At 49.3% G+C, this 121,896-nt stretch overlaps 1 protein-coding gene across 3 annotated transcripts; it reads left to right on the top strand.

The window, feature by feature from the left end:
• Positions 1 to 18,676: 18,676 nt before the first annotated feature.
• On the top strand, positions 18,677 to 121,207 carry cnga3a (cyclic nucleotide gated channel subunit alpha 3a). Of its 3 annotated transcripts, XM_072477210.1 has the most exons (11): positions 18,677 to 18,932; positions 22,329 to 22,365; positions 24,801 to 24,901; positions 25,454 to 25,542; positions 36,719 to 36,817; positions 46,609 to 46,746; positions 64,077 to 64,193; positions 66,788 to 66,967; positions 107,786 to 107,890; positions 113,362 to 113,468; positions 117,453 to 121,207. In XM_072477210.1, exons 6-11 carry the CDS (start codon positions 46,646 to 46,648, stop codon positions 118,856 to 118,858), a joined length of 2,016 nt encoding a protein of 671 aa, XP_072333311.1. In that variant the 5' UTR covers positions 18,677 to 18,932; positions 22,329 to 22,365; positions 24,801 to 24,901; positions 25,454 to 25,542; positions 36,719 to 36,817; positions 46,609 to 46,645; the 3' UTR covers positions 118,859 to 121,207. The 3 variants fall into 3 exon arrangements, with proteins under 3 accessions (XP_072333311.1, XP_072333312.1, XP_072333313.1); XM_072477211.1 differs by lacking the exon at positions 22,329 to 22,365; XM_072477212.1 differs by lacking the exons at positions 22,329 to 22,365; positions 24,801 to 24,901.
• The last annotated feature ends 689 nt before the right edge of the window (positions 121,208 to 121,896 follow it).

Genomic DNA, 121,896 nt, shown 5'->3' on the forward strand with positions numbered 1-121,896 from the left:
CCCCTTCGCAACCAGCAATGAGGTCTGGGTAACCACTGTTATCTTTTGTTCCACGACAGATCAGCACAAATTTTAAAAAAATTTAACCACTGCATCCCAGATTTTGATTAAAATTGCTGTACTGGATTACCTCACATGTCAAAGTCACTGGTGTGAATACAAATTTCCCATGCCTTATAGTTTTTGAGTTATGGGGGGATGAAAATTAGGGAAATGTTATATACATGCATGATGCATCATAGAATGATGAAATAAAACATAGAAAAGACCACAGTCAATATAATCTTTTATTTTAGATACCTATGAGAATACAGACCACATGAAGCACATTTTACAAAATACTCTTTTTTCTGTTTTTTCTAGCAACATATTCACGTACAGTTTTGTCATATGAGAGCTTCCTTGCAATGTCATTTTCTAGAGACAATATGCATAAAGAATTTAAGCGCTCTTCAGTCATGGTAGACCGACAATTGTTCTTTTTAAATGATAGCTTTGAAAAATTCTTTTCTGCTTCACAGCTCGTGATAGGTATTGTCAAGTACAGCTTAAGCGCAGTAGTAATATTGGGGAACACTTCAATTAGGTGTTGCTCACAAATAAGCTGAAGAACTTCTGCGCATTGCATTTTAGATGGCGTGTTTTCTTCTGTGTTCTGGGATTTCCTAAGGTGCAAATATTCTTTGAACCGATAACACTCGTTTACTAATTTGTGGTCAATATCATCTTTGTAATACGATATTATAAGTTTAATACTGTCCTCATCAATTTCAGAATTGTTCACCAATTCTGAGAGGAACTTGAACCTTTTGGCAATCTGCTCATAGGGGTCAATCCTCTTGCGTAACTGGATTATCAACCAGTCATAGAGTTGATGTAGAACTTCTATCCTAAGTTTGTCAGCTTCTCTCAAAGAAGCAATACCACTTGTTCCATCTGAGAATTTCCTTGTAACAATGCGTTTAGAAGCATCAGAATAACTTGAGGTGATATCTTCACACAAACCTTTTGCTTCTGATTCATAGTGTGCAATCCTATCGGCTGAATTTTCTCTGAGTTCTTTAACAAACAAAAGTAAAGATGATAGCAGAAGATAAACTTCAAATACATCAAAACCAGGGGTTTGGAGTTTCTTACATGTTTTGTTGAAACGCTCCAGCACTTCTTCCCAAACGACTGTTAAAATAACATATTCCAGCTTTACCAACTTGTATCTCGTTTACATTCAGGCTTCTCTTCTGAGTCATCAAAAATATGTTTGAGAGTTTGTAAAATACCCATATATCCATTTTTAATTGCCCGACTGCTTCATAGTGTGCAGACCATCTAGTTACACTTAAGCTCTTTAGAGAAAAATGTAGATTGCCCTGCATGTTTAAAATCCCCCATCTTCGTGGAGATCCAGAAAAGAAAACATACAGCTCCTGCAAAATGCCAAAATAGTCAACAACGTCAGGTACAGTAGACAGTGCCTTTTCTCCAACAAGGTTAAGTGAGTGGGCTGCACATGGTACATAGTCTGCGTACCTGTTAATGTTTTTAAAGAGTGCTTGCAGCCCTTTCTCCGAGCCCTTCATTTTAGATGCATTATCGTAGAACTGACCACGGATATTTTCAAGTGAAAGCTTATGCTCACCCAGAACTTGTTGTATTTTGTTGAACAAGGTCGTGGATGAAAGGTTTTCTATCGGTAAAAATGTTAAAAATCTCTCACAGGGTTTTCCATTATAGCAGTATCAACCACAATTACCAGCTGGTCAACATGTGTCAGGTCAGGCATAGAGTCAACAATAATAGAGTAGTATTTGGTGTCTAGGTTGTTGATTGATTCAGAATTTCATCTTGCACATGTTTTCCCATGATTTCTATCAATTTTTCATACACGGGTTTGGATAGGTAAGTAGCATTTACTTTTACATTTTTGCATTTCTCGAGATTTTCATGTAAAAATGGGTCGAACTCTGCAATAAGTTCAATGGCCCCCATGAAGTTTCCATTATCTGGTGAGCCCCACTTTTCCTCATGACCTCTAAATGCCAAACCTCTTTCACTTAAAAACTTTATAACAGCTACAACTCTTTTCAGTACTTCAAAATAGTACTGTATGGTTTTTCACATCTGTTCTTCAAGTTGCTGATCCACAGTATTTTTATTTGACTTTCTTGTTATCCAACACAACATCGCCCTCTTATGTTCCATGCTGTCTTCATGATTCTCCAGAGTTCTGAGTACATTCATCCAGTCAGAAAACCCACCTGTTGTAAGTGATGTTTGGCATTTAGAAAAAAGTTTGCAAACAAAACAGTATATACAGCCTTTGCTCTTTGAGTAAACTAACCAGGATCTCATCACAGTCTGGACATTTTTCAATCTTTTTTCAAAATATTTGTTAGAGAAACTTCTGTTTTGCTCCTTGTAAACCCTGCTTGATTCGGTATATACATCATCTGGTTTTTTATTTTGAAAAAAACCTATGTCTTGCATTAAACAATTCTGTATGAAATCATTATCAACTGTTATGGGCCAGTTTTCGAGGTCACTGTATTCTTTGAAATCACTGAATTTGCTTCCTGTTTCATGTTTCTGCTCAGTCTCTGCTTGTTCCGCGGTACTTTCATGTTTTTTTAAAAAAATGTTTTATTGAAATTTTTTCCATCAAAACTTTTTCCCCTTACAGATCAAACATAACAGTAAAGAAAGTTTAACAATAAACAAATGGCTAATCAACATGGTAATCTAATCGTTTAACATAAACTAAAACTTCCACCACCCCCCCCTCCCCCTGGGTTGCTGCTGCTGGTCATCTGTCTTCCCTCTAACGTTCCTCTAGGTAGTCGAGGAATGGCTGCCACCGCCTGGTGAACCCTTGAGCCGATCCTCTCAGGGCAAATTTAATCCGCTCCAGTTTTATGAACCCCGCCATATCGTTTACCCAGGCCTCCAGTCCGGGGGGGTTTTGCCTCCTTCCACATGAGTAGAATCCTATGCCGGGCTACTAGGGACGCAAAGGCCACAACGTCGGCCTCTTTCGCCTCCTGCACTCCCGGCTCATCCGCAACTCCAAATAGAGCTAGCCCCCAGCCTGGTTTGACCCGGGCCTTCACCACCTTAGAAATCACTCCCGTCACTCCCTTCCAATACCCCTCCAGTGCCGGGCACGCCCAAAACATATGTGCGTGGTTTGCCGGGCTTCCGCCGCACCTCCCACACTTGTCCTCCACTCCAAAGAACCTGCTCAGTCTTGCTCCCGTTATGTGTGCTCTATGTAGCACCTTGAATTGAATCAGGCTAAGCCTGGCGCATGAGGAAGAGGAATTTACCCTGCTTAGGGCATCAGCCCACATACCCTCCTCTATCTCCTCCCCTAGCTCTTCTTCCCACTTTCCTTTTAATTCGCCCACCAACTCCTCCCCCTCTTCCCTCATCTCTCGGTATATCTCTGACACCTTGCCCTCTCCGACCCACACCCCCGAAAGCACTCTGTCCTGAATCCCCTGTACCGGGAGCAGCGGAAATTCCCTCACCTGTTGTCTTGTGAACGCCCTCACCTGCATATATCTAAGGAAGTTTCCCCGGGGCAACTTATACTTTTCCTCCAATGCTCCCAAGCTCGCAAACGTCCCATCTATAAATAAATCTCCCACTCTCCTAATTCCCAACTGGTGCCAGCTCTGAAATCCTCCATCCATTCTTCCTGGGGCAAACCTATGGTTGTTCCTGATTGGGGACCCCACCAAGGCTCCCCGCACACCTCCCTGTCGCCTCCATTGTCCCCAGATATTCAATGTTGCCGCCACCGTGGTAAACTTCGTGGTATACTTTTTTGGTGAGAGCGGTAGCGGCGCCGTCACCAGCGCCTCTAAGCTCGTCCCTTTACAGGACTTTCTCTCCAGTCTTTTCTACGCCGTTCCCTCTCCCTCCATCATCCATTTACGAATCATCGCCACATTGGCGGCCCAATAGTAGTCGCCCAAATTCGGTAGCGCCAATCCTCCTCTGTCCCTGCTACGTTGTAGGAACCCCCTCCTTACCCTCGGGACTTTCCCTGCCCACACGAAGCTCGTGATGCTCCTGTCTATTTTTTAAAAAAAGGTCTTAGTGATTAGTATAGGGAGACATTGAAATACAAATAAGAACCTCGGGAGGACCATCATCTTAATTGCCTGCACTCTGCCCACCAACGACAGAGGCTGCATGTCCCACCTCTTGAAGTCCTCCTCCATTTGTTCTACCAATCGTGTCAGATTAAGTCTGTGCAAGGTTTCCCCGCTCCTAGCGATCTGAATCCCCAGGTATCGGAAGTTTCTTTCCACTTTCCTTAGAGGCAGGCCTTCTATCTCTCTACTCTGGTCCCCTGGGTGTATCACGAATAGTTCACTCTTCCCCATGTTAAGCCTATATCCCGAGAAATCTCCGAACTCCCTCAACATCCGCATAACCTCTATCATCCCCCCCGCTGGGTCCGACACATACAACAGTAGATCATCCGCGTATAGCGAGACTCGGTGTTCTTCTCCCCCTCTAATCACCTCTCTCCATTTCCTGGAGTCTCTCAACGCCATGGCCAGAGGTTCAATTGCCAACGCGAACAACAGTGGAGATAGCGGGCATCCCTGTCTTGTTCCCCTATATAATCGGAAATACTCCGATCTTTGCCGACCCGTGACTACACTTGCCGTTGGGGCCCCATAAAGAAGTTTGACCCAGCTAATAAACCCGTTCCCGAACCCAAACCTCCTTAACACCTCCCATAAATACTCGCACTCCACCCTATCAAATGCCTTCTCTGCATCCATTGCCGCCACTATCTCTGCCTCCCCCTCCACTGGGGGCATCATTATCACCCCTAATAGTCGTCGCACGTTGACATTCAGTTGTCTCCCCTTTACGAACCCTGTCTGGTCTTCGTGCACCACCCCCGGGACACAGTCCTCTATCCTCGATGCCAGTACCTTTGCCAGCAATTTGGCGTCCACATTCAATAATGAAATAGGTCTATAGGACCCGCACTGCAACGGATCTTTATTAGCGATAATTAGCGATATCGTCGCCTCCGACATTGTCGGGGGTAAAGTCCCTCCTTACCTGGCCTCATTGAACGTCCTCACCAACAACGGGGCCAACAAGTCCACATATTTTCTATAAAATTCCACCGGGAACCCGTCTGGTCCCGGAGCCTTCCCTGCTTGCATGTTCCCCAGCCCCTTAATAGCCTCGTCCACCCCAATCCGTGCCCCCAGGCCTTCCACCTCCTGCTCCTCCACCCTCGGGAACCTCAATTGATCCAGGAACTGCCGCATCCCCTCCTCTCCCTCTGGGGGTTGGGACCTATACAGTCCCTCATAAAAGGTCTTGAACACCTCATTTATCTTCCCTGCTCTTCGCACCGTGGCTCCCTTTTCGTCTCTAATTCCCCCTATCTCCCTCGCCGCTGTCCTGATGAGCCAGCAGGCGACTAGCCTTTTCCCCATATTCATACTTCCTCCCCTGTGCCTTCCTCCACAGCACCTCCGCCTTTCTGGTGGTCAGGAGGTCAAACTCAGTCTGGAGTTGTCTCCTCTCCCTGTACAGTCCCTCCTCCGGGGTCTCTGCAAATTCCCTATCCACCCTTAAAATCTCCCCCAGTAATCTTTCCCTTTCCTTGGCCTCTGTTTTCCCTTTGTGGGCCCCAATGGAGATCAGCTCTCCTCTGACCACCGCTTTTAGTGCTTCCCATACCACTCCCACACGGACCTCCCCGTCGTCATTGACCTCCAGGTATCTCTCAATACACCCCCGCACTCTTCCACACACTCCCTCGTCCGCTATCAATCCCACATCTAATCGCCAGAGTGCTCTCTGCTCCCTTTCCTCTCCTAGTTCCAGGTCCACCCAGTGTGGGGCATGGTCCGAAACCGCTATGGCTGAATACTCAGCTTCTTCCACCCTTGAGATCAACGACCTTCCCAGAACAAAAAAATCTATCCGGGAGTACACTTTATGGACATGGGAGAAGAAGGAGAACTCCCTGGCCCTCGGTCTAAGAAATCGCCATGGATCCACTCCCCCCATTTGGTCCATAAACCCCTTGAGCACCTTGGCCGCTGCCGGCCTTCTTCCGGTCTTTGGTCTGGATCTATCTAGCCCTGGGTCCAGCACGGTATTGAAGTCCCCTCCCAATATCAAGTTTCCTACCTCCAGGTCCGGTATACGACCCAGCATCCGTCTCATAAATCCCGCATCGTCCCAATTCGGGGCATATACATTAACCAACACGACCTCCATTCCCTCCAGCCTGCCACTCACCATTACATATCTACCACCGCTATCTGCTACGATGTTCTTTGCTTCAAATGCTACCCGTTTCCCCACCAATATGGCCACCCCTCTATTCTTTGCATCTAGTCCTGAGTGGAACACCTGTCCCACCCATCCTTTCCTTAACCTAACTTGGTCCGCCACCTTCAGGTGCGTCTCTTGGAGCATAGCCACGTCTGCCCTTAGTCCTTTCAAGTGCGCGAGCACTCGGGCCCTTTTGATCGGTCCGTTCAGGCCTCTCACGTTCCACGTGATCAGCCTCACTAGGGGGCTACCTGCCCCCCTCCCGTGTCGACTAGCCATCACCTTCTCTAGGCCAGTCCCGTGTCCCGCCTCCGCGCTCCCACTTGCTCCCCAGGCGTCGCATTCCATCCCCGTCCACCCACTCTTTAGCCATTTCCTTTTTGATTTCCGCAGCAGCAACCCAGTTGTGCCCCCCCCCTCACCGACACCCACGTTTCCTAGTGTCTCCCCCCATCCCAATTTACTTCTCTATTTACATCAACCATAACAATAACAATAACATTCCCTACAGTATCAGTCCCTCAGTTCCGATCCAATTTCTCCCCTTTAATAAAGGTCCATGATTCTTCCGCCGTATCAAAATAATGGTGTCTCTCCTGGTACGTGACCCATAGTCGTGCCGGCTGCAGCATCCCGAACTTCACCTTTTTGTGTAACACCTCCTTGGCTCGGTTAAAACTCGCCCTCCTTCTCGCCACCTCCGCACTCCAATCCTGGTACACCCGTACCACTGCATTCTCCCATCTGCTACTCCGCACCTTTTTAGCCCATCTCAGGACCTCTTTTCTATCTTTAAGGCGGTGAAATCGCACGATTGTCGCCCTGGATGGTTCTCCCGCTTTTGGTCTTCTCGCCGGGATCCGATGTGCCCACTCCACCTCCAAGAGGCCCGCAGGGGCCTCAGCTCCCATCAATGAGCTTAGCATCGTACTTACATAAGCTTCACAGTCCGCTCCTTCCACTCCCTCAGGGAGACCCAGTATCCGAAGGTTCTTCCTTCACGCTCTGTTTTCTAGGGCCTCAATCCTTTCAATACACTTTTTATGGAGTGCCTCGTGCGTCTGTGTTTTGACCGCCAGGCCCAGGATCTCGTCCTCATTATCCATCACCTTCTGCTCCACCACGCGGAGCTCTGTCTCCTGGGTCCTTTGTGCCTCCTTGAGCCCCTCAATTGCCTGTAGCATCGGGGTCAGCACCTCCCTCTTTAGTAGCTCCACACACCGTCTCAAAAATTCGTCTTGCTCGGGCCCCCATGTCGCCTGGGCTTTCTCCGCCGCCATCTTGTGTCTTCTCCCTTTCTGTCTCTTTGGTCGACGATTCCTCGCGCTGCAGCCGCCGCCGACGATATTTTACTCTTTCGTTGAGGGGGGACACTCCCTATTCACTCACCCCACACCGGGTTGCGTCGCCCAAAAATTTCCCGTTGGGGCTCTTAAAAGAGCCCGAAGGTCCGTCGGAGCTGGAGTCGCCGAAACGTGTGGCTAGCAGGGCATCGCCACAACCGGAAGTCCGGTACTTTCATGTTGACCACTGTGATCGTCATCTGTATCAAAAATGTCAACAGTGGGTTGAATATTGCTAGAAAGAGCTCCCACGGTTTGTGCACTACCACTGGCTTCAATGGTGTTTGCTTGGCTTGTTTCAACTGTAGGTGTTGACAAACTTGACATTGCAAAATAGTTAGTTAGTTTTTGACATTTAGAAATTTCGTCAGATCGCTTTTCATTGAGTTTGCGTTTTTGGTATCCACTTAAGTACTTTCGTGAACTCATTGTTGTTCCTCTAGGTTCTTGAACTCTGTTAAAAAGGGAAAAAAATTACATTAGCCACAGCAGAACAGCCAACTTACTGCGACATTCCACCTTTACAATATCTGTGCTAATGACTCTCAAACTTTGGGATTGTTGAAATATATACAACAAAAAATTAACCAATTTGAGTCGTGCAACTATTTTCACAGGCTTTGAAAGGAAGTTTTTTTAGGTCTACTTTCTGAAAAAGGGTTTTTAAAAAAAACCTTCTCAGAAAGTAAAGCGCCATTTTTAAGATTTATAATAAATAAGCTAAATAGGCTAAGCTTGGCTATGTTCAAGCGAGCCTACGCTAGGCTAGACTAAGTTAGGCAAGACTAGGCCACCAAAACTGATAGGCTATGGTAATGTAACACAATTTTACCATTATTTGAACACTTTTCATAATAAACACCTGTAATTGAACACAAATTCACCCTTTTATTACTTTTTCATAAATACTTGTAATATAATATTAGCCTAGGCTATGCGGTCGTAGCCTACCTTCCATTCACCTCTTCATAAAAACAATAGGCTTAGGCTAATCTAACACTATTTCACCTTTATTACTTACCTTACTTTTCTAAATATAACATTTATTTTTGAGTAGGGGTAATTAAAATATTGTATCCTTATGAAGGCTTTATTGAAAAAAATTCTTGTCTAGACCGCTATCACGAGTGCTATCACGTTGAAAATTCACGTTAGCATTGTGATTGCCTTTTCAATGGCTCCCCTTTTTTGTTAAGACACGTCATCTACTGTTTGTATTTCTGTCATAAATGTTAATAGTGTTTTAAATTATTTATAATTGTTTTATATTAAATATATTTAGAATGAAACATACTTAATTTGAACGTTTTTTTCATTTACGGCTAGCCTACATGATACTTTAATAACCTTTTAATTTTTATTTTAACTATTATTTTGTATTGAATTACACTATATTATTAATATTATTATTTTTTTTAAACCCCTTCTCATACAGTAGACCCAACATTTTTAAGCAATGTGGACTAACGTCGCTTCTGGGGCCCCTCTGGGATTAGGGGCCCTGAAGCTTAAGCTTCATTAGTTTCATAGTAGATCCGCCCCTGCTGAGGAGCAATATAGCATGGCCAATCCACCTAACCTGCATATCTTTGGACCGCGGGAGGAAACTGGACCACCCAGAGGAAACCCACGCAGACACGGGCAGAATGTGCAGACTTCACACAGATAGTCACCCGATGCTGGAATTGAACCCAGGACCCTGGAAGTGCGAGGCAGCAGTGCTAACCACTGTGCCACTGTGCCGCCCCCGAGATAAATGCGAGATAACCATGAAGAATAGAGTCTCCTTCTAGGGACTGCCTGACCTGTTGAGTGTTTCCTGCTGTTCATTTTTGAATGACCTTCAGATTGCTTAATAGAAAACTGATAAATGATATGAAAGACCAGTAAGTTGCTGATGAGACATTTAAAGATCAATTTGGTTCAAATAGTTCAGCGAGTGAAAGTCTGGGGGAGACTGACACCAACAAAGGGTGAGAAAAGGAGAAAATAGAATTTCAAATGCATCAGAACAGAAAATATCAGAAAGGCACACAGTGGTCTGCTGGTCCCTGAAGGGGAATGTGGTCTTCGATACCTTGCAAAGGACTTCACCAAACACCTTGACTTGTCCAAACCAGGATCTTTATTGAATCACAAGTGATAGCGATCTGTTACACAGCAACTTATCATGTAGTTTCTTCGTACTCTGGAACTGCACCTAGCACGACTGTTCACCTGTATGTCTTACTACCAGCTCCTAAACCATCTCCTGATGGCCGGATGTGTCTCCACTTATATGGGAGTCCCTGGTCACATGACCACGGCCTGGGGACCGCATGGTGTGTCTGCACGTTGAGAATTTTGTTTAAATGTGGGGAGCAATTTTTGTTTCAAACAATTAATATTGCACAACCTAGCATTTGATGAATTTAACCGCTTTGATGTTAAATTTCACTTTGGGTCATCAGAATTGAGAATGTCATACAGGCATTAACAGAAAGCAAACTACTTTACATTAAGAAATAATTGAACTGGTTGATTTGATTGAGATATCATTTTGTTCAGTAGGTGCTCATAAAGCTCACTATTATGGCTGATTCATCGCTAGATTATCTTCTCCTTGTTCTGCTGAAATTATAATTTTTATGGGTTAAAATGATTAATATACTTGATTAACATGTTTACTTTGCTGTTTTAATGACCGGATTACACCCTTCATTGTAAAATTGCATGGAAACAGGAGAGAAATTTCATAGAGATCCAGCAACATCATACCATTCGCCTCTGTGTTGATTCATTACTTGTGGCTTTAAGAGGGTGAGCAGCCCCTAAATGTGGCATTAACGTTATTGAATTCCCAAAAGTCCTACTTGCCTCATAATTTGATCAAAAATTAATACACTCATTGAAAACAATTTCCTGACACAAAACTGACAAGGGTGGGTGCATTTATTATTCCTCAACGCATTGTTGCAAAGTGCATTATCCTCAACGTGTAGCTTTTAAAATGTTATTTAAGCTAACCTGGCAGCCAGTCTATTTGCAGCATGTCTCCCAAGCAGCAAATAATAATAATCTTTATTGTCACAAGTAGGCTAACATTCACACTGCAATGAAATTACTGTGAAAAGCCCCTAGTCGCCACGCTCCGGCGCCTGTTTGGGTACACTGAGGGAGAACTCAGAATGTCCAATTCACCTAACAAGCACGTCTTTCGGGACTTGTGCGAGGAAATCGGAGCACCCGGAGGAAACCCACGCAGACACGAGGAAAACATGCACACTCTGCGCAGACATTGACCCAAGCCGGGAATAAAACCTGGGACCCTTGCACTTTGTGAAGCAACATTGATAACAACTGTGCTGCGATGCTGCCCATAAGTGAGCTGACAGTCTATTTTGGTGGCGGCAGAAGTGGGAATAATGTCCAGAAACTAGTATTCCAAATTCCCAGACTAATGCCCTGGGGGGGGGGGGGGGGGGGGGGGGGGGGGGACAGGTTCAAATGCCACCATGGAAGCTTGGTGAAATTTAAATTAAATTAATGCAATTCTGGAATATAAAAGGTGTTTAGTGGAGTCCACGATTGTAAAAAAAAAACACCCGGTTCACCAACGTCCTTCAGGGAAGGGAGGAAATCTACTGGCCTTACCCAGTCTGCCCTGTGTGTCACTCCAGGCCCACAGCAATGTGGCTGACCCCTAGCTGCCCTCTGAAAGTGGCCTAGCAAAGCCACTCGGTTCAAGGGCAATTAGGGTTGGGCAACACACGTTTGCCCAGCCCATGAGCTGCTGATTGGCTGTTGCGGGGGAAATTTGCATACGTCCGTGTGCTCACCCTAACTTGAAGGTGTACCTGAGCAAGTGACCCTAGCTGTTCAAGTGAAGACAAGCATCCAGCAGAGGGCAGTAGAGCGGAGATGCTGATTGGCTGTTGCGGGGGAAATTTGCATATGTCCGTGTGCTCGCCCTAACTTGAAGGTGGTTTGTGGAGGAGCTGTTGTCAAGTGACACTTAATCCCGAAACACTTCTTTAGTGTTTCCCTCCCTACCCCCTCCTCTAACCAAAAAAAAACAACCACTGTAAAGATAAAGAGGAAGGCTCGAGGGCAGGTAGAAGTCGAAAGAAGTTGAACTGTGACGTCACAGCTTGCAGGTAAGGGACTGGCTGGTGACTGGTAAGTAGTTTTTCTTTTATTTTCCCTCAGGTGTTATCGTGCGGGCGCAGAGGTTGCTGAGTGAGTGCTGGCTGAGAAGGGGAGTGAATAACAGGTAAGCTCTTTCTTTCCTTTTCTTTTTTTATCTAGAGGGGATGGCAGGGAAGGTAGTGCAATGTTCCTCCTGCAGAATGTTTCAGGTGAGGGGCGCCGTCAGTGTCCCTGCTGATTTCATCTGTGGGAAGTGCACCCATCTCCAGCTCCTCAGAAACCACATTAGGGAACTGGAGCTGGAGCTGGATGAACTTCGGATCATTCGGGAGGCAGAGGTGGTCATAGATAGAAGCTTCAGGGATGTAGTTACTCCGAAGATTAAAGATAGATGGGTGACGGTGAGATGGGCTGGGAGAAAGCAGTCAGTACAGGGATCCCCTGTGGTCGTTCTCCTTAGTAACAAGTAAACCGCTTTGGATACTGTTGGGGGGGACGACTTACCAGGGGTAAGCCATGGGGTACAGGTCTCTGACACAGAGTCTGTCCCTGTTGCTCAGAAGGGAAGGGGGGGAGAGGAGTAGAGCATTAGTCATTGGAGACTCCATAGTTAGGGAGATTGACAGGAAATTCTGTGGGAACGAGAGAGACTCACGGTTTGTGTGTTGCCTCCTAGGGTGCGTGATGTCTCGGATCATGTTTTCAGGGAGCTAGGGTGGAAACTTAGATCTAGGACAAACAGAGTTATTATCTCTGGGTTGTTACCCGTGCCACGTGATAGCGAGATGAGGAATAGGGAGAGAGAGGAGTTGAACACGTGGCTACAGGGATGGTGCAGGAGGGTTTCAGATTTCTGGATAATTGGGGTTCATTCTGGGGTCGATGGGACCTCTACAAATGGGATGGCCTACACCTGGACCAAAGGGGTACCAATATCCTGGGGGGGGAACTTTGCTAATGCTCTTCGGGAGGGTTTAAACTAGTTCAGCAGGGGCTTGGGAAACTGAATTGTAGCTCCAGTATACAGGAAGTTGAGAGTAGTGAGGTCATGAGTAAGGTTTCAAAGTTGCAGGAGTGTACCGGCAGGCAGAAAGGTGGTTTAAAGTGTGTCTTCTTCAATGCCAGGAGCATCCGGAAAAGGTGGGTGAACTTGCGGCATGGGTTGGTACCTGGGACTTCGATGTTGTGGCCATTTCGGAGACATGGATAGAGCAGGGACAGGAATGGTGGTTGCAGGTGCCGGGGTTTCGATATTTCAGTAAGCTCAGGGAAGGTGGTAAAAGAGGGGGAGGGGTGGCATTGTTAGTCAAGGACAGTATTACGGTGTCAGAAAGGACGTTTGATGAGGACTCGTCTACTGAGGTAGTATGGGCTGAGGTTAGAAACAGGAAAGGGGTGTGGGAGCGACTTCCGGGTGCGGCGATGACCAGCTAAGTCGCACGTTTCGGCAGCTCCCGGTGGAACGGACTTTTGGGCTCTTAATAGGAGCCCCAACGGTAATTTAAATGGCCAAAAACACTGTGCGGTAAACTAGAAGGGAATCCCCCCCGGACATGCATGGATAAAGGAGAGGATAGCGGCCGGATTGCGGAGGATCCTCTGGAGCAGCAAGGAAGGCGAGCTCAAAGCAAGATGGCGTCGGAAGGTGGCTGTTTGTTATGGGGCCCAGACCAACAAGAGTTCCTGCGGCGCTGTGTGGAAGAGCTGAAGAAGGAGTTGTTGGCCCCGATATTACAGGCGATTGAAGGGCTAAAGGAGGAGCAGAAGACTCAAGAGCAGGAGCTTCGGGTCGTGAAGGCAAAGGCTGCTGAAAACGAAGATGAAATACAGGGCCTGGTGGTGAAGACAGAGACGCACGAGGCGCAGCACAAAAGGTGTGTGGAAAGGTTGGAAGTGCTGGAGAATAATTCGAGGAGGAAGAATTTAAGGGTTCTGGGTCTTCCCAAAGGCGTAGAAGGGGCGGACGTCGGGACATATGTGAGCACGATGCTTCACTCGCTAATGGGATCGGAGGCCCCGACGGGCCCTTTGGAGGTGGAGGGAGCTTATCGAGCTATGGCGCGAAGACCAAGGGCAGGAGAAATACCTCAAGCCATAGTGGTGAGGTTTCACCGCTATAATGACCGAGAGATGGTCCTAAGATGGGCGAAGAAAACTCGGGGCTGCAGGTGGGAGAACGCGGTGATCCGCGTATACCAGGATTGGAGTGCGGAGGTGGCGAGAAGGAGGGCAAGTTTTAATCGGGCTAAGGCGGTGCTTCACAAAAAGAAGATCCAGTTTGGAATGTTACAACCGGCGAGATTGTGGGTCACACACCAAGGGAAGCACCACTACTTTGAGACGGCAGAAGAGGCGTGGACATTCATTGTGGACGAGAAGCTGGAATAGTCTGGCGAGAGAAAGAACTTTTGGGACAAAGTGGTGGGGTGATTATGTGGGGCGAGGAAAAAGGGGGGGGGGATGATTTTTCAGTTTGTTAATCTTGCGATCCTGTAACTTTTCTCTCTTCCCCATGATAGGGGGGGGGAAGAGTATGAGGAACTGTGGGCGCTGGTCATTAGGGGCGGGGCCGAGTGGGAAACGTGGGCTTTGTTCCTGCGCTATGGTAACTATGGCGGGAACAGGGACGCAGGAAGGAGGGGGCCTCGCACAGTTGGGGCCGAGGACAAGGGGGGAAGCCAAGGTCAGCCAGAGTTCGCTGACTTCTGGGAGCAACATGGGGGGTGCAATTACGCTAGGAAGGGATCTAGCGGAGGGGGTTGGGGGGAGGGGGGGTTAACTGGGTTGCAGCTGCTAAGGAGAAGGGGGAGCTGTTATGGGGTGGTCGAGGCGGGAGGGCGCCGTCGGGGGGATACACTGGTACGTGGGAACCGGGTGAGGAGCTGGGTTAAAAAAGGGGATGGCTAGTCGACAAGGGGGGGGGGGGGGGTAAAGAGCCCCCCAACCCGGCTGATCACGTGGAACGTGAGAGGGCTGAATGGGCCGATCAAAAGGGCACGGGTACTCGCACACCGAAAGAAATTAAAGGCAGATGTGGTTATGTTGCAGGAGACGCATCTGAAACTGATAGACCAGGTCAGACTACGTAAAGGATGGGTGGGGCAGGTGTTTCATTCGGGTTTAGATGCGAAGAACAGGGGGGTGGCTATTTTAGTGGGGAAACGGGTACTGTTTGAGGCAAAGACCATAGTGGCGGATAGTGGGGGTAGATACGTGATGGTGAGTGGCAGATAGCAAGGGGAGGCGGTGGTTCTGGTGAACGTATACGCCCCGAACTGGGATGATGCAAATTTTATGAGGCGTATGTTGGGACGTATCCCGGACCTGGAGGCGGGAAAGTTGGTAATGGGGGGAGATTTCAATACGGTGCTTGATCCAGGGCTGGACCGATCGAGGTCCAGGACCGGGAGGAGGCCGGCAGCGGCCAGGGTGCTCAAGGACTTCATGGAGCAGATGGGAGGGGTAGACCCCTGGAGATTTAGTAGGCCTAGGAGTAAGGAGTTCTAATTTTTCTCCCATGTCCACAAAGTATATTCACAGATAGACTTTTTTGTCTTGGGAAGGGCACTGATTCCGAAGGTGACAGGGACGGAATATACGGCCATAGCTATTTCGGACCATGCTCCACATTGGGTAGACCTGGAGGTAGGAGAGGAAAAAGAACAGCACCCACTCTGGAGAATGGATATGGGCTTATTGGCGGATGAGGGGGTATGTTTAAGGGTGAGGGGGTGCATCGAAAGGTACTTGGAGCTTAACACCTCTTCCCTACGTACCTCAATGCCATCTAATCTATTTACCTGGAGCTCAGCATTCTCCTCCACAACATTATCTTTTTCCTGAGTGAATACTGACGAAAAATATTCATTTAGTATCTCGCCTATCTCTTCAGACTCTACACACAACTTCCCATCCCTGTCCTTGACTGGTCCTACTCTTTCCCTAGTCATTCGCTTATTCCTGACATACCTATAGAAAGCTTTTGGGTTTTCCTTGATCCTTCCTGCCAAATACTTCTCATGTCCCCTCCTTGCTCGTCTTAGCTCTCTCTTTAGATCCTTTCTCGCTACCTTGTAACTATCCATCGCCCCAACTGAAACTTCACACCTCATCTTCACCTAGGCCTCCTTCTTCCTCTTAACAAGAGATTCCACTTCTTTGGTAAACCACGGTTCCCTCGCTCGGCACCTTCCTCCCTGCCTGACCGGTACATACTTATCAAGAACACGCAGTAGCTGATCCTTGAACAAGCTCCACTTATCCAGTGTGTCCAACACTAGCAGCCTAGTTCTCCACCTTATCCCCCCCAAGCCACGTCTAATGGCATCATAATTTCCCTTCCCCCAGCTATAACTCTTGCCCTGCGGTGTATACTTATCCCTTTCCATCCTTAACGTAAACGTCACCGAATTGTGGTCACTGTCCCCAAAGTGCTCACCTACCTCCAAATCCAACACCTGGCCTGGTTCATTACCCAAAACCAAATCCAATGTGTCCTCGCCTCTTGTTGGCCTGTCAACAAACTGTGTCAGGAAACCCTCCTGCACACACTGTACAAAAAACGACCCATCTAATGTACTCGAACTATATCTTTTCCAGTCAATATTTGGAAAGTTAAAGTCTCCCATAATAACCACCCTGTTACTTTCGCTCTTATCCAGGATAATCCTCGCCATCCTTTCCTCTACATCCCTAGAACTATTTGGAGGCCTATAGAAAACTCCCAACAGGGTGACCTCTCCTTTCCTGTTTCTAACCTCAGCCCATACTACCTCGGAAGATGAGTCCCCATCTAGCATCCTCTCCGCCACCGTAATACTGCTCTTGACTAGCAGCGCCACACCTCCCCCTCTTTTGCCTCCTTCTCTGAGCTTACTAAAACACCTAAACCCCGGAACCTGCAACATCCATTCCTGTCCCTGCTCTATCCATGTCTCCGAAATGGCCACAACATCGAAGTCCCAGGTACCAACCCATGCTGCCAGTTCCCCTACCTTATTTTGTATACTCCTGGCATTGAAGTAGACACACTTCAAACCACCTACCTGAACACTGGCCCCCTCCTGCGACTTCAAATCTGAGCTCCTGACCTCTATACTCTCATTCTCCCTTACCCTAAAACTACAATCCATGTTCCCATGCCCCTGCTGCATTAGTTTAAACCCCCCCAAAGAGCACTAACAAATCTCCCCCCCAGGATATTTGTGCCCCGCAGGTTCAGATGTAGACCATCCTGTCTGTAGAGGTCCCACCTTCCCCAGAAAGAGCCCCAGTTATCCAGAAATCTGAATCCCTCCCGCCTGCACCATCCCTGTAGCCACGTGTTTAATTGCTCTCTCTCCCTATTCCTCATCTCACTATCACGTGGCACGGGCAACAACCCAGAGATAACAACTCTGTTTGTTCTAGTTCTGAGCTTCCATCCTAGCTCCCTGAAAGCCTGCCTGACATCCTTATCCCCTTTCCTACCTATGTCGTTATTGCCAATGTGGACCACGACTTGGGGCTGCTCCCCCTCCCCCTTAAGGACCCGGAAAACACGATCCGGGACATCACGTACCCTTGCACCTGGGAGGCAACATACCAAACGTGAGTCTCTCACGCTCCCACAAAATCTCCTATCTGTGCCCCTGACTATCGAGTCCCCAATTACTAATGCTCTGCTCCTCTCCCCCCTTCCCTTCTGAGCAACAGGGACAGACTCCGTGCCAGAGGCCCGTACCCCATGGCTTACCCCTCATAAGTCCCCCCCCCCCCCCACAAGTATCCAAAGCGGTATACTTGTTTCTCAGGGGAACGACCGCAGGGGATCCCTGCACTGACTGCTTTTTCCCAGCCCCTCTTACAGTTACCCATCTATCTCCAATCGTTGGTGTAACAGTTACACCAAAGAGTGCAGAAAAGATTTACTAGGATGTTACCGGGACTTGATGGTTTGAGTTATGAGAGGCTAGATAGACTGGGACTTTTTTCCCTGGAGCGTAGGAGGCTTAGGGGTGATCTTATAGAGGTCTATAAAATAATGAGGGGCATAGATAAGGTAGATAGTCAACATCTTTTCCCAAAGGTAGGGGAGTCTAAAACTAGAGGACATAGGTTTAAGGTGGGAGGGGAGAGATTCAGAAGGGCCCAGAGGGGCAATTTCTTCACTCAGAGGGTAGTGAGTGTCTGGAATGTGCTGCCAGAGGTAGTAGTAGAGGCGGGTACAATTGTGTCTTTTAAAAAGCATTTAGATAGTTACATGGGTAAGATGGGTATAGAGGGTTATGGGCCAAGTGCGGGCAACTGGGACTAGCTTAATGGTAAAAACTGGGCGGCATGGACTGGTTGGGCCGAACGGCCTGTTTCCATGCTGTAAACTTCTATGATTCTATGATTCTTATACAAGTCTGCAGAGTCGGGTGCCACCTAGACAGGAGCACACCAAATAGCTTGTTTCGTGTTTCAGCCTCAGTTTATGTCTTTAAGACTGTCCACTCATCTATTTTGCTAAGCCTTCCCCAATCTATCTTGCTCAACATTCAGACATATTATTATCTCTTCTGTTAATGCTATACCTACTTCTCCATTATTTCCACTTCCTCATGTACATCTGTTTCCTTGTCCAAGCAGTACTTTTCCACAAGCCTGTGTTAGTCTTTTAGTCTGTTATTCATTTAATACATTTAATAATCCAAATATTCTCTTTCTCTCATGATGTGTCCCTCCGACCTTCTCTTTCTCCATCTGACCTGTCCCCCCCCCCCCCCACTTTCTCTCTCCATTTGACCTGTCCCCTCCCACCTCTCTCCAAGCCCCACCTCAAGACCAACACCAGTTTCAACCTAATGAGGATCCTCTCTCTCTCTCTGCCTCTCTCATTCACCCTGATCCTGCGCAGTGCTGAATGGATGGGTGTCCTCTGCGAGCGAGAAGCTGGAAGCGTGGTGTTGAATAATTCTGACAGAAAAGCCGTCACTCAGTGAAAAAAAAAACACACACTCGTCAGGTTCTCCTGGGATGAGGAGAAGGAATCAAAGCGCGAGGCAATCTGCGGGCGCAGTCTGCATTAGCAAGTCAGGCTGGAGAGAGGGAGAGAGCCGGGTAACTGGGAACCAACATCCAACACCAGGAGAATCTGTGTGAAAACCTCCCTCAAAGGTAAGCTTGTGGAACTGAATACAGGAGACAGGCGCCTGTCTGTGATTTTAAAGAGAGAGAAAAGACCAGGGGGAGTTTGGCACTATGTGGGGGGTGGAGGAGAAAAGTTGCCAGATCTCAGCATCTCATTGCCCCCTGAGTTTGGGACAGGCTGCCCCCTGCCTGGGGAATGGAGACTGGGAGACTATGGATGGAGAGAAAGGGGACTGGTGAAGAGCAGCAAATGGGAGGTGAGGGGTAATGTTGCTATCCCTTCCTCTCCTCCCTTGAATCATTCACCCCTTTGCTCCCACTGTATCCCGATGCTGCTGGTGAATATTGTGGGATAAATCCCTCATGATCACAGCACAAAATGCTGGGTTGGCAGCATCTGTGGAGAGGGAGGGAGAGGGCAAAAGGAGAGTTAATTGGAGTCAGTGTGGAGTCCATAAATGCCCCAGTTTGTCAAGCTGCAGAATGCATGGATCAATCCGCCTTTCTCACTCCACCCAACTCCATAACCCGATTGCAGCGGATTTAGGGCGATTTTCAGCACCCCCCCGGGGGTTTAGTTTTGTTTTTAACTCTGGTTTTTAAATCCACCTGTATCCTGCGCCCTACAAGCGGGGCTGGCTTTAAACGGGACATGAACACAACGTGTGCTTTCTGCTTTGGTTTCAAACTCCGAAAGCAGCGGGCACTGTGAGAAAGTTAGCTGCTGGAAGTTACAGAGCAGTATTGAGAAATCCCCCCTCAATCCCCAGGGATCAATCCAACTGGGATGTCAAACCTGCAGCAGCTTTCCTCCAATGTGGGAGGTGAGACAAGGGTCAGCATGCGGCTCGTCTGTTTCCTTTTTGTTACATTTCAAAGTGTGTGGGGCCAGTCAGTGTGGAAATCCTTGCCTTCATTCGGCTACCTGGATCGCCATGGTTACCCTGTCCAGTAACCATGGCGAGCGATCCGAGGTTGAAGGTAAATGAGAATTGATAACACGAACTGGAAGCCAGGCAGCTCCCCGCTCAGGACAGATGGGTGGCATGGTGGTCAGGTCAGCACTGCTACCTCACCGGGGTTCAAATCCAGCCTCGGGCGACTGTTCGTGTGGAGTTTGCACGTTCTCCCTGGTCTGAGTGGGTTTCCTCTGGGTGCTCCGGTTTCCTCCCACAGTCCAAAGATGTGCAGGTTAGGTGGCTTGGCCACCCTAAATTGCCCCTTAGTGTCCACAGGTTAGGTGGGACCACAGCGATAGGGGTGGGGGAGTGGGCCTAGGTAGAGTGTTCTTTCGTAGGCTCGGTGCAAACTCCATCTCAGTGGGCTGAATGGCCACCTTCTGCGCTTCATGATTCTATACACCTCCCTTTTCCCAGTAACATTCTCTTTCCCTTCTCTCTCTCTCTCCCCCCCCCCCATGTTGTGTCTCATTTGCTTCACACCAACAGAAAAACAAGACTTCATTGAGCGGAGTTGTGGCACAGCCCCAACAAAAATGAATGCTACTTTTTAAACAATTTAAATGTCCCGTCATCTGCAGTTAGATTTGCTCCCAGAAACTGCCCCGGAGCTCTGTCTGAATGTCGTTGTCAAAATGTCAGTGTGGCAACAAAAGCAAAATGCTGTGAATGCTGGAAACCTCAACGGAAAGTGTGGAAATTCTCAGCAGGTCTGACAGCCTCTCCAGAGGGCGAAGCAGAGTTAACGCAGTCACTCTGTTCTTTATCTCCACAGGCAGACCTGCTGAGGCACCACCAGTGTTTTCTGGTTGAATCCCGTTTAATGGACAGTCCACTCATTGGTGGCTCGATTGCTTCCAAAATTGGGGCAGATGGATCCTTTGAAGGACCCCGGTGTTGTTTGACCAACTTTCCTGGGTTGCTGGGGTAGTTTTCCTGAGAGCAGAGAAGGCTGAGCGAGGCACCTGACTGAGGTGTACAAGGACGGCATTCCCTAGCTTCCCAGCTATGGGAATTCCCATTGAAGTCCTCCCCATGCCACCGGGAAAACCCATGGGTGTGAGTGCACTGCCAGTGGAGCCAGCGAATCCCAACATGAGGGACATAGATAGAGTAGGTAGGGAGAAACTTTTCCCCCTTTGTAGAAGGGCTTATATCTTAAGGTAAGGGGCAGGATTTGAGGAAAAACTTTGGCCGGAATTCTTCGGCCATTGTGATTCCCTGTTCCAGCTGGCAGCACATCCCTGCCCGCAGGTTTTCCGATGGCATGGGGTGGCTTCGATGGGAAATCCCATTGACAAGTGGCGGAAGTTGTGAATCCCGCCGCCAGGGAACAGCACACCACCGAGAAACACTGGGCTGGGTGACCGGAGAATCCAGCCCTTTTTCACCCAGAGGTTGGTGGGAAACTGGAACTCACTGCCTGAAAGGGTGGTAGAGGCCAGGAACCCTCACCACATTTAAGAAGCGTTTAGATGAGCACTTGAAATGTCATAGCATACAAGGTGACAGACCAAGTGCTGGAAAATGGGATTAGAATAGATAGGTGATTGATGGCCAGCACGAACATGATGGGCTGAAGGGCTTATTTCTGTGCTGTAAAACTCTATGACTTAGCTGGACTGGGTAAATAATCTATTCAGATTTAGCATTGAAGCGTCAGACATCTATGACACAGAGGGTAACTGGTCAGCTTTCCGGCTGCAACAGAGCGATCCAGCCTAATCCCACTTTCCGATTTAGAACATAAAACATAGATTATGCAGTGCAGAAGGAGGCCATTCAGCCCACCGAGTCTGCACCGACCCACTTAAGCCCTCACTTCCACCCCATCCCCGTAACCCAATAACCCCTCCTAACCTTTTTCGTCACTAAGGGCAATTTAGCATGGCCAAACCACCTAACCTGCACGTCTTTGGACTGTGGGAGGAAACCGGAGCACCCGGAGGAAACCCACGCAGACACGGGGAGAACGTGCAGACTCCGCACAGACAGTGACCAAGCCGGGAATCGAACCTGGGACCTTGGCGCTGTGAAGCAACAGTGCTAACCACTGTGCTACCATGCCATTCATACTGATATAAATGACTTGGAGTGGCCAACGGTATGGTTGCTAAATTTGCTGATAATACAATGATTGGTAGGAAAGTAAGTTGTGAAAAAGCCGTCATTCTTTAATTTAAATCTCAGTTTTAATTTTTTTTAAAGAGGCAAAAGTATAAACCAGTATTTGTTACAATCACATTAATTCAAGAAAATTTTGGCAGCTGTTTAGGCAATAAATGTTTTCTACTCAGTTTGCTCTTATTTTTGTAAGAAGTGAGGTTTTAAACATTCGTACTGAAAAGCGACAATGTTTTGTCACCCTGCTGAGCTGATTTCATTCACTGTAATGTGCTTTGAGACATCCCAGCTGATTTTCATGAAAACCATTTAATAAATGCAAGTCTTTTTACCATTTCAGCATTTGAACAGCAGTCATAAGAGTTGCTGCTATGAGGGTATGTATGATAACTATTCCAATGCTTTCCTTGGCTGTCCTGCAGTTTTGCAGTCTGCATAAACTTGAGTTCATCCAAACCTGCTGCCTGTAACCTATCTCTCATCCATCACCTTGGCGTCCGTTGACTTACAAAGGCAATGCCGCAATTTTAAAGTTTCCACCCTTGTTTTCAAAGCCCTCTCGTGGCCTCACCCCTACAATTCTCCCAAATCTCTGCACTCCTCCAATTCTGGCCTCTCACACATCCTCGATTTTCTTTGGGCCTTCATTGTTGGGTGTGCCTTCAGTCTAGGCCCTTAGCTTTCAAATTTCCTCCGCTTCTCTACCTCGTTATTTCCTCCTTTAAGATAGTCGTTGAAACCTAGCCAGTTGACCAAGCGTATGTCCTCTTTTGTAATATTTTATACAAACATATGAATTATGAGCAGGAGTAGGCCACTCAGTAAGATCATGGCCATCTAATTCTAACCTCAGCGCCACATTCCTGATATCCCTGATAATCTTTTACCCCCTTGCTTAACAAGAATTTATCTAGCTCTTGCTTAAAAATATTCGAAGACTCTGCTTCCACCGTCTTTTGAGGAAGAGAGTTCCAAAGACTCGCGGCCCTCTGATAGAAATCAATTCTCCTCATCTCCGTCTTAACTGGGTGACCCCTTATTTTTAACAGTGGCTCTGAGTTCTTTATTTCCCCCTCAAGAGGAAACATCCTTTCCACATTCACCCTGACAAGACCCCTCGGGATCATATATATTTCAGTCAAGTTGCCTTTCACTCTTCTAAACTCCACTGGATACAAGCCTAGTCTGCCCAACCTTCCCTCATAAGAGAACCCTCTCATTCTAGACATTAGTCTCGTAAACCTTCTCTGAACTGTTTCCAACCCATTTACATCCTTCATTAAGTACAGGGAACAATGCTATACACAGTACTCTAAATGTAGTCTCACCAATATCCTGTAAAATTGAAGCATTACCTCTCTCCGTTTGTACTCAATTCCCCTCACAATAAGTGATAAAGTTCCATTAACTTTCCTAGTTACTTGCTATCCCTGCGTACTAACCTTTTGTGATCTATGCACTAGGGCAGCCAGATACCACTGCATCTCAGAGCTCTGCAATCTCTCACCATTTAGATAATATGCTTTTTTAAATTTTCCTGCCAAAATGGACAATTTCACATTTTCCCACAATATACTCTTTTTCCCAGATCTTTGCCCACTCACTTAACTTATTTATATCTTTTTATTGTCTCCTTATGTCCTTTTCACAACTTACTTTCCTACCAATCATTGCATTATCAGCAAATTTAGCAACCATACCGTTGGCCACTCCAAGTCATTTATATCAGTATGAATGGCATGGTAGCACAGTGTTTAGCACTGTTGCTTCACAGTGCCAAGGTCCCAAGTTCGATTCCCGGCTTGGTCACTGTCTGTGTGGAGTCTGCATGTTCTCCCCTTGTCTGCGTGGGTTTCCTCCGGTTGCTTTGGTTTCCTCCCACAAGTCCCGAAAGACATGGGGGGGCGATTCTCCCAAATTGAGCCCAAGTGTTTGCGCCATCGTGAAGGCCATCGTGAAATGCGACGGCGTGAAACGGGCACGGGGATGACCGATTCTGGACCCCACAGGGGCCAGCACGGCGCTGGAGCGGTTCACGCCGCTCCAGCCTCCATTCCTGGCGCCGTGCCAACCCACGCATGCGCAGTTGGGGTGCGCCATCCTGCGCATGCGCGGGGGACTTCTTACGCGCGCCAGCCCCGACTCAACATGGCGTCGGTGTTCAGGGGCCGGCCGCGCAGGGAAGTAGACCCGGGGGGGGGGGGGGGGGAGAGGCCGGCCCGCTGATCGGTGGGCCCCGATTGTGGGCCAGACCCCATCGGAGGCCCCCCCCCACTCCCAGGGATGGAGCCCCACTTCCCCCCCCCCCACAGGCCGCCCCCCGACCGTTTGCGCAGAGATCCCGCCGGCAGCGACCAAGGGTGAACGGCGCCGGCGGGACTCTGTCGTATCTGCGCGGCCACTTGGCCCATCCGGGCCGGAGAATCGGCGGCCCCGCAGATTCCAGCGGCCCATGGCCGGCGCCGCGCCAAACGCGCCGGCGCAAATGGTGCCAATTCTCCGCGCCTCGGAGAATCGCGCGCCGTTGTCGGGGCGCGGTTGCGCCGATTCTCCGGCCCGGCGTGGGGCTCGGAGAATCGCCCCCATGCTGTTAGGTGAATTGGACATTCTGAATTCTCCCTCCGTGTACCCGGACAGGCGCCGTAGGCGACTAGGGCACTTTCACAGTAACTTCATTGCAGTGTTAATGTAAGCCTATTTGTGACACTAATATAGATTATTATTATTGTAAAATGTCGAGGCTCCTATGGCATGCTGTTCATATCCTGCCAACTCGAAATTTATCCTTTTATGCCTACTCTCTTTTTCCTAGCCATATTTTCTCTCCATGTCAATATGTTACCTCCTCCACCATGAGCTTTGATTTCTGCATTACCCTTTGGTGTGGCACCTTATCAAATGCCTCCTTGAAATGTAAGTACAGTACATCCACCAGTTCCCCTTTATGCTCAGCACAGGTTACTTCTTTTCCGAGAACTCCATTAAATTGGTTAAACACGATTTCCCTCTCGCAAACCTCTGCCTGATTGCCTTGAATTTATTTAAGTTCCCTGCTATAACGTCTTTCAGAATAGTTTCTGATACGTTCCCTGTGACAGATGTTAAGCTGACTATAATTTCTTTTCATGATTTAATATCAGATTTTATTTGTTGGGGTGAAATGCCTTGGGGTGTTTTCTAAATTAAAGTTCTACATAATGTTCTATATAAATGCAAGTTGTAACTGTTGTATGTGTATCTGTGTATTTTTTGGAAATAACCGTTCTTAGGATCTTGACACTGTTGGTAATGCCAGCATTTATTGTCGATCAATGATTGCCCTTGAGATGGTGGTGATGAACTGCCTTCTTGAGCCGTTGGGATTGGTGTGCCGAAGGCACCTTCATTGCTTTATCAGCTAGGGAGATACAGGATTAATGCCCAGCTACAATGAAGGAATGTAATATGTGTCCAATATTTGTCCAGGATGGCGAGTGGCTCGGAAGGCAGCAGCTGAAATGATGTCTGGGGTGAAGACGATCGGTCTCCAACAAACACATCTTCCTTTGTCCTAGGTATGGCTCCTACTGGTAAAGAGTTTCCCCCCTGAATTTCAGTGACAGTAATTTTGCTAGGTCTCGTTGGTGCCACACTTTGTCAAATACTGCAATGACTGTCATACCACCTTTGGTATTGATATTGTTCCATGCATTGCTTAAACCAGTTGTAAGCAATACCAATAGCATAAAAATGGCTTGAAATGTTCCCTGGATCGATTATTTGTCTTGGAGGTGACAAAGTTTTCTTTTTCTTTTTATCACTTTAATATTTCGAGCTTAAAAATTTCTTGTGAATATTTTGGTAATTGCAATGTGGAAGGGTATGTATAAAGCATGATCCTGATCATAGCAAAGAATATAAAGAGAATGAATTCAGCAATATAGCATATCCAATCCTTTGAATAAATTCAGCAATTTGTTTTGGAGAGAATATACAGAGGATTTCATTCGAATGAAAATCTGGGGTTGGATTCTCCGTTTCTGATACTAAGTGCTGACGCCGTCGTGAAAACTGTGGACTTTTACGATGGCAAAAACGGCGCGACAGGTGCAACTATTCAGCAACTCTAAAGGGGTTAGCACGGTCGTCTTGTGAACGCCACCGTTTGCAAGAGAAACGGCGCCAGATTCGCCGGTTCCGTGATTGCCGCATAGCTGCAGCCGCATTTTAGCGGTTCACCCCCCCCCCACACACCATCGCAGCCAACATGGCTGGAAGGAGAGCAGTGTCGTAGTTCTGGGATACAGAGTTGGAGACCATCCTCGATGCCGTGGAGGAGAGGCGGATGATCCTGTACACCGGTCCGGGAGGAAGGTCGTCAGGCGCCATCGTTCGCCGTGCCTGGGCGCAGATGGCAGACGTGGTCAGCACCGTTGGTGAAGTCGCCCGGACTGCCATCCAGTGCAGGAGAAACTGCACAAACTCCTCAGGACGGCCAGGTTGAGTAGGCAGTGCTGTGCCCCTGGCACCAACCCCCTACCCCTACACACATGTAACCCAGAACCCCCCCCCCACTAGGAGATGGCCGGACCCCCACCCTGCCCCACATGCCTGCACCCATGCCAGCCGCAATGGCCGGGTGCCCTGGTCAGTGATGTCATCATCTACCCAACCCCTGGGCTGCATGCGCCGGACTGTTTAACAGTGTCATTGTTTGTGTCTGACCCCCCCCCCCCCCCGCCACAGGACAAGGTTGTGCACAACCGCCGGTAGCGGGAAAAGACCGGAGGGGGATAACCAGACCTGCGGTCCCTCACTATGCCCGAGCAGAGGGTATGGTGGTCGGCGGCCCGGAGGAAAGGGATGTCACCGACGCAGAGGTCGGCGGCGGGCGAGGAAGTGAGACCCCCCTGCCTTGTTGCGGATCCTCATGACACAGTGGAGATGCAGGCAGGGGCTACGGGAGGGGATGACGGCCAGCGTCCAGCATCAGCGGGCACAGGTGGAGGAGTCCATCTGCGTGCAGGCGCTGGGGGTGGTGCTGGTCATACGTGCCACCCAGGGCAAAACCACATGGGTGGCGTTCGCGGTAGGGGTAATGGGGCGACGGTGTCGGATATGGGTCAGCGTGTACAAGGCATGGGGCATTCTGTGCAGGCAGGGGCCGAGGCCCAGGACAGGTCTGTCTCCTCACAGGCAACCATGTGCCAGAGCCACCTGGAGATTGCAGCGGCGCTAATAGCAACACATATTAATGTAAAGTCTGCAGGTTACCAAATGAATGTTTATTGTTTATTAGATGGTGTCACTGAAGCCATACTTCACTTATGTAATGCCCACCATCCTTGCTAAATGCCCAACAACATCAAAAAAGTGCCAGATATCAAAGATTTCTTGTCCTTCTGTTGAAAAATGTACGATTTCTTGGCTGGAATGCATCTGCCTAACAGTCTTTCATAGATGGTCAATCAATAATAATAATAATCTTTATTGTCACAAGTAGTCTTACATTAACACTGCAATGAAGTTACTGTGCAAAGCATTGCTGTCTCACAGCGCTGAGGTCCCAGGTTCAATCCCGGCTCTGGGTCAATGTCCGTATGGAGTTAGTACATTCTCCCCGTGTTTGCGTGGGGTTCGCCCCCAAAACCCAAAGATGTGCAGGTCAGGTGGATTGGCCCCGCTAAATTGCACCTTAATTGGAAAAAATTAATTGGGCACTCTAAACTTATTTAAAAAAAGAAGTTACTGTGAAAAGCCCCTAGTCGCCACATTCCTGCGCCTGTTTGGGTACACAGAGGGAGAATTCAGAATGTTCAATTCACCTAACAAGCACATGTTTTGGGACTTGTGGGAGGAAACCGGAGCACCCGGAGGAAACCCACGCAGACACGGGGAGAACGTGCAGACTCCGCACAGACAGTGATCCAAGCCGAGATACGAACCTTAAACCCTGGTGCTGTGAAGCGACAGTGCTAACCACTGTGCTACAGTGCCGCTGCAATCAATGTCTCATATCAGTCACAGTCAAAGATCAGGAGGCAATGCCTACTGCTGGATCCTGGTATCACTTTGGTCTGGTCTCTTAATGGCTGTCCAGATGAAACCAAGGTCTCATGTTAATTGTTGTGCATTTGTTTAACTTGATTAAATGTTCATCGTATTGAATGTCTGCCAGTGAGGTGCTTCTGAACTGTAGTCACGCTTGTAATGTCAGAAACTGCAGCTAATTTATGCTCAGTAAACTCCGAACAACAGCAATGAGATAATCTCCAGAGAATCTGTTTTTCCTTCTGAAAATATTTTTAACATCATAACAACACACGTATCAAAAATTACAAGCAACAACAGCAACATGAACCCCAAAAGCAGAAATACAACCCCAAACAACAAACAATTCCGCCCCCCCACCAACAGCTAACAGTGACCAGCTCTTTAAAGCGTACAATAAATGGGCGCCATGTACGATAGAACCCATCGATCGACACCGCCCCCCCAACCACCAAGAACGTAGCCTTCTCAAGGTACAGGAATTCCATCAAATCACCCAGCCACGCAGCGGCACTGGATGGCATCGCCTGCCTCCAGCTCAGCAATATCAGCTGTCAGGCAGCGGCGAATGCCAAACTATCCGCCCCCACTTCCGTCTTCAACTCCAGCTGGTCCGACACTGCAAATACAGCAACTAACGGACAGGGTTTTAAGTCAACCTTCAAGATTGCCGATATGGTGTTGCAAAATAACTCCCAATAACCCAGCAGCTTGGGACAGGACCAGAACATGTCCGTGTGGGGAGCAGGCCCTCGCGGGCATTGCTCACACTTATCCTCGACCCCTTCAAAAAAATCCACTCATCCTGAGCCTGGTAAGGTGCGTCCTAAACACCACCTTTAGCTGTATCAAGCTCAACCTCGCGAAGGGTGATGTAGCATTTACCCTACGGAGGGTGAATCCACACCTCCTCCTCCGAAATAGGTCCCAGCTCCTCCTCCCACCTGGCCTTCACTTATTCCACCGAAAGCTGCTCTTCCCCCATGATTCACCCATGTGTCCTGGACATGCTGCCCTCTGACCTCGTACACATGAGTATCCTTCCCTACAAGGTAGACAATGGTGCCTCAGGGAATGTCGGAAATGCCGCTGAACGAATACCGCACCTGAAAATACCTGAAAGTTTCTGACCAGCACCCCCCCCCCCCCCACCCCCCCCCAACCCCACCCCCAAAGCTCTGCTTTCTCCTTCAACTTGTCCCAACTGGCAAAGCATCCATCTAGAAACAAGTCTCTCACTCTCTCCAGCCCTTTGCCTTCCCACCCCCCCACCCCCCGAATGTAGCATCCGATTACGCCGGCTCAAACAAATGGTTCCTACAGATAGGGGCCCAGCTTGATACCGCCCTCACCGCGGAATTGTTGCCAGATCTTTAACGTAGGAATTACCACCGGTTTCGTTGACTATTTCACTGGAGCAAACAACGGAGATACCGTCACCGGCGCCTCCAGACCTGTCCATTTGCATGATCCCGACTCTGCACGTACCCAGCTGTCTTCCTGATCCCCAAACCACCCCAACACCTTCTCCGCATTAGTAGCCCAATAATGATACATCACGTTTGGCAGCACTAAACCCCCCCACCTGCCCTTCGTTCTGTAGGAGACCCCTCTCCGAATCTGACGCATTCTCCCCAACCATTTGAAGCACTTTATGAGACTTTCCTCTCCCGAAAAAACAACTTTGCCAGGAAAACCGGGAGGCATTGTAACAGGAACACAAATCGCGGCAAAATATTCATCTTAATAGATTGTACTCGGCCCGCCAAAGAAGGTGGAAGGCTGTCCCACCTCTGCAAGTATGCTCTAAACCTGCTCTAACCCTGCTCTAACCCTGCTTGCCAAGCTTGTAAAATTCAATTTGCAAAGTCGCGTCCAATCCCGGGCTATCTGGACCCCTAAATAATGAAAATTGGTCCCCACCCGATAAAATGGCAAACTCCATAACCCAGCCTCCCCTTGCCCCGGGGTTTAATCACAAGATATTCGCTTTCCCCAACATTAAGTTCATGTCCTGAAAAGGAACCGAACTTCTTCAAGATCTCCATTATCTCCCCCATCACTGGCCCTACATACAGTAGAAGGTTATCTGCGTGCAGGGATACCCTGGGCGCGATTCTCTATATGGGAGAATCGCCGTTCGTGCCATTTTTTTCCCGCGGCGCCGGTCCGACGCTGGCAGGCGATTCTCCGAGGAGCAGAGAATCGGCGCCATTTGCGCCGACGCGTTTGGCGCGGCGCCGGTCGCGGGCCACTGTCGATTCTCCGGCCTTGATGGGCCGAGCGGCCATGCGTAAACGGCAGAGTCCCGCCGGCGCCGTTCACACCTGGTTGCTGCCGGCGTGAACTCTGCGCGAAGGGTCAGGGGGGCGTCCTGTGGGGCAGGGAAAAGCGCTCCTTCACCGAGGGGGGCCTCCGATGGGGTCTGGCCCGCGATCGGGGCCACCTATCGGCGGGCCAGCCTCTCCAGCCCCAGCCCTAATTTATTACTCGGCCGGCCCCTGAACCCCAACGCCATGTTGGGTCGGGGCTGGTGCGCTGAGGAAGTCCCCCGCGCATTTGCGCGGCCCAACTGCGCATGCGCGGGTTGGCGCGGCGCCCATTTGGCGCCGGGAAGGGAGGCTGGAGCAACGTGAACCGCTCCAGCGCCGTGCTGGCCCCCTGTGGTGAACCCAACGGTGTTCACGACGGCGCGACCACTCTGTCTCCATTTCGGAGAATCGCGCCCCCTATGTTCCACTCCATCCCTCACAATCCCTCTCCACTTGTCTGATTCCTCAAAGCAATTGCAAGTGGTTCGATCGCCAACGAGAACAACAAAGGAGACATAGGACGTCAATGTCTCATCCCTCTCTGCATCCTGAGTGGCCCCAAATTCAGAGAATCTGTTTTAATGATTTGTTCGAGGAAATAAATATTGGCCTTCTCCTTACTGAACTCACGGGCCGAAATTCCCCGGCCGTTCTCTGGTCCCACCGGCAGCGCACCCCAGCCCACCAGTTTCCCAGCAGCATGGGGTGGCTTCAGTGGGAATTCCCATTGTCAGCAGCGGGAACAGCCAATCCCGCCACCAGAGAACAACATGGCGCCTCCCCCTGCTGGGAAACACGCAACTGGGAGGCTGGAGAATCCCGCTCATGGCGTAGGATCTTTAAACTGCCTCTTGATTTACTGTCTCATCTGCAAGACAACACAGCTGACTGTGCAGTACTTCCTCAGCTCTGGACAGAACTATCAGCCCAGATTATGTACTCAAGTCTCTTGGGCGGAGCTAGAACCCAAAACCTTCGGACACAGAGGCAGGGGTGTCACCAACTGAATCGGGGCTGACACCTATTCCATAATTTTGTTCGACTAACTTACTTTATAAAAACCTTGCAAAACCTGTTTTACCAATTTATTAATTAGGAGCAGGAATGGGCACACGGCTCCTCGGGCCTACTCCACCATTCACTATGGTTACGGCTGATCGGATTGTGTTCTCAACATTATGAGGGACACTGAGGAGGTCGGGGGTGGGGGCCACCGTGGGGCGGGCTGGAGGAAGTGCGGCGCAGGGGCTGGAGGCGGGTCCAAGCAAGGGGATGGCTGATAGGCGGGGGGGGGGGGGGGGGGGGGGGGAGGGGGGACACTTTGGCCCCCCAACTAGGCTGATCACCTGGAATGTTCGGGGGCTAAATGGGCCGGTAAAGAGGGCATGTGTGTTTGCGCACCTGAGGGGACTGAAGGCGGACGTGGTAATGTTGTAGGAGACGTACCTTAGAGTAGTGGACCAGGTCAGGTTGGGTCAGTCAGGTTTTCCACTCGGGGCTGGATACAAAGACTAGAGGGGTTGCGATCCTGGTTAACAAGCGGGTGACATGAGGTGGGAAGAACAGTCTCGGATGTGGGAGGTCGATATATCATGGTTAGTGGCAAGCTACAGGGGATGAAGGTAGGGCTGGTCAATGTATATGCGCCAAATTGGGATGACGGAGATTTTATAAAGAGGGTGCTAGGGAAGATTCCGGACCTGGAGTCCCACAAGCTGATCATGGGAGAGGATTTTAATACAGTTATAGATCCCGGCCTGGAGGGGTCATGTTCGAGAACGGGCAGGGTGCCAGCAATGGCCAAGGAGCTGAAAGGGTTCATGGAGCAGATGGGGGGTGGGGGTGGATCCATGGAGATTTAGGCAACCGAGGGTGAGGGAATTTTCTTTTTACTCCCACGTACATAAGGTGTACTCCCGGATCGATTTCTTTGTTTTTGGTAGGGCCTTACTGGCTGGGGTGGTGGACACGGGGTACTCGGCAATCACGATCTGGGACCATTCTCCGCACTGGGTGGACCTGCAGGTTAGTATGATAGCAAGCAGCGCCCGCAATGGAGGCTGGATGTAGGGTTTTTGGCGGACAAAGCGGTGTGCGAGAGGCTGAGGAAGTGCATGCTGAATTACCTGCAGGTAAATGATACGGGGAAGGTCTCAGCAGCGGTGGTCTGGGAAGCGCTGGAGGCAGTGGTGAGAGGAGAGCTGATCTCGATCCGGGCTCACAGGGACAGGTCGGACAGGGCAGAGACGGACCGACTGGTAAAGGAGATTTTACGAGTTGATAGGAGGTATGCGGAAGCTCCAGAGGCAGGGCTTTTAAGGGAACGCCGGAGGCTACAGGCAGAATTTGGCTTGTTAACCGCAGGGAGGGCAGTGGAGCAGCTCAGAAAGGTGAAGGGGGCGATTTACGAGCACGGTGAGAAGGCCAGCAGGATGCTTGCACAGCAGCTCAGAAAGAGGGAGGCAGCTAGAGAAATAGGGAAAGTTGTTGACAGGGATGGGAACTTAGTAGGGGACTCGGCAGGAGTGAGCAAGGCCTTTCGGGACTTTTATAGCAAGTTGTATAGGTCGGAATCCCCTGCGGGGCCGGAGGGGATGAGACACTTTCTGGAGGGGTTGACTTTCCCGAAGGTGGATGGGGAGCTAGTAGAGGGGCTAGGGGCCCCGATCGGGCTGGAGGAGATAATGGGATGTTTAAAGACCATGCAGTCAGGTAAGGCCCCAGGATCGGACGGGTACCCAGTCGAGTTCTATAAAAAGTTCTCCGGAATATTGGGGCCGGTGCTGAAGAAGACCTTTTTCAAGGCAAGGTAAAGAGAGGCTCTGCCCCAGACGATGTCCCAGGCCATGATCTCGCTCATCCTGAAACGGGACAAGGACCCGGAGCTATGTGGGTCTTATAGGCCGATTTCCTTGTTGAACGTAGATGCCAAACTTCTGGCCAAAGGTTTGTCCTCCAGGATTGAGGACTGTGTACCGGACATTATTGTGGAGGACCAGACGGGGTTCGTTAAGGATAGGCAGCTGGGGGCCAATGTAAGAAGGCTGTGATCATGATGCCCCCGGAAGGTAGGGAGGTTGAGGTAGTGGTTGCGATGGAAGCGGAGAAAGCTTTTGATCGGGTTGAGTGGGATTATTTATGGGAGGTGCTGGAGCGGTTCGGTTTCGGGAGGGGCTTTATTGACTGGGTTAGGTTGCTGTACCAGGCTCCGGTTGCAAATGTACGGACAAATAGGACGACTTCACAATATTTCAGACTACACCAGGGGACGAGACAGGGTTGTCCCCTCTCCCCACTGCTGTTTGCGCTGGCAATAGAGCCGCTGGCAATTGCTCTGAGGGCCTCAAGGGGCTGGTCCCGGGGGGGGGGGGGGGGGGGGAGCACAGGGTCTCGCTGTATGCGGACAACCTGCTTTTGTATGTGTCAGACCCAATGGAGGGGATGGAAGAAATTATGGGAATTTTAGGGGAATTCGGCCGGTTTTCGGGATATAAGTTCAATATGGGGAAGAGCAAGATGTTTTTGGTACAGGCGAGAGGTCAGGACAGGCGACTGGGGGAACTGCCGTTCAGAGTGGTAGGGGACAGTTTCAGGTACCTGGGTATCCAAGTGGCACGGGATTGGGACCGGCTACATAAATTGAACTTGGCCCGGTTGGTGGATCAGATGAAGGAGGATTTCTGGAGATGGGATGCGCTCCCGTTGTCTCTGGCAGGCAGAGTCCAATCGGTAAAAATGACGGTCCTCCAGAGATTCCTATTCATTTTCCAATGCCTCCCCATCTTCATCCCGCGGTCCTTTTTCAAGCGGATCAATAAAGTTATTGCGGGCTTTGTGTGTGGGGGGGGGGGGGGCAAGTCCCCGCGAGTGAAGAGGGCAATGCTCGAGCGGAGTCGGGGGGATGGTGGGCTGGCGCTGCCGAATTTCAGCAATTATTACTGGGCGGCTAATATAGCCATGGTGAGGAGGTGGCTGGTGGGGTGGGGGGAGCCGGCGTGGGTGCGCATGGAGGCGGCTTCTTGCAAGGGCACAAGTTTGGGGGCATTGGTAACAGCGCCTCTGCCATTCCTGCCGGCGCGGAACTCCACCAGTCCAGTGGTGGTGGCGGCCCTGAGAGTCTGGGGGCAGTGGAGGAGACTATGTGGGAGCAAGGGGGGCTCCCCAATTTGCGCTAATCACCGGTTTGCCCCGGGGAGGATGGACGGGGGTTCCGAATTTGGCGGAGAGCGGGGATTGAGAGGATGGGGGACTTGTTTATAGAGGGGAACTTTCCGAATATGAGGGCGCTGGAGGAGAGGTTTGCATTGGCGGGGGTAATGAATTTTGATATCTGCAGGTGCAGGACTTTCTGCGGAGGCAGGTACCAACCTTCCCACTCCTGCCGCTAAGGGGGATTCAGGATAGGGTGGTTTCTAGAGGTGGATAGGAGAGGGGAGTGTCTCGGACATATATAGCTCATGGGATCGGAGGAGACGCAGACTGAGGAGCTGAAGCAAAAGTGGGAGGAGGAGCTGGGGGGAGAGATAGAGGAGGGCCTTTGGGCGGACACGCTGAGTAGGGTCAACGTGACCGCAACATGTGCCAGGCTCAGCCTGATCCAATTTAAGGTCGTTCACCGGACTCACATGACAGTGGCCAGGATGAGCAGATTCTTTGGGGTGGAGGACAGGTGTGCGAGGTATGTGGGGGGCCAGCCAACCATGTCCACATGTTCTGGGCATGTCCAAAACTGAGGGGATTTTGGCAGGGGTTTGCCAACGCCATGTCCAAGGTATTAAATATGAGGGTGGCATTGAGTCCAGAGGTGGCGATTTTCGGGGTGTCGCAGGATCCGGGATCCAGGAGGAGAAAGAGGCAGATGTTCTGGCCTTTGCTTCCCTGGTAGCCCGGAGGCGGATATTATTAGCATGGAGGGACTCGAAGCCCCAGAAATATAGCCATGGTGTTCAATTCTGGTTGCCACACTACCAGAAGGATGTGGATGCTTTAGAGAGGGTGCAGAAGAGATTTACCAGAATGTTGCCTGGTATGGAGGGCATTAGCTATGAGGAGCGGTTGAATAAACTCGGTTTGTTCTCACTGGAACAAAGGAGGTTGAGGGGAGACCTGATAGAGGTCTACAAAATTATGAGGGGCATAGACAGAGTGGATAGTCAGAGGCTTTCCCCCGGGGTAGAGGGGTCAATTACTAGGGGGCATAGGTTTAAGGTGAGAGGGGCAAGGTTTAGAGTAGATGTACGAGGCAAGTTTTTTACGCAGAGGGTAGTGGGTGCCTGGAACTCGCTACCGGAGGGGGTGGTGGAAGCAGGGACGATAGTGACATTTAAGGGGCATCTTGACAAATACATGAATAGGATGGGAATAGAGGGATACGGACCCAGGAAGTGTAGAAGATTGTAGTTTAGTCGGGCAGCATGGTCGGCACGGGCTTGGAGGGCCGAAGGGCCTGTTCCTGTGCTGTACATTTCTTTGTTCTTTGTTCTTTGTAAATCGGAGACCTGGCTCTCTGACATGGCTAGCTTCCTCTGCCTGGAGAAAATTAAGTTCGCCATGAGAGGATCTCTGTTCGGGTGGCAACCATTCGTCGACTTCTTCGCAGAGAATTAATCGTCAACAGAAGGGGGGGGGGTGGTTAGGCTAGCGTAGATTAGGGGGGTAAGTAATGGTGGGACCTGTGGGAGAGGGAGGTGGTATTTGTACTCTGTTAATATTTTTCTTGTTGATTTTGTTGCTGTTACGATGCCAAAGAAATACCTCAATAAAATGTTTATTAAAAATTAAGGAACTCTAAAACACTTTAACAATCAATTTGAATTACAATTCATGAGTCATTCATTAAAGAGCTGGCTGAACATTTATTCGGAAAGGGTTCAGTTCTCTGTGGACTTAAATCAGGGAAAAAGACTCATGTTTTTTATTTCGAAGTTAGTCATTCGAGAGAACTGTGCTTATTTTATTCCTCTATGTATTAAATTGGAGCAGAAATTTGTCTTGGAAGGGATTGCAAAGTGGCTGTTACAACATCATTGTATGTGCTGTCCGATATTCAGCACTGTTATAGATGGAATTGAATATAGGACCAGGTATAAAATAATAGCTCGATCTGACCTACCTGCTTTGCAATCGAGATGTAATCCTCCCCCTTGATCTTAGAGGGCCATTGCATTCACAGCATCAATACATGCAAATAATTCTCGGGGCCCATTTCAATAATGAAAAGTTACATTAGACTACGGTTGTACTTAATAATTTTTATAAACATTATTGTCGATGAGGAAATTCAGTTGAAGAAATAACTGATCCTGACGGACTGCCTGACCTGAAATAAAGTGGGACAATCTCATTGAAACATCCTCTATAATAGCTGTGTCTATTTATGTTAATACAGCTCTATCACAGCGCCACGTGAAGACTCTTTGGAATCAGACGATGTAGCCAGGGCTCGCAGTTTAAACAAGACACACGTGCAGAAAGTAAAAACGAAGGGGTATGATGAACATTCTTTTTAAAAAAATATTTTTTAATCTCCTCATTTTCTACATTTTCATCAAATACACAACCAAAGATAACCAACAATAATAAATACAGTATCAATCCCCCAAACAGCGTTCCCTTCAACATACAAACCCAAACATCACCCATACATTCCAAAGACAACAAAACAAAAAGACCAAAAGGGAATTAACGGTGATCCCATAAACAATGTGCTCAACCCCACCCCCCCAATAGTTCCCCCCTCCCCCCCCCCCCCCCCAATGTTCGATGGCATCCCAATTCTTGAAAGTGCATGGATCCATTATCCTCCCTGAAAATCCTCCCATTGATCGCCGACAAAACCCTCTTCTCCATTCCCCCTGCCGTCAATACCTCTTCCAACAACGTGGGGGCTGCGCCATCAGGGAGCTCTGAAACTCCTTCCTGGCAAAGACCCGGAGCTCCAGGCACCTAAATATCTCCCCCTGCCCCAGTCCATATTTCCCCCCCAACTCTTCAAGCCTCGCAAAATGACCTCTCAGGAACAGGTCTATTAATGCCCCGACTCCCCTCTCCTCCCACCTCCGAAACCTCCCATCCAGCTTCCCTGGCACAAACCTATGGTTCCCCCTAATCAGCACCTCTCTTGACCCTGCCCACAGTTTAAAGTGATGCCTCAACAACATGACCACCACCACTGGACTGCCAGTGTTTCCCCGAGGCCATCAGGAGCGGCTCTGTTGTCAGTGTCCTCAGCCCTGACCCCCAGCACATTCTAACCCAATGGGACTCTCTTCCACCGCACCCCCACCCCATCCAACCCAACTCCTCACCTTTTCGGCATTCGCCACCTAATATGATCAACATTCTAACTGATAATTTTATTTTGCAAACCATCTTGGCAATGGGAATCCATCTTTAAATGGTTCAGCCGTACCACCACTTGGGATGTTAAGTAGCAAGTATTTGTCTGCATATTATTCCAAACCCAAGTAAGAAATGTCTGACCTTGATCAAGAAACAAGCGCACATTCAAACAATTTAGCAGGGAGGTTATGTTGGAGCTGTACAGGAGTTTTGTTAGGCCACAGCTGGAGTACTGGGTTCAGTTGTGGCCACCGTATTTACGGGAGAGATGTGATTGCACTAATGATGGTGCAGAGGAGATTCACTAGGATGTTGCCTGGGATGGAGCATTTTAGCTCTGATGAGAGGCTGGATAAGCTCGGGTGGTTTTCTTTGAGCAGAGAAGGCCGAGAGGAGACCTGATTGAGGTGGAGAAGATTGTGAGGGACATAGACAGGGTGGATAGAAAGCAGCGGTTCCCCGTGGTTGAAGGATCACTAACAAGGGGGCATAATGTTAAGGTGAAAGACAGAGGGCGGGCTTCTCCGAGCCCGCGCCGGGTTGGAGAATCGCCAGGGGCGCGGGAAATTCCCACCACGCCGCTCCTATGCCGGGCCGTCGATTCTCCAGCGACCGAAGAATCGGTGTCAATCGCGCCCGCGCAGTCGCCGCGGTGCCGGTCGGGGGCCACAGAATTAAGCCCCCGCGGCGATTCTCCGCGGGCGCGCAGTTCTCCGGCGCCGTGCTAGCCCCCTGGACAGCGGTGAATTGCTGGGCCAGGAGGCCCGTTGACGCCGGCGTACACCACTCCGGTGTTTACGTCGGCGTCAACACTTGGCCGGGATTTCGGAGAAGCCCAGCCAGGTGGTTTAGAGGGGATTTGAGGAAAAGTCTTTTCACCCAAAGGATGGTGGGAATCTGGAATGCACTGTCTGGGAGGGTGGTTGAGACAGGAAACCTCACAATCTTTAAAAAGTACATCGGGGGCGGCACGTAGCACAGTGGTTAGGACTGGGACTGCAGCGCTGAGGACCCGGGTTCGAATCCCGGCCCTGGGTCACTGTCCATGTGGAGTTTGCACATTGTCCCCATGTCTGCGTCGGTTTCACCCCCACAACCCAAAGGTGGGCAGGGTAGGTGGATTGGCCACACTAAATTGCCCTTTAATTGGAAAAAATAATTAATAATTGGCGACTCTAAATGTATATTTTTTTTAAAAGTACGTGGATGAGCATTTGAAATACCATAACATTCAAGGCTGTGGGCCAATGCCGGGAGGTGGGATTAGTGTAGATTTGAGTAGTTTTTTTTGTTGGTGCAGGCTTCACAGACCAAAGGGTCTCTTTTGTACTGTATGATTCCATGATTCTAACATGTATCAATTTAAAGCCAATAGATTGCCAGTAGAATGCATATTGGTGCAACTAAAGCCATACTTCATTTGTATAGCACCAGCTATCCTTCCCACATGCCCAACAACTCAAAGAATGTCAGTCTTTGATGTCAGTTATCAAGGATTTTTGCAACACTTTTCTGTTGAAAAATGTTAAAGATTTGTTGGCCGGCATGCATCTGGCTAACAGTTTTTCACAGGGTCATAGAGCTTTACAGCACGAAAAGAGGTCCTTCGGCCCGTCACGTCTGTGCCGACCATCAAGCACTTACCTATTCTAATCCTACTTTCCAGCACATTGTCCGAAGCCTTGTATGCTATGGCAATTCAAGTGATGATTTGAATGCTTCTTAAATGTTGTGAGGGTTCCCGCCCATACTACCCTTTCAGGCAGCGAGTTCCTGATTCCCACCACCTTCTGGGTGGGTGAAAAGGGTTTTCCTTACATCCCCTCCAAACCTCCTGCCCATTACCTTAAATCTATGCCCCTGGTTATTGATCCCTCCACTAAGGGGAAAAGTACCTTCCTAGCCATCCAATGTCCCTCATAATTTAAACGCATCAATCAGGTTCCCCCCTCCTCAGCCTTCTCTGCTCCAGGGCAAACAACCCCATCCCATCCAGTATCTCTTGATAGCTGAAATGCTCCAGCCCAGGCAACATCCTGGTGAATCTCCTCTGCACTCTCTCCAGTGCATTCACTTCCTTTCTTTAGTGTGGTGACGAGAACTGCACATAGTACTCCAGCTGGGGCCTAACCAGCATTTTATACAGTTCCATCATAACCTCCCTGCTCTTATATGCTATGCCCTGGTTATTAAAGGTTAGAATTTCATAGGCCTTCTTAACTACCTTATCAACCTGCCTTGCTGTCTTCAGAGATCTTTGAACATACACGCAAAGGTCCCTTTGATTCTCTGTGTCATAATATACACCAGCATATTATGGTGCAGACACACACACACACTGATGGACATGCAGTGGGACCAATCAGCATACACAACACCGCAGCCAATCAACAGTGAGAGCACACGCACTATGAAGACAGGGGACAGGAGAGTTCCCGCTCATTCTAGTAGCAGCCAGCTCGGAGCACAGAGCTCACAGCCTGCAACACAGACATTCACCATGTGCTGAGTGCATCACCTGGTTAGGACTAGGCAAGGGTCAACAGTTAAAGCTGGTATTGCATTTACCCACAGTTCAAGTATGTTAACATAGTTAACCTTATAATAAAATAGAGTTGCACCACTTCCCGTGTTGGTGACTTGTTTGTGATCCAGAACACCCAACACATCATGGTACAAGGAGTGGTTGCATACTAGCACTTCTGAGACCCACCTGCATCTAATCAGCATTCCGGCATCCTGAAGTATGGAGAACATCAACCCGCCGCCGCCGCTCCGCATCGCCGGCAATCTCGGGGTCAATTGGAAGAATTTTGAACAGCGCTTCCAGCTCTTCCTCGAAGCCACGGACAGGGAGAATGCCTCGGACACCAGGAAGATTGCTCTGCTCCTCTCCACGGCCGGGCAACACGCCATCCACATCTTCAACTCCCTCACATTCGCAGACGACGAGGACAAGACAAAGCACAAGACGGTTCTCCTCAAATTCGATACCCACATCAGCATAGAGGTCAATGAAGCTTCGAAAGATACCTGTTCCAGCAGCGCTTGCAGGGTAAGGACGAGCCTTTCCAATCCTTTTTAACACACCTCCGCATCCTTGCGCAGTCCTGCGGCTGCGGGCCCACCTCCGACTCCAAGGTACGCGACCAGATCGTATTTGGTGTTCTGTCGGACCCCCTGCGTCAGCAGCTCCTCAAAATTAAGCAACTCACCCTAGCAACTGCCATCGAGACCTGTGTCCTGCATGAAAATGCCACCAGCAGGTACTCCCACATACAGGCGGCTGAAACGGCACGGCAAGGTCCCCACGAGGCGGAACGGGTCCAAACAATTGAACACCTCCAAGGCTGCAGCCTGGATAAGGGCGGCTATTTCGCGTGCTTTTCGCGGCCTCCCGCGCTTGTACGCGCCAAACGAGGGGACGGTGACGTGGAGGAACGTGATGCGCTGGCGCGCACCACGCAGGACTGCACCGCGCATGCGCAGTGGCGCGATGAGCGTACTGACGGCACGACGTGCGGCAACTGTGGCTCCGCCCATTTAAAGCGGCAATGTCCTGCAAAATCGCGACCATGCCTACGATGTGGCAGACCTGGCCACTATGCTGCCTGCTGTCGAGCAGCTCAGCCTGCCAATTCGCATCGCTTCAGCCAGCCTCACAGGAACGTTCGGGCAATTCAACCCACGTTCACCGAGTCCGATTCCGACTTCCCGCAGATCAGTGACACCGAGGACCCGAGGGAGCCTTTTCGAGTCGCTGTTATAACAAAGAACAGGCTGTCCCCGAATCAAAACCACCAGCCACTGTCGGTGCACAGCATTGATCCAGACGACGAGTGGTGTGCCACCATGACGGTCAACCGATCCCAGATACGATTCCGCCTGGACACTGGTGCTTCCGCTAATCTCCTAGCATGGTCAGACTTTCAGACCCTTGGGGTTAAACCAACCATTCTTCCGTCGACCTGCCAACTAGTGGACTACAATGGCAACGTCATTCCTGCTACCGGTTCATGCCAGCTCGAAGTGACGCACAACTCGTGAAAAGCCATCCTTCCCTTCGAGATCGTGGGCTCCTCGAAGGACTCTCTGCTAGGCACACAGGCGTGCAAACTCCTAAACCTCGTTCAAAGAGTACACTCTCTCTCTCCAGAGGACACGTCTGCCTTCCAGGATGCGGACCACAGGGCGCAACTCAATGCCATCATCGACCAGCACCACGACGTTTTCGAAGGCATAGGCACGCTTCCATACACTTACAAAATCCTGCTCAAACAAGACGCCACGCCTGTGGTTCATGCACCTCGCAGAGTCCCAGCACCCCTCAAGGACCACCTCAAGCAGCAGTTGCAGGACCTCCAGGACCAAGGAGTGCTCTCCAGAGCGACGGAACCAACCGACTGGGTCAGTTCCACGGTGTGCGTAAAGAAGCCTTTCAGCGAACTCCGGATCTGCATCGACCCAAAGGATCTGAATCGCAACATAATGAGGGAGCATTACCCTATCCCCAAGCGCAAGGAGATCACGTGCGAGGTGGCTCGGGCCAACATCTTCACCAAACTTGATGCCTCGAAAGGATTCTGGCAAATTCAACTAGACGGGTCCAGAAAGCTGTGCACCTTTAATACCCCATTTGGCAGATACTGCTACAACAGGATGCCGTTTGGGATTATTCAATTTCAACGGATGCCAGCCAATCCGGCATTGGGGCAGTGCTCCTGCAACGTGATGAGGCCTCATCATGGGCCCCCGTTGCATATGCGTCACGTGCCATGACCCCCACGGAACAGCGCTACGCGCAGATCGAAAAGGGGTGCCTGGGCCTGTTGACTGGAGTCGACAAATTTCATGATTACGTTTACGGCCTCCCCCAATTCATTGTCGAGACCAACCATCGCCCGCTGGTCAACATTATATAAAACGACCTGAATGATATGACCCCTCGCCTCCAGCGCATTCTGCTTAAACTCCGGCGGTACGATTTCCAGCTCCTATACACCCCGGGCAAGGACCTGATCATAGCCGATGCTCTGTCCAGGGCAGTCAACACCCCATGTGACCCAGGGGGGTTCATCTGCCAAGTTGATGCCCATGTGGCCTTCACGGCCTCCAATCTGCCGGCCACGGATGAACGCCTTATCCACATTCGCCACGAGACTGCGGCTGACTCCCTACTACAGCGTGTCATGCGCCACATGACAGACGGGTGGCTCAAGGGCCAATGCCCGCAGTTCTACAATATCAGAGACGATCTGGCAGTATCGATGGTGTCCTCCTGAAGTTGGACCGCATCGTGATCCCGCACTGCATGCGCCAGCTCGTTTTGGAACAGCTGCACGAGGGCCATCTTGGCAGGGAGAAGTGCCGACGGAGGGCCCGAGAGGCTGTGCACTGGCCCGGCATCAATGAGGACATCGCCAACACAGTGCTCAACTGCCCCACCTGTCAGCGGTTCCAGCTGGCCCAACCACGTGAGACCCTACAGCCCCATGAGTTGGTCACGTCCCCTTGGTCTAAGGTAGGCGTTGACCTGTTCCACGCGAACGGCAGGGACTATGTTCTGATTGTAGACTATTTTTCGAACTACCCGGAGGTCGGATGCCTGCACGGCATCACATCATCGGCGGTCATCCGTGCCTGCAAGGAGACCTTTGCTCGTCACGGCATCCCACTCACTGTGATGTTGGACAATGGCTCCTGCTTCGCGAGCCAGGATTGGTCCACCTTTGCCAGCAGGTACAACTTTGTGCATGTGACATCCAGTCCTCTGCACCCCCAATCGAATTGCAAAGCGGAAAAGGGCGTCCACATCGTCAAACGGCTCCTCTGCAAGGCTGCCGATGCAGGATCCGACTTCTACCTCACCTTGCTGGCCTATTGTTCGGCCCCACTCTCCACGGGCCTGTCGCCAGCCCAGCTGCTCATGGGTCGCACCCTCAGGGCCACGGTGCCGTCCATTCACGTCCCAGACCTCGACTACGTTCCGGTCCTTCAGTAGATGCAACAGCCTCGTGCACAACACAAGGCGGCGCATGACGCTCAGGTGACTGATCTCCCTGCTCTGGCGCCGGATGACATTGTCCGCAACCATCTTCCGGAGGGTGGCTGGTCTGCAACTGCCGTGGTTCTTCGGCAGGTGGCTCCCCGCTCGTTCCTGGTTCGTCTGCCAGATGGTTCCATTCGCTGCCGCAATCGGCGTGCCCTTCGTCTCGTTCCACGCTCGCTACGTGATCCTCCACCGGTGCCACGCCCTCCTGTTGTCCCCAACCTGGACTATGTGGAGATTCCGAATACTCTGCATCCTCCTCACTCTGCCGTGGCCCAGCCCGTTCCTCAGCCAGTGGCTCCTGACCCACCCTTGAGACGGTCAACCAGAATTCATCACCCACCTCAGAGACTGGACTTATGAGTTTTACAATGTTGGACTCTTTGATCTGTTCTGTTATCCTGTTTAATCGTTCCAGTAGTTTGTATATAATGTTCATTTCGTTGTTGGTGTCACACCCTATTTCTCTGCACCAGGCACCTTCCCGTGTAAATAGATTAGCCTCATGTACATAGTCATGTAAATAACACGCACACACATAGTCAGGCACATTCACTACACGATATTTATTGTCACGCAGGCACATGTTCTTTATATAAAAGGGGGGATGTCATAATATACACCAGTATATTATGGTGCAGACACACACACACATACTGATGGACATGCAGTGGGACCAATCAGCATACACAACACCGCAGCCAATCACCAGTGAGAGCACACGCACGATAAAGACAGGGGACAGGAGAGTTCCCGCTCATTCTCGTAGCAGCCAGCTCGGAGCACAGAGCTCACAGCCTGCAACACAGACATTCACCATGTGCTGAGTGCATCACCTGGTTAGGACTAGGCAAGGGTCAACAGTTAAAGCTGGTATTGCATTTACCCACAGTTCAAGTACGTTAATATAGTTAACCTTATAATAAAATAGAGTTGCACCACTTCCAGTGTTGGTGACCTGTTTGTGATCCAGAATACCCAACACATCACTCTGTACGTCCTTGTGTATGCCCATTCATCGTATTCCCTTGCCTTGTTTGACCTTCCAAAATGCACTACCTCACAATTTTCATGGTTAAATTGCATTTGCCACTTTCCCGCCCATCGAGCCAGCCCGTCGATATCATCCTGTAATCTAAGGCCTTGCTCCTCATTGTTTTCCACACCACCAATTATTGTGTCATCTGTGAACTGACTTATCACACCTCCTACATTCACGTCCAGATCATTAATGTCCACTGCAAACCGCAAGGGGCCCAGCACCGATCTCTGCAGAAAAACCACTGGACACAGGCTTCCAGTCACAAAAACAACCTTCGACCATCATCCTCTGCCTCCTACCACTGAGTCAGTTTTGGATCCAGTTTGCCAAATTGCCTTGGATCCCATGGGCCTAGATGGTCAATCAGTTCCCTAATCAATCAATGTCGCAGGGCAGGAGATGGAAACATTGGGAGCGATTCAATCAAAAGGGAACAAAGTCCCATAGCGAGTGCGTTTAGCTGCATATTTACTGCTTGCAGTACTGAGAAACACATGTCTGCAAAACGACACCCACGTCAGATAAGGGGCCTAAGCGGGGAAAGCACAGCCGAGGCTGCACAGAGCCCCGTTTTGTGCACTGAGGAGCTCCGCTCGCCGGAATTTTTAAATGGCGTCCCAATCTCCGAAGCTCCCAACGCGACTCCTGGCGCGACTCCTGACCTGAAATGGGAAGTGGATTTGGGAGGGGAGATCAATTGGGGAATATGGAGTGAGGCACTGTGTTGGATAAACGGTAGCTCCTCTTGTGCCTGATGAGCCTGATACAGTTTAAGGTGGTGCACAGGGTGCATATGACTCGGGCGAGAATGAGTGGCTTCTTTCAGGGGGTAGCAGATGAGTGTGAGAGGTGTGGGCGGGGGCCAGCGAATCACACGCACATGTTTTGGGGCTGCGAAAAATTGGGAAGATTCTGGGCGGGAGTGTTCGCGGTCTTAGCCAGGATAGTGGAGGAGGGAGGTGGACCTGGACCCTTTGGTGGCAATATTTGGGGTTTCAAAGAAGCTGGAGCTCATGGAAAGGAGGCAGGCCGATGTTGTGGCCTTCGCCTCTCTGACTGTATGGCAGCAAATTGTTCTGAAGTGGCGTGAAAATGGGGATAAATCCGGACAGACTGTATAGTTGATTGTTGGAAAGTATGTTTCCCAGGGCGTTTATTCGCTGTAACCTGTTTGATACATGTTGATAATAACATACATATAAAGCAAAAAGGGAGTTCAAGGGTTTTGACACCGCGACAGTGAAGGAACTAGCTAGGATGGTGTGTGACGCACAGGAGAACATACAGGCTGTGTTCCCATGTGCCTTGGCCTTATTGGCAGTAGGGGATCAGGAATGTTCTGTCGAAGAAGCCTAGATGAGTTACTGCAGTGCATCCTGGAGATAAAGTCGAAAGGGAACATTGTTGTGGCTGTTTTACAGGGATGAAATTACATCATGAGCAATTTAGCAGTTGAGCAATTTAGCAGTGCATTGATCCACCCTTGAGTTACTTAGGTGGTGGCCTGGACCAGCCAAGTAGAATCACATCATCACCAGGAGGCAAATAGTGGGATATTGGTCAAAAGATGAAAATGATGATGACACTGACGTGACCAGCACCAACCTGGGAGCAGCTTGATTGACTGCTCTTTCAGCCTGACTGGAGACAGCCAAAGAGGGATTGGGGAAAAAATTACCTTGGAAAAAATGTGCTTGTATTATATCAAATAAGTTTCTTGTTTGAGACTGACAAAGGTTACATGTTTAACAGTCTAATTTACATGCAAAAACTGCCATTTCCGGCTGCGACAGTTCATCAGTCACAGGAATGCATTGACCTGATGATGGCTCCATCTCTTTACCAGGTCAGCCTCGTGCTGTGTGAGAAGGGCAGTAAGAGAAATGGCTACAATCAGTACCCAACAGTCCTATCCACCCATTCACAGACTCTCAGTCAGGAATAATGATGACGAGCTCGAGAGAATAGAAAATGGCAACAGCAGGTACAGTCCTTTTGGACTTCCATTGCTCAATGTATTCATGCCATAGTCAAATATATACGAAGGGAAAATGCCAGATTACATGGCAATTAACTCTCTCTCCACACAGAGTTTCCCCAAGTGGTTCCTTGTTCGTCAAGATGCACTGGATCCTACAGACTGCGAACACCCCTATGCTTAACATGTATAGATTTTTTTCCCGGTGCCAAGGCCATGCACAACACTAAATAACCTTTTATTGGAAGTTTCTTTCGCTGGTTCAATATGTCTTATCACAGATTTGCACATGAATCTCCTGTATTTTTCCAAAAATTGAAGGAAAGTAAATGAGAAAGTCAAGACTGTGGCTGGAACTTTGCAGCCCAGCCCGCTGGCGTGACCTTCCCACCAACGGCGCCCCCCCCCCCTCCCTGTCCTGCCCCATGGCAGGCTCCTTGGCGGCACAGTCGGCGAGCAATACAAATGGCCACTGACTTTGGTGGGACTGGAAAACCTGCCGTGCAGAGAATGGAAAATTCTATGAATGCAGAAAGATGTTTGTAAGTGGTTTAGGAGACTTGTGGTTGCTATTTTCAGCGATCTTCTATCATCAGGCCGCAACATCAAGGCTGTGCTCCAGTGCTTACTTATTGCTGAAACAAACCAGCCATTGTGGTGATATGTTATGTTCGGTTTGAACTCGAGTACTGTGAACAAAGAACAACACAGCACAGGAACAGGCTCTTCGGCCCTCCAAGCCTGTACCATTCATAATGCCAACTTTTGCCAAAACCCTCAGCACTTCCTAGTGCCATATCCCTCGATACCCATCCTATCCATGTATTTGTCGATATGCCTTTTGAACGCCGTTAATGTATCTGCTTCCACAACCTCCCCTGGCAACGCGTTCCAGGCACTCACCACCCTCTGTGTAAAAAACCTGCCTCGCACATCTCCTCTAAACCTTGCGCCATGGACTGACCCCTCCACCATGGGAAAGAGTGCCTGCCCCTCGATCCATGCCCTCATAATCTTGTAGACCTGTATCAGGTCGCCCCCTCAATCTCCATCGTTCTAATGAAAACAGCCCGAGTCTATTCAGCCTCTCCGCATAGCTAACACCTTCTAGACCAGGTAACATCCGAAGCAGGGAGACTCCTGAAAACATGGAGAAGCTTGCATCTCAGTCAGTTGCCCTTCCAGCTGCAGGATAGGTTAAATTACAAGGATGGATTCGACAATTGAATTTGCAGCAATTTAGAAGGTTGAGCAGTGATCAGGTCAATGTTTTCGAGCTACATGGGGAACAGATAAGGTAGATAGAGAGAAAGCATTTTTGCTGGTTGGGGAGTGTAGGGCAAGGGTCTAAAAATTGAAGCCAGACTTCAGAGTGAAATTAAGAACTATGTCTACACAAAATGAGTGGTAAAATGTGAAACTCTCTTCTGCAAATACTAATTGATGCTAAATCAATTATTAACTTTAAATCCTAGAGTGATTGTTAACCAGAGGTATTTGGAGTAAAGATGTCTTACTGCAGTTGTTTAGAGCCTTGGTGAGTGTCGTGCACAGTTCTGGTCTCCTTGCTGAAGGAAGGATTTATTTTTCATAGAGGGAGTACAACAAAAGTTCACCAAACTAATTCTGGGGTTGCTGGGATTTCCCTATGAGGAGCGATTGCGGAGATTGAGCCTGAGAGTTCAGAACAATGAGAGAGGATCTCATTGAAAAGTACAAAATTCTTACATGACAAGGTAGACGCAGGAAGGATGTTTTCTCTGGTTGTGGGGGTCTAGAACAAGGATTCATAGTCTCAGAATAAAAGGCAAGACGTTTAGGACTGAGATGAGGAGGAATTTCTTCACAAGTGGATGAATCTTTGGAATCCTCTACCCAGAGAGTTGTGGAGGCTCAGTCATCAAGTATGTTCAGGACGGAGATGGATTTATCTCTGGATAGTAAAGATATCAAGGGATATGGGGATGGTGCAAGAAAATGGCATTGAGGTAGAAGATCTAGTTGAATATTCATAGAATCATAGAAGTTTACAGCATGGAAACAGGCCCTTCGGCCCAACCAGTCCATGCCGCCCAGTTTTTACCATTAAGCTAGTCCCAGTTGCCCGCACTTGGCCCATAACCCTCTATACCCATCTTACCCATGTAACTATCTAAATGCTTTTTAAAAGACACAATTGTACCCGCCTCTACTACTACCTCTGGCAGCACATTCCAGACACTCACTACCCTCTGAGTGAAGAAATTGCCCCTCTGGGCCCTTCTGAATCTCTCCCCTCCCACCTTAAACCTATGTCCTCTAGTTTTAGACTCCCCTACCTTTGGGAAAAGATGTTGACTATCTACCTTATCTATGCCCCTCATTATTTTATAGACCTCTATAAGATCACCCCTAAGCCTCCTACGCTCCAGGGAAAAAAGTCCCAGTCTATCTAGCCTCTCATAACTCAAACCATCAAGTCCCGGTAACATCCTAGTAAATCTTTTCTGCACTCTTTCTAGTTTAATAATATCCTTTCTATAATAGGGTGACCAGAACTGCACACAGTATTCCAAGTGTGGCCGTACCAATGTCTTGTACAACTTCAACAAGACGTCCCAACTCCTGTATTCAATGTTCTGACCAATGAAACCAAGCATGCCGAATGCCTTCTTCACCACCCTGTCCACCTGCGACACCACCTTCAAGGAGCTATGAACCTGTACTCCTAGATCTCTTTGTTCTATAACTCTCCCCATACCATTAACTGAGTAGGTCCTGGCCTGATTCGATCTGCCAAAATGCATCACCTCACATTTATCTAAATTAAACTCCATCTGCCATTCGTCGGCCCACTGGCCTAATTGATCAAGATCCCGTTGCAATCCTAGATAACCTTCTTCACTATCCACTGTGCCACCAATCTTGGTGTCATCTGCAAACTTACTAACCATGCCTCCTAAATTCTCATCCAAATCATTAATATAAATCACAAATAACAGTGGACCCAGCACCGATCCCTGAGGCACACCACTGGTCACAGGCCTCCAGTTTGAAAAACAACCCTCTACAACCACCCTCTGTCTTCTGTCATCCAGCCAATTTTGAATCCAATTGGCAACCTCACCCTGGATCCCGTGAGCTTTAACCTTCTGCAACAACCTACCATGCGGTACCTTGTCAAAGGCTTTGCTAAAGTCCATGTAGACAACGTCTACTGCACTGCCTTCATCTACCTTCTTGGTCATCCCCTCAAAAAACTCAATCAAATTTGTGAGACATGATTTTCCACGCACAAAGCCATGCTGACTGCCCCGAATCAGTCCTTGCCTCTCTAAATGCTTGTAGATCCTGTCTCTCAGAATACCTTCTAGCAACTTACCTACTACAGACGTTAGGCTCACCGGTCTGTAGTTCCCAGGCTTTTCCCTGCTGCCCTTCTTAAACAAGGGCACAACATTCGCCACTCTCCAATCTTCAGGCACCTCACCTGTGGCTGCCGATGATTCAAATATCTCTGTTAGGGGACCCGCAATTTCCTCCCTAGCCTCCCACAACATCCTGGGATACATTTCATCAGGTCCCGGGGATTTATCTACCTTGATGCGCTTTAAGACTTCCAGCACCTCCTCCTCTGTAATATACACACTTCTCAAGACATCACTATTTATTTCGCTTAGTTTCCTAACATCCATGCCTTTCTCCACCGTGAATACCGATGAGAAATATTCATTCAGGATCTCACCCAACTCTTGTGGCTCTGCACATAGATGTCCTTGTTGATCCTTAAGAGGCCCTACTCTGTCCCTAGTTACTCTTTTTCCCTTTATGTATCTGGAACAGGCTCGAGTTGCTGAATGGCCTACTCCTGCACCTCTGCTTCTGTGTATTGAGGGATATGGAGCAAAGGGGGGGTTTACGCGGTTAGATCTCAGAAGAACTATCATCTCTTTTGATGGCGGAACAGGCTCGAGAGGCAGGTTGACTTATTCATGTGTTACAGGGAGGCCATGTGACGAAAGTCCAAAATCAACCTCGTGGTAGAGTTTATAATGGCTGGAATTCTCCGGTCATTGGGATTCGCTTTTCCCACTGGCAGGGCACACCCTCCGCCCAAGGGTTTCCTGATGGCGTGGGGTGGCTTTAATGAGGAATCCCATTGACAAGCAAGGGGAAGATAGAATCCCACCAGCAGTGAATGGTGAGCTGTCGACAAACATTTGGCTGGAGGACCAGAGAATCCAGTCTAGTGTCAATTTTAAAATTCATTTACGGGATGTGAGTGTTGCTGGCCGGGCCATAATTTATTGCCCATCCCTAATTTCCCTTTGTGGTAGTATGTATTAGGGGTCATGTGGGACTGGAAGCCCTAATGTCATTGGCTGACAGATCCCGGGTCCTGGTTGGCCGTTGACCTCTAGCTCCGCCCTGAAGGCGGAGTATAAGAAGCCGGAGTCCTCCCCCGCAGGCCATTCTACTATCGAGCTGCGGGGGAACAGACACGCTTAATAAAGCCTCATCGATTTCACTCTATTCATCTCACGGAGTCTTTGTGCGCTACAATTTATTAAGCGTGCCTAAAAAGGACTATGGAGCTCAGGATCATCCCGGAATGCCTGAGGATCAGCCCCCACGCAGTGAACGCGGCAGCAGCCTTCAAGCACTGGCAGACTTGTTTCGAGGCCTACCTCAGAACGGCCACCGGCCGGGTCACAAAAGACCAAAAAACTACAGGTCCTGCACTCGAGGGTGAGCACGGAGATTTTCTCCCTCATCGAAGACGCGGAGGATTTCCAGACGGCGTTCGCAGCACTGAAAAGTCTCTATGTCCGCCCAGTTAACCAAATCTACGCTCGCTACCAGCTCGCGACGAAACGGCAAGGTCCCGGAGAATCGATGGACGAATTCTACGCCGCGCTGCTGATTTTGGGACTAGCCTGCAGCTGCCCTTCGGTGAACGCAAATGAACACACGGACATGTTAATGCGCGATGCTTTTGTGGCAGGTATGAATTCCTCCCAAATCCGCCAAAGACTTCGAGAAAGAGAGTCGCTAGGACTCTCAGAGGCCCGGGTCCTAGCAGCCTCCCTAGACGTGGCCGCGCGTAATACCCGCGCCTACGGCCCCGACCGCGCGGCAGCCCATTGGGCTCCTTACGTACCCGTCGCGACAAACCCCCCCCCCCCCCCGGACACCCCACAGGCTTGCGCGGTCCAAACGCCAAGTCGCACCGGGGGCGCCCGCTGCTATTTCTGCGGCCAGGCGAAACACCCCCGGCAGCGCTGCCCGGCCCGCGCAGCAATCTGCAAGAGCTGCGGGAAAAAGGACCATTTCGCGGTTGTGTGCCGGTCCCGCGAGGTCGCCGCTGTCCCGGGAGAACAGGGAGCCCTGCAAGCCGTTTACGCTCCCCAACCCCCCCAGCGCCCCATGTACGACCCGCAGGCGCAGCCGCTCTGGGTCCCGACCACCGCGGTCCCGGGAGAACAGGGAGCCCTGCACGCCGCTTACGCTCCCCAAACCGCCCCCCCCCCCGTCCCCAGGTATGACCCGCCGGCGCTTCCACTTTGGGTCCCGACCACCGCTCTCCCCGGAGAAGAGGGAGTTCTGCGCGTCTCTAACGCCCCCCAAACCCCCCCCCCCCGCGCCCCACGTCTGACCCGCCGGCGCTACCAACTTGGGTCCCGACCACCGCTGTCCCCAGAGATGAGGGAGCCCCGCGCTGTCCTAACGTCCCCAACCCGCCCAGCACCCCATGCGCGACCCGCAGACGCCGCCATTTTAGGTCCCGGCCACCACGAGGGGAGGAAGGGCGCCGCCATCTTGGACAACCCCAGACCTGTACGGCGCGTGGGGGCGGCCATTTTGTCCACCCCCGCCGCCAACTTGTGACCCCCCAGCCATGTGCGATGTATGGGGGCAGCCATTTTGTTCATCCTCGACGCCATCTTGGACGGCAACAACGGACCCCACTCCACTACTACAACCACGTCTCGCTTCAATTACGCTCGATCAAGCTCGGCCCCGGACACTCCAGACGACGACGACAACGGTGCTAATAAACGGCCACGAGACACCATGCCTAGTCGACTCCGGGAGCACGGAGAGCTTTATCCACCCCGACACGGTAAGACGCTGTTCCTTGACCACCTATCCCAGCGCACAAAATATTTCCCTAGCTGCAGGATCCCACTCCGTACAGATCCAAGGTTTCTGCATAGTTACCCTAACGGTGCAGGGGAGGGAGTTCAAAAACTACAAACTAAACGTCCTTCCCCAACTCTGCGCCCCCACTTTACTGGGATTAGATTTCCAGTGCAATCTACAGAGCCTTACGTTCAAATTCGGCGGCCCAATACCCCCACTCACTATCTGCGGCCTCGCAACCCTCAAGGTGCAACCCCCGTCCTTGTTTGCGAACCTCACCCCGGATTGCAAACCCGTCGCCACTAGGAGCAGACGGTACAGCGCCCAGGACCGGACCTTCATTCGGTCCGAAGTCCAGCGGCTACTAAAGGAAGGCATAATCCAGGCCAGCAATAGTCCCTGGAGAGCACAGGTGGTAGTAGTGAAGACAGGGGAGAAACAAAGGATGGTCATAGACTATAGCCAGACCATCAACAGGTACACACAACTAGACGCGTACCCTCTCCCCCGCATATCCGACATGGTCAATCGGATTGCCCAATATAAAGTCTTCTCCACCGTGAACCTCACGTCCGCCTACCATCAGCTCCCCATCCGCCCAAGTGATCGCAAGTACACAGCCTTCGAGGCAGATGGGCGATTATACCATTTCCTAAGGGTCCCATTTGGCGTCACAAATGGGGTCTCGGTCTTCCAACGGGAGATGGACCGAATGGTTGATCAACATGGGTTGCGGGCCACGTTCCCGTATCTCGACAATGTAACCATCTGCGGCCACGACCAGCAGGACCACGACGCCAACCTCCAAAAATTCCTCCAGACCGCCAAAGCCTTGAACCTCACGTACAACGAGGACAAGTGCATTTTTAGCACCAACCGGCTAGCCATTCTGGGCTACGTAGTGCGCAATGGGATAATAGGCCCCGACCCCGAACGAATGCGCGCCCTCATGGAATTTCCCCTCCCGCACTGCCCAAAAGCCCTGAAACGCTGCCTGGGGTTTTTTTCATACTACGCCCAGTGGGTCCCCCAGTACGCAGACAAGGCCCGCCCCCTAATACAGACCATGACCTTCCCTCTGTCGACAGAGGCTTGCCAGGCCTTCAGCCGCATCAAAGCGGATATCGCAAAGGCCACGATGCGCGCCATCGACGAGTCCCTCCCCTTCCAGGTCGAGAGCGACGCCTCTGACGTAGCTCTAGCGGCCACCCTTAACCAAGCGGGCAGACCCGTGGCCTTTTTCTCCCGGACCCTCCACGCCTCAGAAATCCGCCACTCCTCAGTGGAAAAGGAAGCCCAAGCCATACTGGAAGCTGTGCGACATTGGAGGCATTACCTGGCCGGCAGGAGATTCACTCTCCTCACCGACCAACGGTCGGTAGCCTTCATGTTCGATAATGCACTGCGGGGCAAAATCAAAAACGACAAGATCTTGTGGAGGATCGAGCTCTCCACCTTCAACTACGAGATTTTGTATCGTCCCGGAAAGCTGAACGAGTCATCCGATGCCCTATCCCGCGGCACATGTGCCAACGCACAAATTAATCGCCTCCAAACCCTCCACGAGGACCTCTGCCACCCGGGGGTCACTTGGTTTTTCCACTTTATCAAGTCCCGCAACCTCCCATACTCCTTAGAGGAGGTCCGTACAGTCACAAGGAACTGCCACATCTGCGCGGAATGCAAACCGCACTTTTTCAGGCCGGATGGTGCGCACCTGATTAAGGCTTCCCGCCCCTTTGAACGCCTTAGTCTCGATTTCAAAGGGCCCCTCCCCTCCACCGACTGCAACACATACTTTCTTAATATGCTGGACGAATACTCCCGCTTCCCATTCGCCATTCCCTGCTCTGACATGACCGCGGCCACAGTCATTAAAGCCCTGAACACCATCTTCACACTGTTCGGTTGCCCCGCATACGTCCACAGCGATAGGGGGTCCTCTTTCATGAGTGACGAGCTGCGCCAGTTCCTGCTCAGCAAGGGCATAGCCTCAAGCAGGGCGACCAGCTACAACCCCCGGGGGAACGGGCAAGTAGAGAGGGAGAACGGCACGGTCTGGAAGACCGTCCTACTGGCCCGACGGTCCAGGGACCTCCCAGTTTCACGGTGGCAGGAGGTCCTCCCGGACGCTCTCCACTCCATCCGGTCGCTATTATGTACGAGCACTAATCAAACGCCTCATGAGCGTCTCCTGGTCTTCCCTAGGAGGTCCTCCTCTGGAACGTCGCTGCCGACCTGGCTGGCGGCCCCAGGACCCATCTTGCTCCGAAAGCATGTGCGGGCACACAAGGCGGACCCGTTGGTCGAAAAGGTTCACCTCCTCCACGCGAACCCGCAGTACGTTTACGTGGAGTACCCCGACGGCCGACAGGACACGGTCTCCCTGCGGGATCTGGCGCCCGCCGGCAACACACACACCCCCCCCCGACACCATTCACCCAACCCCCCCCTTTCCTGCCACCGCCGCACCCCGCGACCGCCCCCTTCCCAGGAGGATCGGTTCCCCTCCCCTCAGGCCCGACCAAGAATAAAGCTCAAGCTGAAACCGTAAGGCTCCCGGAGACGACAACACCGGTACAAGCACCACCACCACCACCGGGGCCGAGGCGATCGACACGGACGACCAGACCGCCCGACCGACTCGTGGCGTCGATCTAAATCAATATATGGACTTTTCACAAGAACATTTTGCTTTTCTCCCGATACCTTCTGTAAATAGTTGAAACAGGACAAAATTGTACAATACTGTATTGCCATGTGAATGTTTTCCTCCCAGGACCAGCCCTGTAAACCCTTACCACCATACGAAGCATCACCCCGCTGGGTTCATTTTTGACAAGGGGTGAATGTGGTAGTATGTATTAGGGGTCATGTGGGACTGGAAGCCCTAATGTCATTGGCTGACAGATCCCGGGTCCTGGTTGGCCGTTGACCTCTAGCTCCGCCCTGAAGGCGGAGTATAAGAAGCCGGAGTCCTCCCCCGCAGGCCATTCTACTATCGAGCTGCGGGGGAACAGACATGCTTAATAAAGCCTCATCGACTTCACTCTATTCGTCTCACGGAGTCTTTGTGCGCTACACCCTTGAACTGAGTAATTTGATAGGCCATTTCAGAGGGCATTTTTTTTTTTAACAAACATTTTATTGAGGTATTTTTTGGTATTACAACAACAAAATAAACAATGTACATGAAACTATAAACATAGTGCAAAAGCCAGCTCCCTCCCTTACAGGTCCCACCTTTATTAACCCCCTACTCTAAGCTAAACTAACCCCCCCCCACTTCTGCTGACGATTAATTTTCCGCGAAGAAGTCAACGATCGGTTGCCATCTTCGGGCGAACCCTAACAGTGACCCTCTCAAGGCGAACTTAATTTTCTCCAAACAGAGAAAGCTAGCCATGTCCGACAGCCAAGTCTCTGACTTCGGGGGCTTTGAGTCCCTCCAACCTAATAGTATCTGTCTCCGGGCTACCAGGGAAGCAAAGGCCAGTCAGCTTCTTTCTCCTCCTGGATTCCCGGGTCTTCCGACACCCCGAAAATCGCCACCTCTGGACTCACCGCCACCCGTGTTTTTAACACCGTGGACATAACATCTGCAAAGCCCTGCCAACATCCCCTAAGCTTCGGACATGTCCAAAACATGTGGACACGGTTCGCTGGTCCTCCTGCACATTTTGTACACTTGTCTTCCACCCCAAAGAATCTGCTCACCCGGACCACTGTCATGTGAGCCTGGTGAACGACCTTGAATTGTATCAGGCTGAGCCTGGCACATGTTGCGGACGGGTTGACTCTACTCAACGCGTCCGCCCATAGACCATCCTCCCAGCTCCTCCTCCCACTTGTGCTTCAGCTCCTCGGTCTGCGTCTCCTCTGACCCCATAAATTCCTTGTAAATGTCCGAGATGCTCCTTTCTCCTACCCACCCTCTGGAAACTACCCTGTCCTGAATCCCCCTTAGCAGTAGGAACGGGAAGATTGATACCTGTTTACGTAGGAAGTCCCGCACCTGCAGATACCTGAATTTGTTTCCCCTCGCCAACCCAAACTTCTCATCCAGCGCCCTCATACTCAGAAAGCTCCCTTCTATAAACAAGTCCCCCATCCTCTCAATACCCGCTCTCCACCATATCCGGAACCCCCCATCCATACTCCTCGGGGCAAACCAGTGATTATTACAGATTGGGGACTAGACCGATGCTCCCTCTGCTTCCACGTCTCCTCCATTGCCCCAGACTCTTAGGGCCGCCACCACCACGGGGCTGGTGGAGTACCGTACCGGCGGGAAAGTCAGAGGCGCAGTTACCAACGCCCCCAAACTGGTGCCCTTGCTTGAAGCCGCTTCCAAATGCTCCCATGCCAACTCCCCCCCCCCCCCCCACCCAACCACCCACATCCTGATCATGGCTATATTCGCTGCCCAGTAATAGTTACTGTTGGTGGCCAATGGTTACTTCTGCACTGTAAATTCTATTAAAAAGAAATTGGCAGCACCAGCCTCCGCTCAAGCATTACCTTCCTTACCCGCGGGGTCTTGCCCGCCCAAACAAAGCCAGAGATCACTTTGTTGACCCGTTTAAAAAAGGACTGCGGAATAAAGATGGGGAGACATTGAAACGTGAACAGGAATCTTGGGAGGACCGTCATCTTCACCGTCTGCACTCTCCCAGCTAATGACAACAGGAATGTGTCTCATCTCCGAAAATCGTCCTTCATTTGGTCTACTAGCCGGGCCAGATTTAATTTATGCAGCCGGTCCCATTCCCATGCCACTTGAATGCCTAGGTACCTAAAGCTTCCCCTACTAATCTAAACGGCAGCTCACCCAATCGCCTCTCCTGTACGCTCGCCTGGATCGCAAACATCTCACTTTTCCCCATATTTAGCTTATACACCGAAAACCGCCAAATTCCCCTAGAATCCTCATGATTTCTTCCATCCCCTCTAATGGGTCCGATACATGCCGAAGCAGGTCGTCTGCATAGAGCGAGACTCTGTGCTCCACAACCCCCCCCCCCAGACCAGCCCCTTGAGGCTCTCAGAGCAATTGCCAATGGCTCTATTGCTAGCGCGAACAACAGTGGGGAGAGGGGGCATCCCTGTCTCGTCCCCCGGTGCAGTCTAAAATAGTCTGATGTTGTCCTATTCATCCGTACACTTGCCACAGGAGTCTGATACAGCAACCTGACCCAGTCAATAAAGCCCCGCCTAAATCTGAACCGTCCCAGTATCTCCCACAGATAGTCCCATTCTATCTGATCAAAAGCCTTTTCTGCATCCATTGCGATCACTACCTCCACCTCCCTACCTTCCGGGGGCATCGTGATCACATTTAACAGCCTCCTTACATTGGCCACCAACTGCCTACCCTTAACAAGCCCCATCTGGTCCTCCCCAATAACGTCCAGAACACAATCCTCAATCCTGGAGGACAACATTTTGGCCAGCAGTTTGGCGTCCACATTAAACAGGGATATCGGCCTGTAGGACCCACATAGCTCCGGGTTCTTGTCCCGTTTCAGAATCAGTGAAATCATGGCCTGTGACATCGTCGGGGGCAGCAACCCTCTTTCTCTTGCCTCATTGAACATCCTCATCAACACCGGCCCCAATATCCCAGAGAACTTTTCATATAACTCCACTGGGTACCCGTCCGGCCCCGGGGCTTTACTCGACTGCATGGCCTTCAGACCCTCCACTATCTCTTCCAACCCGATCGGGGCCCCCAGCCCTTCTACCAGCTCCCCGTCCACCTTTGGGAAATTCAGCTCCTCCAAGAAGTGCCTCATCCCCTCCGGCCCCGTAAGGGATTCCGACCTATACAGCCTACTGTAGAAATCCCTAAACGCCTTATTCACCCCTGCTGAATCTCCAACCAGGTTCCCATCTCCGTCATTTACTTTCCCTATCTCCCTGGCTGCCTCCCTCTTTCTAAGCTGCTGTACAAGCATTCTGCTGGCCTTCTCTCCATACTCATAGATCCCCCCCCCCCCCACGCCTTTCTCAGATGCTCCACCGCCCTCCCTGTGGTTAACAAGCCGAACTCCGCCTGTAGCCTCCGCCATTCCCTTAAAAGCCCTGCCTCTGGGGTCTCCGCATACCTCCTATCAACCTGCAGTGTCTCCTTAACCAGTAGGTCCGTCTCTACCCTGTCCACCTTCTCCCTATGGGCCCGTATCGAGATCAGCTCCCCCCTGACCACCGCCTTTAGTGCTTCCCAGACCATCGCTGCTGAAATTTCCCCCATGCCGTTGACCTGCAGGTAGCTCTGAATACATTTCCTCAGTCGCTCGCACACCCCTTCGTCAGCCAAAAGTCCCACATCTAACCTCCAGTGCGGGCGCTGGTTACTGTCTTTACTAACCTGCAGGTCAACCCAGTGCGGAGCATGGTCTGAGATTGTGATCGCCGAGTACCCCGTGTCTACCACCCCTGCCAGTAAGGCCCTGCTCAAAATGAAGACATCGATCCGGGGAGTACACTTTATGCATGTGTGAGTAGAAGGAGAACTCCTTCACCCTCGGCTGCCCAAATCTCCATGGATCCACCCGCCCCATCTGCTCCATGAACCCTCTTAGTTCCTTTGCCATTGCTGGCACCCTGCCCGTTTTCGAGCTTGAGCCAGGGTCAATAACTGTGTTGAAGTCCCCTCCCATGACCAACTTGTGCGAGTACAGGTCCGGTATCTTCCCCAGCATCCTCTTTATAAACTCCACATCATCTCAATTTGGCGCATACAGATTCACTAATACCACCTGCACCCCCTCCAGTTTCCCACTGACCATAATGTACCACATCCAAAACTATTCTACACGTCTCAAACACCACCCGCTTATTGATCAGGATCACGACCTCTCTAGTCTTTGAATCCAGTCCCGAGTGAAAGACCTGACTGACCCAGCCTTTCCTCAATCTAATCTGGTCAGTTACTCTAAGGTGCATCTCCTGCAACATTACCACGTCCGCCTTCAGTCCCCTAAGATGCGCGAACACAAGTGCCCTATTGACCGGCCCATTTAACCCTCGAACATTCCAGGTGATCAGCCTAGTTGGGGGGCTCATTGCCCCCCTCCCTCCTTCGCCGATCAGCCATCCCCTTTTTTGGGCCCGCCTCCAGCCCATGCTCCGCGCCTCCACCGGCCCTCCCCCAGGCAGCCTCCGCCCCCAACCTCCTCTCTGTCCCTTGGTCCAAGTCCCTCCCTCATCAGCAGAACATTTCCCCCCCTCCCCTCCCTAGTAACAATACTCTGGAACCCAACCCCTTTGATAAACTGAACATATGCACATCCTCCACTGCGCTTCCATGAGCTAACCCGCACAGCTAGCTTGGTGGTGGCCCCCATCCCCGGCTCCAGATAGTCTCCCACTTATTGTTCCCTCGCCCCCAGCTCATACAAACATACTCCAACATCAACCAAACCCCACACAATTGCCCGACATAAAGACACCAAAATCTAAACAAGCACACCTCCATCCCTCAACAGTACAAATGAAAACCTTAACTCACTCAGCCCTGCCACTGGTCCCAAATCAATACAGAAGACATTACAAACAGCTTCCCCAAAACGAAAAATGAGAAACTTTTTTTTAAAGAACAGAGAAACTAAAAGAAAAAAAAAACATGAACGCTGCAGCAAAGTTCAAACGTTCTCAGGCCACCACCAGTCCTTTCTTTTTCACAAAGTCCAGTTCGTAATCAGGCGACTCAAAATAAAAGTGCTGTTCCTCGTACGTGACCCAGACACGGGCCAGATACAACAGTCCAAACTTCACCTTTTTCTGAAAAAGGATCGACCTAATCTGGTTGAAGCCTGCTCTCCTCCTGGCCACCTCCACACTCGGGTCTTGGTAGACCCGCAGGATACTATTATCCCACTTACAGCTCCGTGTCTGCTTGGCCCACTGTAGAATGCGCTGCTTATCCAAGTACCTGTGGAATCTCACCACCATTGCCCTCGGGGGGTCTCCCGTTCGCAGCTTCCTCGCGAGTGCTCTGTGAGCCCTGTCCACCTCCAAGGGTCGGGAGAATGCCCAATCCCCCAGCAGCTTCTCAAACATATCTGCGATGTATGCCCCAGCGTCCGCTCCTTCGGACCCCTCCGGGTGCCCAACGATTCTCAAGTTCTGCCGGCGGGACCTATTCTCTAGGACCGCCACCTTCTCCAGGACCTTCTACTGCTGGTCTCTCAGCAACCCCACCTTCATCTCCACCGCAGTTTGATGTTCCTCCTGCTCAGCCAGCGCCTTCCCCACCTTCTGGATCGCCCGATCTTAGGCGTCCAATCTAAGCTCCAGCCGCTCAAGCGACTCTTTTATCGGGTCCAAGCAGTCCCGTTTCTGCTCAGCAAAGCCTTCCTGAATAACTTGCATCAGCTGCTCCGTTGACTGCTGGGTCGACAAACCAGGGGTCTGGGGCGGGATTCTCCGACCCCCCGCCGGGTCGGAGAATCACCTGGGGGGCGGCGCGAATCCCGCCCCCGCCGGCTGCCGAATTCTCCGGCACCGGGGTTTTGGCGGGTGCGGGAATTGCGGCGCGCGGTTGCCGATTCTCCGGCCTGCGATGGGCCGAGCGGCCGCCCGTTTTCGGCGGGTCCCGCCAGCGTAAATCACAACAGTTCCTTACCGGCAGGACCTGGCTCCACGGGTGGTCTGCAGAGTCCTCGGGGGTGGGGGGGGGGGGGGGATCTGGCCCCAGGGGGTGACCCCCATGGTGGCCTGGCCCACGATCGGGGTCCACTGATCCGCGGGCGGGCCTGTGCCGTGGGGGCACTCTTTCTCTCTGCACCGGCCGCTGTCAACCTCCACCATGGCCGGTGCGGAGAAGAACCTCCCTGTGCATGCGCTGAGATGACGCCAGCACACGCTGGCGCTCCCGCGCATACGGCAACTCACGCAGGCGGGCGGAGGCCCTTCGGCGCCAGTTGGCGAGGCGCGGCGCCAAACACTCCGGCGCCGGCATAGCCCCTCCGCACCTTTGGGGCGGCCCGACACAGGAGTGGTTCACGCCACTCCTCGGCGCCGGATGGCCCGCCCCACCGGATAGCGGAGAATCCCACCCCCGAACCTCCGCCATGCTGTGTCCCGCTGCAACTTCAGCCCAAGCCTTTCTGCCTTTCTGTTTCTGCCTTTACGAACACTTCTAGTCCTTATCTCCATGCACCGATGTGAGAATTCAGTACATAATTGCCTCTGTCTTCAGTTTTACAGTTCAAGTCCGGTAGAAAATCGGGGGAAAAGGTCCAAAAGTCCGACCCGAGCGGTAACCACCAAATGTACGACTTCCTCCCTCATAGCCGCCACCGGAAGTCTTCAGAGGGGATTTATGAGTCAACCACATTACTGTGGGTCTGGTGCCACATGTAGGTCAGACCAGGATGGTAGATTTCTGTCCCTAAAGGACATTAGTGAACCACGGGTTTTTACGACAATCAACAATGGTTTCATGGTCGTCATTAGACTTCTAATTCCATTTTTTATTTTTTTAAAGTCTGGATTTACTAGCAGAAAGCAGGTTTTTGGCTTAATTTTACCATTTTTTATTTAAAGAGTTATATTCTCAATGATTTTGACTTTCTATTCTCTTCCTTTATTTGGAATGATGACTGTACAATGAATGTTTCCGCAACACTTGTCATTGTTGTCCCCATATCGCCCGACTCCTTAGTGATTCCTCCTCCCACATGAGATTGACTACTTCATCCATCAGCCTGGTTAAGAATCAACAACATTGGTTACTAAGGATATTGGAGTTCAAATGACAATTAAGCCCAGTATAGGAGTGTTTTACTCCCACATTGGAACTGCCAGTGCCAACACTGCAGGTGGCGGTTGCATTCTGAGCCAACAGGAAAATGTTTATGTTTAACATGCAACCGCAACAATAAATTGTTTGCTAGTTGCCAAAAGCAACAGTAGTTGTTCAGCTTGTTTTATTGTTTGAGTTCTTTGGTCTTTTAAACTTTATGCTCTCGGTTTTCATTCAGAGGAAAGGACCCTTGCACCCAATGAACTTGTTCAATCACTCTGCCAGCATTCCTTTTCTCCCTTAGAAACACACCCTCTGATTATCTCTTGGTCCTGCTGATGCAGGCTCTTTTGAAAGCTGTGGTTGGCAACTTACTCCAACGCCAGGATTTAATGGCTCCGCCACGGTCTGCGCCCCCCCCCCCCCTCCCCCCCAGTGAATGCGGTTGGAGGCAACATGGTGGCATAGTGGGTTAGCCCTGCTGCCTCACGGCGCCGAGGTCCCAGGTTCGATCCCGGCACTGGGTCACTGTCCGTGTGGAATTCGCACATTCTCCACGTGTTTGCGTGGGTTTCGCCCCCACAACCCGAAGATGTGCGGGTTAGGTGGATTGGCCACGCTAAATTGCCCCTTAATTGGATAAAATAATTGGGTAATCTAAAAGAAATTATATTTAAAAAAACATTTTTTAAAAAGTGAATGCGGTTGGCCACTTAAATTGTCATTTACCTCGGCGGACCATAATAGCCCGCCGGGCAGGAGCGGCTGTGGAACCCTGGCCCAGAAGTTAATCAAGATGGTGGGGCGCGGGGGGGGGGGGGGGGGGGGGGGGGAATGTTTATCCTGTTTTCCACTAGACTCATCGTTTCCTCAGTTTTAACACGTTCTCTGGCATTTGAGCTTTTTGCCACGGACGGTGAACAGTTTGACTGGATCAGCTTTGCCGTTCACAAGGATTAAAAAGGGAATATCAATGCTCGGCCCATCCCCTTGCATAGAAACTGACATTCTCCCAATACAAATTTACTTTGGAATCTTGAAATCTCAAAGCCTCCTCTTTTCCAAAACTAACCGTTTCAATCTTTCCGCATAACCTAAATTGCAAATACTCAGAATCATATATATAATGCACTATGCATATGCGTGACAAGGTGGTAAAGACCAAAAAGTGCTGTAATTAAACCAAATGGGTGTGTTCTAATGATTCAGGTCTCAGTACCACATGGTATTACAGATCCAGTCAGTGAAAACCCAAAGTGAATGAACCCGCCACTGATCTGGTCTGTCTTCCTTTCCTGACCTCAGTATGGCAATTCCGGCAGCTTCTTTTTAGCACAACCTCCACAATTTTCTTTGAAGAAAGGCGCTCTGTCGGAAAGGGAAAGAAATCTGTCGATTGTACTTTGAGCTTGAGTATGATTGTCTAAAGCCTGACCCTTGCTTCTGACTGGTCTCTGCTTAGGGCTCACTCATTATGTGAGGACACATCTTCTGAACTGCAGGGAGTGACCTCCATGGAGACGAAAGGGCAGCCCGAATCCCGCCGGAGTTCTTCCACAGGCAGAGGAGCTCTAGCCAGGTACAGTTCACCATCTCGACAAACTGCTCTGGTCAGATAAAGCAGGTGAAAACAGGTTTGTATAAATCCAGTACTTGAAGGAGGCCTAAATCATTGCAGTGAAGAAAGGCCAAGTGGCCTCTTCCTATGCTACACAATTAAATCGAAAACAAATATGTAGGAATAATTTAATTTTTAAACTAAGTGATTTTTTTATGCATTCCTATACTTAGCAACTTGGTTTTCTATAATTTCTAGTTATACCTGTAGTGGTTGGGTAGTTCATGGAGTCCTGCCTCCCCGCCTTGCCCCATGCCTGATGCGGAATAGTGCCCCCTCAAGTTATACAACCAATTATCTCTCTCAGATGGAGAGGGATGCCTACAGTCCTTCATGGACTATGGCTAATTACCAAGCTACCATATTAAAGCAAAATGTGGGATGTTGGATTAGATATTCTGGAGTTTTGATTAATTTTCCTTGGCAAATCATTTTGCTTTAATATGGTAGCTTGGTAATTAGCCATAGTCCATGAAGGGCGATAGGCATCCCTCTCCATCTGAGGGGATAGTAAACAAAATTAGAACACATGGAATTGGAGGGAATATACTGGCATAGGTCGGAAACTGGTTAATGGGCAGAAAATAGAAAGTAGGAATAAACGGGTCATTTCCGGTTGGCAGGCTGTGATTAGTGGCATACAACAAGGATCAATGTTTGGGCCCTTGAAATTCACAATCTATTTCAATAGGTGGAAGACAGGTGTAGAAAATGTGCAAAAATAAACAAATCACATCGACAGAAAGTTTCTCTATTTTCCAAAAGAAAACATCTTGCTGAGTTTGGTGAAGATCAGATGCAACACAAATGTAAAAATGTAGATGCCACATCCAAATTAAACAAAATGTATAGCAGCTTTCCTCCAAAGACTCCATTACTTGATAGCAAAAGGACCAGCGAACCATGTCCACATGTTCTGAGCGTGTCCAAAACTTAGGGGATATTGGCAGGGGTCTGCGAACGTCATGTCCAGAGTATTGAAAACAAGGGTGGCAATGAGTCCAGAGGTGGCGATTTTTGGGGTGTCGGAAGATCCGGGAGTCCAGGAGGAGAAAGAGGCAGATGTTCTGGCCTTTGCCTCCCTGGTAGCCCGGAGCATTGGTTTGCTCCCCAATATATGACAACCACCGGTTTGCCCCAGGGAGACGGATATTATTAGCTTGGAGGGACTCAAAGCCTCCAAAATCGGAGGCCTGGTTAACCGGTATGGCGAGCTTTCTCGGCCTGGAGAAGACTACGTTCGCCTTGAGAGGGTCAGTGTTAGGGTTCGTCCGGAGGTGGCAACCATTCATCGACTTCTTTGTGGAGAATTAGTCGTCAGCGGGGGTGGCTAGGGTAGCGGCGTAGGAGAGGGGGTTAAATAGGCGGGTCTTGGAAGGACGGGTGTCAGTGTTTGCACTATGTTTATTGTTCTTTGTACACTGTTTTTATACTGTTGTTGCCTGTAATGCCAAAAATACCTCATTAAAATTGCTTGTTAAAAAAAAATGATGAGTGACTGGGAAGTGTTGAATGCCAAAGAGACTTGGGTGTCCTTGATCATGAGTCACCGAAAGCTAACATGCAGATACTGCAAGCAATTAAGATGGCAAATAGTATGTTGGCCTTTATTAGAAAAGGAATTGAACTGAGGAATAAAGATGTCTTGCTAGTTATACAGAGCCTTGGTGAGATGACACCTGGAGTATTGTGTGCAGTTCTGGTCTCCTTGCCGAAGTAAAGATATACTTGCCACAGAGAGAGTGCAAGATATGCTCACCAAAATAATTCCTGGGATGGAGGGATTGTCCTATGAGGAAAGGTTAAATAGACTGGGCCTTTATATTTTGGAGAGCAGAAGGATGAGAGGTGATCTCATTTAAAGATATACAATTCTTAGAGGGCTCGACAAGATAGATACAGGAAGAATGTTTCCCCTGGCTGGAGGGGCCTAAAACCAGGGGACACAGTCTCAGAATAAGAGGTAGGCCATTTAGGACTGAAGTGAGGAGATATTCCTTCTCTCAGTGGATGGTTAATCTATGTATTTCTCTGCTCCCGAGGGCTGTCGAGGTTGAGCCATTGAGCATTGCCAAGACAATAGATTCCTGGATACCAACGCAAGACGAGCCAGCGATGCCCTCATCCTTGTAAATTAATTTTAAAAAACAATGCGTCAAGGAATCTAGGTTAGTGCAGGAAAGTGGTGGTGAGGTAGATGATCAGCAGTGATCTAATTGAATAGCAGAATGTGCTTGAAGGACCGAATGGTCCACATTGGCTCCTATTTCTACTTTTCAACCTGGAATGTACTGTCTGGATAGGCGGTGGAGGCAGCTTCCAAAAGGGATTTGGATAAGCACCCGAAGAATAACATTTCAGGGCTCCAGGGAAAGGACATGGGAGTGGGGCTAGCTAAGTTGCTCGTGCAGAGAGGCAGCATGAAGTCGGCAGGTCGAATTGCTCCCTTCTGTGCTATAAGCCGTTCTATGATTCTATGAAAGGGTCAGCGGGGAGTTTGGTGACGTAAATGCTGAGAGACTTTGCTTTTGTAATCCACCAAGTTCTTTCTATAGGCTCACTCAATTCATCCTCATGGTGAGGAACTGGACAACTCAGCAAATGCACAATGAAGACCAGAGGCCGGATTCTTTCCTGGAACGCTTTCGAGGGCCAGAGATGAAGGACGTGTCAAGCAGGGAGAGCAACACCCAGTCGGCTTTAGGTAATCTAGAGCACCCAGGCAGGAGCAAAAAGTAAGTTCCTCTCCATCACAGCAACTCGTATGAAAGATTGGTTAAAGTGGCCTCAAACGTTCTGAAGAATCTAGAGGGTCTCCAAACCCAGACTCAAACCAAATGAAATATTTGAAAGCCAATCTGTATCCCATTACTGGTCTTAATTATCAACCAGCTTTGATGACATTATATTTTCCTGATTAAGTTGATGGATGTATTCCTGATTGGTGCCAAGGAATAGCAGCTGAATTGCACAGCTAATCTTCATACTAGCAGTTTGTCACGATACCTCGGGCTAGTGCACGGTCAATTCGAGCCCCACTTGACCCAGAGTCACAGCACAGGTGAAATTAGATTTTATTTAAAATACCCAAAGTCCTTGGTTGAGCCCAATAAACTACAGTCACCAGGTTTGTAACTTTAAAACACAAGTAACCTTTTATAATGTACAGTATTATAATTAAACTGACAGAAAATGTAACTGACTTTCTACTATCCCTTTCCCAACTCCCCCATTCCTAACCACCTCCGCACACTACAGACAGACAAGCAACACAGAGGGGAAAGGGTGGTGGAAATGGAAAGAAAATATTGAAAGAAGTAAAAGGATGTTGATGCACTGGCATGACTTCCAGTTAATATCTTTCTGAAGTTCAGGTTTTCGTTTTGATACTTTTTCCTTCTAGGCTGGAGATGGTTTTCTCTTGCAAGGTTGTCTACTTTCTCTGTAGACTCTGCATGATTTCAGGTTCAAAGTAAAGGATGTGCCAGGCACACTGTTTTCAGAATAATAGAGCAGTCCTTCCACTTCGGAAGGCAGGTGAGAGAGAGAGATTGAGTTCCTTTCACTTCCAAGGCCTTCTGTTAAGTTCTCTCAGAAAGCATCATACAGATACCAATCACTGACCATTGTTGGGCAAAACACTGTCCCGGTCCAACTCACAGGTTGCCAACTAATCAATCAAACTGACTCCCTCCACAGCCTTGTTCCTAAGATCCACTCGGTGCCGAGGAGTCTGGTTTCTTCCTCTCCAGAGTACAAAACCTGGGAACACAGCGTCCTGACAAGCAGGCTGTTTTCAACTTTGAATATCTGCTTAAAGGCACATCCTGATTATGGGTCAACTGACCAAATAATAAAAACAAAATAAGTGGGAACAAATGAAATAAACATGGGGCGGCAGGTTATCACAGTAGTTAGTACTGTTGCTTCACAGCTCCAGGGTCCCAGGTTCAATTCCCGGCTTGGGTCACTGTCTGTGTGGAGTCTGCGCTTTCTCCCCGTGCTTGCGTGGGTTTCCTCCGGGTACTCCAGTTTCCTCCCACAGTCCAAAGACGTGCAGGTTAGGTGGGTTGGCCATGATAAATTGCCTTTAGTGTCCAAAAAGTTTAGGTTGGGTTACTGGGTTACGGGGATAGGATGGTGCTCTTTCCAAGAGCCGGTGCAGACTCGATGGGCCAAATGGCCTCCTTCTGCACTGTAAATTCTATGATTCAATGTCTCTTACAATTTGGAATGTATTTGAGCATAACCTGGCATTGGACTTGACCGTTTCTACATCTGCAACCATACTGTTTCCCACTTGACCTGCTGAATATTTCCAGCATTTTTGATCATATTTCATACTATTTATTGTGCAGTTTCATTTCCTGTTTTATCTCATTTGTTATAGCCATTCAAACCCGCTTGTACTCTTGCCAGTGTGTATCTATAAAAATTAAAAATCTAATTAAAAACGTTGGCACGAATGCTGGACCCAGTGATTTCTACCACAGAGCTACCTGACTGAAAGCATCTATTGCAGCTGAGACAGATGCGCTCAATCTACCCCTATCAAATTGCAAACATTGATCTCCAGGCTTAGAACTGTTGCTAATATTCACAGCCCAAGGCTCAAAGCATTTGTATATCATTGCTCTATCCGTGGAAAGCAAAATGTACATGCTAGTTGGTGTCCATTAATCTTACCAACACTAATTTCTAGGCCTGGATCACACCATTAGAAGCCAACACAATCATGGAATGTGTTAACTGAACGATGAAACCAAATTATCTCAATAACTCAACGCAGTTACTGATCCATACATCCACAAACCAACAAAACATGCTGACTGCTCTTTCCTACTCTTGTAGTTACCTGGCGTACCCATTTCCAAATGGGTGCCTCGAGATGGGACCAGCACTGATCAGGAAATCAGAAGCATGCTCTTTGACCTTTCACACTGATGAAGGGGTAAAAAATTAGAAGACATAAATTAAAGTTAGGAGCAAGTAAGAGAATTCTGCGCAACTCCTTTACATTAAGGACAATTGATACATGGACTGAGTTATCAGGCTATCAAGGCAAATTGCATAAGTGGAGATTGTGGCAAGACCCGTTTCTGGTGATAGAAAGAATTGTTAGACATCTGTGAGGGCAGAAGATGGATTTGAAGTTTGTCAAAAAGGAGTATGTTTGATGCGTCAAATGGTCTTTTCCTAAAATTACCCATGTTCCCAAATGTAGGATAACAAATCAATTTACACCTATATCCCGAGGAAATTGTGTAAAATATAGATATTGAGCCTGAAAGCTTTACTTTACTGCCTATCCCCTGCATAACAGCAACATAACTGGAGCTAGCAGTGCCAACTCTGAATCTGATGTATCAGGCGTTTTCAAGTGGTTACATTTTTATCACATCATTATGTTCTAAAATGCTGCAGTGATGGGTTCCTGGCAAAATTCAACGTCAACAATTGCAACAACAAGGAAGATGAGTGAGTAATCTCCTGCTTCACCACGTTAATCCTAGCCAGAACCTGCTGTATTCCCAGTAGAGTTTTAATCGCACCTCACTAGTCACTTATTAGTGCAATTCATTCGCTATCCTTAAAAACGCATTGTTGATTTGCCAAATTGCTGCGATCTCGGGTCAGATGTTATTTCAGTAGATGTGAATGAGAATCATTCCCAATATATTACTATGCTGATTCAAATTGTGTTTTGATTAAGTGGATATGGGCAGCACGGTAGCATTGTGGATAGCACAATTGCTTCACAGCTCCAGGGTCCCAGGTTCGACTCCGGCTTGGGTCACTGTCTGTGCGGAGTCTGCACATCCTCCCCGTGTGTGCGTGGGTTTCCTCCGGGTGCTCCAGTTTCCTCCCACAGTCCAAAGATGTGCAGGTTAGGTGGATTGGCCATGATAAATTGCCCTTAAGTGTTCAAAATTGCCCTTAGTGTTGGGTGGGGTTACTGGGTTATGGGGATAGGGTGGAGGTGTTGACCTTGGGTAGGGTGCTCTTTCCAAGAGCTGGTGCAGACTCGATGGGCCGAATGGCCTCCTTCTGCACTGTAAATTCTATGATAATCTATGATATTTATTGTGAATTAAACCTGTTGCTGTAGAAGCCAAACCCTGTGCACCTTTTGGAAATCTGCTTTGTTCAGTCATAATGGGCTGCTACGCGTTTTGTGGAAAATGGTATCATATCAGAAGTAAAGAATGGGGGGGGGGGGAAATAGTAAAGACACGAGTGAAGGAGGCTGACTTGTGCTATATTTTTTTTGGGGGGGAAGAAATGTTCTTACTCCTGCCTCCCTTTGAAAGGCCGTGAGCGTCCCCTGGTGATCAGCCTCGGCTATGCTACAGCAGAGTGCTACCTTTAAACATCAATGAGATCTGTAATTGGAAGAACCTTCTTTATCCAAAGAGTTGGTTTGGCACTGTTGCTTCTCAGCACCAGGGACCCGGGTTCGATTCCCGGCTTGGGTCGCTGTCTGTGCGGAGTCTGCGCGTGCTCTGGTTTCCTCCCACGAGTCCCCAAAGACGTGCTTGTTAGGTGAATTGAACATTCTGAATTCTCACTCAGTGTACCCGAACAGGTGCCGGAATGTGGCATCTAGGGGCTTTTCACAGTGACTTCATTGCAGTGTTAATGTAAGTCTACTTGTGACAATAATAAAGATTATTATTATTAGAGTGGTGAGAATTTGGAATTTGCTGTCCTGGGAAGTGTTTGCAGAAAATAGGCCAGGTGAATTTAAAGGGAAACTAGATGAGCATAAAGGAGAGAGAAGGGAGTAGAGGGTTCTGACAGATTTAGATGATGAAAGGTAGGAGGATGCTCAGATGCAGCATAAATGATCACTTTCTGCATATCCTGCCTCGTGTAATCTCTGCCTCATCTAATCTCCTTGTTTCATGTTGATTATGGGATGTCGGAGAATGCAGAACAAATATAGAAGCATGGTTGCCCGGAGAAATATAAAGGAATGAATCAATCTAAAGCGTGATCATTTAACTGGATTGAGCAATGCAAAACAAAGATAGATTTGCTTATTTAGTATGAATTTTACAACACTAAAATATATTGATAGTACTATAGTCCCATGGATTATTGCTGTGTAAAAATAATGGTGAGGGCAAAAGGGTTACTGATCAAAATATCTAGTTGATGCCCATTAAAATGATGCAGAGATAAGTGGGCAGGCTAGATAAACTCATCGGGATAAAATTGGACATCGTTATACATGGTTCATAGGCGTAACAGGGGAGCCGGAATGTGGCGACTAGGGGCTTTTCACAGTAACTTCATTTGAAGCCTACTTGTGACAATAAGCGATTTTCATTTCATTTTCATTTTTCATTTCAATGAGGGTCAATTAGGGGTTGAAAGAACTGCACCCAAAGAATGCCCAAAAGACATCCAAACCGCTATTAGGTCGGGCAGTTTTTCAGATGCCACGGGCAGCAGAAAAAAAAAGGCATTAAACTCCATCTGTGTGTAAAGGAAAGACCGAGAATCTGTTTCAGGTCCCTGGCTGCCATCCGATGTTGCAGATTGGAGTAGGAGCTGTGTTGTTTTTTAAAAATTATTTTTTAAAATTAATTTTGTGGGATGTGGACGTCGCTTGATTCTAAACTGAGCGCCAATACATTTATGCCGGACGGGGTTTCCCTGCCTGACAGACATGTAGCTTGCACACTGCAATTGGTTTTGTGAGTTCATCATGGACAAACTGGGTTACCATAAATTTCTGGGGTTTGCTGTGACTGCTCACTCAGGACACTGCTGTTTTTAATCTGCGGGGATTATTGTGCCGATAATAAAATAACCAAGGCGAAGGAACCTCACTAAATCCTTTTAATCAGCTAAGAGCTTTAAAGAAGGGCCAGTTATGCAGCACCTTGGAGAATAAATGTCACACTAGAGCCTGCAAAATATATAAGCAATATACCACGGACTCCAATAGAATATCTGTGCTAACTGAATATTACCAGACAAATCTCTTTCCTCCCCAACCCCCATACTTTTGTCATGCATCAGAAAATAGAATTGGGATTTTCCATTCATTAGTTGTTTATGTAGGATATTTAAATTAATGTGATTCCAATTGTCACACATAACACGGCCTTTATATATTCTCTACCTTCATTGAAACCATACAGTAATAAACAGGGTCCTGCACTTGGCTTTTCTCTTCCCAGTGGTCTCGTTATTTATTTTACAGCTGGGATTGCATTGGAAAAAATTATTGCTTCGGTTTGAAATTAGTTCCACAAAATGCCATGTTGTCATAAAGTATCCATTTAAATGTGTCGACAGTCTGATTACGGCTATATGAGAAAATTGTCTCTTGGTACAATGCAGTCCAATCAATCATTTATACCCTGCGGGCATTGTAATGGCATTACTGAAGGAACAATTGTGGGGCATTTGACTAGATTTTCTGGCTGACCGAGGAGAGAATGTTGCTTCATATTTCTTTGGAGCTGTGTGTAGATGGTGTCCGATTGTAATGCATTCTCTTAGGTTTAGTGATACAATTAGTAAAGATTACCAAGATAAGTACAGATGAGGGAAGATATTAGACCATGTTTCTCACTCTTTCACTATAGTATCTGAATGCCTCTTGATTGCTCTCAGAGCTTTTGCCCCTTACTCTATATTGAAGACTATTCTAGGTAATTGTAACAGCAATGGTGTAAAACAGGCAATATTGGGTAAACTACCCAATATAAAATCAGCCCAATATAAAATCAGCCCAATTTTCCATCAAGTCATGGAACGTAGGAACAGGGTGGGCCATTCAGCCATTCAATTAGACCATGGCTGACCTCTACCTCAAATGCCACCATTCAATTAGCCTCTACCTCAATGCCAATTGACCGCACTAACTCCAAAACCCTTGATGAGATGAGTCTCCAGAAACCTATGATTTCTTTTTTGTTTCAAACATGCTCAATGGTCGAGCTTCCATAGCCCTCTGGGGTAGAGAATTCCAAATATTCACCACCCTCTTGAGTGAAGAAACTCCTCCCCATCGCAGTCTCCAATGGCCTACTCCTTATCTTGAGATTATGGGTGGGATATTTCAGCCCCGCCCAGGAACGATCAGTCCCTCCAAAAGTCAATAGACTTTGAGCTGGACCATTAAATATCGCACGGCAGATCTCGTCACAATTAGAGCAGGAAAATGCCAGTCCTTGTCTCCTGGCTTTAGATTCACCCGCCAGGAGAAAACGTCTTCGGCTGGATTCTCCGGTCCCCCCGCTGCGTGTTTCTCGGTGGCGCGCCGTTCGCTGGCAGCGGGATTCTCTACTCCTGCTGCTTGTCAATGGGACGCGGGCGGGGGTGCACTGCTGGTGGCAACAAAGAATCCCGACGACTGGAGAATCCCAGCGCTTATCTACACTTCCCCTGTCAAGCCGTGTAAGAATTTTGTACGTTTCAATGAGAATAATGCGGGGATAAACTTGAAATTAGAGTTAGGCAGTCCAGTGATGATGTCTTCACACACAGGTGTAGTGGAAACCTAGAACATTTTGCCCAAAAAGCTCTTCTGGTTAGGCGTGGCCAATTGAAAATGTCAAGACAGGGATTGATAGATTTTGTTGCCATGGATATTGAGATAAGATATTAATTGGCCATGATCTAACTGAACGATAGAACAGGTTTGAGGAAGTCTCCAGTCCATTTTTATCTTCCTGCCTTAAAATGAGTGAGAATTTGTAATTGATAGATGCTGATTTTGATGACCTTTTCATATGTTTAACTTAGTGGTGCTTATTGTAGAATGTACAATGCCATTAGGTGTGTGATTGTATGTCTAATATTATTAAACAGCAGCTTTTCCTAATTTGGTTAATTGTTCACCATCTGTTAAGTGTTAACAGAAAACTATTGCATATCAGAAGTCTGTAGAATGTAAGAATACCTGAACAGACATTGGAGGGGTGATTATTTTGGGAGGATGTGATGCCCCTGCTGTCTTGCGCAAGGTCCTATTTAATGATATGTTCTCCTCTTGCTCTTATTTTATTCTTTTTAATTAAGCGTGAATAGTTTTCCATTCCTCATCTTAGCTGAAGTGTAGAAAGTAAAATCGGGCTAGTTGAATGAAACGTCTATTCCAGTATTGATGGCGCAATCCCAGCCACAGGGAAACTTCACGTTTTGTGTCACTATTCTATTTTGCAATGCGGCAGGCAGTGATCCCTGGCATATTTCAATGTAAACAACCGCAACAGCAAGGATGAAGGGTAAGCAGCTTAGATAGATTTAATTCGACTCTCACTAGAGATTCTAAACAATCCCGCTAATAACATGGACTAATCCGTAGTCGTTCAGTTGATCCTGACAGATGTACAATTAGTATCGCAAGGTACTTTATGCCCGACTAATAGTTATATAAAGGTAAAATTAAGGAGAGGTAAATGGCTTTTGCACTATGTTTATGGTTTCATGTATATTGTTTATTTTGTTGTTGTTACTATACCAAAAATACCTCAATAAAATGTTTATTAAAAAAAAGGAGAAATTAATTAATATGCTTCAAAATGTTACATCTGGATTCCATTTCTGTTTTATCAAACCTAAATCATACCCTTTAGCAATTTACATTAGCAGTAGATGAGAAGATTGGATTGTCTGATTAGAGGGATTATATTTGTACACTAATCAGCTGAGTCATAATCAGAACCTTGGTGTTTGATTTGAATATTTTCAATCTTTTGTTCCCATATTAAGATCTATAATACCACCTTAGTCTGTATGGAAGCCATTGCGATGGTAAAGTTTGGTTAGAATATTGACTTAAACAGAGAAGAATTGTTTTGTTTTTGTTTGAAACTGGAATTGACCGTGATTTGAAGGAACGAAAAGCTTGAAGCAAATGACAAGGATACAGAAAATAAAGCGACAGGGGAATGTATGGAAACTGCACAATTTCTACAGTAGGTCTCCCCGTGTGTATCATCTAAACTAATAGCTTACCAGGTACTATTGAAGAGTAAATTGAGTTATCCCAGGGACCATGTTCACCAAGCTGTAATGCAAACAATTTGTCCACCGGCTACACTACAGAATCAGCCATTGAAACAAATGCCCTCCCTGACAAAGTTAAAGTATCGAGGAAATAAACCATTCTTCATTGGCAAGGATGGCATACAAGGCCTAAATTCATTATAGCAGAACACATGGTAGAACCATTCAGAATTAAAATGAGCAATTGTATGCATCTGAATATTATAAATTTCTTATTGGAAAATAAGGTGGAAAAAGAAAGAAATTGAAGTATATAATATAATATGACAAGAAGAGAAAATAACAGATGTTTTTGTGTCTATCCACATCCTGCCATCTACTTAAGATGCTGGATATGCGGCAAATCTGTTGGAGTTGGAGCACATTTGCTGATGGCTGAAGAGGCCCATCCATAAAAATCAGTTTCTACAAAAAGTACCACAAAAGAGGTGGCGATCAGGCACCACAGATGAGGTGCCGATCGGGTACCACAGATGTGGTGGTGATCGGGTGTCACAGATGAGGTGGTGATCGGGTGTCCCAGATTAGGTGGTGATCGGGTACCACAAAGAATGTGGTGATTGGGTACCACAGATGAGGCGGTGATCGGGTGTCACAGAAGAGGCGGAGATCGGGTACCACAGATGAGGCAGTGATCGGGTACCACAGATGAGTTGGTGATCGGGTGTCACAGATGATGTGATGATTGGGTATCACAGATGAGGCGGTGATCGGGTACCACAGATGAGGCGGTGATAGGGTGTCCCAGATGAGGTGGTGATCGGGTGTCACACATGAGGTGGTGATCGGGTGTCCCAGATGAGGTGGTGATCGGGTACCACAGATGAGGTGGTGATCGGGTGTCCCAGATGAGGTGGTGATTGGGTGTCACAGATGAGGTGGCGATCGGGTGTCACAGATGAGGTGGCGATCGGGTGTCCCAGATGAGGTGGTGATCGGGTGTCCCAGATGAGGTGGCGATCGGTGTCACAGATGAGGTGGTGATCGGGTGTCCCAGGTGAGGTGGCGGTCGGGTGTCCCAGATGAGGTGATGATCGGTGTCACAGATGAGGTGGCGATCGGGTGTCACAGATGAGGTGGTGATCGGGTGTCCCAGATGAGGTGGTGATCGGGTGTCCCAGATGAGGTGGTGATTGGGTGTCACAGATGAGGTGGCGATCGGGTGTCCCAGATGAGTTGACGATCGGGTACCACAGATGAGGTGGTGATCGGTGTCACAGATGAGGTGGTGATCGGGTGTCCTAGGTGAGGTGGCGGTCGGGTGTCCCAGATGAGGTGGTGATCGGTGTCACAGATGAGGTGGCGGTCGGGTGTCCCAGATGAGGTGGTGATCGGTGTCACAGATGAGGTGGTTATCGGGTGTCCCAGATGAGGTGGTGATCGGGTGTCCAGATGAGGTGGTGATCGGTGTCACAGATGAGGTGGTGATCGGGTGTCCCAGATGAGGTGGTGCTCGGTGTCACAGATGAGGTGGTGATCGGGTGTCACAGATGATGCGATGATTGGGTGTCCCAGATGAGGTGGTGATTGGGTGTCACAGATGAGGTGGCGATCGGGTGTCCCAGATGAGGTGGTGATCGGGTGTCACAGATGAGGTGGCGATCGGGTGTCACAGATGAGGTGGCGATCAGGCACCACAGATGAGGTGGTGTTCGGGTGTCACAGATGAGGTGGTGATCGGGTACCACAGATGAGGTGGTGATCGGGTGTCCCAGATGAGTTGATGATCGGGTACCACAGATGAGGTGGTGATCGGTGTCACAGATGAGGTGGTGATCGGGTGTCCCAGGTGAGGTGGCGGTCGGGTGTCCCAGATGAGGTGGTGATCGGTGTCACAGATGAGGTGGTTATCGGGTGTCCCAGATGAGGCGGTGATCGGGTGTCCAGATGAGGTGGTGATCGGTGTCACAGATGAGGTGGTGATCGGGTGTCACAGATGAGTTGATGATCGGGTACCACAGATGAGGTGGTGATCGGTGTCACAGATGAGGTGGTGATCGGGTGTCACAGATGAGGTGGTGATCGGGTGTCCCAGATTAGGTGGTGATCGGGTACCACAGAGAATGTGGTGATTGGGTACCACAGATGAGGCGGTGATCGGGTACCACAGAAGAGGCAGAGATCGGGTACCACAGATGAGGTGGTGATCGGGTGTCACAGATGATGCGATGATTGGGTGTCACAGATGAGGCGGTGATCGGGTACCACAGATGAGGTAGCGATCGGGTGTCCCAGATGAGGTGGTGATTGGGTGTCCCAGATGAGGTGGCGATCGGGTGTCCCAGATGAGGTGGCGATCGGGTGTCACAGATAAGGTGGCGATCGGGTGTCACAGATGAGGTGGTGATCGAGTGTCACAGATGAGGTGGTGATCGGTGTCACAGATGAGGTGGTGATCGGGTACCACAGATGAGGTGGTGATCGGGTGTCCCAGATGAGGTGGTGATCGGTGTCGCAGATGAGGTGGTGATCGGGTGTCACAGATGAGGTGGTGATCGGGTGTCCCAGATTAGGTGGTGATCGGGTACCACAGAGAATGTGGTGATTGGGTACCACAGATGAGGCGGTGATCGGGTACCACAGATGAGGTGGTGATCGGGTGTCCCAGATGAGGTGGCGATCGGGTGTCCCAGATGAGGTGGTGATCGGGTGTCCCAGATGAGGTGGCGATCGGGTGTCACAGATGAGGTGGTGATCGGTGTCACAGATGAGGTGGTGATCGATGTCACAGATGAGGTGGTGATCGGGTGTCACAGAGAATGTGGTGATTGGGTACCACAGATGAGGCGGTGATCGGGTACCACAGATAAGGCGGTGATCGGGTACCACAGATGAGGCGGTAATCGGGTACCACAGATGAGGTGGTGATCGGGTGTCCCAGAGGAGGTGGTGATCAGGTGTCCCAGATGAGGTGGTGATCGGGTACCACAGATGAGGTGGTGATCGGGTGTCCCAGATGAGTTGATGATCGGGTACCACAGATGAGGTGGTGATCGGTGTCATAGATGAGGTGGTGATCGGGTGTCCCAGATGAGGGGGTGATCGGGTGTCACAGATGAGGTGGTGATCGGGTGTCCCAGGTGAGGTGGCGGTCGGGTGTCCCAGATGAGGTGGTGATCGGGTGTCCCAGATGAGGTGGTGATCGGGTGTCCCAGATTAGGTGGTGATCGGGTGTCCCAGATTAGGTGGTGATCGGGTACCACAGAGAATGTGGTAATCGGGTACCACAGATGAGGTGGTGATCGGGTACCACAGATGAGGCGGTGATCGGGTACCACAGAAAAGGTGGTGATCGGGACCCACAGAGAAGCGGCGATCGGGTACCACAGATGAGGTGGTGATCGGGTGTCACAGATGAGGTGGTGATCGGGTGTCACATAGAAGGTGGTGATCGGGTACCACAGAGGGGGCGGTGATCGGGTACCACAGATGAGGTGGTGATCGGGTGTCCCAGATGAGGCGGTGATCGGGTGTCAGAGATGAGGCGGTGATCGGGTGTCACTGATGAGGCGGTGATCGGGTACCACAGATGAGGTGGTGATCGGGTACCACAGAGAAGGTGGTGATCGGGTACCACAGAGAAGGTGGCGATCGGGTGTCCCAGATGAGGTGGTGATCGGATGTCACAGATGAGGTGGTGATCGGGTACCACAGATGAGGCGGTGATCGGGTGTCACAGATGAGGTGGTGATCGGATGTCACAGAGAAGGTGGTGATCGGGTGTCACAGATGAGGCGGTGATCGGGTACCACAGATGAGGCGGGGTTCGGGTACCACAGATGAGGTGGTGATCGGGTGTCCCAGATGAGGCAGTGATCGGGTGTCACAGATGAGGCGGTGATCGGGTGTCACAGATGAGGTGGTGATCAGGTGTCACAGAGAAGGTGGTGATCGGGTGTCACAGATGAGGCGGTGATCGAGTACCACAGATGAGGCGGGGATCGCGTACCACAGAGAAGGTGGTGATCGGGTGTCACAGATGAGGCGGTGATCGGGTACCACAGAGAAGGCGGTGATCGGGTGCCACAGATGAGGTGGTGATCGGGTACCACAGAGAAGGCGGTGATCGGGTGTCCCAGATGAGGTGGCGATCGGGTGTCCCAGAAGAGGTGCCGATCGGCTGTCCCAGATGAGGTGACGATCAGGTCTCCCAGATGAGGCTGTGATCACAGTACCACAGATGAGGTGGTGATCGGGTGTCACAGAGAAGGTAGTGATCGGTTGTCACAGATGAGGTGGCGATCGGGTGTCCCAGATGAGGTGGCGATCGGGTGTCCCAGGTGAGGTGCCGATTAGGTGTCCCAGATGAGGTGGTGATCGGGTGTCACAGATGAGGCGGTGATCGGGTGCCACAGATGAGGCGGTGATCGGGTGTCACAGATGAGGTGGTGATCGGGTACCACAGATGAGGTGGTGATCGGGTGTCACAGATGAGGTGGTGATCGGGTACCACAGATCAGGTGGTGATCGGGTATCCCAGATGAGGTGGCGATCGGGTGTCCCAGATGAGGTGGTGATCGGGTGACGCAGACGAGGTGATGATCGAGTGTCACAGATGAGGCGGTTATCGGGTGTCACAGATGAGGAGGTAATCGGGTACCACAGATGAGGTGGTGATCGAGTGTCACTGATGAGGCGGATATCGGGTGTCACAGATGAGGAGGTAATCGGGTACCACAGATGAGGTGGTGATCGAGTGTCACTGATGAGGTGGTGATCGGGTATCCCAGATGAGGTGGTGATCGGGTGTCCCAGATGAGGTGGTGATCGGGTGTCACAGAAAAGGTGGTGATCGGGACCCACAGAGAAGGCGGCGATCGGGTACCACAGATGAGGTGGTGATCGGTGTCACAGATGAGGTGGTGATCGGCTGTCCCAGATGAGGTGGCGATCGGGTACCACAGATAAGGTGGTGATCGGGTGTCACAGGTGAGGCGGTCATCGGGTGTCACAGATGAGGTGCCGATCGGGTACCACAGATGAGGTGGCGATCGGGTGTCCCAGATGAGGTGGTGATCAGGTGTCACAGATGAGGTGGCGATCGGGTGTCACAGATGAAGTGGTGATCGGGTGTCACAGATGAGGTGGCGATCGGGTGTCCCAGATGAGGTGGTGATCGGGTGTCACAGATGAGGTGGTGATCGGGTGTCACAGATGAAGTGGTGATCAGGTGTCACAGATGACGTGGTGATCGGGTGTCACAGATGAGGTGGTGATAGGATGTCCCAGATGAGGCAGTGATCGGGTGTCACAGATGAGGTGGTGATTGGATACCACAGATGAGGCGGTGATCGGGTGTCACAGATGAGGCGGTGATCGGGTGCCACAGATGAGGCGGTGATCGGGTGTCACAGATGAGGCGGTGATCGGGTGTCACAGATGAGGCGGTGATCGGGTGCCACAGATGAAGAGGTGATCCGGTGCCACAGATGAGGCGGTGATCGGGTGTCACAGATGAGGCGGTGATCGGGTGTCACAGATGAGGCGGTGATCGGGTGTCACAGATGAGGTGGTGATCGGGTACCACAGATGAGGTGGTGATCGGGTATCCGAGATGATGTGGCGATCGGGTGTCCCAGATGAGTTGGTGATCGGGTGTCGCAGATGAGGTGATGATCGAGTGTCACAGATGAGGCGGTGATCTGGTGTCACAGATGAGGTGGTGATCGGGTACCACAGATGAGGTGGTGATCGAGTGTCACAGATGAGGCGGTGATCGGGTGTCACAGATGAGGAGGTAATCGGGTACCACAGATGAGGTGGTGATCGAGTGTCACAGATGAGGTGGTGATCGGGTATCCCAGATGAGGTGGTGATCGGGTGTCCCAGATGAGGTGGTGATCGAGTGTCACAGAAAAGGTGGTGATCGGGACCCACAGAGAAGGCGGCGATCGGGTACCACAGATGAGGTGGTGATCGGGTGTCACAGATGAGGTGGTGATCGGGTGTCACATAGAAGGTGGTGATCGGGTACCACAGAGGGGGCGGTGATCGGGTACCACAGATGAGGTGGTGATGGGGTGTCCCAGATGAGGCGGTGATCGGGTGTCACAGATGAGGCGGTGATCGGGTGACACAGATGAGGTGGTGATCGGATGTCACAGAGAAGGTGGTGATCGGGTACCACAGAGAAGGTGGCGATCGGGTGTCCCAGATGAGGTGGTGATCGGATGTCACAGATGAGGTGGTGATCGGGTACCACAGATGAGGCGGTGATCGGGTGTCCCAGATGAGGCGGTGATCGGGTGTCACAGATGAGGTGGTGATCGGATGTCACAGAGAAGGTGGTGATCAGGTGTCACAGATGAGGCGGTGATCGGGTACCACAGATGAGGTGGGGATCGGGTACCACAGATGAGGCGGTGATCGGGTGTCCCAGATGAGGTGGCGATCGGGTGTCACAGATGAGGTGGTGATCGGATGTCACAGAGAAGGTGGTGATCAGGTGTCACAGATGAGGCGGTGATCGGGTACCACAGATGAGGTGGGGATCGGGTACCACAGATGAGGTGGTGATCGGGTGTCCCAGATGAGGCAGTGATCGGGTGTCACAGGTGAGGCGGTGATCGGGTGTCACAGATGAGGTGGTGATCAGGTGTCGCAGAGAAGGTGGTGATCGGGTGTCACAGATGAGGCGGTGATCGAGTACCACAGATGAGGTGGTGATCGGTGTCACAGATGAGGTGGTGATCGGGTGTCCCAGGTGAGGTGGCGGTCGGGTGTCCCAGATGAGGTGGTGATCGGTGTCACAGATGAGGTGGTTATCGGGTGTCCCAGATGAGGCGGTGATCGGGTGTCCAGATGAGGTGGTGATCGGTGTCACAGATGAGGTGGTGATCGGGTGTCACAGATGAGGTGGTGATCGGGTGTCCCAGATTAGGTGGTGATCGGGTACCACAGAGAATGTGGTGATTGGGTACCACAGATGAGGCGGTGATCGGGTACCACAGAAGAGGCAGAGATCGGGTACCACAGATGAGGTGGTGATCGGGTGTCACAGATGATGCGATGATTGGGTGTCACAGATGAGGCGGTGATCGGGTACCACAGATGAGGTAGCGATCGGGTGTCCCAGATGAGGTGGTGATTGGGTGTCCCAGATGAGGTGGCGATCGGGTGTCCCAGATGAGGTGGCGATCGGGTGTCACAGATAAGGTGGCGATCGGGTGTCACAGATGAGGTGGTGATCGAGTGTCACAGATGAGGTGGTGATCGGTGTCACAGACGAGGTGGTGATCGGGTACCACAGATGAGGTGGTGATCGGGTGTCCCAGATGAGGTGGTGATCGGTGTCGCAGATGAGGTGGTGATCGGGTGTCACAGATGAGGTGGTGATCGGGTGTCCCAGATTAGGTGGTGATCGGGTACCACAGAGAATGTGGTGATTGGGTACCACAGATGAGGCGGTGATCGGGTACCACAGATGAGGTGGTGATCGGGTGTCCCAGATGAGGTGGCGATCGGGTGTCCCAGATGAGGTGGTGATCGGGTGTCCCAGATGAGGTGGTGATCGGTGTCACAGATGAGGTGGTGATCGGTGTCACAGATGAGGTGGTGATCGGTGTCACAGATGAGGTGGTGATCGGGTGTCACAGAGAATGTGGTGATTGGGCACCACAGATGAGGCGGTGATCGGGTACCACAGATAAGGCGGTGATCGGGTACCACAGATGAGGCGGTAATCGGGTACCACAGATGAGGTGGTGATCGGGTGTCCCAGAGGAGGTGGTGATCAGGTGTCCCAGATGAGGTGGTGATTGGGTGTCACAGATGAGTGGCGATCGGGTGTCCAAGATGAGGTGGTGATCGGGTACCACAGATGAGGTGGCGATCGGGTGTCACAGATGATGCGATGATTGGGTGTCACAGATGAGGCGGTGATCGGGTACCACAGATGAGGTAGCGATCGGGTGTCCCAGATGAGGTGGTGATTGGGTGTCCCAGATGAGGTGGCGATCGGGTGTCCCAGATGAGGTGGCGATCGGGTGTCACAGATAAGGTGGCGATCGGGTGTCACAGATGAGGTGGTGATCGAGTGTCACAGATGAGGTGGTGATCGGTGTCACAGATGAGGTGGTGATCGGGTACCACAGATGAGGTGGTGATCGGGTGTCCCAGATGAGGTGGTGATCGGTGTCGCAGATGAGGTGGTGATCGGGTGTCACAGATGAGGTGGTGATCGGGTGTCCCAGATTAGGTGGTGATCGGGTACCACAGAGAATGTGGTGATTGGGTACCACAGATGAGGCGGTGATCGGGTACCACAGATGAGGTGGTGATCGGGTGTCCCAGATGAGGTGGCGATCGGGTGTCCCAGATGAGGTGGTGATCGGGTGTCCCAGATGAGGTGGCGATCGGGTGTCACAGATGAGGTGGTGATCGGTGTCACAGATGAGGTGGTGATCGGTGTCACAGATGAGGTGGTGATCGGGTGTCACAGAGAATGTGGTGATTGGGTACCACAGATGAGGCGGTGATCGGGTACCACAGATAAGGCGGTGATCGGGTACCACAGATGAGGCGGTAATCGGGTACCACAGATGAGGTGGTGATCGGGTGTCCCAGAGGAGGTGGTGATCAGGTGTCCCAGATGAGGTGGTGATTGGGTGTCACAGATGAGTGGCGATCGGGTGTCCAAGATGAGGTGGTGATCGGGTACCACAGATGAGGTGGCGATCGGGTGTCCCAGATGAGTTGATGATCGGGTACCACAGATGAGGTGGTGATCGGTGTCACAGATGAGGTGGTGATCGGGTGTCCCAGATGAGGGGGTGATCGGGTGTCACAGATGAGGTGGTGATCGGGTGTCCCAGGTGAGGTGGCGGTCGGGTGTCCCAGATGAGGTGGTGATCGGGTGTCCCAGATGAGGTGGTGATCGGGTGTCCCAGATTAGGTGGTGATCGGGTGTCCCAGATTAGGTAGTGATCGGGTACCACAGAGAATGTGGTAATCGGGTACCACAGATGAGGTGGTGATCGGGTACCACAGATGAGGCGGTGATCGGGTACCACAGAAAAGGTGGTGATCGGGACCCACAGAGAAGCGGCGATCGGGTACCACAGATGAGGTGGTGATCGGGTGTCACAGATGAGGTGGTGATCGGGTGTCACATAGAAGGTGGTGATCGGGTACCACAGAGTGGGCGGTGATCGAGTACCACAGATGAGGTGGTGATCGGGTGTCCCAGATGAGGCGGTGATCGGGTGTCAGAGATGAGGCGGTGATCGGGTGTTACTGATGAGGCGGTGATCGGGTGACACAGATGAGGTGGTGATCGGATGTCACAGAGAAGGTGGTGATCGGGTACCACAGAGAAGGTGGCGATCGGGTGTCCCAGATGAGGTGGTGATCGGATGTCACAGATGAGGTGGTGATCGGGTACCACAGATGAGGCGGTGATCGGGTGTCACAGATGAGGTGGTGATCGGATGTCACAGAGAAGGTGGTGATCGGGTGTCACAGATGAGGCGGTGATCGGGTACCACAGATGAGGCGGGGTTCGGGTACCACAGATGAGGTGGTGATCGGGTGTCCCAGATGAGGCAGTGATCGGGTGTCACAGATGAGGCGGTGATCGGGTGTCACAGATGAGGTGGTGATCAGGTGTCACAGAGAAGGTGGTGATCGGGTGTCACAGATGAGGTGGTGATCGAGTACCACAGATGAGGCGGGGATCGCGTACCACAGAGAAGGTGGTGATCGGGTGTCACAGATGAGGCGGTGATCGGGTACCACAGAGAAGGCGGTGATCGGGTGCCACAGATGAGGTGGTGATCGGGTACCACAGAGAAGGCGGTGATCGGGTGTCCCAGATGAGGTGGCGATCGGGTGTCCCAGATGAGGTGCCGATCGGCTGTCCCAGATGAGGTGACGATCAGGTCTCCCAGATGAGGCTGTGATCACAGTACCACAGATGAGGTGGTGATCGGGTGTCACAGAGAAGGTCGTGATCGGTTGTCACAGATGAGGTGGCGATCGGGTGTCCCAGATGAGGTGGCGATCGGGTGTCCCAGGTGAGGTGCCGATCAGGTGTCCCAGATGAGGTGGTGATCGGGTGTCACAGATGAGGCGGTGATCGGGTGCCACAGATGAGGCGGTGATCGGGTGTCACAGATGAGGTGGTGATCGGGTACCACAGATGAGGTGGTGATCGGGTGTCACAGATGAGGTGGTGATCGGGTACCACAGATGAGGTGGTGATCGGGTATCCCAGATGAGGTGGCGATCGGGTGTCCCAGATGAGGTGGTGATCGGGTGACGCAGACGAGGTGATGATCGAGTGTCACAGATGAGGCGGTGATCGGGTGTCACAGATGAGGAGGTAATCGGGTACCACAGATGAGGTGGTGATCGAGTGTCACTGATGAGGCGGATATCGGGTGTCACAGATGAGGAGGTAATCGGGTACCACAGATGAGGTGGTGATCGAGTGTCACTGATGAGGTGGTGATCGGGTATCCCAGATGAGGTGGTGATCGGGTGTCCCAGATGAGGTGGTGATCGGGTGTCACAGAAAAGGTGGTGATCGGGACCCACAGAGAAGGCGGCGATCGGGTACCACAGATGAGGTGGTGATCGGTGTCACAGATGAGGTGGTGATCGGCTGTCCCAGATGAGGTGGCGATCGGGTACCACAGATAAGGTGGTGATCGGGTGTCACAGGTGAGGCGGTCATCGGGTGTCACAGATGAGGTGCCGATCGGGTACCACAGATGAGGTGGCGATCGGGTGTCCCAGATGAGGTGGTGATCAGGTGTCACAGATGAGGTGGCGATCGGGTGTCACAGATGAAGTGGTGATCGGGTGTCACAGATGAGGTGGCGATCGGGTGTCCCAGATGAGGTGGTGATCGGGTGTCACAGATGAGGTGGTGATCGGGTGTCACAGATGAAGTGGTGATCAGGTGTCACAGATGACGTGGTGATCGGGTGTCACAGATGAGGTGGTGATAGGATGTCCCAGATGAGGCAGTGATCGGGTGTCACAGATGAGGTGGTGATTGGATACCACAGATGAGGCGGTGATCGGGTGTCACAGATGAGGCGGTGATCGGGTGCCACAGATGAGGCGGTGATCGGGTGTCACAGATGAGGCGGTGATCGGGTGTCACAGATGAGGCGGTGATCGGATACCACAGATGAGGTGGTGATCCGGTGCCACAGATGAGGCGGTGATCGGGTGTCACAGATGAGGCGGTGATCGGGTGTCACAGATGAGGCGGTGATCGGGTGTCACAGATGAGGTGGTGATCGGGTACCACAGATGAGGTGGTGATCGGGTATCCCAGATGATGTGGCGATCGGCTGTTCCAGATGAGTTGGTGATCGGGTGTCGCAGATGAGGTGATGATCGAGTGTCACAGATGAGGCGGTGATCTGGTGTCACAGATGAGGTGGTGATCGGGTACCACAGATGAGGTGGTGATCGAGTGTCACAGATGAGGCGGTGATCGGGTGTCACAGATGAGGAGGTAATCGGGTACCACAGATGAGGTGGTGATCGAGTGTCACAGATGAGGTGGTGATCGGGTATCCCAGATGAGGTGGTGATCGGGTGTCCCAGATGAGGTGGTGATCGAGTGTCACAGAAAAGGTGGTGATCGGGACCCACAGAGAAGGCGGCGATCGGGTACCACAGATGAGGTGGTGATCGGGTGTCACAGATGAGGTGGTGATCGGGTGTCACATAGAAGGTGGTGATCGGGTACCACAGAGGGGGCGGTGATCGGGTACCACAGATGAGGTGGTGATGGGGTGTCCCAGATGAGGCGGTGATCGGGTGTCACAGATGAGGCGGTGATCGGGTGACACAGATGAGGTGGTGATCGGATGTCACAGAGAAGGTGGTGATCGGGTACCACAGAGAAGGTGGCGATCGGGTGTCCCAGATGAGGTGGTGATCGGATGTCACAGATGAGGTGGTGATCGGGTACCACAGATGAGGCGGTGATCGGGTGTCCCAGATGAGGCGGTGATCGGTTGTCACAGATGAGGTGGTGATCGGATGTCACAGAGAAGGTGGTGATCAGGTGTCACAGATGAGGCGGTGATCGGGTACCACAGATGAGGTGGGGATCGGGTACCACAGATGAGGCGGTGATCGGGTGTCCCAGATGAGGTGGCGATCAGGTGTCACAGATGAGGTGGTGATCGGATGTCACAGAGAAGGTGGTGATCAGGTGTCACAGATGAGGCGGTGATCGGGTACCACAGATGAGGTGGGGATCGGGTACCACAGATGAGGTGGTGATCGGGTGTCCCAGATGAGGCAGTGATCGGGTGTCACAGATGAGGCGGTGATCGGGTGTCACAGATGAGGTGGTGATCAGGTGTCGCAGAGAAGGTGGTGATCGGGTGTCACAGATGAGGCGGTGATCGAGTACCACAGATGAGGCGGGGATCGCGTACCACAGAGAAGGTGGTGATCGGGTGTCACAGATGAGGCGGTGATCGGGTACCACAGAGAAGGCGGTGATCGGGTGCCACAGATGAGGTGGTGATCGGGTACCACAGAGAAGGCGGTGATCGGGTGTCCCAGATGAGGTGGCGATCGGGTGTCCCAGATGAGGTGCCGATCGGCTGTCCCAGATGAGGTGACGATCAGGTCTCCCAGATGAGGCTGTGATCACAGTACCACAGATGAGGTGGTGATCGGGTGTCACAGAGAAGGTAGTGATCGGTTGTCACAGATGAGGTGGCGATCGGGTGTCCCAGATGAGGTGGCGATCGGGTGTCCCAGGTGAGGTGCCGATCAGGTGTCCCAGATGAGGTGGTGATCGGGTGTCACAGATGAGGCGGTGATCGGGTGCCACAGATGAGGCGGTGATCGGGTGTCACAGATGAGGTGGTGATCGGGTACCACAGATGAGGTGGTGATCGGGTGTCACAGATGAGGTGGTGATCCGGTACCACAGATGAGGTGGTGATCGGGTATCCCAGATGAGGTGGCGATCGGGTGTCCCAGATGAGGTGGTGATCGGGTGTCGCAGACGAGGTGATGATCGAGTGTCACAGATGAGGCGGTGATCGGGTGTCACAGATGAGGTGGTGATCGGGTGTCACAGATGAGGAGGTAATCGGGTACCACAGATGAGGTGGTGATCGAGTGTCACTGATGAGGCGGAGATCGGGTGTCACAGATGAGGAGGTAATCGGGTACCACAGATGAGGTGGTGATCGAGTGTCACTGATGAGGTGGTGATCGGGTATCCCAGATGAGGTGGTGATCGGGTGTCCCAGATGAGGTGGTGATCGGGTGTCACAGAAAAGGTGGTGATCGGGACCCACAGAGAAGGCGGCGATCGGGTACCACAGATGAGGTGGTGATCGGGTGTCACAGATGAGGTGGTGATCGGGTGTCCCAGATGAGGCGGTGATTGGGTGTCAGAGATGAGGCGGTGATCGGGTGTCACAGATGAGGTGGTGATCGGATGTCACAGATGAGGTGGTGATCGGGTACCACAGAGAAGGCGGCGATCGGGTGTCCCAGATGAGGTGGTGATCAGGTGTCACAGATGAGGCGGTGATCGGGTGACACAAATGAGGTGATGATCGGATGTCACAGAGAAGGTGGTGATCGGGTACCACAGAGAAGGCGGCGATCGGGTGTCCCAGATGAGGTGGTGATCGGGTACCACAGAGAAGGCGGTGATCGGGTGTCCCAGATGAGGTGGCGATCGAGTGTCCCAGATGAGGTGCCGATCGGCTGTCCCAGATGAGGTGACGATCAGGTCTCCCAGATGAGGCTGTGATCACAGTACCACAGATGATGTGGTGATCGGGTGTCACAGAGAAGGTAGTGATCGGGTGTCACAGATGAGGTGGCGATCGGGTCTCCCAGATGAGTTGGCGATCGGGTGTCCCAGGTGAGGTGCCGATCGGGTGTCCCAGATGAGGTGGCGATCGGGTGTCCCAGATGAGGTGGCGATCGGGTGTCCCAGATGAGGCGGTGATCGGGTGTCACTGATGAGGTGGCGATCGGGTGTCCCAGATGAGGCGGTGATCGGGTGTCACAGATGAGGTGGCGATCGGGTGTCCCAGATGAGGCAGTGATCGGGTACCACAGATGAGGTGGCGATCGGGTGTCCCAGATGAGGTGGCGATCGGGTGTCCCAGATGAGGCGGTGATCGGGTACCACAGATGAGGTGGCGATCGGGTGTGCCAGATGAGGCGGTGATCGGGTGTCACAGATGAGGTGCCGATCGGGTGTCCCAGATGAGGTGGCGATCGGGTGTCACAGATGAGGATGTGATCACAGTACCACAGATGAGGTGGTGATCAGGTGTCGCTGTGGGTTGTTGTTATTCTGCATGCAATCCTGGTTGTTGTAGGGTTTAGTTACTGTGAAGCATTAAGTTACCACCTTACTATTATCATGCTGTTTGGGGCTGGAAATGTTCCTTTTAAAATCTCCCTGAGATTACTATCTTGCTTCTGGGCCTGCACTAAAGCTTCGATATTTGTCTGTGAGACCTGAACTGCATTCACTGGGGCGCTTTCGGGAGGGTTCCAAAAATATCCATGTCTTTTACATTTCCAGGTGGGGAGGAACGGTGGTGACTTCGAACTTTAATAATACCAAATATCCTGTGTTTTGTCCAAAATGTGCCGGAGCAATGGGGCTGAAGGGAGGGGTTTTCCGTCCGCGGAAACAAAACCTCTTGCTTTCCACAGGGGTAGGAATTCTGTGAGGCTGTTACAGACATAGAGGCTGTCCGAGTATATGTCTGCTGGGCTGGGGAAGGAATCTGGGTGATCTACAATGTATGCAATGGCTGTTAGTTCTGCCGCCTGCACGCCTAAGTGTCCTGGCAGTTTTAACGAGATTTCTTCTAGGGCGCGTCCCTGCGCGTCCTCAACATAGATGCCGCATCCTGTAATGCGCTTCCCGTTTAATATAGTGGAAGAACCATCCACATATATTCTCAAGGGTGCGCACATGTCTGTTTGCAGGGGGCTCTGGGGTGAACTACCTATCTTTTTGGGGGGTGTTTTCGCGATAAACGGGCCTGTGTTGTGGTGCGGTGAGATGATTTCACATTCGTGGGGGGGTGCCTGGGTACTGAAGGTTGTCGGCTAGGAAAGTGTGGGTCTTGGTCCTTTTAACAGTGACGTCCCGTCCTGCAAAAGAAGGGTCCATCTGGCTGCTCTGATCTGGCTTACTGTACCGTCCTTAAGTCATCCGTCTAGTAAAAGTTGGGTGGGGGTGTGTTCCGTGAGGATTGTGATGGAGTTTAGTCCGGTGATATATGAAAAGTATTGAACTGCCCAGAAAACTGCGAGCAGGTGCCTTTCACAGGCCGAAAATCCCCGCTCCACAGGATCTAAAACTCTGGAGGCATAAGCCACGGGTCTTAACTGTTCGTGCCGTTCCTGGAGGAGCACGGCCGAAAGGGTACGATCTGTGCTAGCTATCTCGATAGCATAGGGGGAAAGCGGGTCTGGAACCTGTAGTGCGGGGGCTGCAATGAGTGTGCGCTTTAAAGCATCTACAGCATCCATGTGCCGCGGAAGCCATTCCCAAGTGGCTCCTTTCTTTAGGAGTTCTGAGAGGGGTGCTGCTTTGGTGGCGAAACCGTCAATATGATTTCGGCAGTAGCCAACCAGTCCTAAAAACGACCGGAGGGCGGAAACATTCTGGGGAAGGGGCAAGTTGACAATCGAGTCAATTCTTTTATGCTCGATCTCGCGTTTACCATGCGTGATAATCGTTCCCAAATATACCACTTTGTTTTCCAAAATTTGGGCCTTCTTGGGGTTCACTTTACATCCAATTTGTTGTAGGAGTTCCAGGAGTTCGGACAGAAGCGCGATGTGCTCTGCCTTGGTGTCTGTCTGCAGTAGTAGGTTGTCTACATACTGGACCAAACATTCGGGGAGAGAAAATTTTGATAAACCATTGGCCAGCTGTTGGTGGAAAATGGAGGGGGAGTTGTGGAATCCTTGTGGAAGGCATGTCCACGTGTACTGCTGACCTTTAAAAGTGAAGGCAAATTTGTACTGGCATGCTTTTGCCAATGGAATGGACCAGCATCCGTTACTGACGTCCAAAACCGTAAAATATCGTGAGTTGAGTCCCTGTTTGAGCATGGTCTCGGGACTTGTGGCTACCGTGGGGGCTGCTGCGGGGGTGACTTTGTTGAGTTCCCGGTAATCGATGGTCAGTCGCCATGATCCATCGGGCTTTCTCACTGGCCAAATCGGGGCATTATTAGTAGAGGCTACTGATCTAAGTACGCCGTGTTCTAATAAACTATCAATAACTTTTGAGATTTCTCCCTCTGCCTCTTGGGGAAATCCATATTGCTTCTGGGATCTAGGGTCAGGTCCTGTTATTTGAACCGAACCAGCCATCCTGCCGCAGTCATGTTTATGACTTGCAAATGCGGTCCTGTTTTTCTGGAGAACTGTTTTAACCTGTTTGTCTGCGCTAATCGTGGTTGGGTCAAACCAAAAATCGCCGACTGCGCTAATCGTATTAGCATACTCACCTACTGTGAGCGTTGCAGGGGCTCTTGCTGACTTTGTCATTTTCCAGACACATTGATTTACTGGGTCAAATGACAGGTTGTGGGAGTTCATGAAATCGATGCCCAAAATGTGTTCTGCTGTGTGGGGCAGATCAAGCAAATCTATGGGGTGTTTTGTGTAATGTTGCCAATTTGAATGGGTACGGGGGCTGTGATGTGTCCCTGTTGTGAGTGGCCTGTGAAGCCGCTGAGGGTGAATGTGGCTGTAGTGGGCCACGTGTCTTTTTGGAACATGGTGGAGGAATTAATTGTGGTGCGGGACCCTCCTGTGTCCCAGAGAAATTCAATGGGCTGTCCCCGTATTTTCGCTGCAACGACTGGTCGGCCGGACCTATCCCAAAGGATGTTGCAGACCCATGTGGGGGAGCCCGAACACCGTCAGTCAGTTCCGTTCATGACTGTCTGGTCTGAACAGGTGCTTACACTATGTATGGACTTTGTCCTGTTTCTATTCAGTGTGCCTGCCTGCTGGGCTCTATGTGGCTTTCGTGGGGCATTGCACTCTCGTGCAAAGTGACCTAATTGTCCACAGTTGTAACACTCCTGTGGTTTCTGTGGGGGCTGTTCATGCCTTCGTTCACCCATGCGGGGTTCTGGTGCGCTTTAACTGCTTGAATATCTGCCTCTGCCTGCTGTTCTTCGGGTTTTCTAATCGCGGGTTTGTTGTGGACAGGTTGCACCCAGGAGCGGGACAACCTTTTTAAAACCCACTTTTCGTTGTGCGTTTCTTCCGAGGGGTCATAATTAGTACAAGCTTTTTGTCCTGCCTCTGTGGCATGGGAGATAAGGGTGCGGGTCCATTTGGCCATGTAGCTGGGGACAAATGGGCGTGGTCTAAGTTTCCGAAAACGGCTGTAAAATGGATCCACATGCGTCCGGCAAACGCTGTGGGGTGTTCTGTTTTCTTCTGCCTGCACTTATTCAGGCCTTCTACTGGGCACCTCTGTTATAACCGATCACGTCTAGGATCGCCGTGTGCATCTCTGCAAGGGTGCCTTCTCCTACATTCTGTGGGTCGGGAAGGGCTGCTACAACAGAAGGGTCTAAGCTTAAAACTGTGAGCTTCACTTGCTCACGCTCATCCAGGCCGTACATGGTCGCCTGCTGCTTCACTCTAGCAAAGATGTGGTGGGGGTCTGAGGTGGGGAGGAACGGTGTGATCTTTCCCCACGTGTCCCGTAATTGGGTCACGGTTATGGGGGTGGTTTAAAGGAATTCCGCGTCTCCGTCCGATGTGACTATGCGGTGGGTAGTTACTGGATTCATGGGTGCCTGATCTATCTGCTCTGTGGGGGGTTGGGGTGCTTTTCTCCTTTGGGGCTTTACTCACGCACATGTTCCCTGTACATATCTATGCGCGGTTTTGTTTAGTTCTTGCCAATCAGGGCCGTCTTCTTCATCTAATTGGGATCCAAAGGTGCTTTGAAACCCATTTTGCACTGAAAGCAAAGACTGCAGTTCCGCAATCTGCTTCTGGCATTTTGCATGATCCACTGAGCTTTGTCTGTGCTCCGTGGTGGCAGCATAGCACTGCTTTTAGATTGCTGCACTGCCTTTGCAATGCCTCTACCTGTTTCTCTGTCTCTTCTCTTGCCAGGACTGCACGTTGCGTGTCCTGATAGGCCTTATCGTATTGGGTTTGGAAGCTGCTCAGATGCACTAGACAAGACTGGTGTGCCCTCTTGGCATCATCCACCTCTCCGTCCTTTGCTGCCAACTTCCTTCTCAATTCTACATTCTCTCTCTCGATCTCACTAACATCGACCTTGCTCATTCGATGTCTCTCTTCTATCTCTTTGCGAAGCGTCCGAACGACCTCCTCTGTGCCTCGCAATTGTGCCAGACAGGACACGATTGCCATCGGCTTGCTAGATTTTCCTAAGCTCTTCTTATGGATTTCGCTCAGGTTCTCCCACCAAGTATGTCCTATACTCCTGGGACCTGTTTCCTCATTTGAACAAAGTCACTCCAAAGGGGCCATCCCTTCCCTTTGAGGTACCTTCTAATCTCAACTTCCCAAACGGGACACTGACCTACTCTGCTGCTGGTCGCTGTGACCACGAATTCTTGAGGCTTCATGAGGTGTTCCATTGCCTTCATTGCCATTTTTCCTATCTGAATGCTCTCTTTTAAAATTTTGAACGAGGGGGACTGAGGCGGTGCTGTAACACACGGGTACGGCGTTCGCTATTTCCTGGAATACAAACTCCCGACAGTTTTTCGCAACAAAATCTATCAGTTTTACCTTATAGTCCTGTTAGTTACGCATGCATGAACACGTTTCCGAATTATGAGGATTGATCAGAACTGCTTGAACACTTGTGAATGTTTCTGTTCCCAATTAGATTCTCAATTCAAATTTTGGGTTCTCTCGGAGTGGTTAGGCCACTTCTAAGTCGGCTCCCGTCAGATGTCGCCATTAAATGTTGCTAACTTTTGGTTGGCTCTTAGTAAATGTTGCTCGTTGTGTCTTTACTTAATTTGCTCTGTTTTATAACCTTTGCTCTAGAGTCGCCAGATATCTTTATGATACCACCACAAGGTTCAAGTTCAAGTGCTGATCAATAACTCAATACACCAGTTAGTACGTTTCAAATCAAAACACATATATTATACACAGTCAATCACTACTCATGTATAAAACTCTACTTACTAGACTATCTCCAACACTAAAAGGCCTATACTTAGCTTTGGAACTGGCCCACCAGGTCAGGGGAACAAATGGCCTTTCGTTCGATTATGAGTCTGCAGGCTTCAAAGCTGGTATAGACTGGTAGCTAGGAGCACCTATCTCATAGCGTGCGTTGACTGGAGACTTACTTGGTTGGTGCAGCTACTAGGCGGGTCACGGTCAAGGGTTGTTTCGAGCTGCTGAGTGACCCTGCCAAGGACAAATTAAACTTGGGGACTCTATTTTATAGTCCCCAGGGGCTTCACGCCCTTTTGGGTGGACCCCGTACCTGGTTCCAAGTGATTGGACTAAGTTCTGATCACTTGGATCGATTTCTCCAATACTGGAGCTGTTCCTTGATCGCTGGGCGGTTCCTAAGTGTCCATTGGCCTTCTTTTGTCTTGGCTCCTGCTGGCGCTGAGAAGTTTGGCTTGGCCTTGTTTACCTTAACTGTTTCCAATTGTTCCCGGGGATCGCTCATCAGTATGTAGATGGTTGTTAGTTTCAGTGCTGTCTGGGTTCCTGCAAGTTCTGATTACAGGAAACATTGCACCTGCTTGTTTTTCCTGCATTGGCTGAATTTCCCTGCATTCTTAGCGGATCTCCATTTTAAAGTCGGGAAGTGGCATTCCCAGGTGGCTACAAAACTGACCTGAAAGAGTTATTGATATCACATGGGCAAGTTTGTGGAGATAAATTGGGAAGTACTAAAATGGCTATACATGAGGTAGATGTGGATAAACTGTATTCCTGGACAAGATAGTTTACTCCTACTACCACTTTCCCATCAAACAACATCCATGTAGACTTAACCCTTTAAAATTGGCCCAGGTTAGCAAAGAGATTGAGAATATGCTTAAAAATGGCATAATTGAAGTGGGTTGCAGCCAATGGAGCTCACCCATAGTGATGGTACCTAAACCAGACGGTACCCAATGGTTGTGTGTGGACTATAGAAAGGTTAATGCAGTTACAAGAATGGACTCTTATCCTATCCCACGTTTGGAGGATTGCATTGAGAAAGTGGGACAATCAGCTTTTATTTCCAAACTGGATTTACTTAAAGGTTACTGGCAGGTACCTTTATCCGAAAGGGCGAAGGAGATTTCAGCTTTTGTGACTCCAGATGGTATATACCAATTCAGTTATGCCATTTGGCATGAAAAGCGCCCCAGCCACATTTCAACGGTTAACTAACACAGTTGTTTCAGGATTACCCAATTGTGCAGTATATATTGCCGATCTGGTAATTTTCAGCCAGACATGGACAGAACATTTGAAACATCATATGGAGTTATTTGATCGACTTCAGGAGGCAGGTTTGGTGATAAACCTAGCCAAAAGTGAATTTGGAAAAGCCCAAGTCACTTTCCTTGAGGAGTTTCTGATACCCTCAAGACGAAGGGAAATAATGCGATTTCTTGGCATGAGTGGATTTGATCGAACATTTGTGAAAAAGCTTTGTAGCATGATTGCTCCACTGATGGACTTGCTGAAGAAACGTCGAAAATTTCAATGGACAGCGGAGATTTACTGCCTGAAAGCTGTGATAACCAATGCTCCTGTGTTGGAGAATCACAAGGGACTCTGCGATCAGATTGAACGAAAGTATCTGACTTTAAAGAGAAATGCCGAGGCGTAGAGAAATGGACGGATCATGCAGACACCTTCTTGTTCAACAAGACTATTAATCGAGAAGGATTTCAGTTGGAGGAAGAAGAACGAAAAAAATGGACTATATTATTATACCGAATGAGTGTGGGGTTTTTTAAACGAAAAAGTATATTTACTGTGCATTTCTTAAAGAATGGTGAAAAGGTGAAAAATGAAACCATCTTGAATTTGATGGTTTATTTATTTTTTCTTGGGGGGAGGTGTCATGAGAATGTCACTTTAAGAAATGGTTAGCTGCTCATGTTACTGCAGTGATGTCAGAGTGTGGGTGGAGCTGAATTCTGGTTCTGCTTTTTAGTTTCACTTTGAGAAAAGCTTGGGTGTGTCTCTGTCTTTTTGGTTTCGCTTTTGAGTGTGTTGCAGCTGAAGTCAGACAAAGCAGCTGTACTGTTGAGCTCTCTGCCATGAAGGACTATCTCTTAAACATTTGGTGAATTCAGAACTATAAATGTTTTCAGTATTGAATGTAAAGCCTGATGTGCTTCTGTTTGAAGGTTTGTTAAGTCTTCTGGGTGTTAAAAAGATAGCATACAGGTTACTTAGTGTTGTATTCTTTGGGGGGGGTGTATTTGATTTACTGGTTGCTAAGATGGTCACTCTTTGTTTTAGAAAGGTTAACTTGAGTTCATAGAATAAACATTGTTTTGTTTTAAAAAATACTGGTCCATTTCTGCTGTACCATACCTGTAGAGTGAGCCGTGTGCTCCCCATACCAGCATCTATTAAAAGTTGTGGGTCAGGTGAACTCCATGATACACTTTGGGATTCTCTAAACCCCGACCCATAACACCAGTGCTTTTCTTCAACCACCAACACTGTGAATTTACATGGCCTAGTTTATTACAGTGAAAACATTTGAAACTTTTAATTTCCTTTCTGTTTTAATCTGAGGTATACTCTCCTTTTTATCTCCCATAAGGTATCTTTACCTTTACAACTTGAGTATTTCTCATGTCCCCAGTTTCTATCCCTCACAGGCTGAAACTAATGTCGGAAACCAAGCTTTGATTTATGAACTAATTCATGATCATCTGCCATTTCTGCTGCTAATCTCACAGTTTTATCCCTCTGTTCTTCCACATGAGTTCTCACTACATCAGGAATTGAATTTTGAGAGTTTCATGCGTTTGGTCTATTTTCAAAGCCATTATCCACCTATCAAAATTACTCTGTTTGATCCTTTCAACCTCCATGTAAGTTTGACAAAATTCTTTCCTTAAATTTCTAAATCTTTGTCTGTAAGCTTCAGGCACTAGTTCATATGCACCTAAGATGGATTTGTCACCTCCTCATACGTCCCAGATACTTCCTCCGGTAGTGATGCAAACACTTCACTAGCCCTACCTACCAGCTTTGTTTGAATCAGTAATACCCACATGTGCTGTGGCTATTTCATTTGTTTAGCCACCTTCTCAAATGAAATGAAAAAGGCATCTATCTCCTCGTCAAACCTTGGACATATTTAAATAGATCCCCACCAAGCCTTCGACTTTGACACTCTTTCTCTTTATCCTCAGCACTATCCTCAAACTGTTTCCCTTTACATCCGCCAATCTTAACTGACTGTCTTGTTTCATGGTCATTTTCTGAAGTTGAAACTCTCTCTCTCTTTCTTTTTCCTCTCTCTCTCTCTTTCTTTTTCCTCTCTCTCTTTTTCTTTTTCCTCTCCATCTCTTTCATATTCAAGCTGCTTTAATTCTTTCTCATGTTCCATTTGTTTAATTTGTAACTGAATTTTTGCCATTTCCAATGAGTCAAACTGTATCTCAGGCAATTTTAAATGCTTAGCCACCGCCATAATTACCTCATCTTTTCGCATTTTGTCAGGTAATGTTAACTGAAATGTTTTTGCCAAATCTAACAGTCTGCTTTTAGTCTCTGTCCGTAAGGTACTGCGTGTGACCGTCTCCACACCCAAAAACTTCAGAGTCTCTGAAAGAGCCATTGTCCACAACACACTGCCCACTTAAACTGGAATGCAACACCTGAAAAGCAACCACAATATGCTCACCCCTCACTGTTTTTTAAGTTCACAAAACCAATCCAATAGATAGACTTGTATCCTGGACGAGCCCCCAATTTGTTATGGGCCAGGGTTTAGAGAACCCCAAAGTGTATCATGTAGTTCACCTGACCCACAACTTTTAATAGATTGTGGTATGGGGAGCACATGGCCCACTCTACAGGTTTGGTACAGCAGAAATGGAAAAGTATTTTTAAAAGCAAAATAATGTTTATTCTATGAACTCAAGTTAACCTTCTTAAATCATACAGTGAACATCTTAGCAACCATCAATTCAAATACAACCCCCAAAGAATACAACACTAAATAATCCTTAAACTTTTCTTTTAACATCCATATGACCTCAAAAAAAACTTTAAACAGAAGCACATCAGGTTTAAATTCACTACTGAGAACAGTTATCATTCTGAATTCACCAAATGGTCACGAGATCGTCTTTACATGGCAGAGAGAACAACATTACACCTTCTCTGGCTGACTGCAGCTCCAACACTGAAACAAAACCAAAAAAACAGACACACGCAAGCTTTTCTCAAAGTGAAACTAAAAAGCAGAGCCAGTGCTCAGCTCCACCCACACTCTGACATCACTGCAGTAACATGAGCAGACTACCATTTCTTAAAGTGACATTCTCATGACAGTATGAAAGTGAAGTTGAGTCTGCAATCAGACCAGACATGATCGTATTGAAAGGCGGAGCAGGTTCGAAGGGCCGAATGGCCTACTCCTACTCTTAATTCATATATTCGTATGAATATGGGTTTAAATGCCACCATGACAATTTAAGCATTTGTATGCAAAAAAGCCGTATCAATGAAAGTGGTCAGTGCTATAAATCTGTCAGATCGCTGTAAAAAACGAACTAGTTCGTCCCAACTTTTTGTTCTTACTTGGTCTACACTATGTGTGGCTCCAGTTCCACACTGTGGCCGACTCCTAACTTGCCCTCTGAAATGGTTTTGGTTTTGGTCTCCTTACCTGAGAAAGGTACTGGCGCTGGAGGGTGTGCAGAGGAGATTCACTAGGTTAATCCCAGAGTTGATGGGGGTTGGATTACGGGGAGAGGTTGAGTAGACTGGGACTACTTGTTGGAATTAAGACGGATGCGGGGGGATCTTATAGAAACATATAAGATTATGAAGGGAAAAGATAGGATAGATGCGGGCAGGTTGTTTCCACTGGCGGGTGAAAGCAGAACTAGGGGGCATAGCCTCAAAATAAGGGGATGTAGATTTAGGACTGAGTTTAGGAGGAACTTCTTCATCCAAAGGGTTGTGAACCTATGAAATTCCTTGCCCAGTGAAGCAGTTGAGGCTACTTCATTAAATGTTTTTAAGATAAAGATAAGTCGTTTTCCAAAGAATAAAGGGTTATGGTGTTCGGGCGGGAAAGTGGAGCTGAGTCTACAAAAGATCAGCCATGATCTCATTGAATGGCGGAGCAGGCTCGAGGGGCCAGATGGCCTACTCCTGCTCCTAGTTCTTATATTCTTATGTTGTTATGGCCTTTAAGTCACTTTCTCAAGGGAACTAGGAATCGAGAATAAACACTGACCTTGCCAACAACAATAACACCCTGAGAATGAATTAAAAAGGCAGGTAATATTAGCTTCTTGCAGCCTATTCTATCTTCTATTCTAAGTTTGCTTGAGCATCCTACATCTGTGAGACATTCACTGTCCTTTCTTGGCAGTCTCACCCATTGCATTATTACTAGAATAGATCAGAATGTTTGACATGCCTGGGGCCTAAACATCCGAACGATCTAAACACCCTAATAAGCACAGTATGTCCTCATAATATTTCAACGTTAAATTAAATTATATTGGAAAAACAGGATGAACTGAAATGCATAGCCAATTTGTACGTGATTACCTAATTAACCAACATGAAAAAGGGAAGTAATAATTGGTAATAAGACATTTGACTTGTTGCAGGTCTAAATAAATGGACCTTATTGGTGAATGGCCTGTTTAATTGACCAGTGTGGTCCTTTCTACCCATGGTCCTCTCTGATATATAGTAGCCTCTTTGGCGTGCAGTAAGCTGTTAAGCGTTGATGTTAATTATGCAGCATGGTGGAAGAGAAAAAAGGGGAAAAAGATGAGATAAAGAAGGAAGAGTAAATAAAGGAAATAGAAATGACGAATGATTGATTGGTGCATAATTGTTCTTGAATTCTTTGTTACATGTGCATTTCCTTGCATACCATCAGTCTGCCTGCTGTGGTCGCCATAATTGCGACCCCAAAATGCTTTCATTATTTGCATTTACCCTTCTGCTAACTGCAAGTGAGTGTGCAACAGGGCACAATGCTTGGGAGTATCTGCTTCTGCGCTTGTTGGTATGACTTTACGCTCATTTGCCTTAATGGGCAGAAAATTGCGTGTAGATGATAGTAGAAGTGGAATATCCCAGCGAACATCTTTTACAAATGGCAGGTACATAGTATCCTAACGTTACTAACACTTTCAACTAAAGATAATTTAATTTTAATAACTTATTGCATTGTATTAAGCATGAACTATAGCTATTGCCCCAGCGTCAGAAGATTCTGAACTCAAGCATGTGTATCTGTAGCAACTGCCCAGATGGTGGTACCATCGTTTGGAGGTGCAGTACCAAAACCCAAGGATCGTATCTGCCTGTTCCACTGGTTCGACTGGAGATTGAAAATCCCGTGAAACCTCCGCAAGGAGGTGGGTCTTCTGCTGGCCACCTGACTACACTCACTCCACCAACATTGCTGAAAGCAGGCCCTTGATTATTACTGTTTTGTGTGGTCTTGCTGTTTGTGGAATGAGTTGCCATGTTCACCTAGGTTACCAAAAGTAACTTAACTTCATCGTAGAGAAAGAGCTTTGAGTTTCCTCACCCTTTGCGCTGCTATTCTTCAGAGGGGTTTACCCACAATTCAGCCAAGCTGACATTAATGAATGAGGAATCTCAAGTGCAAAAATAAATACAGTACCAAATTGTGTTTCCACAATATTTTGCACGAGTTTGAGAAACATTGGTTGCGATTAGCAAGCCTGCTAGCCGCGGGCACAAATCCCATAATGACCGTTAAATCCCACGAGAGGCCTAAACGTGATTTGTGGCAGCGAGATTTCTGAAGGCCATCTTCCCCACACCCCTCCAATGATATGATCAGGTTCATGACCAGGAAGGGCACAGGCCAGATTAGCATAGATTAGAAGATATTTAAACATCATTTGCGGGCTTAACGCCGCTACTCAATTTATCGTCGCACCCAACCGGTGTGACTTCGCCCCGGTGCAAGTTTCAAAAGCGCAAACCAGTTGTGATGATCACACCAGGGGTGCACAGGTAAGTACAGCCCGTCCGGGTGGTGAGGAACATGCCTGGACACTTTCCCCGGCACTGCCTCGGCTCCCTGGCACTTTCAGGGCCCTCTGGGGAGCCCCATCGGGGAGGGGGGGTGGTCCCCTCTTATGTGCACCCTGTGCCTAGAAGGAGGGTGCCTGAGAGGGGGGGTGTACCAATGCCTGGGATCTTGGGAGAGGGTGGCCCGATGCTTGATTTGATGGTGGGGTGGGGTTATCCCAAAGCTCCTGGGGCACTCCTCGTGTCTGTGGATGAATGGGGGGGGGGGGGGGGGGGAGTTTATTTCTAACGCTGAGCACTGATCGGGGTGGCCTTTAAAGATGGTGCCCCGATCTCTGTGGAGCCGGCCTTGCCAACTCGATCAGGCCCCCTCCTGCCAGGGTGACAGCGCAATCCGCATTCCCGGATTCTCTGTGCACTATGTTCCAGAGAGTCTGGAGTGACAACTCAGCTGTGCATCTAGAGAGATACACGCCGGTTTACAGTGTGAACCTGACACTTTGACAAATGTTTGGAAATTCCACCCATTCTGCTGGAAACTGGCCCTGCCCACAAAGCTGCTCACACCCCCAGAATGGATTAATCAGCAGGATCAGCTGACCCGCAAATTCCTTGTAAAATTCTATCAGGAATCCATCTGGGCGCGGAGCCATACCCGACTGCATTAACCCATACATTTCATGATCCTCTCTGTGCTCAACGGGGACTCCAACGCCTCTCTTCTTTTTCTCTCTCTCTACCACTGGGATAGAAAAGCCATCCAAAAATTCCATCACGAGCAACCTATCCTCCCGGGGCTCTGACTTATAGGGTGCAATTTAACGGAAAGGTTTCTGATGCACGATCAATAACTCCAGAAGCGGGTTTGGAGACAATTGAAGGCTTTAATACGCTAGATGTTTCCCCCAGCAGCGCAGGTACAAAAGAAAACTGCTGGGACGACACGGGCTCTTATACCCTGCCTTGCAGGGCGGAGCTAACATTCAGGCTTAACCAATGGGAACAAGTACATTCTCCACCAATGGTATTCCGGCATTATCAGGTACCGTAATCCTTCTAACACAGACTACCACAGTTTCTAAGTGTCATTTGTGGCGCATTTTGCTGGGAGATTCTCCAGCGAGTTCCCACCGCTATCTAACGACACATAGTCACTTTTTTGGGCCCTGTGGAGTTTTACACAGGGAGAATTTTTTTCATCACTGGGGGGCTGAACTCAGAGATTGGGCCGCCATTTTGAAAGGGTGCCCTGATTTTTTAGTGAGCTCCTGACATCCTCCATCCATTGGGCATTATCCCACACCTCTCCAAGTGAGGACACCCTGCTATGGGGAGTCACCCCCACCCATCATACCCCTCCTCCACCCTCCTTTCATGGGCATGGCCCACCTCAGGCCCTGACCCTTGGCAGTGCCACCCGGGAAACCTTGAGCTGCCACCCTGGCAGTGCTCCTGGCGGCTTGGCAGTGCCACCACTGCCAAGGTGCCCGCGTCCCGGGGGAGGGCAAGGGGGCTACCCTGCACTAACCCTTCCCACCCGGGGGTCTCCGATGGCTCGGGAGACCCCTTGGTGCCGTTCCACCTGGTCTATATTTGTTAGGATCAGTACTGAATGGCGCCCGGCTGCAGCCTCCCTGGGATGCCAGTAGATCCCAGGAAGCTGGTAGATACAGGGTTAAGTAGGCCTTAAGTTGGTTTAAGGGCTACTTAGGCGAGTGTGGCTTGATCCGGCCCATTGTGGACAGGTTCCTGATTCCGACTTTTGCGGGACTTGGGTAGATCCCATGAGGCATCCTGGCTGTTGGGAAGCCCGTGGGAGGCTTCACCCGGGATCTACCAGCCATGTCGCGCTCCCGTTGGGGTGCGTGTGGCCGGTAGATCGCGCCCATAAAGTCTGCGATAAAAGGCCTCAAAAGCCTCATTGAACTTTCCTGTGGTGGAGACCAACCTGCACTCGAGTCCTTCACCTGCACTATCTCCCGGGAGGCAGCCTGCCACCTCAGCTGGTGTGCTAACAGGTGGCTGGCCTTCTCCCCATATTCATAAAATGCCCCCTCGAGCACCGCAGTTGGTGCACTGCCTTGCTCATCGGGAGCAGCCCAAACTCCATCTGTAATTTCTTCCTGCTCGCCAACAACTCCAATGTCAAGGCAAGCGAGAACTGGCGGTCCACCTGAAGGATGGAATTCACCAGCTCTGCCTCTCCACCCTTTCACTCTTCTCTTTATGTGCCTTAAAGAAGAGTATCACCCCCCCCCAATGACTACCTTCAGAGCCTCCCACAACGGGGAGAGTGAGATAGTCTCAGTGACGGAGGATATTCTCACAGAATCCCACTGTCCACCATCAACATCATATCCAGTCTCCATGGGGGGCACTGAGCAGGGCCGGGCCCCGACACCAAACCCATAAATTGTGGAACATGATTCGAAACAACGATTGACAAATACCCCGCCCCCGCCACCCCAGGAAGGAGAAGTCCAACCACCACAAAACAGTCAATCCGAGAGTTGACCTGATGCTACTGAGAGAAAAAATAAAAGTCCTTTTCACTCTGATGTAAAAATCACCACCATTCTACAACGCCCCCCCCCCCCCCCCCCACACCTGTTCCATAAAGGCTAATAGTGCCTTTGCCACCCCCGAAGGATTCAAGGACTTGGGTCTTAATCTGTCCAGTCGAGGGTCCAGTACACAGTTAAAATCTCCCCCACCCCCCCCCCAGAATCAGTTGGTGCGAATCCACATCAGAAACAGAAACCAACAACTTGTTGACGAAAGCTGTATCATCCCAGTTCGGGACACACAAATCAACTAGAATCACCAGAGTATCCATCGACAACCCATTAAACAATCACGTTACTCCTGCTTGGATCCACCAAACTACTGGTCGCTGAGAACGATACTCTCTTATTCATCAAAACTGCAGCCCCCCAGACCCTACTATCAAGTCCCAAGAGAAATACTGCCCCACCCAGCTTTCCGTAACACTGTCTGATCCGTAATGTGCAAATGGATCTCCTGCAAAAACACCACATCAGAATTCAAATCTTAAGATACGCAAACACCCTTGATTTTTTATTGGACCATTCAATCCACTTCCATTCCAGGTGACCAGCTGAACAGCACCCCTCCCCCCACATCCCCGCGATCCAGAGTCAGCCATGAACACCTTGTGGGGCAGTCCAGCAACCACTCAAAGAGAGCACACACCAGGCCCACCCAATATGGCCACCAAATCCCCCATCCAAACAGAACAAAGAAAAAATTATGGCCATCGTCAGACACCAAAGCCCCCCCTCACCCAACCCGCCTCCTATCAATACCACACCCAAATCAACCAGTATTCAACAACAAGGAAAATAAAGGACCCGACCCTCCCTTCTCCTCTCAACCTTAACCCCAAACAAAATGAAAGCAAAGATCCTAAACTCATCCTTAAACCTCCTCTACAGTATGAGCTACAGTTACCCTCACCCATCCGCCCCCGTTAACTAACTATACAGCTAGCAGGACAGCCCCCACTCAGAGTAAAAACAGAACAAATAACCATAACGCCAACCAGCCCCCTCCACCCATATTCAACTTTAATAGGTAGAGAAAAAAAACAAAGAATAACAGTACTTATCCCACAAACCAACAGTAAAAATACATGTGGAAACTCATATCACATACCCACCCCCCAAACAGACTTCCCACAGCTGATACAGTTTGCAGTAAGGTCAACCTCAACCCATGCTTCTGTACAACTGCCTCTGCATCCTCCAGAGCATCAAAATAGTAATCTGTTGATTTGTACGTTACTCGGAGTCGCACATCAAATCGAACGTTGCTCCTGTACAACGCAGCCTTGGCCTTGTTGGATGCCACACGCATTCTAGCCAGCTCTGCACCCACATCCTTGTAGAGCCTAATGGCATGGCCCTCCCATTTATAGTCCCGGTGGTCCCTTGCCCACCGCAGGACCCTTTCCTTGATAACTGTGAAAACACACGATGATCGCACGCAGTGGTTTATCAGAATGAGACTTCTGCCTAAGCGACCTGTGGACCTGATCCAACTCAGGAAGGGAAGCCATTCCACCCACCCCCTCCATTTTCCAAACAGCTGCAACATATTTTGTTGGATTCAGACCTTCCAGACCCTATGGCAGCTCAACAATTCTCAGGTTCTGCCTTCTGGAGCGATTCTCCAGACCGTCGACCTTGGCCCTTTGTGACTTGTTGTCCTCAGCCACCCGTGCCATCTCCGTTTCCAGGGAGCTGATCTGGTCCCTCTGCCTCGAAAGGGCCACCTCCACATCCTTTAGCACCACGCCATGCACCTTTACCGTCAGATCTGTTTTTTCAGGGCCGCAGGAATAGGGGATAGGGCCCCTTCGATTGCTCTGTCCAGGTCTGCATAGACTGCCTGCCGCAGTTTCTTCTATTCCCCCGCCAAGATGCCTGTAAGCATCTCAGCGGTTAGTGGGGCGGCCAAAGATACAGCAGGAGCTGCCGCCATTTTCTCAGCAGATGATGTTTTCGAAGCTCCTGAGTCCGACGATGAATCTTTACTCTCCTGCTGCTTGGTTTTATACTTATTGGGCATTCCTTTTATGTCGGACTCTTACCCCATAAAACTAACCACGTTCCTCCCCAAATTGCCCCTGAAAACCGGGCGAAAATGGCCAAAATCAAGGAACTCTGGCAAGAGCCACCTGGTGTGTGAATGCTCTCTATAGGCCTCCACCAGAAGTCGGCTCCTAAAATGAATTAATGCAAGGACACTATTATGCCCCTTATGAAAATGTTTTAAAAGTAGCAACTATTTGATTCACTCAGAAACAGTTTCCTATGTGATGCACGATCAACCACTACCGAAGCCGAGATTGTAGTCCAATTGAAGGCTTTAATGAACAAGTAGTTACCCCAGCAGCTCGGGTACAGAATGACTGCTGTGGGTGAAACACAGACTCTTATGCTCCGCCTGCTGGGCGGAACCAGCAGGCAGGTTCTACCACTCATACTACAGTATAAGGTACATCCCACCTAGGTACCACGATACCCCTACTATAGCCTACCACACTATGCATCACTGAAACTAGTAAATGTTTTGTGTAGTTTCTTTTTAAGTCATTTTCAATTATTTGAAAGTGGGTTACTCTCAAAGGTATGCTGAACACTGATTAAAAATGATAACTCTTTGTGATTAACCGTTTTCAGCTGTATTAATAAAACTGGAGCAGGTTATTACTCTTAAATCTAGCAAGGAATGTTTTTTTTAATGGAAAACACTTTTTAAAGCAATACGTTTTGAAACTATGCCAGAATGTGCGGGTTCATGGGAGATTCTGCCTTTGGCAATGAAAGTTGCCTTAGTCCCAGAAGATCATAGGCTGCTTTCCCCTTTGAGGGCGAGAGCTGACTGGTGGGGAGGGGCAACTTCGATTGAGGGATACGGACCCAGGAAGTGTAGAAGATTTTAGTTTAGACGGGCAGCATGGTCGGCACGGGCTTGGAGGGCAGAAGGGCCTGTTCCTGTGCTGTACATTTCTTTGTTCTTTTGTTCTTGTTCTAAAATGAAGGCAATTTTGAGCCCTCTGTGTACCCAGACTGCCAATTGGGTCCAAGGTGGAAACTCTTAGCCAAAGTGCTTTGGGATGTTTACAAGAGGTATAATATAAGGCCCTGTATCATGTTTCTCTTCAGTAAGAGGAATGCTGTTGCTATAGTTAAATAGATATGGGTTTAACTTGGTGACATTTTGAGCTGATAGGTTTGAACTTGTAGATTGTGAGTGTAAAGTAACATACTGTTTGTTCTTTAATTGTCGAACTGTGTGACATGCATTGATGTGAAGTTGGTTCTTCCAGTTTAGAAGGGTAAAGTGCACATAAAGCCCATTGTTGATGGATTAACATGGAGACTGAAGTACCAGTAGACTGAAGGCGTGAAATAGTGGTGACTAAATAATGTTTGTGCCTTGGTTCATGGATTTACAACTGTTGAGTTTCATATTTAATATTGAGCAAACTGCACTATAATTAATCAGGTAAGTAGTTCATTGTCATCTTTGAATTTGTCCAGCAGAAAATGTTTTCATCCCACTTTTACATGGAATGTTTTACAATGGAAGAGTTTTAGCTGCGTTATTCTTCTTGATTTCCAGAATGTTCAATCAAGCAATTTGTGTAATGAGACTGAAATGTAAGATATTGGTCCTGTTGCAAGTGACCTAAACAGGAGGAATGTTCTTGTTGCAAGTTCCCATTGTAACTCATTCCTTTTTCGTTCCAGGAAGAAAGATGTGTATGTCATTGACCCTGCAGAAAGTCTTTACTATAGATGGCTTTCAATAATCACAGTGCCTGTAATGTACAACTGGTGTATGCTGGTGTGCAGGTAGGTTGATGATTAAACATCTTAAGCAATTACTATTTGACTTGCAAGAACAAAACAAATATGCAAACATATAAATTTAAAGGGGCATTAGTGCATGGTAAAGCATCTTGACATGTATGTGCCCAAATTTACAAATTGGATAGTATCATTGGGGAGGTGAGGAGATTAACAAATGACTTCACAGGAATTGGTGTAATGTACAAGTTTCTATCTCCAACTCGATGGCAGCCCTTGGCTAACCTTTTTTTTTATACGTTTAGAGTACCCAATTATTTTTTCCAATTAAGGGACAATTTAGGGTGGCCAATCCACCTACCCTGCACATCCTTTTGGGTTGTGGGGGTGAGACCCACACAGACACGGGGAGAACGTGCAAACTCCACACAGACTGTTACCTGGAGCCGGGATCAAACCCGGGTCCTGGGCGCTGTGAGGCAGCAGTGCTAACCACTGCGCCATCATGCCGCCCGCAGCTCTTGGCTAACCTGACCTCAAAGATCCTTGAATTTAAATTTCAAATATTATTATACATTTTCATCTACTCTTGCAAGTTGTAATTTACCTTTGTTTTTTAAAAAATTCCTATACAATATGTGAAGCTTTGTGCTTGGAATTTTGCACGTTGCATTATGTTAAGATTTCCCTGCTCTCCTGAAACCTCTCTCCCTATAAACACTCCAATCCATATTTGGATCCACAATTACCATCTTCTGGGGTTTCACTCACTGTTTAAGCCATCTCTAACCATTTCCTTGTACCTCTCACCAGGGGCGGAATTCTCTCATAATGGGGCTATGTCCCCACGCCCGTGAGAAAATGGGCGCGAATCACTCTGGACTTTCCTGGAGAAAGTCCAGAGTGCTTCTCCGTTTTGAAGGGAGCCTGCAGGGCCCCGGAGCAGTCCACGCAGCTCCGGCTGCCGATACGGGGCCCTGCATTTGCGGATCCGCGCATACCCGTGGCGGCCGCGGAGGCCCCATACGACATGGCGGTGGCCATCGGTCGCGAGTGTGGCCGTCCTGGAGGCCCCCCCCCCCCCCCTCCCCGGTGACGGATCCCCCCCCACTCCGAGTGCCTGCCAGGTGGAACCATGAGTGAACCACGCCGGCGGGAACTCGGACAGTTGCCGGTGGAGGATCGCTACAGGGCCTCTTTCAATGGCCCCCGATCGGCGCCGCGTCGAATGCGAGCGCGCGATTGGTGGGCGATTCTCCGGTCCCCGAAGAATCGCGTGAAGGCGTTGGACCTGACGTCCCATTCTCTGCCCCCGCGCCGAGTGCAATTGCGGCGCGTAGACTCAGGGCATCCCAGCCCAGATTTCCCTCATCTATTTCAAACCTATTTCTTTCCATTTCTGCCCCTGGGCAAAACCGCTCCTCCAAATCAAACACCTTCAGACAGATTCTTGATAGCCTGGCCTCTGTCCCTACATTCACTGAAACACTCCTGCAGCTGCCAATTTGTTCAATGTCTTCCCCCCCCTCTCCAATTTTATCACCCAGTAAAACTATCTCTCATTCTGGTACTGCTCTCTGGTAAGGTCACCACTTCTACATATTTAATATGAAGGAGCACAGACTTGTGCTTAACGATGGCGCAAGTAGTTGAGCTAACAGAGCTGGCTGGCGACATCATATGTTATCAGGCTTAATTTGAAAAATTTGAAAAATAAGGAGCTCGTTGACATTTTGTTCACCGGTTAAGACCATGGGCGGGATTCTTCATCGACCGACGCCGGAATCGGGAAACGCGATTGGGCAGAGAATCGGTTCCGACGCCGAAATCGAGGCGGGTGCCAATTTCACTCCTAATCGCAATTCTCCGTCGACTCGATAGCAGCATCAATGCTTTACAGAACGCACGTACAGTAGACACCATTTGCATATCATTAGTGGGCCCGATCTGGTATTCTCCGGGGCCACCGCGATTCACCACCTCCAATGGGCTGAATTCCCAACGGCGATGTTCACTTGTGCTTTTAAAAATCATGAAGCAGGCGTCGTGACTGTTGATTGCTGAGGGGGAGAGGGTAGGGAAAGTGTCCAACATCGCCACAGTTTGCTGACAGTTGTGCCGCTGGCCGGGAGGCTTCTGCCAGGGCCGGAGGGAGTAGCAGGGGGGGGCCAGGAGGTGGGCAGTGGGATACAGGTGGATGGGCATGGAACACCATTGCCGCAGCCGGCAAGGCAGCAGTGTAGTTACCAACGCCGCTGACTGCCCCACTATGAATTTAGGGCCATGTGTGTCCCCGCAGGCATACCCCTAGGTGCCCACTGGCCCCATCTGACCCATCAGCTGTATGGGCACGCTCCAGCGCACCCAGTGCCATTTTGATGGCTGGGATGGTGTGTGTGGAGAGTGAAGTGTATATGTGGCTGCAGCTTGTTGGCCTCCTGAGGGTCAATCACGGACCGGCGAATCTCACACCGTTTCTCTTTGGAATCGATTGTGTTCCACATGGCGCCGGTGCTAGCCCCTTAATAGTCGCTGAATCGGTCCAGGTGCAGTGCCAGTTTTGCTGTCATGGAAGTCCATGAATCATGTGCCGGTGTCAACACTTAGTCTCAGGAACGGAGAATCCCACTGCATTAGTTTAGCTGTGAATACTGCTTCCCTTGTCCAGAATCAGAATTGGGCTGATAAGTGGCAAGTAACATTTGCGCCACAAGAACAAGAGAGAATCTAAGCATCTCTCCTTGACACTCAATGGTATTACAATCACTGAACCCTCCACTATTAATATCCTGGGGGTTATCATTGACCAGAAACTGAACTGGGCTCGCCATATAAATACTGTGGTTATAAGAATTCTGAAGTCAGCAACTCATCTCCTGACTCTTCAAAGTCTGTCCACCGTCTGTCTACATGATGCAAGTCAGGACTGTGATTTTTGCCTGGATGAGTGCAGCTCCAACAACACTCAAGATGCTCGACACCATCAAGGATAGAACAGCCCTTTTGATTGACACCCATCCACCACCTTAAACATTCCATCCTTCCACCACTGCCACACAGTGGTAGCTTACTGTATACCATCTACGAGATACACTGCAGCAATTCACCAAGGCTCCGTTCAAATCTGCAACCTCTACCACCTAGAAGGGCAAGATAAGCAGATGCAGCAACACCGCCACTTGCAAGTTCGCCTCCAAGTCACACACCATCCTGACATGGAAATACTGGCGGAAACTTACCAAAATTTGGCAGTGTTGTTTTCAGACGGAAAACTACTGTGTAACTTTCCAGTTGCACAGACCAGGAGCTGGATTCTCCATTTCAGCGACTAAGTGTTGACGCCAATGGAGCATGTGTGGTCTTTTACGACCAAATATTCTGTGTGAATAGCAGCGGCGCTGGGTGAAACTCCCGCCTCCCGCACCGAATGCGGCTGGAGAATTGCCGGGTCCTTGGCCGCGCCTGCACATGGCTGATGACCTGCAGCGGTCGCGCCATACGACATGGCACCGGCCGTGCTCGGACCCGACCCACCATCCGCGTCCACACAGCCCACCCCTTGGCCACCTCCTACCAGTTCCCCCAGTCCTCGCGGAAGCCCCTCCCCCCGGCCAGCGGCACAGATCCCGGCCAACTGTGGCGGCGCTGGACACAGTCTGCAGCCGCCATGCCAGGTTCCTGCACGGCTGAGACCACACATATTCCGCGCCATCTGAAACTCAGCCCATCGGGGGCGGAGCATCAGCTGAGAGTGTGGTGGAGGCTTGTAAAAGAGAATTGGATAGACACCTGAAGAGAGAGAAAATTGCAGGGCTACAGTGAAAGGGCAGGGGACTGGAACAAGTTGAATTACTGTTGTACAGTGGCGGTATGGGCAGGATTGGCTGAATGGTTTCCTACTGCATCGTGACCATTCCATGTTTCAATAAGGGGCCTGATATACATTTTGGGCAATGTCTCCTATCTATTCTATCAGTTCCCATTACCCTAGGCTGCTTAAAACCAGCTGGGAGAAACTTTCCACTGAACAGCCTGTGTTGAAAGTAAATCAAGATCCCAGGATTAAAAGGAAATCACACTAACCCACTGTGCCACCTCAAACTTTGGACATGTAGATTTAAAGTAGTTTCAAGTACTGTACTGAATTGCCCTTATTCTCGCATTGTACTTCTTTCTTTAACAAAAACCCAATCATTATCAGCTATTTTCAGGTGGTTTCTCCCCCATTCTAACTTTATATACAAAGACCAGGATTTCTGCTCTTGGGTCGGGCGTGCGGAGTGGGACATTTCTCGGCTCCGTGAACCCAACCTGGGAAAATAGGCCCGGAAGGTCAGAGTTTTTTTTAAGGCGGGGTGTGTATTTGTGTGGGTGATGCAGGCGTGATGTGGGAGGGTGGGGCGTAGTGTATGGGGTGATAGAAGTAACAGGCTGCTTTAGTAGTCAGGCCCACTGCCCCCGGAATGAGGCGGGCTGGGCAGAAGGCCCACATCAGTGCTCTGGAACTTCATTGAAGTTATTTTAAAAAGTAAATAAAACAAATACCAGCCTTCACCCCTTGTGCCCTCCCCATACACTCTCCATGCCCCATCCATGCCAACCTCTGTCATTTCATACCCTCAACCCACCTCAATGATCCTTCACACCTCCATGATTCCCATCCATTACCTTTGCCCCTACCCACTATCAGCTATTACATACCATGGGCAAATCTCAGGAGCCATGCTGACATAAAATAAATTTGTGTCCGTTTATTATAACTAATCTCTAAAACAAATATTTCACTTAAGTACTTAATCTCTTATGAAAACAAACATTTCTATTCTATAACCACTTGGAACTGTCAAATTGCTCACTTAACAGATACCCCACATTACGATGTAAAATCAGTTAGGCAGCATAAATTCTATCATTGCCCTCAGTCTTATGCCAAAAGCCAGAGTGGAATAGCAAGCACTAATTAATTTTAAGCTCCACACTTAAAGACTAGCAGAGTTAAATCCCTTGCCAACTTTGAAGGTTCCAATGGGTTTTGACAGCTTGACAATTCCAATGAGAGTGTGCACTTTTATGTACAATCGTGTCTACTTTCAACAACACCAATGGCCCATTCCAAAGGGGTAACTTACGTCTCTTAAAAAGTTACCCTGGCCATCCAGAGAAGTCCACAATGATCATACCTGTCTGGTCTAATCCGTTTTTTGGGGGCTTTGGGCCTCACCAAAGTTTCACATGAGTCGAGGCGGCAGCTGATTTACAGAGGCCTCCGAGAACCAGGGATGTGCAATTTAGAGGCCACTCCAATTAAAATGGTCAGGTTCAAAGGCAGACTTTTGGATTCATGCCTCTGCCAGCATTTTTGCACAGAGAGCCTTTCTGTCTGTATGAATGTTCAAACCATAATATCAACCTTTCAGGTAGAGCTGACACAATACTACAGTGCCATGCATCAGGGCAACTATCAGAACGGGCATGTTCCTTTATTGTCAACTTTAAATTTGCATTTTGTATTTTAGGGCTTGTTTTGATGAACTTCAAGTAAAAAATCTCACCCTGTGGCTGGTGCTGGATTACATATCCGACGTAATCTACATCATGGATTCAGCTGTAAGGTTCCGAACGGGTAATTAAGCCTTTTTAAAAAATGATCTATGTGTTTACATTGCACATTTTTCTAAGATGGTATCTCTCTCAGCCTTAAGTCACCCACTTCCAAAGTTATGTGCTTCATTCCGAGATCGAGAGGATGTGTTTGTAACTTGTCCGCTGCCCATGCTGCTCTTGGTTATTCAGCTGGAGGTGCTATCAATGGGGAATCATCTCCAGGTATCCACTGAATGTTCCACAGTCTCTTCAGACAGTTCTATTCAGATATGAAGGCCAATTTTCAATTTGATATGCCGTCCTGGCAGCAGGCCTCATCAACCTTAAGTGCAGACAGCCTATCCGATATCTCCTCTTTATCAATTTTAAACCCGCAGGTAAATCAGACACTTTTAAAAAAAAGAATTAGAGTAATTTTTTACTTAATTTTTTCCCAATTAAGGAGCAATTTAGTGTGGCCAATCCACCTAACCTGCACATCTTTGGGTTTTGGGGGAGAAACACACGCGAATACGGGGAGAATGTGCAAATTCCTCATGGACAGTGACCCAGACCTGGATTCGAACTCAGGTCCTCAGCAGTGCTAACCACTGCGCACCATGCCATTCTGGTAAATCAGACACTTGACGGGTTTAAAATTGATGAGGAGTAGGATAGGCTGTGTGTATGTAAAGTTGATAACAAACCAGATGAGGTGTTTCCAAGGATACGGAGGGAATTGGTGGCACGGTGGTACCTGCGTGGGTTTCCTCCGGGTGCTCCGGTTTCCTCCCACAGTTCAAAGATGTGCAGGTTAGATGGATTAGCCATGCTAAATTGCCCCTTAGTGTCCAAAAAGATGTGCAGGGTAGGTGGGGTTACGGGGAGAGGGCGGGGGAATGGGCCTAGGTAGGGTGCTCTTTCCAAGGGTCGGTGCAGATTTGATGGGTTGAATGGCCTCCTTCCTCACTGTAGGGATTCTATGAAAGTAGAAATTGGCTACATTTTCCAGTCTTCCTTATACTTAGGGGTAGTGCCAGAGCACTAATTGCAATCATTGTAACCTTGTTCAAAAAAAAGGTGTAAAGCTAAGCCCAGCTATTACAGACTAGTCAGCTGGACTTTGGTGGTGGGGAAACTTCTAGAAACAATAATTTGGGACAAATTAAATAGTCACTTGAGCAAATCTGGATTCATTAAGGAAAGCAGGCATGGATTTGTTAAGTGCAAATCATATTTAACTAACCTGCTGGAGTTTTTTGAAGCGGTAACGGACAGGGTTGATGAGGGTGATTCTGTTGATGGGGTGCACATGGACTGCCACAAGGCGTTTGAGACAATGGGCGTCATTCTCCGACCCCCCGCCGGGTCGGAGAATCGCCGGGGGCTGCCGTGAATCCCGCCCCCGCCGGTTGCCGAAGTCTCCGGCACCGGAGATTCGGCGGGGGCGGAGTCCCGCCGAATAATTGCCTGTCCCGCCGGCGTAAATTAAAGCACCTATTTACCGGCGGGACAAGGCGGCGCGGGCGGGCTCCGGGGTCCTGGGAGGGGGGCGATCTGACCCCGGGGGGTGCCCCCACGGTGGCCTGGCCCGCGATCGGGGCCCACCGATCCGCGGGCGGGCCTGTGCCGTGGGGGCACTCTTTCCCTTCTGCCTCCGCCATGGTCTCCACCACGGCGGAGGTGGAAGAGACTCCCTCCACTGCGCATGCGCGGGAAACTGTCAGCGGCTGCTGACGTTCCCGCGCATGCGCCGCCCCGACATGTCATTTCCGCGCCAGCTGGCGGGGCAACAAAGGCCGTTTCCGCCAGCTGACGGGGCGGAAATTCCTCCGGCGTCGGCCTAGCCCCTCAATGTTGGGGCTCGGCCCCCAAAGATGCGGAGCATTCCGCACCTTTGGGGCAGCGCGATGCCTGTCTGATTGGCGCCGTTTTGGGCGCCAGTCGGCGGACATCGCGCCGTTTCGGGAGAATTTCGCCCAATGTTCCACAACAGACTTACGAAAAAAGTTAGACCTCATGGACTAAGAGTCAGTAGCAACTGGGATACAAAGTTGGCTGAGTGACAGGAAACAGAGTAATAGTTAATGGATGCTTTTGAGTTTGCAGGAAGGTTTGTAGTGGCGTTCTCCAGGGATCTGTATTGGGGCCTTTCCTTTCCCTGATATATATTAATAACCTAGACATTGGCGTGCAGGAGGCAATTTTTAAGTTTGCAGATTATGCAAAACTTGGCAGTATTGTAAATTGTGAGGAGGATAGTGTAGAACTTCAAAAGGGCTTGGACAAATTGGTGGAATGGGCAGACAAGTGGCAGATGAGATTAGGTACAAAGAAGTGTGAAGTGATTCATTTTGGTCGGAGGAACATGGGCAGGCAACATAAAATAAGGAGTACAATTCTCATGGAGTTGTAGGAGCAGATCTGAGTGTATATGTGCATAAATCATTGAGGTGGGAGGACAGGTTGAGAGAGCAGTTAATAAAGCATATAATATCCTGAACTTTATTAATAGAGACACAGAGTACAAGACACTGGTGTAAAATACCAGTTCAGTCTCAATGGGTTGCATAAAGTTCTGGGTTGTCACATTCTAGGAGGGATGTGAAGGCTTTGGAAAGAGTGCAGAAAATATTCACAAGAATGGTGCCAGGGATGAGGAACATCAATAGTGAAGATAGATTGGAGAAGTTGTGACAGTTTTCCTTGGAAAAGAGAAGGTTGAGAGGTGATTTGATAGAGGTGTTCAAATTCATGAGGGATCTGGACAAAGTGGATTGGGAGAAACTGTTCGAGTACCCAATTCTTTTCTTTCCAATTATGGGACGATTTAACGTGGCCAATTCAACTACCCTGCACATCTTTTTGGGTTGGGGGGTGAGACGCTCGCAGACATGGGGAGAATGTCAAACTCCACATGGATAGTGTCAAACTCCACATGGATAGTGACCCAAGGCTGGGATCGAACCCGGGTTTTCGGCACCGTGAGGCAGCATGGCTAACCACTGTACCGCCATACTGCCCTGAGAGACACAGATTTAAAGTAAGTGGCAAAAGAAGCGATGGAGACATGATGGGAAATGTTTTCATACAGCGAGTGGTTGAGTCTGGGAATCCGCTGCCTGAGCGTGTGGTGGAGGCAGGTTTAATTCAGGCCCCGAGCGGGAATTAGATTATTAACCAAAAAGGAAGAATTTGCAGGTTATGGGGAGAAAGTGGGGGAATAGCATGAGGTGAATTTCACGTTTGGAGAGCTGGCGCACTCAAGATGGGCTGAATGGCCTCCTTCTGTGCTGTAACAATTCTATGATGCTGTGGCTAGGGTGATGGTTAACCCAGCTGGAATCCAGAGAGAGCCTTAAGTTTCATAATTCCACTGAGTTCTCAGCACATATCGAGCCTATTGCTAAGACTTCTGTACGGTGGATGAGGAGAAAACATAACAGAGCAGCCATGGTCTAACTAAATGATGGAACAGTCTCCAGGGGCTGAATACCATGTTCCAATCTTTCATTATTCAGCAGCCTTCGTTATGTACCGGAGTGAGACTTGAGCTCATAATTATCTAGTTGAAATGCTGGAATGCTAGTAAATGAGTAAAACTGATACCTACAAAGAGTTATTCAATTATATAGTCATAAATTTTGATAACTGTTGGAAATTAAAATAAAATGTAAAACTTGCGGATACATTTACCCTGTGGCAGTACTCCAGGTTTGAGTTCTGAGCAACTCATCCAAGACCTTTAACACTGTCAAAATTCTCCAGTGTGGGCTAGTGGTTTTCACCATAAGTAGCACACTTTAAAGCCCTCAAGGAACCCCGGTTCCAAGTGCAAGCTATTTGAAAGAAAATGACAGGCAACTATTTTTATTGAAATATAGTAACAAAAATAAATAGTATGTTAGAAATTATTGAAAATATCGGAAAGTTGTTCTATCTTGCAGCCCTGCTAGTTTGAAAACATGTGTTTTGACGTTTTGTCTCTTGGTACAGCTCAGTAACGCCACACTTCTTCCTGCAGGTTTTCTTGAACAAGGCCTGCTCGTTAAGGATGCAAAGAAATTGAGAGAAAATTACCTGAGGATGCCTCAGTTTAAACTGGACGTGCTCTCTCTTTTACCAACAGATATAGCCTACATTTGGTTGGGGTTTAATTACCCAGAGGTGAGATTTAATCGTCTCTTCCGCTTTAGCCGAATGTTTGAATATTTTGATCGCACGGAGACGCGGACAAACTACCCTAACATATTTCGAATTGGAAATCTTGTTTTGTACATCCTCATTATTATCCACTGGAATGGCTGCATTTATTATGCCATTTCGAAATCCATTGGGTTTGGCATTGATACCTGGGTCTATCCAAACATATCCCATCCTGAGTATGGGCGGCTTAGCAGAAAATACATCTACTGCCTTTATTGGTCCACTTTGACCTTGACTACCATTGGGGAAATGCCTGCTCCTGTCAAGGATGAGGAGTATTTATTTGTGATCATTGATTTCCTGGTGGGGGTACTTATCTTTGCCACCATCGTTGGCAACGTGGGCTCCATGATTTCAAACATGAATGCCTCCCGAGCTGAATTCCAGTCCAAGATTGACTCCATCAAGCAGTACATGCAGTTCCGCAAAGTGAGCAAAGATCTAGAGGCCAGAATCATCAAGTGGTTTGACTACCTGTGGATCAACAAGAAGAGCGTGGATGAGAAGGAAGTCCTGAAAAACCTACCCGATAAGCTCAAGGCTGAAATTGCCATCAACGTCCACTTGGACACGCTGAAGAAAGTCCGCATCTTTTCGGACTGTGAGGCTGGCCTCTTGATCGAATTGGTGCTCAAGCTGCAGCCTCAAGTCTACAGCCCCGGGGACTACATTTGCCGAAAGGGGGACATCGGCAGGGAGATGTACATCATCAAAGAGGGCAAGCTGGCAGTTGTAGCCGATGACGGGGTAACGCAGTTTGTGGTCTTGAGTGATGGCAGTTACTTTGGGGAAATCAGCATCTTGAACATAAAGGGCAGTAAGGCAGGCAACAGGCGGACAGCCAACATAAGGAGCATAGGCTACTCTGATCTCTTCTGCCTGTCCAAAGTTGACCTGATGGAAGCCCTGACTGAGTATCCTGATGCCAAAAAGATTCTGGAAGAGAAGGGACGTCAGATTCTGATGAAGGACAATTTGATCGATGAAGAGGAAGCAAAGGTGGGAGCGGATCCCAAAGATCTGGAAGAGAAAGTGGAGCGAATGGAGTCTTCATTGGACAGTATGCAGACTAGGTTTGCTAGGCTCATGGCAGAGTACAAATCCAGTCAAATGAAGCTGAAGCAAAGGCTCACAAAGGTGGAAAACAGAGTGAAAGGCTATGGCAGTGGATACCTCTCAGATGGACTGGACAGTTCGACTGACATAGAGCTAGGAAAACAGTGAGAGCGATGAGAATAAATGGCAATTTCCTTGTTTTGCTTTTCTTACTATTTTGATATTAAATTCTGATGAGAAGATCAATTATTTTTGTATGGGACTATAATAGGGTATTTATAAATTATAAATCATGGTAAATATCAGTTAACAGTTCATGTAGATCTATCTTCAAACGTTATCAACAAATTGTGACCAAAGCCCATTTTAGTACTGAATGTGTTTAGGTAACTTTAAGTATATATGTTTGTTCATTATATCAGGAAGCTGAATTCTGTTACTGTACGCTTTACCTAATTAACAGTAACACACTAGGAATGGAGCCAGGAAATACGCAGTTCATGTTTTAACATCTGTACTGTCAATGTTTTAATGTATTTGTTTTTTTTTACTTAAGGTTATATTAGATATATAACATAAATAATATAATATATGCACTAGGGCTCCCACAGTTCAAGCCTGGTGTTTGCACAATTCCACACACTCAATTCTGAAGTGTGGAAGGAAGGGGAATTTGAAAACCTTCCTTTAAATTTTAAGTAGATATGTCCGAAGGAATATATGGAGCTCCATTTAATGCAGGCAACAGGAATTTGAGCTGCTGACTGGAGAGCCAATGAGAGACCACATCAAGACAGAGGCGGAAAGGCAGTGGGGCCCCCACTCACCACCCTCCTGCCTGAATAATAACCCACCCTCCCTCCAAATACCCCTCAGGGAAGGGAATTAAATCCTGACCCGGTAGCATTTCTACATGAGTGTTAATCGCTGAGCGCCAACATTAAAAATAGAAACGGCTGCTCGTTAATCCGATTTAATTTATCTAAGGCTCCCTTTACCGTGACATGTGACTACCAATGACAACATTGCAACAAGCCACAACGCTGTTGAAGTTGGTACCGTGTGGAGCAGTTGCCAGCATTGTGTTTCTTGGAATCTGCCTCTTGGTAAAAACAAATGAATTGATTCATTCTCCAAAGGAGAATAAATAAAGTTCAGTAACTACAGACCTGTTACTGGAAATAGTCAATGTGCCTAATGCATTGGAAACTTTCAAAAGGTAGCTTGTTGCTATGCGGGAAATTGTCCATTTTGAATTGAAAGACAAACTAGCTGGGCATATTAACCTTTCTTTTGTACTTTGTGAAGATTAAAACACAATAGACTCCAATCATTTACCTCACGTTTCCACTTTCGACAATGGATTTATCCAAGCTTATTGAGCAAATAAGCTGAACATTTTTTAGACCTGATGTTTATATCTTACCTTTTTCTATATTTTGGTAATTCTGAGCTAACGTAACTTATTTATGATCCAGAGTTGGGAGATTTTTCTCCTTTTTGTTTCTAAATAGTGACTTTTATTTTTGTTTTAATACAGATCTTGTTTGTGGTTGTTGTAAATACAAGTCTTGCAACCTGTTGTCAATTTTATTTGAGTTGAACTATGTTGTCAGGCATTCTTTTCTATTACTGTTCAATGCTGCAGTAAATTACATATCAAAATGTGTCACCAGTTAACATATCATTTTACCATCTTGCCTGCTATTTCCCTCTGACAAGTGACTATTATTTAATTCTCCACCTCTACTGTTGGGAACAAATTGTAGTTCAAAGAGAATGTGCCTGAGATCAAATGCAAAACTGCAAATGGTGGAAAATCTGAAAGAAAACTACAACAACAGCTTATATTTATATAGCCCCTTTTAACATAACAAAATATCCCAAGGCTCCCTCATGCAAGAACTCTTGGAAATCGGCAGAATGTGAGCCAACATGTGAAAGAGAGAAGGTAGTTTAATGTTTCTGGTGACAATCTTGATTACAACCGCTATTTCTGTGCGTGTGGACAATAAGCTGACTCGCCGAAGCATCAAATAACAAACTTGGGTAAATTGCTAATGTGTGCACTTGTGAAATCACACCACATACTTTCTTTCAGCTCTTGGCAGTTCTCCTTCATAAGCCCGGCATCTACAAATATGATTTATGCATTTATAATTGATACACGGAATAATTAATTTAACTAGATTCAAAATATGCTGCTCATTTCAACTTCAAGGCTACTGCCTGAAAACGTAATAAGTAATGTATTCACTGTGCAAAAAAAATGGTTCGGCAAGTGTTGCGAACATGTCTCTGTTAAGATGTACCTGGCTTGTGATATAATTCATAGAATCCTTGAGGCTAGATGGCTCAACGATTGGTGGAGATATTCATGCTCCAAGCTGAATTTCCCTGTTACAATAGAATGGTGCCAATACTTCAGTCTCATCTTTCTTTCTTCTCCTGTTTTTTTTAAATTTAGAGTACCCAATTCTTTTTTTTACCAATTAAGGGGCAATTTAGCATGGTCAATCCACCTACCCTGTACATCTTTGGGTTGTGCGGGGATGTGGGGTGGGGGGGTGGGGGGGTGGCGAGATCCATGCAGACCTAGGGAGAATGTGCAAATGCCACATGGACAGTGAGCTGGGATCGAACCTGGGTCCTTGGTGCCGTGAGGTAGCAGTGCTAACCACTAGACCATCGTGCTGCCCTACTTCTCCTGTTAAAGGAGAAAAATTAGGAACCTGTATTTATATAGCACCTTTTATGATCACCTTGGGTTTACAGCCACTTTAATATTTTTGAATTAAAGTTACTGCTGTGATGCAGGATGTTCAGCAGGTCCCCAAAACAGCAACAAAAACAAATCACTATGGATGTTGGAGATCTGGAATAAAAAACAGTAAATGCTGGAAATGCTCAGCATCTGTGGAGAGAGAAACAGAGTTAACCCCACGGTCAAGGAGATTTTCTTCAGGACTGGAGAAAATTAGAAATACATTCTTATTTTCTTCAGTTCTGAAGGAAGGGCTTTGGCCTGAACACAAGGGGCGCGATTCTCCACTCCCACGCCGGTTGGGAGAATCGCCTGGGCCACCAAAATTTCCGGGGACGCCGGTCCGCGCCCTCCCGCGATTCTCCCAAGCGGCGGGAACGGCTCGGTCGAGTTTCGCGGGCCGCAGGCCGGAGAATCGCTGGAGACACCCAAAATGGCGATT

This window comes from Scyliorhinus torazame, chromosome 15 (assembly GCF_047496885.1).
Source record: "Scyliorhinus torazame isolate Kashiwa2021f chromosome 15, sScyTor2.1, whole genome shotgun sequence".
NCBI lineage: Eukaryota > Metazoa > Chordata > Chondrichthyes > Carcharhiniformes > Scyliorhinidae > Scyliorhinus > Scyliorhinus torazame.

Excerpts from the sequence above, each read along its gene's own strand:
- cnga3a (XM_072477210.1), top strand. The coding sequence starts at position 46,646 with ATGGCTACAATCAGTACCCAACAGTCCTATCCACCCATTCACAGACTC. Across the intron at positions 46,747-64,076 it reads ATAGAAAATGGCAACAGCAG|GGCTCACTCATTATGTGAGG; the intron begins GTACAGTCCTTT and ends GTCTCTGCTTAG. Across the intron at positions 64,194-66,787 it reads GGCAGAGGAGCTCTAGCCAG|GCTCACTCAATTCATCCTCA; the intron begins GTACAGTTCACC and ends TTCTTTCTATAG.